The sequence below is a fragment of the Armigeres subalbatus genome, chromosome 1 (genome assembly GCF_024139115.2).
Source record: "Armigeres subalbatus isolate Guangzhou_Male chromosome 1, GZ_Asu_2, whole genome shotgun sequence".
Taxonomy (NCBI): domain Eukaryota; kingdom Metazoa; phylum Arthropoda; class Insecta; order Diptera; family Culicidae; genus Armigeres; species Armigeres subalbatus.
The window spans coordinates 4,546,843-4,691,021 of NC_085139.1; the positions used below are offsets into that span (position 1 = coordinate 4,546,843).

The 144,179-nt window shown below is 41.5% G+C and overlaps 10 protein-coding genes and 1 long non-coding RNA gene across 11 annotated transcripts; 6 read left to right on the plus strand and 5 right to left on the minus strand.

Annotated features, from left to right (window-relative positions):
- Window positions 1–15,516: 15,516 nt before the first annotated feature.
- LOC134208013 (uncharacterized) lies at window positions 15,517–16,000 on the minus strand. The gene has a single exon (XM_062684115.1). The coding sequence runs from the start codon at window positions 15,998–16,000 to the stop codon at window positions 15,539–15,541; it is 462 nt and encodes a 153-aa protein (XP_062540099.1). The 3' UTR covers window positions 15,517–15,538.
- Window positions 16,001–23,121: 7,121 nt separating this feature from the next.
- Window positions 23,122–26,664, plus strand: LOC134205925 (uncharacterized). Its single transcript, XM_062681631.1, has one exon. It carries the CDS (start codon window positions 23,122–23,124, stop codon window positions 26,662–26,664), a length of 3,543 nt encoding a protein of 1,180 aa, XP_062537615.1.
- A 9,478-nt stretch (window positions 26,665–36,142) lies between these two features.
- Window positions 36,143–36,604, plus strand: LOC134205926 (uncharacterized). The gene has a single exon (XM_062681632.1). The coding sequence runs from the start codon at window positions 36,143–36,145 to the stop codon at window positions 36,602–36,604; it is 462 nt and encodes a 153-aa protein (XP_062537616.1).
- Window positions 36,605–47,355: 10,751 nt separating this feature from the next.
- LOC134208014 (mite group 2 allergen-like Ixo r 2) lies at window positions 47,356–48,060 on the minus strand. Its single transcript, XM_062684116.1, has 2 exons — window positions 47,989–48,060; window positions 47,356–47,930 (listed from the first exon to the last, which is right to left on the minus strand). Exons 1-2 carry the CDS (start codon window positions 48,053–48,055, stop codon window positions 47,554–47,556), a joined length of 444 nt encoding a protein of 147 aa, XP_062540100.1. The 5' UTR covers window positions 48,056–48,060; the 3' UTR covers window positions 47,356–47,553.
- A 157-nt stretch (window positions 48,061–48,217) lies between these two features.
- Window positions 48,218–48,798, minus strand: LOC134208015 (NPC intracellular cholesterol transporter 2-like). Its single transcript, XM_062684117.1, has 2 exons — window positions 48,718–48,798; window positions 48,218–48,613 (listed from the first exon to the last, which is right to left on the minus strand). Exons 1-2 carry the CDS (start codon window positions 48,782–48,784, stop codon window positions 48,228–48,230), a joined length of 453 nt encoding a protein of 150 aa, XP_062540101.1. The 5' UTR covers window positions 48,785–48,798; the 3' UTR covers window positions 48,218–48,227.
- A 150-nt stretch (window positions 48,799–48,948) lies between these two features.
- Window positions 48,949–49,752, plus strand: LOC134208016 (uncharacterized). The gene is made up of 2 exons (XM_062684118.1): window positions 48,949–49,155; window positions 49,216–49,752. Exons 1-2 carry the CDS (start codon window positions 49,089–49,091, stop codon window positions 49,614–49,616), a joined length of 468 nt encoding a protein of 155 aa, XP_062540102.1. The 5' UTR covers window positions 48,949–49,088; the 3' UTR covers window positions 49,617–49,752.
- Window positions 49,753–66,468: 16,716 nt separating this feature from the next.
- LOC134205927 (uncharacterized) lies at window positions 66,469–71,556 on the plus strand. The gene has a single exon (XM_062681634.1). The coding sequence runs from the start codon at window positions 66,469–66,471 to the stop codon at window positions 71,554–71,556; it is 5,088 nt and encodes a 1,695-aa protein (XP_062537618.1).
- An 8,373-nt stretch (window positions 71,557–79,929) lies between these two features.
- Window positions 79,930–80,565, plus strand: LOC134208018 (NPC intracellular cholesterol transporter 2 homolog a-like). Its single transcript, XM_062684119.1, has 2 exons — window positions 79,930–80,077; window positions 80,133–80,565. The coding sequence occupies exons 1-2, from the start codon at window positions 80,002–80,004 to the stop codon at window positions 80,507–80,509; spliced, it is 453 nt and encodes a 150-aa protein (XP_062540103.1). The 5' UTR covers window positions 79,930–80,001; the 3' UTR covers window positions 80,510–80,565.
- A 32,091-nt stretch (window positions 80,566–112,656) lies between these two features.
- Window positions 112,657–113,973, plus strand: LOC134205928 (uncharacterized). The gene is made up of 5 exons (XM_062681635.1): window positions 112,657–112,674; window positions 112,719–112,898; window positions 112,965–113,393; window positions 113,763–113,879; window positions 113,935–113,973. Exons 1-5 carry the CDS (start codon window positions 112,657–112,659, stop codon window positions 113,971–113,973), a joined length of 783 nt encoding a protein of 260 aa, XP_062537619.1.
- A 337-nt stretch (window positions 113,974–114,310) lies between these two features.
- LOC134208019 (uncharacterized) lies at window positions 114,311–115,209 on the minus strand. Its single transcript, XR_009978464.1, has 4 exons — window positions 114,966–115,209; window positions 114,759–114,905; window positions 114,506–114,581; window positions 114,311–114,445 (listed from the first exon to the last, which is right to left on the minus strand). It is a non-coding gene; the product is annotated as an uncharacterized LOC134208019 (long non-coding RNA).
- Window positions 115,210–125,451: 10,242 nt separating this feature from the next.
- On the minus strand, window positions 125,452–127,224 carry LOC134208020 (NPC intracellular cholesterol transporter 2). The gene is made up of 4 exons (XM_062684120.1): window positions 126,564–127,224; window positions 126,236–126,343; window positions 125,814–125,983; window positions 125,452–125,741 (listed from the first exon to the last, which is right to left on the minus strand). Exons 1-4 carry the CDS (start codon window positions 126,700–126,702, stop codon window positions 125,658–125,660), a joined length of 501 nt encoding a protein of 166 aa, XP_062540104.1. The 5' UTR covers window positions 126,703–127,224; the 3' UTR covers window positions 125,452–125,657.
- Window positions 127,225–144,179: the final 16,955 nt, after the last annotated feature.

Sequence of the window (144,179 nt, forward strand, 5' to 3'; positions counted from 1 at the left end):
TATAAAATTGGCAAGAAATTGCGGAACGGAAAATTGCGGAAAGCTTTTTGTCCATTTAGACGTCTCAGTTTTGACATATGACGTTAAGATGTCAAACGATCATAACGATTCGAACGAGCAAAATAAAAGGCCTTTTCATCAGAGACCTGGAACGGCCCTCTGGTGGTCGGTATTTTGAAGTTCTTCACAATAAAAAAAAAGAAGTTGCGGCTGAAATTGGGTTGTTTAGGGGTATATATGTTTTTACATATTCTGAATCTGCACAAAAAAAAACTGAGCATGGACCAACTGTCATTCTATGAATGTTAGTGTCATTCTATCGATTGAAATGGCTTATTGTTTGCTGTACAAAAATGTAAATAAAAGGTTTACAAACAACATAAAAATATGTTGGAGATCAGGAAAGCATGCTCTTTATGTTAAACTAGAAAAAAAAAACCTCATATTTTCTTTGCTAACCAACCCAATTACCACACTTAAAAAAAAAAAAAAAAAAAATAACCTTATATGTTATGGCAAAAAAAACATTCGAAAATACGTATACTCTTCACTATGCCACCTAATGAATGATCCCATATCAAAAAGCTAATAACATTCATAAGTTAATGAAAAGTATAAGTTTCCGAATGTATGTGACTAATGCGATGTATAAGTTTTTCTTATACATGTCATTAAGCGCCTGCTTTGGCAAAAAAAAAAGTATTAGAAATATTAATAATAAACAACATTAATTTTTTTACGTGTAGGCTCGTACGTAGTTATAGTGCTAATTATCGGCAATTAACTTTTCTTGACTAAAATTTAGAATAGTAGAGTTTTATCGTGCCTGTTGTGTTTAGAAAAATGATCGTCAATATCTCCGAAGCTTTGTAATCATGATTTAAAGAAAAGAAAATACAAGCACATTTCATGCCATACATTGAATGCATGATGGATAGGCGAATTATCCACCTTTTCAGTACCTTGCAAATTACCATATCCACGGTTATTTTAGGAATTTAGGAAAATATTGCGATAGAGTAGAGGAGCGGGGAATTGTGGAATAGTATCTTGCAAAGCTATTATGATCGAAATAAATAAATAACAATAGTAATAATCAATACATAAATAATGTCAAAACTATATATATATATATTGTTCCCTTTCATTTGTTACTCCTGAAAATGACACTTCTTCACAGAACGTGCCCCAGCTAAAAATAATATATTGTCGGGCCGGCACCAAACCGGACCGCGCGATTGAGCACTCGCGCTGCGACGCAAGTCGCGACAATTTGAAATATTTCATTAGTAGTGCGCATCATGCACGCATGGATGTACTATTATGCGCACTAATCAGAAATGAGTTGCGACGTCTGATAACTGCAGATATTTCATTTTATTGAAAACAAATTTTCGATTTTCTACTATACACGGAATAATAAAATATATGATCTGTTAACGCACTTAAAGTTGTGTAGAGATCTTGAAATAGTTCGTGCAAAAACGAGATGAAAGAGACTATGATCCACTCGAAAATCCTCGGCTGTTTGGAGAGTTTTGAAAAATTCGGTAGCGAACAGGGAGTGAGGACAAAAATCAAATCAGTCTTACAAGTACAGCTGGTAGCAACGGACGCATCATGGAGTTCAATCCAAGCGATCCCGCCGGTGGAGTTTCCGCCGAAATAGTCGGTCATGATTCGGCCGATGCTCTTGAGCATTCGGCTGATCATGGGCCCACACTGGGAATTGTACATTCCGCTGGTGACGATTCATCCGGAGCGCTTCTCCTCTCGGATGAACGTATAGAGGAAGAGCTTGATGAAGGAGAAGAACTGCACAGTTCTCCATCCGTTTACGACAGTGTTATAACTCTTTTCGTTGGGTAGTGATATTCACTGTTAAAATAAATTACCATCCTCTTAGAAGGTTGGAATCTTAATGCTTTATTGAAATTTAAAGAAATATAATTTAACCTACGGGAGATACTTGAAGCACCAATACATGAACCTAGCTATGTACATCGATCACCAATCAGTGATCGTTGTTAACGCAAAAGAGCGAGGGACAGAGACCCTCGAAAAATACATGACTGTTCACTTGGTAACAGCATGTCTCGATACATTTGTAATGCGACACTTTCTGCTTGTCGCCAACGGTGCTAGAGTTGCTAGGCATTGAACTGAAGGGGAATGGTGTAACATGTGTGATGCACATGTTACAACAGGCGTAACAGCCAAAATTAATTCCTTCTGATTCTTCGTCTACATATAAAGCTATATATGAGGACAAAAAATCAGAAGGAATAAATTTTGGTTGTTACGCCCTTTTCAAATGTTGGTCTAGATATCATCTTCCAAACTTGGACGAACATGTTCATGATAGCATTAGAAGGGGAAAGTATAGAATTGATAGTTCCGTTAGGATACGGCAGGCATGAAGAATGTTTTTATAGAAGTCGAATTGAAAGCGAGCGGAGGGCAATATTTGTGATGGCACATATCACACGACCTTCCTTCTGCCAAGCTCCCGTATGAAGGGGGAGGGAAGAATATCAGTGTGGAAGCTGATATATCTCCACTGGCAAAAGGAAGGTGGTTTGACTTGCTCATATGCCATCGCGTGCGGAAGGATTTGCTATCGACGAGTACTGTCTTCAAATTTCTAATATGACATCAGCATTTAGTCGAATAAGATTTTTATTGCACAGTTCTGTTTTCTCATTGCGTCCGTCTCGTCGCAACCAACTTGGCTGCCTCGGAGAGAACAAAGCAGAGAAAGGCACTGCTGCTGTACCGTCGACCAAAGATTGCTTCTTTCCGAATAGTTACAACACAGTGAAATGTTCAGTTACTGAAACAATGTGTGCTGCTTGGGCCGCTAAACCGTTTCCATTGCCGCCAAGCCCATAGTCCCTTCGGTACAACCAGAAAGTATTGCTTCAAAGGGAGGCCAGTGCACGACGCACCCTCGAGGTTAGCTGCGTGTCCATGCAGCATCGAACATCGTGACTCACTTTTTTAGAAGAACATCATGGTATCGTGCCAGCGCATTGCCGGCTTTCCAGGTGACCTTACCACGCCCTATGTCCTCGGATGGTGCGAAGGGTAGACTTCGCGCCTGCTTCCCTCTGCACCCCAAATTGACCTCTCTGCGATAGGGTCTGTTCGCCAACACACAGAGGGACTTGCCGACGTGAGGCCTACGCCTACCCCAGCCTTGACGACGACCCCTTTCCGTCCTCGGGCTCGGAACCCGCCCGGTTGACCAACGCCGCGAAAGCGACGATACCATGTTCTTCTTCGCGCGGCCACTTGTTCGATAAAAGGATCGAGTTCAACCACAGGGCATGACCACCGGTATGACCCATGAAGCCGACTTCGAACCCTTGGACCACCTCTTGTTTGCGCCTGAACTAGCCATCCTTGAGTCCACGCGCCACCTTCTGTGTAGCTCCGAGACGATTTGGACGATAGCCGATAAAACGGCGTTCCAGCCAACTTCACCTTTACACATCCTCCGGATTAGGTTGTCCGGGGTAGTGTCCAGACCACATGTTGCAAGCATGTGGTCACGCATTGCGAGAAAACGTGGGCAAACGAACAACACGTGTTCCGCCGTTTCCTCTAAACCAACGCACACCAAACACTCGGGCAAGGCCTAGCAAGCCAGCTGCGTTACCTGCACTGTGAATTTGCAGCACGCTTAAACGCCGGGCACTTCGAACCCCCCATGGGGCGCTTGCTGTTCACAGCTTTGCTGGAACAAATCAAACAATTGGGAGGGTTCGTGCAGCATTGTGCCTTATGTCCCTCCAATCCGCAGCGTCGACAGAGATTGCCTCTGTCAGGGCCTTTGCAGTCCCATCGCTTGTGCCCCGGTTCCAAGCACTTAAAGCAAACTTCGGGTTGCTCGTATATGACCACAGGGCACACCGACCATCCCAACTTGACGCTCCCTAACTTGACTACCTTGGAGGCGTCCGCTGCAGATAGTCGAAACAATGCTACCTGCGTCCCTGCCGGACCATTCCGTAGCCGAACGGCTGCGGTGGGCGGCTCCACTTCACACTGTCGCCGCAGTGCCGTGATGAGCTCTTCGACTTCGGTGATCTCGTCCAGGTCTTTAACCCTTAGATTCACCTCCGTCGTGAGTGCCCTCACCTTGACCGTCTCGCCTAGGACTTCCACCGCCAACTTCTTGTAGGCGGCGCCCTTTTGCGAGACGCCCCGCTTCAGCTCGAGGATCATCTCGCCCATCCGGGTACGTCTTATTCGCCGAGTTCACCGAGCTTGACGTCACTCCTCATCGCCTTCAAGACGTCCGAGTACTTAGCCTCGTCCGTCTTGATGACTAGGGCATCGCCCCTGGAGCGATTGGCGCCTACCCTAGACTTCTTGCTACCTTCATTCAGATGATGTCTGTCTGTATGTGTGTGTGTGCGTGTGTGTATGTATAAAGTTATGGCCAAAATACGATTTCCATACAAAAAACACGCTAAGAAAATCTCATTGAAGTCTTTTTAGTATAAATAATAAAAGTATAAATAATAAAAGGCACAAACACCGCTAAGTGTATGAATCAGGGTTTTTAAAATAGTTTCCAGTATTTGCATGTGTATCGATAAAAGCCTATAAGTACCAATACAGCGAGCGAGGTGGGCTGACCAGGTGCAAAACGACTTGGCGAGCGTGGGGCTCATTCGAGGATGGAGAGATGCTGCCTCGAACCGTGTATTGTGGCGTCAAATTTTTGATTTAGTGTTATCTGTTTAGATTCATTTCATTTCATTTATTTAGTTTACTTCTAAACAGATAACACTGAATCAACTGCTTCTTGTCATCTTTGCCATCTCGCTCGCTGCGCTCCACGCCGTTTCGTACCTGCCGGATCGGAAGCGAAAACCATCTTTGCAGGGTTGCTGTCCGGCATTCTTGCAACATGTCCTGCCCATCGTACCCTTCCGGCTTTAGCTACCTTCTGGATACTGGGTTCGCCGTAGAGTTGAGCGAGCTCATGGTTCATTCTTCGCCGCCACACACCGTCTTCTTGCACACCGCCAAAGATGGTCCTAAGCACCCGTCTCTCGAATACTCCGAGTGCTTGCAAGTCCTCCTCGAGCATTGTCCATGTTTCATGTCCGTAGAGGACAACCGGTCTTATAAGCGTCTTGTACATGACACATTTGGTGCGGTGGCGAATCTTTTTCGACCGCAGTTTCTTCTGGAGCCCGTAGTAGGCCCGACTTCCACAGATGATGCGCCTTCGTATTTCACGACTAACGTTGTTGTCAGCCGTTAGCAAGGGTCCGAGGTAGACGAACTCCTCGACCACCTCGAAGGTATCCCCGTCTATCGTAACACTGCTTCCCAGACGGGCCCTGTCGCGCTCGGTTCCGCCCACAAGCATGTACTTTGTCTTTGACGCATTCACCACCAGTCCAACTTTTGTTGCTTCACGTTTCAGGCGGATGTACAGTTCTGCCACCTTTGCAAATGTTCGGCCGACAATGTCCATGTCATCCGCGAAGCAAATAAATTGACTGGATCTGTTGAAAATCGTACCCCGGCTGTTACACCCGGCTCTCCGCATGACACCTTCTAGCGCAATGCAACAACAGGCACGAAAGTCCATCACCTTGTCTTAGTCCCCGGCGCGATTCGAACGAACTGGAGTGTTCGCCCGAAATCTTCACACAGTTTTGCACACCATCCACCGTTGCTTTGATCAGTCTGGTAAGCTTCCCAGGGAAGCTGTTCTCGTCCATAATTTTCCATAGCTCTACGCGGTCCATACTGTCGTATGCCGCCTTGAAATCAACGAACAGATGGTGCGTTGGGACCTGGTATTCACGGCATTTTTGAAGGATTTGCCGTACAGTAAAGATCTGGTCCGTTGTCGAGCGGCCGTCAACGAAGCCGGCTTGATAACTTCCCACGAGCTCGTTCAATAATGGTGACAGACGACGGAAGATGATCTGGGATATCACTTTGTAGGCGGCATTAAGGATGGTGATCGCTCGAAAGTTCTCACACTCCAGTTTGTCGCCTTTCTTGTAGATGGGGCATATAACCCCTTCCTTCCACTCCTCCGGTAGCTGTTCGGTTTCCCAGATTCTGACTATCAGTTTGTGCAGGCAAGTGGCCAGCTTTTCCGGGCTCATCTTGATGAGTTCAGCTCCGATACCATCCTTACCAGCTGCTTTATTGGTCTTTAGCTGTTAAATGTCATCCTTAACTTCCCTCAAGGTGGGGGCTGGTTGGCTTCCATCGTCCGCTGAACTGACGTAGTCATATCCTCCGCTGCCTTGACTTTCACTGCCTGTACTCTCAGCGCCATTCAGATGTTCCTCGTAGTGCTGCATCCACCTTTCGATCACCACACGTTCGTCCGTCAAGATGCTCCCATCCTTATCCCGGCACATTTCGGCTCGCGGCACGAAGCCTTTGCGGAATGCGTTGAGCTTCTGATAGAACTTGCGTGTATCTTGAGAACGGCACAGCTGTTCCATCTCCTCGCACTCCGCTTCTTCCAGGCGGCGTTTCTTCTCCTGGAAAAGGCGGGTCTGCTGTTTCCGCTTCCGTCTATAACGTTCCACGTTCTGCCGGGTACCAATTCCAATTCGAATGCAACTCCAATTTCATAAGAATGCTATCCCAATCAGAAAATATTTTTTCTTTCTTTATTCCAAACATAATAATAATCCAAACATAACCTCAAACTAATTCCTATCCAGTTTTCCGCAAGTGGTAATGGCCGCCATCTTGGCTGCGGTTTAGTCTTTGATTTAACGTTTGACCATATTGATCAAAATGTTCGGAGCGGTGGGTGCAGTTGACCTCGACAAAAGTAAGTTTAAAAATACTCAACGCTGGGAACTTTTTTGGAGGACGGTCCGTAGGAATGCTTGGAGAAACGTCTGGACGAATGTCTGGTGAAAAGTTAAAAGGATGTCTTTTGGAATGTTTGGATAAACTTCTGAAGAAATGTTCGGACAAATGTCCGGGGGAATGCTCGGAGGAATTCTTGGAAAAATGTCTGGAGGAACTACTGAAAGAATCTCTGGGCGTAAATCCGCAAGATTCCATGGAAGAATGTCCAGAGTAATTTCCTTAGGAAAGTCTGGAGGAATTACCGGAGAACTTTGCCGAGGAATTCGTGAAGTAATGTCTGTAAGAATTCCTATTGGAATGTCCAGAGTAACTACTGGAGGAACCCCTGGAGAACTAACAGGAAGAAAGGAATGTTCGTAGGAATTTCGTGAAAAACGTCCGAAAGAATGTCCGGCGGAACTACTAAAGCAATGTCTGGAGGAATGTCCGGAAGTATGTTCGGAGGAATTCTGTTCAAATTGTTTGAATAAATTTTCGTAGGCTTGTTCGGATGAATGTTCGCAGGAACTGCTGGTGATTCTGGATAAATCTTCAAAGGAGTTATAGTCGGAAGTATGTTTTGAGGATTTCATTAAGGAATGTCCGGATGAATGCCTGGAGGAATTCCTCCGGACATTTCTCCAGGAATTCTTCCGCACATTCCTTCCAAAATTTACCAAGAATTATTTTACACATTTCTCCAGGAATTCCTCTAGAAATTCCTGCAGTAGTTCCTCCAAATATTCCTCCAGAAGTTCCTGCGTTTCCTCCAAAAGCTCTTCCAGACAGTCCGGTTGAACAACGGTAGGAATGTTTGGAGGAAACTTTGAAGGAATTCCTTGAGAAATGTCCGGAGGAATTTTAGGAGGAGCTCCGGGAGGAATATCCGGATGAATGCCCGAATGAATTTCTGGACAAATTTCCGGAGGACTGTTTGGATCAATTTCTAGAGGATTGTCCAGATGATTTGTCTTATTTGTCTTATGTGTCTTATTTGTCTTATTTGTCTTATTTGTCTTATTTGTCTTATTTGTCTTATTTGTCTTATTTGTCTTATTTGTCTTATTTGTCTTATTTGTCTTATTTGTCTTATTTGTCTTATTTGTCTTATTTGTCTTATTTGTCTTATTTGTCTTATTTGTCTTATTTGTCTTATTTGTCTTATTTGTCTTATTTGTCTTATTTGTCTTATTTGTCTTATTTGTCTTATTTGTCTTATTTGTCTTATTTGTCTTATTTGTCTTATTTGTCTTATTTGTCTTATTTGTCTTATTTGTCTTATTTGTCTTATTTGTCTTATTTGTCTTATTTGTCTTATTTGTCTTATTTGTCTTATTTGTCTTATTTGTCTTATTTGTCTTATTTGTCTTATTTGTCTTATTTGTCTTATTTGTCTTATTTGTCTTATTTGTCTTATTTGTCTTATTTGTCTTATTTGTCTTATTTGTCTTATTTGTCTTATTTGTCTTATTTATCTTATTTGTCTTATTTGTCTTATTTGTCTTATTTGTCTTATTTGTCTTATTTGTCTTATTTGTCTTATTTGTCTTATTTGTCTTATTTGTCTTATTTGTCTTATTTGTCTTATTTGTCTTATTTGTCTTATTTGTCTTATTTGTCTTATTTGTCTTATTTGTCTTATTTGTCTTGCTCTCGCTGTATTACTTAGAATGGCATAAGTAATGCCAACACCACAATCAGTGCACAATGGGGAAATTCGATTTCAAAGGTGGAAAAAATTGATAACTTTCTTCACGAACAACTTACAGAAGAGATCAAGAGCTTATTCGAAAAGGAATTTTGCAAAGAATTCAGTGAGTGCTGTTTCATGGACGTGGAACGCTTCTGTATGTAGTTATTGAGCTCGTTTTGCCCTAATGCCCCATATATCGCGAGTTTCCAAACTATTTGTCATTTTATCTTTAAGACATTGTTCTAAAATTGTGTTTATCTCTTCACTGTGGATCCACAGAAGAGCACTAAATATATTTTGTTGGTAAAAGTTGGAAATTTAAGGGATTTTGGGGTCAAATAAGCATCAAAGTGCATTTTATGTGCGATTTTCATGTATTCTGTAAAAAATAGTAATATTTACTGATAAGTGTTGATATTATTGTCTCAAAGTGTTGAACAGATATTGACAAATGTTTGCTGAATAAAAATTAATGAAATAAATCATTTTACAAATGTTTTATTGGTTATTTATTGAGTAAAAAACGATTTTTAAAAACTTTTGAATAGCACCGATGCCAAACATTTCCAAACCATACCCGATAGCACAACTAGACAAAAATAGTCATATGTTATGAGTCTTAATGTGATCATAGATAGGAGGTGATGGGAGATACTGTTTTTTCTTACCTTTTTGCCCAAATTCCCCTATGAAATAATATAGCTCAATGATTCTGAGGAAGGAAATGATGTAGTAATGTTAATTTAATTAATATTTTCCAATGATATAATGAAAATAACAAATAATCATATAATTCATTGGAAATATTGAATTATAGGGGATTTAGGGGTCATACAGCTCATTTAATGTAACTTTTTATACAAAATAGAATAACTTTTCTCACGAGCGACTCACAGATAAGGTTAAGGGCTTATTCGAAAGCGAATTTTCCAAGAAATTCAGTGAGTGATGTTTTATAGACATGAGACACTTCTGTATGTAGTCATTGAGCTGGTTTTGCCCCAATGTCCCATACATCAAAATATTTCATAATTTGGTACTTTTATCTTTCAAAAATTACACTGAAATTCTGTTTTTCTCTTCAATGTAGATCCATACATAGCACTATACATATTTTGTTGGAAAAAGTTGAAAATTTAGGGGATTTTGGGGTCAAATAATCATCATACTGCATCTATGTAAATTTTTCATGTATTCTGTAAAAAAAATTATACCCAAGAAATCATTTTCACCATATTACGTCGAATGATCATTTAGGGTTAATATACGGTGATTTAAAAACTTGTAAGCGCTGATGTAGCTCTACATATGGTCAATTTTGGTGAAATCTACAGCCTATTGATTATTTAGATATTTACAGACAATAGCTGATATTATTGTCATAATTTTTTTTAACAGAAATTGATACCCTAAAAAAACAAATATCCATATATTACATTAAAAATGGATTTTTAAGGCATTTTGGGACAAATAAGTGAAAAAATTCAATAATTATGTATTTAAAAAAAAAAGCTTCTGAGCTCTGATCCCTTGGATTTTTTTTTCAATGCAATCTACGAATATTTGTTATTTCTATAGTATCATTGACAAATTATAATTGAATCAATGTTACTCCATCATTTCTTAACCCAGAATAATTGAGCTATATTATTTTATAAGGGGAATTGGGGTGAAACGTCATGAGAAAAGAATATTTCCTATCTATTCCTATCTATTATCACATCCACTAATATATTTACTCTTATCTAGTTGTGCAAACGGGTATGGTTTGGGAATGATCGGCACTTTTCAGAAGCATTTAAAAAATTGGGTTTTACCCAATAAATCACAAAACAAAACACTTGCGAAATGATTTACTTCATTAGTAATTGTTCCGCAAAAAATTATTAATGTCTGTAGAACATTTTGGGAGAATAATAATATTTTTATTAATTTTTACAGAATACATAAAAAATTCACGTAAAGTGCAATTTAATACTTATTTAACCTCAAAATCCCTTAAATATCCAACTTTTACCAACAAAGCATGTATAGTGCTATGTATGGATCTATAATAAAGAGGAGAACACATCTTTAGTACAATACTTGGAAGATAAAAGCACGAAAAATATGATAAACTGTGATTTATGGGACATTGGGGCAAAACAAGCTCAATAACTACATACAGAAGTGTCTCAGGTATATAAAACAACTCTCACTGATTTTTTTGGAAAACTCCCTTTCGAATAAGCCCTTAATCTTCTATGTGCGTCGTCCGTGAAAAATGTTATCCTATTTTGTATAAAAAGTTACATTAAATGAGCTGTATGACCCCTAAATACCCTATAATTCAATATTTTTAATGAATTATATGATTATTTGTTATTTTCATTATATCATTGGAAAATATCAATTAAATTAACATTACTACATCATTTCCTTGCTCAGAATCATTAAGCTATATTATTTCATAGGAGAATTTGGGCAAAATAGTGGGGAAAAGAGTATCTCCTATCCCCTTCTATCAATGAACACACATCAACACTCATAACATATGACTATTCTTGTCTAGTTGTGCTATCGGGTATGGTTTGGAAATGTTTGGCATCGGTGCTATTCAAAAGTTTTTAAAAATCATTTTTTACTCACTAAATAACCAAATAAAACATTTGTAAAATGATTTATTTCATTAATTTTTGTTCGGCAAACATTTGTCAATATCTGTTCAACACTTTGAGACAATAATATCAACACTTATCTGTGAATATTACTATTTTTTACAGAATACATGAAAATCGCACATAAAATGCACTTTGATGCTTATTTGACCCCAAAATCCCTTTAAATTTCCAACTTTACCAACAAAATATATTTAGTGCTCTTCTGTGGATCCACAGTGAAGAGATAAACACAATTTTAGAACAATGTCTTAAAGATAAAATGACAAATAGTTTGGAAACTCGCGATATATGGGGCATTAGGGCAAAACGAGCTCAATAACTACATACAGAAGCGTTCCACGTCCATGAAACAGCACTCACTGAATTCTTTGCAAAATTCCTTTTCGAATAAGCTCTTGATCTCTTCTGTAAGTTGTTCATGAAGAAAGTTATCAATTTTTTATTATTATTATTATTATTTATTCAGACTAAGGCCGAAGTGGCCTGTGCGGTATATAAGAGTCTTCTCCATTCGGCTCGGTCCATGGCTACGCGTCGCCAACCACGCAGTCTACGGAGGGTCCGCAAGTCATCTTCCACCTGATCGATCCACCTTGCTCGCTGCGCACCTCGCCTTCTTGTGCCCGTCGGATCGTTGTCGAGAACCATTTTCACCGGGTTACTGTCCGACATTCTGGCTACGTGCCCGGCCCATCGCAGTCGTCCGATTTTCGCGGTGTGAACGATGGATGGTTCTCCCAACAGCTGATGCAATTCGTGGTTCATTCGCCTCCTCCACGTACCGTCCGCCATCTGGACCCCACCATAGATGGTACGCAGCACTTTCCTTTCGAAAACTCCAAGTGCGCGTTGGTCCTCCACGAGCATCGTCCAGGTCTCGTGTCCGTAGAGGACTACCGGTCTAATTAGCGTTTTGTAGATTGTCAGTTTGGTACGGCGGCGAACTCTATTCGATCGGAGCGTCTTGCGGAGTCCAAAGTACGTACGATTTCCAGCCACTATGCGTCTCCGAATTTCTCTGCTGGTGTCATTTTCGGCAGTCACCAGTGAGCCCAAGTACACAAATTCTTCTACCACCTCGATTTCGTCACCACCGATACAAACTCGCGGTGGGTGGCTCACATTGTCTTCTCTTGAACCTCTGCCTATCATGTACTTCGTCTTCGACGTGTTGATGACTAGTCTGATCCGCTTAGCTTCCCTCTTCAGTCTGATGTAGGCTTCCTCCATCTTCTCAAAGTTACGTGCCATAATATCTATGTCGTCGGCGAAACCAAATAGCTGGACGGACTTATTGAAAATTGTACCACTCGTGTTAATCCCTGCTCTTCGTATTACCCCTTCCAAAGCGATGTTGAATAGCAAACACGAAAGACCATCACCTTGCCGTAACCCTCTGCGGGTTTCGAAGGGACTCGAGAATGCCCCTGAAACTCGAACTACGCACATCACCCGATCCATCGTCGCTTTGATCAACCGTGTCAGTTTATCCGGAAAACCGTGTTCGTGCATTAGCTGCCATAGCTGGTCCCGATCGATTGTATCATATGCGGATTTGAAGTCGATGAATAGATGATGTGTGGGCACGTTGTATTCGCGGCATTTCTGCAGTACTTGGCGAATGGCGAACACCTGGTCCGTGGTGGAGCGTTCCCCCATAAAACCCGCCTGGTACTGCCCCACGAACTCCCTTGCAGTTGGTGCTAGTCGACGGCATAAAATTTGGGAGAGTACCTTGTAGGCGGCGTTCAGCAATGTGATTGAGCGGTAGTTGCTACAATCCAGCTTATCGCCCTTTTTGTAGATGGGACACACGACACCTTCCATCCACTCCTGCGGCAAAACTTCCTCCTCCCAAATCTTGGTAATGACCCAGTGCAGAGCTCTAGCCACTGCCTCACCACCGTGTTTAAATAGCTCTCCTGGTAGTTGGTCAACCACAGGGGCTTTGTTGTTCTTCAGCCGGCCAATCTCCTCCTGGATTTCCTGGAGATCCGGAGCCGGTAGAATTATGTCCTGCGCGCGTTCTCCCAGGTCCATCACCATACCGCCATCTTCGTCTGCCACATCGCCATTCAGGTGTTCTTCGTAGTGCTGCCGCCACCTTTGGATCACCTCACGCTCGTTCATAAGAAGGTTCCCGTTTATGTCCTTACACATATCAGGCTGTGGCACGTGGCCCTTACGTGAACGGTTTAACTTCTCATAGAACTTTCGTGTGTTATTAGCGCGGTACAGTTGCTCCGTTTCTTCACGGTCTCGATCTTCCTGCTGGCGCTTTTTCTTCCGGAAAATCGAGTTTTGTCTGTTCCGCGCCTGTTTATATCGTGCCTCGTTCGCCCTCGTGCGGTGTTGCAGCAATCTCGCCCATGCTGCATTCTTCTCTTCCACTAACTGCTCACATTCGCCGTCATACCAGTCGTTTCTCTGATCCGGGGGCACCGTGTCTAGTGCAGCGGTTGCGGTGCTACCAATGGCGGATCGAATATCTCTCCAGCCATCTTCAAGAGACGCTGCGCCTAGCTGCTCTTCCGTTGGAAGTGCCACTTCCAGCTGCTGCGCGTATTCTTGGGCTAGTCTACCGTCTTGTAGCCGCCCAATGTTAAGCCGCAGCGTCCGACTTCGACGCGTGTTGTACACCGTCGAGAGTTTTGAGCGCAGGCATACTGCAACGAGGTAGTGGTCGGATTCAATATTCGCACTGCGGTAAGTGCGGACATTCGTGATGTCAGAGAAGAATTTACCGTCGATTAGAACGTGATCGATTTGGTTTTCCGTTTCTTGGTTAGGTGATCTCCATGTGGCCTTGTGGATATTTTTGCGGGGAAAGAAGGTGCTTCGGACTACCATTCCGCGGGAGGCTGCGAAGTTTATGCATCGTTGGCCGTTGTCATTCGATACGGTGTGCAGACTATCCGGTCCGATGAGCGGTCTATACATTTCCTCCCTTCCTACCTGTGCGTTCATGTCACCGGTGACGATTTTAACGTCCCGCAGTGGGCATCCATCGTATGTCTGCTCAAGCTGTGCGTAGAACGCTTCTTTCTCGTCGTCGGGTCTCCCTTCGTGTGGGCAGTGCACGTTGATGATGCTATAGTTGAAGAAACGGCATTTAATCCTCAGCTTGCACATCCTTGCGTTGATTGGCTGCCACCCAATCACGCGTTGGCGCATCTTACCCAGCACTATGAAGCCGGTTCCCAGCTCGTTGGTGGTGCCACAGCTTTGGTAGAAGGTAGTCGCTCGATGCCCGCTTTTCCACACTTTCTGTCCTGTCCAGCAAATCTCCTGCAGCGCCACGACGTCGAAGTTGCGGGGATGTATTTCATCGTAGATCATCCTGTCGCAACCTGCGAAACCTAGCTACTTGCAATTCCATGTTCCAAGCTTCCAATCGTGATCCTTTATTCGTCGCCTAGGTCTTTGCCGATTATATCGATTCGCATTATCTCTTATATTTATTGTTCGTAATTATTGGTTTCCCAGGTGGCTTATTGGGCCTGCGCAAACCTCCTGTCTCGTCGGAGGGCCGTCGTGTCAGGGCTGTTTAGCGTCCCACCTAACACTAGGACTTGGGCTTGTGCGCTTTGAGCGGCACACGGTCGCTTTGGTGGGGCCTACTTGCGGATACATGCAGCTTTTTATAGAGGTTTAACAGGGCCCACTGTCAAACCCCACCACATCCTAGGCAAGCCCCACAACTCGCAGATGGCCTGGGGAGGGATCGTCAAGCCCTTGGACATAGTCCCTGCTGCCCTTGATTATCAATTTTTTCCACCTTTGAAATCGAATTTCCCCATTGTGCAGTGGCATTCTCTATTCCATTGCATAAATTATCTTAGGCTAGATTCAATTTGTGAATCAATTTTGTCATCAACAATTTCGAGCTGATCTTAATAAGTTTGATACACTTCTACATTACTGTCTGGGAGAGAAGGCTCCACCGGTTTTCTATTTTTCCGCGTTTACGAATACGGCTCATAAACTTCATACTGTGAGTTTTCCTCTTTCTCTTGTTCTTATTAAGGCTCACGGATTAATGCTCGTTTTTTTAAGAAATTTTCCAAAAATTTTACGGAATTTTACTTCACTAAACCGGTCAACAGAAAATCTTAGGCACTGGTCCAGACAAGTACTGTAACGGAATCGTAATTGCGGATTCCTTTCCTTTACGGGATCGTAGCTGATATTCCTTTCGCGTCAACAGATAAACCAAAAACACTTTACCGTTGATTTTTTATATTTTAAGTATAAGAAAGATACACATATAGTTTGTAGATTGACGTTGGACAGTTACCAAATTATTGGCTAAATCTATATCCTTTGTTCAAGTCTAGTCTGTGATCAAAGCATCGAACTGCAAACAGGTGACATGTGAACCATCATCCGCTAGCAGGCCAACCTCGATTAGTACGGTCACTCCGCTCAGTGGCAAATATTGACCCTCGATGTCCAAGTCGTAGTTGAAAACCTGTCCTGCTGACACCGGGCACGTTCCGGCAGGGGTTCCAATCGAACAAGCATCTTCCAATCCATCCGGCATCGGGAATGGGATTTGCAGGCCAGCCAGCCGGATCGTGATGTACGCCTCGAGTCCGTTGGTGTTCACGGGACTGGTGATTCCGATGCCATGGGCGAGCAGACGTTGACCGTTGACAAGCGGACAGGGCGACCCGGTGCAATCGTTGATGTTCACCGACTGCGGCACGCCGGCTCCGTTGGGGCACTGGCGAACTGGTGTCTGGGCCAGGATGGCCGGTACCAACAAAGTGGCGATCAGTAGGAATTTGAACATTTTGTTTGCGTTTTCAAGTTTGACTGCACCTCGACTCGCAGGTAGATTCAGTTTTGAAGGAGTGACTTTTTCTGAAGATTAAATAATCAGGAGGAATGTAAATATTGTCAATATATTTTTAGAACGACTTATGAGGCATTCCACGGGGGCATGTCAGTCGATCCTGAGCGACCATTTCGAAAATATTTGAAACTCTGCACAGTTTTTCAATTTCATCTAAATCGTCATTTTTCGATATCAAATCTTCATATTGAGTCACGACTAACTTTTCAAAAGGGTGTATGTGAAAATGGTTCAAAAATATTTAAAAAGCTGCACAGCAAAAACGGAATGTTCGATTGTTATGATTTTTTCAGCAAAGTTAGACAACTAAATGGTGATTCATAAGAAAATGTGCACAGTAAAACCAATGTTTTTTTGCCTTTAAAAATATCATTTTGTCCCAACAACCCAAATATCTCAAAACCCTATCTTTTTCGAACGTAATTTTTTAGGGAAAACGGTTCATTATATTAGCTATCTACCATAAAAATTTGGTGATGGTAAACTAATAAACAAAAAGTTATGACATTTCAAACATTTCACAATTTTCACATTTAGTAAAAAAAATTTTTCTGTGTAAGTTATTTCGAGAATTGCAGTTTGATGCAGATTTTATTGTTAAGGGACGTGATTTAAACAAGTTGTTTTCATGATATTTTGATTTAATTATTCATAGCATCTATAAGAAACTTAGACACGATCCAGTGTTGTGATCAAAAGTATTGATAGTGTCATAATTTTCATTGCACGTGACTGGCGAAAAATTCTTTTAATAGTGTTGAAACCTGTTGATAATAACGTTGATAGAAACATATCAGAAATGTTATTTTAAGACAAAAGCTGCAAAATCAAAGATTTATATACACGTGTACGTCTATAGTTTACCTGCAAAAATATACCTCTTAGAGAATAGACTTTATGATCGGGAGGAAACGGGTATCTTCAACAACAACAAATGCATGATAGGTACATACCATGACAATGCTCACGAAAAGCAAAAAATTACTACTACTAAGGTTGTTAAAGATCTTATAGTAATTTTTTTCTTCAGTCAAGCAAATGACACCAAACTAGTCAGTAAAAACTTAAAAGTGATTGTGTTTATTGAAATATTACGAACAACATGAGTAGCCGCTTTCTCAACTGTTGTAGGCCGTTTGATGGAAAAAAGTGTTCAAAAGAGTTACGAAATCTCACCGAAAGCACCATAGATAAACTGAAAGCGACTGGTTATGCTCCAATGTCCACATTGAATACAAATTTACGCATTTGCACGTCCTGCTGTCTAAACGTTGACAAAAGAGCAATCTGTATATCATCGGTTGAGCAGAGCGCAGGAAGTTCGAAAACGACAGCAACTGAGGAATTGCCAGATGTATCGACAACAACTGAGGAAGTATTAAGTGCTGAGAGCCTTGCCACCGTACCATCAGCGGAATCTGTTTCAACAAATCAATCGGAAGATGAGTGTATCCAAAAGGTCAACATCGAACGCTTTAACGAGGGCATAGCTGGGATAAAAGTGACTCCGATTAAATGGAGTAAGATGGACTACGCTTATTACCCGGAGAAAAAATACCGTGAAATAAACGAAGCTGTACGAAGAAACCTCTTCAAATTAGGACCTGATGATGTGGAAAATACAGACTACGATGAGGTAATTATAAATATGAAGGAAAGGTTCTCGAATGCAGCCACGACAAGGAAAGAAAAATTATTGATTTTGTCGATGCTGCCAAGTTCGTGGTCTATTCAGGATGCCATTGATGAGTTCAAAACCAATAGAAATACAGTAAAGAGGCAAAACAATTGAAGAATAACTGTCTTTCAACCAAAAATACTAGGTCTAGTACTGCATTAACAGATGAGACAAAAGAAATAGTAGTTCAATATTTTGAAGATGATGAAGTAAGTCGAGCTATGCCTGGTCAAAAGATTATGTATCAGTAAAAAGATGGAAAGCGTCAAGCAATCCAAAAACGATTAATGGTGACGACTTTGAAAGAAGCGTACACACGCTTCAAGGAAATTCACGATAATATTAAAATAGGTTTTTCCTCATTTGCAAGCCTTCGGCCAAGGCAATGTAAGCTTCTTTCCAATTCAGGAACACATAATGTGTGTGCACAACCAATGAGAATATTAATCTTACTTTACATAGTTTGAAAAGAATCAATTTAACAAAGGATATTAAAATGTTAACTGGTAGTCTTTTGTGTGAAAATACAACATCAAATTGCTATCTACGATCTTGTTCGGATTGTCCAGATTCTTCATCATTGGAAAATACTTTATTCGCTGAGTTTGAAGAAAAATATATTGATCAGTTATCATTTGAGCAATGGGTGACCACGGATAGGTGTGACATAGAAACTATTGTAAAACCTGTAGATGAGTTTGTGTCATATTTTTGCTTGAAATTAGCAAGTTTAATCCCTCACGATTTCATTAAAACAGAACAATCCAGCTTTTTAAAAATACGAAAAATACATTACAAAATGGTGAATTTTTAGTCATTTGTGATTTTTCTGAAAATTACAGCTTTGTATTGCAAGATGAAGTGCAGTCCCATCACTGGAACGTACAACAAGCTACAATTCATCCATTCGTTATTTATTTTAATGGAAATACGCAAATTGAACACTTAAGTTTTATTATAATTTCCGAGGATTTAAGACATGATTCAGTATCCGTAAACTTGTTCATTGAAAATGATTAACTTTTACGCGTTGATAAGCATAAAGAAGTCAAAAGATATATTTCATGTCTGATGGAGCAGCGTCGCAGTACAAAAATCGTAAGAATTTTTCGAGCCTATGTCAATTTAAATCAATGTACGGAATTGATGCAGAATGGCATTTTTTGCTACATCACATGGCAAAGGTCCTTGTGATGCTATTGGAGGAACAATAAAGCGCATGGCCACAAGAGCAAGTTTAGCCAAAGAACGTGAGCATCCAATTAAAACTGCGAAAGAACTTTTTGATTGGGCAAATCGTAGAAAAGAAAAGATTTAACCAAATTATCATTTTGTTTTACTACTACTGAAGAGTACGAAATAAAGGCTTCAGAGCTCAGCGAGCAATTTAATAACGCGAAAACGATCCAAGGAACCCAAAAATTTCACTGTTTCATTCCATTGTCGGAAAATAAAATTAAAGCAAAACTATACTCAAACTGTGCTGATAATAATTCAAAAGTGTTCGATATTTTAAAAATTTGAATAAAATAAATAAAAATAAGTATTAATAAACTGTTTTCATGATATCATAACCCATACCAAAATTCAAACCCAAAACTCTTAGAGTTTCTATAACAACATTGTGTAACTGCCACATTTAATTTAATACTTAGGATAATATTAATTCATTTTTATTTATTTATACATATAATATTTATACATATAATATACATAATATCGATGAATACATAAATATGGAATATCATACAAACAACTTGTTTAACTCACGCAAGGCCCTTAACAATAAAATCAGCATCAAACTGCGATTCTTGAAAAAAAATATATACGGAAATTTTTTTTTGTTTACTATATGTGAAAATTGTGAAATGTTTGAAATGTCATAACTTTTTTGTTTATTAGTTTACCATCACCAAATTTTTATGGTAGATAGCTAATATAATGGACCGTTTTCCTAAAAAAATACGTTCGAAAAAGATAGGGTTTTGAGATATTTGAGTTTTGTGACAAAAATGATATTTTTAAAGGCAAAATTTTTTTTTTTTTACTGTGCACATTTTCTTAAGAATCACCATTTAGTTGTCTAACTTTGCTGAAAAAATCATAACAATCGAACATTCCGTTTTTGCTGTGCAGCTTTTTAAATATTTTTGAACCATTTTCACATACACCCTTTTGAAAAGTTAGTCGTGACTCAATATGAAGATTTGATATCGAAAAATGACGATTAAGGTGAAATTGAAAAACTGTGCAAAGTTTCAACTCAATAGAAAATCATGAATTAAAAATTTTCTTAAATTTTGATGCTGTTGCTTGGAATCGCTCTTATACGGCTTGAGACTTTAGGGGGTCAAGTTATAAATCACTCCCGATTCCATCGATTTTCAAAGGCATAACATTATTATCGAAAGACGAAATTCCCAATCATGCAATTGGCAAAGAAAAACAAATTCTTCACAAATACGAAGCTTCAGTGATTAGATAACAACTGCTCGTGCACTGATGCCAATATTTTTTCATACGGCGTTTAGCGTTATCAAAAAAAGTAAACGATGGATCTGAAAGTATATTTTCAAGCTTTGAATGCCCTTAAGAGGTAACGCCATCTATGTATAAATTTGGTGTTAATCATGTGGCGAATTTAAATTTAACTGTTATAGAATATATGATAATATGCCGTCCAGAAAACGAGCTATCGAGCTAAAACTATCACTTGATATATAGTAATTTGATATCAGTGTTTGTGCATCTATAATTTCCACTGGTAATAATTCTTATAATGGCGTATCATGTCAAGATTAGCTGTATCAATATCTATATCCCTAGCTCGAAGTCTGCTAGACCGGATGAATTCAGCATTATCAAATTCATGTGACTAGCAAATCAGGTAGATTCTGGTATTTGCCAAGTGCACACCAAGCAAAAAATCTATAGGTATATAGTTTATGTGTGAGCGATATAGATTTTTGGCAATTGGCCCTGACCGAAAACGAGAAAACAAAAAAGGGGCTGGGTGATGCTTTTTTTATTTCATTCGGCAAGGGATACATGACTATAATTTTAAAATGCTAATTAAAGCTTTATCAATAATTCATATCATTAGTATATAAGATCAATGGCAATCGCATACAATCACCCACAATTATTATCAGATTCCCATCCTGATCCCTAGCCTTCAGCTAAGGAGAAGATTGCTAATTGATGCCTACTCCGAATCCGAATATATTGCCATACACGAACCAGTTAAAATCAGTTAGAATAAAACTACCAATCCATACACGTCGATCGTACTATCATCTATCGCAATAGCAAGAAGAGTGTCGAATTAAACGAAATTAATCGGTAATGAAAGTGTTCGTTATTTTACCAATCCCGCCGCGTTGAAGTGTGTTACGAACTCCGACACCGCCAAAGTGCTCCGCGCCAACATTGTTGGTCCTTCGAGCCGGATCAACCGCGAGTAGTCTCGAAAATCGCGGTGATTTGCAGTTCCGTCGCGAGCATTATCGATGGTAATAGTACCAACAAAGTGCCACAATATAGTTCAAGTTCGGCGCGGGTTACAGATCACAGTGCTGCTATTGAACAGAGTCTGTGGATCGACGCATTTCGGGGTATGTGAGAGAAAGTCCATCGCAATCGGCGCTAGTTAGCGACTACAGTGCTGCAAATTTATAAGGGCCTGTGAGCTAAAGCTGCAGTGGGTGAAAAACTATAAAACTATAAGTGCGCGAAAGATCCTTAATAACAAGTGATTTCGGAAGATTGTCCAGTGGCAGTTATCGTTGAATGGTGGTCGGAGTCGTTCTGACACGGTAAACGGACAAGCACGCCGACAGACGTGCCGTACCGAAAGTAGCCCACTGTTGGCGAACGCGCCAACGCGCCTCTACTAGTTGGGCCTCTCTATCGGATAGATCGCTGTACCCCTCACCGATAGGTACGATAAGCAGGTATGACGGAATGACAGATTCCACACAGTCACATCGGTGAGTCTGTGCGATGTAGAGAGATAAAGGGACAACAGATATAGGACACAATAATGCATGTCATGTGGTAAACACGGCAGATTTAGAAAGTGAGGCAGTTAAATTTAATATTCTACGGTGAATTTATTATTACTATAGCGATTTAGTGAATTATTACACTCCAGGCATCGTGTGAGTAGATTGAAATATAAATTCCTATTAGCGCATCCTAATTTAGCCTAATTTAGTTTAATCCAGTATTAGGAGTCAAAGCATAAAATTATATACGGACACTTAACCTTAAAACCTATTGGAACCTATGAACTAAAGTGTACGGATATATAGTACGTGCGAAGTGCAGATCTACATAAGAATCGTTCAGTATCGTAGGAACAATTCATCAGATTCGACATAGACATACTAGACTGGTTCGTGGACCGACGTAGATTAGACACACAAACGGGACTAAACGTGAGTTTTTTTGACCCTTGACTATCTGATGCATGGTTATTTCATATCAATATTGTGAAAACTTAAAAATACATATATATCACTATGATTCCGCATGAATTTCAGGAAAATAATAACTCCCTTTACTGTAAAACCCAAATAACGGTCGTTTCATTCCGGGGTTATTATTTCGGAAACCTTCCGCTGTTGGCAATTTCCAACAATTTATTATTTTCGTTTATATACGAAAACGAATTTCGCGTCAAATCCGAATCGGTCATGTCAAGTCGAACCCTACGGTCGGAAAGAGTGGTTGGTGAGGAAAAAAGTGCAAATCTAGGTGCAAATGGTGGTGTGCAAGTGGTGGTCACGGCTGATCCGGAGGAGTCTCATCCCGGAAGAACATGCCAGGTGTGTCGTGGACTGGATTCAGCCGAAATGGTGCAATGCGACGTGTGTTCTAAATGGCATCACTTCCAGTGTGTAGGAGTCACGCAGCAGATAGAGAATTTTCCCTGGAGTTGTGCCAAATGCGAATCTGCGAAAGGTGTCCAGCAAACCAGTTCTACTGCGGCTTTTCTTCAGCAACGAGGTGGTCCATCGTCCAAATCGAACCAGCAGCATCCACAGCAACGACATCAGCCGCAGCGACCTGAGATAACAGCTAGTCAACTAGGTTTATCGCTTGCCGCCAACGAGTCAAACCAACCCAAGGGAGCAGATCAAGCACCGTTCGTCACTTCGCTGCAGTGGATTGTGTCTCCTTCTCGAAACGGAACCAAGGCCTCATCGGTGTCTTCAAGTCGATCTTCACAAGCTCTCGCTAAGCTAAAGCTTCAAATGCTGGAGGACATGCGGAACGTCGAGCGGTGTGAAGCAGAGCGACAACGAGCAATCGCAGCGGAGGAAGCTAAAAGGAAAGGGCATTCCTGGAGCAGAAATATCAACTGTTGGAGCAAGCTATGAGTGAAAATGGCTCGTCTAAGAATGGATCAATGAGCAGAACGCAGAACTGGATCGCATCTACGAACGCGGCCCGCGGTGTGCCCATCGCCTCCAATGTTGAGAGCCAGATCGAACCGACCATGCACGCTGGTAAAATGCAACTATGGAACCCAGCAGTTGCACGGATTGGTAGTACTCGCTCATCGCTACCAGAGCCTAATCCCCCTGATCCATTCCCAGCACCGGAGTCCATGCTGAGCTACAACGTAGATCCACCGGCTTTGAGTGCCGGAATGCAACAGTTAGCTCTCGGCACAACAAGTCAAGCTCCATTACAGGAACAGTATCAACCCATCCCAAGGGTTGAACCTTCGCGACGGGTTTCCATGGCACAGTTGCCTTATTCAGGTAGAGTGGCTGCACCTACCATCGTCCACAGCTCGGAAGAAGATCCGTTGCATCGGTTCTCACGTAACCCACCGGTTCCAGAGTATCAACGATTTGTCCCAGTCTCGAGCCGGCATTCGGTTCATCAGCAAAATCATCCTCATTCATCTACGTTGCGAGGCCACCAACTCTACAATCAAGATCAAGAGGAAGTAGCTGAACCGTATTCGATCTCACGCCAGCAGTTGGCCGCCCGACAAGCTATTTCAAAGGATCTTCCAACCTTTTCTGGAAATCCAGAAGAGTGGCCTCTGTTCCTATCTACCTTCAATAGCACCACCGCTCTGTGTGGATTCACCAAAGAGGAAAATATCGTCCGCTTGCAGCGAAGCTTGAAGAGTCGAGCGCATGAAGCAGTCAAAAGCCGGCTGCTACATCCATCGAACGTCAGCGGGGTTATGTCGACGCTCAAAATGTTATTTGGGCAACCGGAGGTGATCGTCCATTCCATGATGTCTAAAATCAACTCCCTTCCCGCATTGAGGGAGGACAAATTAGAAGCCATCGTAGATTTTGCCGTCAGCGTTGAAAACTTCTGCGCAACCGTCGACGCATGTGGATTAGAAGAATACTTCTACAATATGACCTTCCTTCACCAACTCGTCAACAAGCTTCCACCATCGATCAAGTTAAATTGGGCGCAGTACCGATTATCGCTACATACGGTCAATTTACCGTCTTTCAGCAGCTGGCTCTACTCTCTAGCAGAAGCTGCTAGCGCTGTTACCATTCCGAACACCACACTCGAATCCAAAACTCTGCGTAACGACTCACGCACAGCCAAGAAGAGCAACTCCTTCGTCAATGCTCACACCCAGGAAGTATCAAAAGGCCATCGCTTCGCAGCGCTATCCAACGTGAAAACTGCAGCCGATAGCTGCCTAGTTTGCAAAGGAAGCTGCAAATCGATCACCAAATGCACACGTTTCCTGGAGTTCTCTCGCGATTCTCGCTGGGCGACGGTTCGAGATCTAGGGCTCTGTCGCCGGTGTCTACGCCAACATAAGGGTGGATGTCAAGCCAAATTGTGTGGGAAGAATGGCTGCGAGTTGAAGCATCACGAATTGCTGCATAATGACCAGAAGAACACATCGCTGCCGTTGAATACTTTATCGACCGACACAAGCAAATTATCGCCGATCCAGCGTCAAGAACCTATACCAGCTCCGAACTTGGGCGAGCACGGATGCCATTCCCATCGGATTACCACTAGTCAGGTGTTGTTCCGCTACCTACCCGTAGTGCTGCATGGTAAACACCGATCAATTGAAACATTCGCCTTCCTGGACGACGGGTCCGAGCTCACCTTGCTCGACAAGGAACTGGCGGATGAGCTACAACTTGAGGGAGATGCGGCCCCGCTATGCTTGCTTTGGACTGGAGGAGCGAAGCGTCGAGAGGACGACTCAAAGAATGTCAAGCTTGAGATAGGTTCAAAACACGACTCCAAGATGTACACCATGCAAGGGGTACGCACAGTTGCTGAATTACTCCTTCCGACACAGTCTCTAAATGTCGAAGAGTTGTCTGAGCTATATCAACATCTCAAAGGTCTTCCGATCACCTCCTACCAAGATGTCCGGCCAAGAATTCTCATCGGAATGAAGGATCAGCACCTCAGCCTTGTTAAAAAGAGCCGCGAGGGTGCACTGCACGAGCCGATCACTGTTAAAACGCGGTTAGGTTGGACAATTTGTGGTGGAGGGAGTCACAACAACGCCACCAATTTAGTACACTCTGTGTTTCACATCTGCGCCTGCGGCCCGTCTTCGGACGAGGACCTACATAAAATGATGAAGGAATACTTCGCAGTAGACAGCCTGGGAGTTGTTCAGCCGAAGAAACGTCTCGTCTCAGCAGAAGAAGAGCGGGCGCAGAATCTGCTCGAAGACCGCACAGTGCTGAAGGGAAAACGCTACGAAACTGGCTTGTTGTGGCGCTACGACAATGTTCGGCTGCCGGACAGTTTTCCGATGGCCCTCCGACGACTGCAGTGTCTCAAGAAAAGAATGGATAAAGACTTCCAACTAGCGGACGCCCTCAACAAGAAGATAATCGATTTCGTCAAAAAGGGCTATGCGAGGAAGGTCACCGATGAAGAACGTTCCAAAAACTTCCCCCGGACGTGGTATCTACCTATGTTTCCGGTAACGAACGCCAATAAGCCAGGCAAGATCCGTATGGTGTGGGATGCCGCTGCAGTAGCCCACGGAATATCCCTTAATTCCGCGCTACTCAAAGGACCGGATCAACTCAGCGAGCTGTTTACCATACTGGTACAATTCCGTGAAGGCCGGGTCGCTCTAACTGGAGATGTGCGCGAAATGTTCCTGCAAGTGCTCATGCGTCCGGAAGACCAGCAGTGCCAGAGGTTCCTCTGGTATGATGAAGATGGGACCCTCTCTATATACGTTCTCCAGGTGATGACATTCGGGGCCTGCTGCTCCCCTAGCAGCGCCCAGTTCGTGAAAAACCTAAACGCCGAGCGCTTCAAGGGGGATTATCCAGCGGCGGTTGAAGTGATCCAGAAACGGCACTACGTTGACGACATGCTGGTGAGTGTGGCAACAGAGAAAGAAGCTGTCGAACTCGCATTGCAAGTGAAAGAGGTACACGCAGCTGGTGGCTTTGAAATCCGTAATTGGATCAGCAACTCCAAACGCGTCGCTGAGGCCTTAGAGGAAAACAACACTGAAGAAAAGAACCTCGATCTTTCACCGGAATTAGCCACGGAGAAGGTGCTTGGTATGTGGTGGTGCACCGACGTAGACACCTTTACCTACAAGGTTGGGTGGGACCGATACGGCCGAGCGCTGCTGGAGGGCCAACACCGGCCAACAAAACGACAAATGCTGCGTGTACTTATGTCCGTGTTCGATCCGCTTGGGTTAATTGCCCAATTTCTAATGTATTTGAAAATACTGCTTCAGGAAGTCTGGCGTTCCGGCATCGGCTGGGATGACCAAGTCAATGAAACCATTTTCGAAAGATGGCAAACCTGGCTCAAAGTCCTTCCTACAATTGAAAAGATCAGCATTCCTCGGTGCTACATCAGCGAGTCAAGCACGCACGTCGAAAGGCTCAGGAACCACCGACCTCGAACTCCGTCCTAGTGCAATGGCACACTTCATCGCATCCGATCCCATCGTACAAGTGAAAGACTTCTCAAATTGGGGTCGATTAGTTCGAGTCATTGCGTTTGTGCAACGTTTCTCCAATAATTGCAAATTGAAGCGCTTGAAGAAGTCTATAACAAGCTGCCCTCTTTCCAGCTCAGAAATAAGCTTGGCTGAATCATATCTACTACGCCAGGCACAGTTGGTATGTTATGCTGATGAAGTCACTCTTCTCCAACGATCGCAGGATGAGCCGACGCTGCCGCTTAAAACACCGTTACCAAAAACAAGTCCGCTGCACCAAAAATCACCTTGGCTGGACCAGAATGGAGTTTTACGAATGCGAGGCCGCATCACCAACTGCGATTACGCAACTGAAGACGCCAAAAATCCAATTATCCTTCCACGTGACCACCCAACCACCAAATTGATTATTGCACATTTCCACCAAAAATTCCACCATCAGAACCATCAGAAATTCGACAGAAATACAGTATTCCGAAGCTACGCACAACCTTCACCAATGTCCGAAATAACTGCCAACGCTGCAAGAATCACCGAGTCATCCCAAGAGTACCGATCATGGCAGATCTACCGGCAGCTCGACTACATGCCTTCACACGCCCCTTCACCCATGTCGGCGTGGATTTTTTCGGACCATACGAGATCGTCGTCGGTCGCCGAGCAGAAAAGCGTTGGGGTATGCTGGCCACTTGCCTTACGACCCGCGCAATTCATATTGAGGTCGCCCATTCACTAAGCACTGATTCATGCGTTATGGCGCTGAGAAACTTTATATCGCGAAGGGGGAGACCTAGAACCTTTCACAGTGATCGAGGTACGAATTTCGTCGGGGCCAACCGAGAAATCAAAGCAGCGGAGAGTACTGTGGATCATGAAGAAATGATGAAGGAGTTTGTGGACTCCGAAACCAGTTGGCATTTTCTTCCTCCTTCCTCGCCGCATATGGGTGGCAGCTGGGAGCGCCTCATCGGCTGCGTAAAAAAGAACCTAATGGCAATTCTCCAAACAAGAAAACTGACGGATGAAGTGCTGCGGAATCTGTTAACAGCAGTGGAGAATACCGTCAACTCTCGACCTCTGACGCATGTTCCTGTAGAAGACGACTCAGCACCAGCTTTAACACCCAACCACTTCCTGCTTGGGTCGTCTAATGGAGTGAAACCGCTGTGCACTATGGATGATAGTGGCACGGCGCTACGCCAATGCTGGCGATTATCTCAACTTCAGGCCAACCGGTTCTGGCAAAGATGGGTCAGCGACTATTTGCCTGAGATAACTCGCCGAACTAAATGGTTCACCGATACGAAGCCTATAGAAAACGACGATGTTGTAATAATTATCGACCCTAGATTACCCCGGAACTGTTGGCCAAAAGGCCGAGTGATCTGCATTCATCCCGGGCGGGATGGCCAACCTAGATCAGCGACGGTGAGGACAACCTGCGGCCTCTACGAGCGACCAGTAGCCAAATTAGCCGTGCTAGACGTGCGGCGCGTTACGGATTAAGCTGGCCACGCGGCCATCGTACCTGGGGGGACTGTTGGCGAACGCGCCAACGCGCCTCTACTAGTTGGGCCTCTCTATCGGATAGATCGCTGTACCCCTCACCGATAGGTACGATAAGCAGGTATGACGGAATGACAGATTCCACACAGTCACATCGGTGAGTCTGTGCGATGTAGAGAGATAAAGGGACAACAGATATAGGACACAATAATGCATGTCATGTGGTAAACACGGCAGATTTAGAAAGTGAGGCAGTTAAATTTAATATTCTACGGTGAATTTATTATTACTATAGCGATTTAGTGAATTATTACACTCCAGGCATCGTGTGAGTAGATTGAAATATAAATTCCTATTAACGCATCCTAATTTAGCCTAATTTAGTTTAATCCAGTATTAGGAGTCAAAGCATAAAATTATATACGGACACTTAACCTTAAAACCTATTGGAACCTATGAACTAAAGTGGTAAACTGTCTATCTAATTAAAAATCATGCAATTATTAAATTTATCTATAAATTATAGTACGGATATATAGTACGTGCGAAGTGCAGATCTACATAAGAATCATTCAGTATCGTAGGAACAATTCATCAGATTCGACATAGACATACTAGACTGGTTCGTGGACCGACGTAGATTAGACACACAAACGGGAATAAACGTGAGTTTTTTTGACCCTTGACTATCTGATGCATGGTTATTTCATATCAATATTGTGAAAACTTAAAAATACATATATATCACTATGATTCCGCATGAATTTCAGGAAAATAATAACTCCCTTTACTGTAAAACCCAAATAACGGTCGTTTCATTCCGGGGTTATTATTTCGGAAACCTTCCGTTGTTGGCAATTTCCAACACCCACGTTTGCAGCATGGAGAAGGTTGAAGACACAATCTCTCGTATTTGGGAACTGGAGTCCTGCTGGTAACCCTGTACACAGTTTCCCGATGAAACTCTCTGTGCAGAGCATTTCGTAGCCAACACATTCCGAGATGAGTCGGGGCGATTCGTGGTAACACTACCCAAGCGCACCGATATTCTGTCCCAGCTCGGGCGCTCCAAGAATATTGCGGTTAACAGATTCCATGCACTGGAACGTTGACTTGATGTTAACCCAAATCTGAAGCAGGCATATACTGCGTTCATAACGGTGGCAGGCCATTTGGCCGAATGCCGTTTAGCCGAACGGGTCGTTTGGCCGAATGCCGTTTGACCGAATAGTTAAAAAAATTGACCTCAGTTTACGAGTGGTCCTTCTTCACTTCCTTTTTTTCTTCTTTCTTCCTTCTTCCATCTTCCTTCTTCCATCTTCCTTCTTTTTTCTTTCTTCATTTTTCCATCCTCTATCTTCTTTCTTCTTTCTTCCTTCTTCATTTTTCCTCCTCCTTTCTTCCTTCTTCCATTTTCCTTCTTCCTTATTCCTTATTCCTTCTTCCTTATTCCTTATTCCTTATTCCTTATTCCTTCTTCTTTCTTCTTTCTTCCTTCTTCCTTCTTCCTTCATCCTCCTTCCTTCTTCCTTCTCCCTTCTTCCTTCTCCCTTCTTCCTTCTTCCTTCTTATTTCTTCCTTCTTCCTTCTTGCTTCTCCCTTCTTTCTTCTTCCCTCTTCCTTCTTCCTTCTTCCTTCTTCCTTTTTCCTTCTTCCTTCTTCCTTCTTCCTTCTTCCTTCTTCCTTCTTCCTTCTTTCTTCTTCCTTCTTCCTTCTTCCTTCTTCCTTCTTCCTTCTTCCTTCTTCCTTTTTCCTTCTTCCTTCTTCCTTCTTCCTTCTTCCTTCTTCCTTCTTCTTTCTTCCTTTTTCCTTCTTCCTTCTTCCTTCTTCCTTCTTCCTTCTTCCTTTCTCCTTCTTTCTTCTTCTTTCTTCCTTCTTCTCTCTTCCATCTTCCTTCTTCCCTCTTCCCTTTTCTCCACCATTCTTCCTTCTTCCTTCACCCTTCTTCTTTCGTCCTTCTTTCTACTCCCTTCATTAGGAAACGTATTTCAACTATTCGGCCAAACGGCATTCGGCCAAATGGCATTCGGCCAAATGACATTCGGCCAAACGGCATTCGGCCAAATGACCCTAAACCTTCATAACGGAGTACTTGCAACTCAACCACATGAGAGAAATCAACGACGTCAACGATTGCTTCCCATCCTACTACCTTCCACATCATGGCGTGGAGAAGGCGGATAGTACCACCACGAAATTGAGGATAGTATTCGACGCCTCCTGCCGAGCTGACTCTGGCGTGTCACTAAACCAGGCGCTTTTGGTAAGACCTGTCGTACAAGATGACTTGTATGCAATTTCGCTTCGCTTTCGGATGCGTCAGTATGCCATTATCGCAGATGCTGAAAAATTTTATCGTTAGATCCGTGTACATCCAACTGACTTCCCTGTTCAACGTATCCTTTGGCGGAAACTCGTGATGAACTTTATAATTTAAAAAATCACGTTACTAAAGATTAAAAAAAAAAATTGGCGGAAACGTTCGAACTTATCACCATCATCTATGGTACGGCTTCGGCACCGTATTTGACCACCAGGTGCCCTCTAGAGTTGTCTAAACAAGGATCCAACGATTTCCCTCAAGCGGCGGAAATATTAGCCAAAGATTTTTATATAGACGACATGCTTACCGGAGTCGAAGATGAGGACGATGGAGTACCACTATGTATCCAGCTTCGGAACCTACTGAAGTCAGCTGGGTTTAGTCTACGTAAGTGGGCATCCAACTCAAATGCCATACTGTCAGCCATACCATCCGAGCTACGCGACGAGCGCTCGATGCTTGCTCTGGACACACCGTCTACCAGAAAAACTCTGGGATTGATATGGGAACCGGCAACCGATCTACTCCACTATACCATTCCTAAATGGTCACTCACGAACTCTATTACTAGAACAGCGGTTCTCAACCTGGGGTACATGTACCCCTGGGGGTACCTTCGCTGGCCTCAGGGGGTACTTCGAACAATAATGCGTAATGGCGGATGTATTACAATTCCAATAACCACTTATCGATAATTGTGAAATTTTTTATTCCAAAACTTTATATTGTACATAATATGCACGGTGATCAGTGAATCAGAACCTATTAAATCCTGCCATTACAAACAGCACAGTGTATTAAAAGCTGTGGGACAAACATAGAAGGCTCGGAGGCCTTTATTTGAGAGGCATGACGGCTTTTTCCAGAAAGCTAAATAGCTCCGTTGCAAGAGGGTTGGAAGTCTGCTTTCAAGAGGCTCGGAAGACTCCTTTCAAGAAGCCCGGAAACACCCTTTCAAGAGGCCCGGAAGCCTCCTTTCAAGAGGCCCGGAAGCCTCCTTTCAAGAGGCCCGGAAGCCTCCTTTCAAGAGGCCCGGAAGCCTCCTTTCAAGAGGCCCGGGAGCCTCCATTCAAGAGGCCCGGAAGCCTCCTTTCAAGAAGCCCGGAAGCCTCCTTCCAAGAGGCCCGGAAGCCTCCTTTCAAGAGGCCCGGAAGCCTCCTTTCAAGAGGCCCGGAAGCCTCCTTTCAAGAGGCCCGGAAGCCTCCTTTCAAGAGGCCCGGAAGCCTCCTTTCAAGAGGCCCGGAAGCCTCCTTTCAAGAGACCTGGAAGCCTCCTCTCAGGAGGCCCGGAAGCCTCCTTTCAAGAGGCTCGGAAGCCTGATTTCAACAGACTTGGCAAAATCCTCCAAGAGACTGCAAAATGCTCTGATGTTGCCTCTTTTCAAAAGCCTCGGAAGCAAACTTTATTTGAATTGGAAAACTTCACGGACCAGCAAAAATTTCAGACAACTTTTTGGAGTGCCATATGTCCCGTTAGTTTTCCGGTCCTTTTTTCATATTTATGTAAATGTGGAGCTGCACGGCTTCTGTGATGCATCGATCCGAACATACGGTGCATGCCTGTATATTCGAACGGTCTCTAATGACGGTAGCATTTCCGTGCGTCTTCTGACAGCCAAATCCAAAGTGGCCCCACTTGGAGACTCTAGAAGGCAGAAAAGGGTCAGTCTACCCAGGCTGGAGCTATCTGCGGCTCTACTACTGAGTCATTTGTACCATAAGGTCAACTCCAGCATCGCTCTGAAAACCCGATCCTTCTTCTGGCAAACTTTTGTGGCGAATCGGGTTTCAGAAGTCCAACACCTAACAGCGAATGGTGTATGGGCTCATGTATCGGGCATGGACAACCCTGTGGACATAATATCACGCGAGATGGAACCTAATCAATTGAAGGAAGCCACGGTTTGGTGGACAGGACCGTCACGCTCCTACAAGCGAAATTACAGGAGCTTCCAACTGAAGCATTAGAAGAACGATGCGTATCGCTACCGATTCACACCCAGGAACCGAATCAGCTATTTCACCTACGTTTGTCCTTTCCATCACTAGTTCGTCTAATTTCCCTGATCCAACGTTTCGTCTACAATATTAAGCCAGAAAGCCACTCTCGTCGCAGATTAGGATTTCTATAAACCACTGAACTAAATCAAGTCATTTCATCATTGGTACGCTTAGCACAAACATAAGTGTTCCCAAACGAGATCGCCTCAGTAGCTTCCGACGGACAAGTGAAGTCGACTTCACCTTTGAAGAATCTTGCGCCTGTTCTGAAGGACGACATTCTACGTGTTTGTGGGCGTCTTAAAAATGCGTTGATTTCGAGGACAGAAAGCATCCAATAATCCTTCCGGCTCGTCACCCGCTGACTGAAGCTATTATGGAGCACTATCGTCGCAAATATCTACACGCCGGACCACAATTGCTTGTGGCAAGTATCCGGGAGAAGTTCTGGCCGTATCCGGAGACGAGCCATCCTAGGGCTGAAAGTCTCCTTAATAAAGACACACAAAAAAAGTTCTGGCCGCTACGCATCCGTTACTTGACACGGAGTGTGGTTCATTCATGCGTCAATTGTTTTCAATGTAAGCCTACTGTTCTGGGCAACTCATGGGAGATTTGCCCCCAGAAAAGGTAACGCCTTCTTTGCCTTTCCTCAACACCGGCGTTGATCTAAGTGGACCATTCTATTATCGGAAGAATCGCAAAGCAGTTTCTACTAAGTGCTATATCGCTAAGTGCTTCATCTGCCTAAGTGGTCAATGACCTCTCAACGGTCGCTTTTCTCGCGGCATTACATCGGTCGCAAAGGAAAACATTAGAGGAGCTGCCTCGAGAACTAGCAGAACTAGCCAAATAATTCCACAACAATGGATTCCACAACACCAGAATGCGATTGTGAACCAAACAGCCAACGACGAAATTCGCTTCAAATTCATTCCGTCCGAACTTCGGAGGGTTGTGGGAGGCGGCGGTAAAATCATTTAAGCAGCATTTACGTTCGACCGTTGGCAATTCCGTTCCGTCGCAAGATGAGTTCGTCACGTTGTTGGTTTGTATTGAAGCCTGTCTGAACTCCAGACCACTTACTCCGATCTCCGCCGTCCTAAACGACCTGGGCGTTTTGACTCCGGGTCACTTTTTAATTCATCGACCCTTGACGTCCTTCCCTGAGCCTGACTTTTCCGAAGTTCCTTGGAATCGCCTCGATCGTTCGCAAGAGATCCTCCGACGACTATGGAAACGCTGGTCTACGGATTATTTGTCTGGCCTTCACCCACGCACCAAGTTGACTCAGGTCCGGAACAACGTCGAAGTGGGCACAATGGTGCCCCTCAAGGATAACAATCTTCCTCCGCAAAGTGGCGATATGGAAGAGTCACCCAAGCCATTCGTGAAGCTGACGGCAACATCAGGGTCGTCGACGTGAAGACAGCCGACGGAGAGTTTCGACGGGCCATATAAAAAAATTGCGTGCTTCCGGTGCGCCCTGCGCATACCAAGGAGGTTTCAGAGGCCTTTTAGCACTGACGCCTACCATCGTGGTATTGTCATACTGCGCAACGAGCCTTGTAAGTATTGTTTGTCATTGAAATTTCCAAAAATTAAGGAATGTTTTGTACTCCGGCATGTATCCTGGATCCATCGACGGCGACTCTATCCCGGTTCAAGTGCGCCCAAGCCCGACGTCTAACAGGTGTTCCACCATTTGAGCATACCAGGCAGGATGATCCTATCAGGAGCCGCCAAACCCACAACCAAGCCTGGCGACCTGACTCGAGCCTTAACGATGACGTTAACGTTTAGAAGAAGACTCAAATCAAACAAAGAGGAAAATCGCCTGTTAGGAGAAGCAGCACAGTGATGACCGTAGTATTAGTGTAAGATGTGAATCGAAGTATGTATACACGATTGGTTGAAAGGCCTAACCTTTCAACGGGGGCCGGCATATGTTACCGCAAACCCTATCAATAATTCATTTTATTAGTATATAAGATCAATAGCAATCGCAATCAATCTCCCACGATTATTTTCAGATTCCCATCCTGATCCCTAGCCTTCAGGTATGCAAGTCTCCAACGACGAGCTGTCATCAGTGGCGAAAGATCTGAAGATGAAGAAAGCTCCGGGCCCGGATAGAATTCCAAACTGCGATACTGGCGTTTCTAGATTTGTTCCGGATGGTGCTGCAGAGATGCCTAGCAGATGGCTACTTTCCGAATACGTGGAAGATTAAGAAACTGGTGTTACTGCCTAAACCTGGAAAACCGTCGGGGAATCCATCACCCTATAGGGCCATCCGCCATATGCCTGCTGGATACAATGGAGAAGCTTCTGGAAAGGTTTATCCTTAATAGGCTGAATTCATGAAGGGCGAGATCGGATTATCGGAGAAGCAGTTCGGACTCCGAATTGGCAGATCGACGGTGGATGCAATTAAGGCGGTCGTTGAAGTCACAGAGAAAGCATCCAATAAAAAAGGTGTGGCAATAGATTCTGCGCAATAGTAATGATTGACGTAAAAAATACGTTTAACAGTGCCTGTCAGCAGTGATCATATAGCTTCTACGTATACTTAGTTTACCAGAAAGGCAAAAAGCAAATTGATCGACGAAGAATATTACACACGAATGATCTGAGTATCAATCATCAAAAATGTATGAGTGTTTCAGCAACTTCACTACAAACGCTCAAGCAGTTCTGGACAACATTGGTACTGCGCTCACGTCTGCTCAAGCTGCCAAACTTTCAAACGGTTTCTCAAACAACTCATACACGGGTAAATAATGCAGCAGTCGAATAATTTTTCGACAGAAACAATGCTGGTCCAACATATTTGAGAATGTGCACGCTACATTATGCGATTCGCTCAATGGATTCCATCAAATTTACTCATAGATGGCGTTACCTCTGAAGTACACATAAAGCTCAAAAATGTGCTTTTAAATCGCTACTTATCAGTTCCATTATTTACAATCGGTTGATAACACTAAATGGGGCCCTCCTTAGCCGTGCGGTAAGACGCGCAGCTAAAAAGCAAGACCATGCTGGGGGTGGCTGGGTTCGATTCCCGGTGCTGGTCTAAACAATTTTCGGATTGGAAATTGCTTCGACTTCCCTGGGCATAAAAGTATCGTCGTGTTGGCCTCATGACATACAAATGCAGAAATGGTTACTTGGCTTAGAAATCTCTCAGTTAATAACTGTGGAAGTGCTTAATGAACACTAAGCTGCGAGGCGGCAATGTCCCAATGGGGGATGTAATGTCAATGAAGAAGCAGAAGAAGAAGAGAAGATAACACTAAATGCCGATAAATTTGCACCACTGCACGAGCAGATGTTATCTAATCACTGAAGCTTCGTGTTTCTGAAGAATTTATTTTTCTTCGACAATTACATGGTTGGGAATTTCGTATTTTGATAATAATGTTATGTCTTTGAAAGTCGATGGAATCGGGAGTGATTTATAATTTGACCCCCTAAAATCTTAAGTCGTATGAGGCTAAAAATATATTTACAATGATTACACTCCTCCTGATTATTTAATCTTCAGCAAAAGGCACTCCTTTAAAACTGAACCTCCCTGCGAATCGAGATGCAGTCAACCTTGACAAACGCAAACACAATGTTCAAATTCCTGCTGATCACCGCTTTGATGGTACCGGCCATCCTGGCCCAGACACCAGTTCGCCAGTGCCCCAACGGTGCCGGCGTGCCACAGTCGGTGAACGTCAACGATTGCACCGGATCGCCCTGTCCGATTGTCAACGGACAACGTCTGCTCGCCCATGGCATCGGAATCACCAGTCCCGTGAACACCAACGGACTCGAGGCGTACATCACGATCCGGCTGGCTGGCCTGCAAATCCCATTCCCGATGCCGGATGGATTGGAAGATGCTTGTTCGATTGGAACCCCTGCCGGAACGTGCCCGGTGTCAGCAGGACAGGTTTTCAACTACGACTTGGACATGGAAGGTCAATATTTGCCACTGAGCGGAGTGACCGTACTAATCGAGGTTGGCTTGCTAGCGGATGATGGTTCACATGTCACCTGCTTGCAGTTCGATGCTTTGATCACAGACTAGATTTAAACAAAGGTGATAATATTAGCCAATAATTTGGTAACTATCCATTAGACTGGCCCAGGAAACAAAAAGTTGAGTAATTCCACGGGGCACCCCCCAGAATTGTGTCTTTGGGTGAGAAAACCAATCTCTGAAAATTTCAGCTCAATCGCTTGTTGCATAAGCTGGCGCATTTGATTTGAAGTTTGTATGGGGATTTCAGCCAAAATGTATAGGAAAATACACCTCCGTCACTCATTCGATCTGGAAATTGGTTCTGATTGCTCGATTGACCTCAGAATTGCAAAAACGGCAGTTGGTATGCTACAGAACAATTTCACAGAACATTGTATGATGATTAAATAAAATTTTATATAGGCTTTGGCTGATGCGATTCGATCAAAAAATCCAAAAATACACAAATCAGCTCCTAATAAACCAGCCGAAAACTATATAAAAGTTCATTTAATCATCATGCAATGTTCTGTGAAATTGTTCTGTAGCATACCAACTGCCGTTTTTGCAGTTCTGAGGTCAATCGAGCAATCAGAACCAATTTCCAGATCGAATGAGTGACGGAGGTGTATTTTCCTATACATTTTGGCTGAAATCCCCATACAAACTTCAAATCAAATGCGCCAGCTTATGCAACAAGCGATTGAGCTGAAATTTTCAGAGATTGATTTTCTCACCCAAAGACACAATTCTGGGGGGTGCCCCGTGGAATTCGACAACATTTTTTTCTCCCCATACTAATCTGGGCCAGTCTACTATCCATCTACTATCTATTAAACTATATATCTATTTATCTTATACATAAACATAACGTTAAAGTGTTTTTGGTTTAACTATTGATGCGAAGGGAGCTCTGTTTATTTTGGGAACTAGTGGTTCAGCCTTCACCGCCACACATCGTCCTCTTGCACACCACCAAAGATGGTCCTAAGCACCCGTCACTCGAATACTCCGAGTGCTTGCAAGTTACGTGTCCGTCGAGGACTACCGTCTTATGAGCGATTTGTACATGACGCAATTGTTGCGGATGTGAATCTTTTTTGATAGCAGTTTCTTAAGGAACCCACAGTAGCCACAGACCACCTCAAAAGTATCCCCGGCTTTCGTAACAATTTTTCCAAGGCGGACCCTGTTGCACTTGGTTCCGCCCAATAGCACGTACTCTGTCTTCGATGCATTCACCACCAGTCAAACTTTTGTTGCTTTACGTTTCATGCGGGTGTACACTGCCGCTAACCGCAAGTCGAGCACATCTGTATATGGGCCTCCATATACAGATGTGCTCGACATGCGGTTAGCGGCAGTACAGTTCTGCCACATTTGCAAATGTTCGACCGGCAATGTCCGTGTCATCTGCGAAACAAATAAATTGACTGGATCTGTTAAAAATCGTACCCCAGCTGTTCCACCCGGCTCTCCGCATGACACCTTCTAGCGCAATGTTGAACAACAGGGACGAAAGTCCAACACCTTGTCTTAGTCCACGGCGAGATTTGAAAAAAAAAACTGGAGTGTCCGCACGAAAGCTTTACACAGTTTTGCACATCATCCACCGTTGCTTTGATCAGTCTGGCTAGTTTCCCGGGAAAGCCTTTCTCGTCCATAATTTCCCATAGATCTTCGCGGTCTATACTGTCGCATATTTTTTTCTCAGACTAAGGCCAGAGTTTCATTCAGCTCCGTCCCTGGTTACATGTCGCCAACCACGCAGTCTGCTGCGGGTCCGCAAATCGTCTTCCACCTGATCGATCCACTTTGCTCGCTGCGCACCTCACCTTCTTGTTCCAGTTGGTTCAATATCGAGAACCATTTTCTCTGGGTTACTGTTTTCGATATTCTGACTACGTGCCCGGCCCACCAGAGTCTTCCGATTTTCGTGGTTTGAACGATGGATGGTTCTCCCAACAGCTGACTCGCGGTTTACTCGCCTCCTCCATGTACCATCCACCAGCTGCACCATACCTTTCAAAATTGCCATGTAGTGTTTTGTAGTTAGTTTGGTACGGTGGTGAACTCCGTTCGATCGAAGCGTTTTGCGGAGTCCAAAGTACGTACGATTTCTTTCCATTTTGCGTCTCTGCATTTATCTGCGGGTATCGTTATCAGAGATCACCAGTGAGCCCAAAACACGAATTATTCAACCACCTCGATTTCGTCAACTCGTGGGGGGTGGCTAACATTGTTCTCTCGAGAACCTCGGCAGAAAATTTCGTTTATTACTGAGTCTCAGCAAAATATTTCCGTATCTCAGTAGCCGAAACGTCACTTTTACTGAGATCTCGGCAATAATCATGTTTGCTTAAACTCGACGGTGCCCACCCCAGGAAAATGAAACAACAATGCTGAGATCTCGGTGAAAAAAAATAATTGTGTGTTTCGTCTTCGACGTGTTGATAACTAAATAGTCCACATCCGCTTTGCTTCCATTTTCAGTCTAATGTAGGTTTCTTCCATCTTTTCAAAGTTACGTGCCGTAATATCAATTGGTCGGCGAAACCAAATAGCTGAACGGACTTCGTGAAAATCATGGCACTTGTGTCAATTGCTGCCCTTTATACTACTCCCTTCAAAGCGATGTTGAATAGCAGGAAGAAAGACCATCAACTTGCCGCAACCCTCCTACCGAAACTCGAACTACGCACATCACCCGATCCATCGCCGCCTTGATAAACCGTATCAGTTCATCCGAAACTCCATGTCGTAGTATTGCCGCCAACCTGGCTGCACTTCACCAACCACGCAGTGTGAACGATGGATGGTTCTCCCAACAGCTGATGCAACTCGTGGTTCACTCGCCTCCTCCACGTACCGTCCGCCAACTGCACCCCACCATAGATGGTACGCAGCACTTTCCTTTCGAAAACTCCAAGTGCGCGTTGGTCCTCCATGAGCATCGTCCAGGTCTCGTGTCCGTAGAGGACTACCGGTCTAATGAGCGTTTTGTAGATTGCCAGTTTGGTAAAGTGGCGAACTCTAATCGATCGGAGCGTTTTGCGGAATCCAAAGTACGTACGATTTCTTTCCATGAGACGTCTCCGAATTTCTCTGCTGGTATCGTTATCGGCGGTCACCAGTGAGTCCAAGTACACGAATTCTTCAACCACCTCGATTTCGTCACCACCGATAGAAACTCGTGGTGGGTTGCTTACATTGACCTCTCTTGAGCCTCTTCCTATCATATACGACGTGTTGATGACTAGTCCAATCCGTTTAGCTTCGCTTTTCAGTCTGATGTAGGCTTCCTCCATCCTCTCAAAGTTACGTGCTATGATATCAATGTCGTAGGCGAAACCAAATAACTGGACGGACTTCGTGAAAATCATACAACTCGTGTCAATCCCTGCCCTTCGTATTACTCCTTCCAAAGCGATGTTGAATAGCAGACACGAAAGACCATCACCTTGACGTAACCCTCTACGCGTTTCGAAGGGACTCGAGAATGCCCCTGAAACTCGAACTACGCACATCACCCGATCCATCGTCGCATTGATCAACCATATCAGTTTATCCGGAAATCCATTTTCGTGCATTAGCTGCTATAGCTGGTCCCGATCGATCCCGCCTGATACTGCCCCACGAACTCTCTTGCAATTGGTGTTAGTCGGTGGCATAAAATTTGGGAGAGTACCTTGTAGACGGCGTTCAGCAATGTGATTGCGCGGAAGTTGCTACAATCCAGCTTATCGCCCTTTTTGTAGATGGGACACACGACACCTTCCATCTACTCCTGCGGCAGAACCTCATCCTTCCAAACCTTGGTAATCACCCAGTGCAGCGTTCTAGCCAGTGCCTCACCACCGTGTTTAAACAGCTCTCCTGGTAGTTGGTCAACTCCAGGGGCTTTGTTGTTTTTCAGCCGGCCGATCCCCTCCTGGATTTCCTGGAGATTCGGAGCCGGAAGTCGCATGTCCTGCGCGTGCTCCTAGGTTCATTACGATACCGCCACCGTTGTCTGCCATATCGCCATTCAGGTGCTCTTCGTAGTGCTGCCGCAACCTTTGGATCACCTCACGCTCGTTTGTAAGAAGGTTCCCATTTATGTCCTTACACATATCGGGCTGTGGCACGTGGCCCTTACGTAAACGGTTCAACGTGAACGATTCAACAACATATGTAGAACTTTCGTGCGTTATTAGCGCGGTACAGTTCCTCCGTCTCTTCCAGGTCTCGATCTTCCTGCTGGCGCTTCTTCCTCCGGAAAAACGAGTTTTGTTTGTACCGCGCCCGTTTATATCGTGCCTCGTTCGCCCTCGTGCGGTGTTGCAGCAATCTCGCCCATGCTGCATTCTTCTCCTCACCTAACTGCTCACATTCACCGTCATACCAGTCGTTTCTCTGATCCGGAACCACCGTGCCTAGTGCAGCGGTTGCGGTGCTCCCAATGGCGGATCGAGTATCTCTCCAGCCATCTTCAAGAGATGCTGCGCCTAGCTGCTCTTCCGTTGGGAGTGCCACTTCCAGCTGCTGCGCGCAGTCTTGGGTCTTGTAGCCGCCCAATGTTTAGCCGCGGCAGACGACTCCGACGCGTGTTGCACACCGTCAAGAGTTTTGAGCGCTGACATACTGCAACGAGGTATTGATCGGATTCAATATTCGCACTGCGGTAAGTGCGTACGTTCGTGATGTCGGAGAAAAAATTACCGTCGTTTGGAACGTGGTCGATTTGGTTTTCCGTTACTTGATTAGGTGATTTCCATGTGGCCTTGTGGATATTCTTGCGGGGGAAGAAAGTGCTTCGGACTACCATTCCGCGGGAGGCTGCAAAGATGATGCTTCGTTGGCCGCTGTCGTTCGGTACGGTATGCAGACTATCCGGTCCGATGACCGGTATATACATTTCCTCCCTTCCTACCTGAGCGTTCATGTCACCGATGACGATTTTGACGTCCCGCAGTGGGCATCCATCGTATGTCTGCTCCAGCTGTACATAAGACGCTTCTTTCTCATCGTCGGGTCTCCCTTCATGTGGGCTGTGCACGTTGATGATGCTTTAGTTGAAGAATCGACCTTTTATTCTCAGCTTGCACATCCTTGCGTTGATTGGCTGCCACCCAATCGCGCCGCGTTGACGCATCGTTCCCAGCACTATGAAGCCGGTTCCCAACTTGTTGGTGGTGCCACAGCTTTGGTAGAAGGTAGCCGCTCGATGCCCGCTTTTCCACACTTTCTGTCCTGTCCAGCAGATTTCCTGCAGCGCTACGACATCGAAGCTGCGGGGTTGTAATTCATTTTAGATTATCCTATCGCAACCTGCGAAACCTAGCGACTTGCAGTTCCATGTTCCAAGCTTCCAATCGTGATCATCTAGTTCGTTGCCGATTATATCGAGTCGTATTATCTTAAATGTCGTTGGGCCTGCGCAAACCTCCTGTCTTGTCGAAGAGCCGTCGTGTCAGGGCTGTTTAGCGTCCCACCTAACACCAGGACTTGAGCTTGTACGCTTTGAGCGGCACACGGTCGCTTTGGCGGAGCCTACTTGCGGATACATGCAGTTTTTCATAGAGGTTTAACAGGGCCCACTGTCAAACCCCACCACATCCTAGGCAGGCGCCACAACTCGCAGAAAACCTGGGGAGGGGTCGTCAAGCCCTTGGATATAGTCCCTGCTGCCCCTCACTGGTTCACTGGGTGTTGTGTGAATGTCCTGTCCGTTGTCTCATGCTAGATGTTAAATGTTTAGTCTGTGCGACCTTTGGTCGAAGACGGTGATTCTGTCTTTTTTTTTAAGGATCCGTTCGATTCGACTCATTTTTACATCCCTTTTGAAAATTACAGGTCGTCGTTACTACGGAACTTGTACCCAATATTGCACACAAGAAAAAAATGGAGTCCCATACAAAACGTACCTTCTCAGACTTTTTGGAATTGTGGACTACGCTTAGTGGTAAATACTACACCTGACGTGGAATAGTTTGCTCTAATTCATTCATGGTGGTCTTACGAGCATAGCCGTTTTCAACATAATCGATCATCTGCTGCTGCACCTTTTCGAATAAGTCTGGACTTTTGCATAGCCAAATCTTGAGGCATCGCAGTCGTTTCTCCGCCATCGGTTTGCTGTCGGGAAATTCTACTCTGTCGTATCTCCATAGAAGGCCCGTTTGAAACTTTCCTGATTTCATGCGCACCGTTGTCGCTCCCAGAATTTCTCGCGCTCGTCTCTCTGTCTTTTATTTGATCATTTCGTTTTCCTCAACACCCTCCCCCGATCGCGAAAAAAAGATTTCAATAATTCGTGGAGATCTGCTTCTTTTGACGCGCAAGACTCGGTGTCATGACGCAATTTCTATTGCTCCTGACTCCCCGTATAAAGTTCAGCCCAACCGTGTTTTTGCTGTGACTTGTTCGTCGCCACCACCTTCCCGAAGCTTGAGAGTCGTCTTCAGTTTAGTATTTTTTAGACCAATGAATATTCTCGGAATTGCGTCTTTGTAGCTGGATACTGGCAACCCCTTCAGATAAGGAAATTTGTATTGTAGCCCATCGAATTCCACCGTCTGTCGAGGAAGATCTAGGGTTGAGGCTGTGTGAACGCCACTCAATGTATAGCACGTGGAATTCTTTCCAGATATCTCCAGATTTATCCAGATACGGGACAAAATTTTGTACGCCGAATTAAGAAGGGTTATTCCTCGGTAATTGACGCACTCCAGTCTGTGCCCTTTCTTTAAGAGAGGGCAAATGAGGCCGTCCAACCAGCTAGCAGGCAATTCCTCGTCTTCCCATATTTTCGACATAATATCCCGAGTAGCACACTTGTCACATACCAGCGGTTCTCAACCTGGGGTACATGTACCCCTGGGGGTACCTTCGCTGGCCCTAGGGGGTACCTCGGACAAAAATGCGTAATGGCGGACATTTTACAATTTCAATCAAAATTCATTGATAAAGTATTGATAATTGCGTATTTTCTATTTCAAAAATTTATATTGTACATAATATGTAATGCGATCAATAAATCCCAATTGAATCCTGCCTTCCACAACCAGCACAATGTATGAAGGGCTGCGGAACAAAATATAAAACGAACAGAACGTCGAATGAACAAAATGATTTTTTTTTCACTAAAACTCGGTTGCTTCGTTGCAAGAGGATTAGAAGCATCCTTTTACGCCTCTCGGAAGCCTTCTTCTAAGCAGCTTGCAGGCTTCCTTTCAAGAGGCTCGGAAGCCTCCTTTCAAGAGGTTCGGAAGCCTCCTTTCAAGAGGCTCGGAAGCCTCCTTTCAAGAGGCTCGGAAGCCTCCTCTCAAGAGGCTCGGAACCCTCCTCTCTAGAGGCTCGGAAGCCTCCTCTCAAGAGGCTCGGAAGCCTCCTCTCAAGAGGCTCGGAAGCCTCCTCTCAAGAGGCTCGGAAGCCTCCTCTCAAGAGGCCTGGAAGCCTCCTCTCAAGAGGCCTGGAAGCCCCCTCTCAAGAGCCCTGGAAGCCTCCTCTCAAGAGCCCAGGAAGCCTCCTCTCAAGAGGCCTGGAAGCCTCCTCTCAAGAGGCCTGGAAGCCTCCTCTCAAGAGGCCTGGAAGCCTCCTCTCAAGAGGCCTGGAAGCCTCCTCTCAAGAGGCCTGGAAGCCTCCTCAAGAGGCTCGGAAGCCTCCTCTCAAGAGGCTCAGAAGCCTCCTCACAAGAGGCCTCAAGCCTCCTCTCAAGAGGCCTGGAAGCCTCCTCTCAAGAGGCCTGGAAGCCTCCTCAAGAGGCCTGGAAGCCTCCTCTCAAGAGGCCTGGAAGCCTCCTCAAGAGGCCTCAGCCTCCTCCTCAAGAGGCCTGGAAGCCTCCTCTCAAGAGGCCTGGAAGCCTCCTCCTCAAGAGGCCTGGAAGCCTCCTCTCAAGAGGCCTGGAAGCCTCCTCTCAAGAGGCTCGAAGCCTCCTCCTCAAGAGGCTCGGAAGCCTCCTCTCAAGAGGCTTGGAAGCCTCCTCTCAAGAGGCCTGGAAGCCTCCTCTCAAGAGGCTCGGAAGCCTCCTCTCAAGAGGCTCGGAAGCCTCCTCTCAAGAGGCTCGGAAGCCTCCTCTCAAGAGGCTCGGAAGCCTCCTCTCAAGAGGCTCGGAAGCCTCCTCTCAAGAGGCTCGGAAGCCTCCTTTCAAGAGCCTTTCTAGAGGCTCGAAAGCCTCTTTTCAAGAGGCTCAAAACCCTCCTATCGAGAGGCCCCAAAGCCTCTTTCCAAGAGGCTTGGAAGGATCCTTTCAAGAGGCTTGTAAGCCTCCTTTCAAAAGGCTCGGAAGCCTTCTTTCAAGAGGCTCGGAAGCCTCCTTTCAAGAAGCTCAAAAGCTTTTTTTTCTAGAGGCTCAAAAGCCTAATTTTCTAGAGACTCAAAAACCTCCTTTCAAGATGCTCGGAAGCCTTCTTCCAAGCAGCTTGAAGGCTTCCTTTCAAGAGGCTCAAAAGACTCCTTTCAAGAGGCTCTGAAGCCTTTTTCCAAGAGGATCGGAAGGCTCCTTTCGAGAGGCTCGGAAGCCTCTTTTCAAGAGGTTCGGAAGCCTCCTTTCAAGTGGTTAGGTTGCCTTCTTTCAAGAGGCTCGTAAGCCTGCTTTCAAGAGGCTCGGAAGTCTACTTTCAAGTGGTTCGGAAACGTTCTTTCAAGAGGCTCGGCAGCCTCCTTTCAAGAGCTCGGAAGCCTCGCTTCAAGAAGCTCAGAATTCTTCTTTCAATATTCTTGGAAGCATACTATCAAGAGGCTCAGAAGCGTTATTTCAAGATGCAACGGAAGCTTTCATTTAAGTGGCTCGAAAACCGCCTTCAAGAGGCTCGTAAGCCTGCTTTCAAGAGGCTCGGAAGTCTACTTTCAAGTGGTTCGGAAACGTTTTTTCAAGAGGCTCGGCAGCCTCCTTTCAAGAGCTCGGAAGCCTCGCTTCAAGAAGCTCACAATTCTTCTTTCAATATTCTTGGAAGCATACTATCAAGAGGCTCAGAAGCGTTATTTCAAGATGCAACGGAAGCTTTCATTTAAGTGGCTCGAAAACCGCCTTCAAGAGGCTCGGAAGCCTCTCTACAAGAGGCTCAGAAGCCTCTAATAAAAAGGGCTCGGAATTATGTTTTCAACAGGATTGGAAACCTACTTTCGAGAGGGGGTACCTCAAATCAAGCAAAAGTTCGAAGGGATACCTTTCAAGAAACAGGTTGAGAACCGCTGTCATATACTAGCCACTACGACTCATATGCGACCAAATCAAGTCACATTGTCAAGTCATTTGTCTTTTCTTCCTTCAGTGGATTCGTTTTTCGACTGCTCTTGCTTCCTTGTACCGATATCTATTCGTTCGGGTACCTGACACCAACATCCAGCTTCTGGCAACGTTCTTCTCGTCTGTCACTCTCTGACACTCCACATCGAACCAACCCGTCCTGGGTCGCCTCTGTGCAGTGCCTACCACTTCTCGTGCTGTTGTGCTCACCGCTCCATGGATCGACTCCCATAGATCGTTGATGTTGTCGCTAACGTTGATTGCACTTATCCGTTCGTCGAGCTTCTGGCGGTACTCAGCCGATACTCCGCCGACAATCGCTGGATATTGTAACGCATCGTTCGCTGTGATCTTTCGTTCGATACAGTTGACAACCGTGATCGAATTTTACTGACAACGAGGTAGTGATCAGAGTCAAAATTCAAGCCTCTGAATGTCTGCACATCGATAACATCCGAGAAATGGCACCCATCCACCAGAACACGGTCTATCTGGTTGCAAGTTTCACCATTTGGGTGTCTCCAGGTGTGCTTTCGGATGTTCTTTCGTGCAAAGTAGGTGCTACTAATCCCTCTGGTAGCAGCGAAATTTACCGGAGCCGTAGGCCATTGTCATTGGTAGCGGAGGCTCTCCCTACCGATTATGGGACGGAAAAAATCCTTTCTACCAACCTGAGCGTTAGCGTGTCGGTCGTGGGGACCACGGCTCGGAATTCACGTTCTCCGGATTTGGGCCATAGGACTTCTTGAATAGCGGCCATGTTCACTCCAACCTTCTGCAGTTCAAGAGCCAGAAGGCTCACTCGTCCAGGTTTATTTAGGGTCCTGAGTTTCCAATCATAGTCCTTATTTCGTTGCCGAGTCGGTCGCCAAAAACAACGTTCTTTTTTTCTTCTATCTCCATTTTTCGTGGTATGAACTAAGAAGATAAAATTGGGTTGACACCGCGGCTGGGGACATCGTGGAAGTCTTGGTTGATTCGGTAGACCATTTAATTCATACTCCAGGACAATTTGGAGATCTTATAACATCTCATATGCCTGGATTTGGAAAGATCTTACAATTCCTCGTGTAAGACGCAAATGAATGTATTTAAAAGTATCCAACGATCAATAATTTAAGTGAAATACTAGAAATATTAGCAAAAAATCTTTTAATGTCAGGGGGGGCGCTGATGGGGCTTCCACCTTAGGTATAGCTGACGCGATACAGCATTTCGTTTAATCATTCGCTGGGTACCAGGCAGACGCTGTTCGAGCCGCACCTCCTGGTGAACAGACGCTCACTCTAGCTGATGATAAAAGAACAACAGTGGCCAGGCTGCACTATCACCTAAGTACACAACCCTTAGCTGGCGGTCTTTTGTCATTATTGGCCAAACACTTAACATGAAAAAGCAATGTTAAAAAATAAAAATGACAAAACAATTATTTTAACGAAACGAAGCTTTTAAAGACTGCTTATTGGGCCTACGCAAACCTCCTGTTTCATCAGAGGGCAGTCGTGTCAGGTCTCACCGTTCTCACTTCTCCAAATGAATAAAAGTGTAAAAGTGATATTTTTGCTGTAACTGGTTTACCACCCGCTTTTATTTTACACATCCTACACTGTGACATTAGTGTTGGGGATTCAGATCTTGCAGAACTCATTTGATCTACTAGGCACAAGGCTTGCTTCCCGAAAGCCTCACTACTACGATTGGAAAGTATTCAGTAGTGCCCTGTGTAGGTAAAAAAACATTGTGAAAATTATTGACTTTTATTTCATTTTCAAAGACCCTAAAAATTTCAAACAAGTCTAACGTCAGCCGCAAAGCAAACAGCCGGCTGTCCGCCATCTCCGGTAATCTCGAACCGCAAACGGACGGTAACATTAACCAATGGGGCCTCAACTGGAGCCGTTCCAGTGAGTGTAACTTCCTGACCGGCTGCCAACGGGCAGCTGCCGTCAATGTTGGCGCACCCATCCCTCAGATGCTCTGGCGTCTCATACGGCAAGTTGAAACCTCCCAATGTAGCGGTCACATCAACGTCTAAGGTATTGGTCGGAAAGGGCGATGCAAACCGAACCGAGAAACTGAAGTCCGTCAGGTTGGGCACATCACACGGCATCACGCTGCAGCCTGGGACGATAACCTGCGTCGGGTTGGGATAGCCATCTCCGCCTACGAAGCCGGTTCGTTAGTTTACCGGAGAAGTTATTTAAATTATGAAGAAACTTACAACTATGAACCACGATGGCCTGAGCCGTTGCAATGAGAGCAGCCACCAATATCAACACTTTGACCATGATTCCAAGAATCAAATGCACAACTGAGGCAAATTAGGCAGGTCAGCAATCTATTATAGGTTTAGAAAGTCATCACTCTGGCAGATTATCTACGGTTGATAAAAACGCATTCGGTTCGTATGCAACCTTATCTCAACAAACGAGGAGTTTATTTTTCGAATTCGACTTAGTCCTAGGCGGCGATGATTGTGGCAGATGATCGGAAGCAGAACAGTGGTTCATCGTTGTCCCCGGTCAGCTGGAGTTCCAAATCGACGGTAACACCAGCGAATGGGGCCGAGGCCGGAGTGCTCAGGTGGTAGTTGATCTTCTCTCCTTGACTGATCGGGCAGCCTCGTCCGGCGAAGAAATTGCACGCATCGCGTTGATCCTCTGGCAGGTCGTACGGCACGCGGAAGTTCCCCAGGAAAATGTTGAGCGCAGCCTCGACCGTTGCACTGTCACGGTCCGGAATGAAATCCAGATCCATGTCGACCATTCCGCCGAGCGGAATCACACATGGTTCCTCGTAGCAATCGATGACGCGAACCTCGAGCGGCACCGGGGCATTGTTGGGACCTAGAGTTCACGATTAGAATGCATGAAACGACACGAAAAATGTCAATCCGTTATACGAATTTAAACTGAAGATGTGTAACTCAATTTGTATATGTATTACGCACATGGTCGAACAGCTAAGCCAAAAATGGCTGCCGGCAACAAAACGGCGATAACTACGAATTTCAACATTGCTCGTTGGCTTTGTTCCAGAGTCACAGCTTCAAACAGAATGTTCGGGCTTATGATGTCTTGAACTTGGCTTTGAAGGTTACTAAAGTCACAAAATCGCTATCTTATCGCACCTCGAACGATGTGGCTCATCGCATCAAAGCAGGCGTTACCTAGGGCAATATCTTTTCATCAATATTCGGCGGCAGCGGATACTTCGATAACCAATCCGACCAGCTATTCGGCGATAAGCTGAACAGCGCTAGACGTTGTAAAAGAAGATTAAATCCGAATCGAATCAGTAGACGTTCTGTAGGCAAGCAGCATGTTAAAACTGAGCATCATTTTATTTGCGATTCCAGCGGTGGTATTCGCGGTGACCCCAGCCCCCTGTAAGTGTAGCGTTGTTGTGTGCAATCTCTCAAAATATTTATAGATTCCATATCTTAAAGGCGTCTTTCACGACGGTCCTCTACCCGTTGAAGTCCGAGTGGTAGGATGCCCGACGACCGTTCCCCAGCAGCCGTGTGTAGTCCCGATCGGGTCTGTGGTTGACAGCGAAATTGACATTATTTTGGAACGCCCGACGACTACGCTGACTGCTTCATTGGACATGTTTTTGGGCAACTTTAGAATACCGTGGAGCCTCCCGGATGATCAAACCAATGCCTGCGCTGCTCTCGTACAAGCGAGTTGTCCTCTGCTTGCTGGCGATGAGCTTACCTACAATCTGGTGACGGAAGTTTCGGCCCCTTTCGCTGGCGTTACCGTTGACATGGAACTAATGCTCACCGATGACCAGGGCCTGCCAGTGTTTTGCTATCGCTCCCAGGCCACCGTCGTTGCAGCTTAGACGCACAACTTTTATCGAACTGTCATTAACCTTTCATTCGGCCACGATAGACAGTGCTAGCAGCAAAGTGCAATCCCTGCTTTACCTAAAAGCTTGTAGCCCAGCAGTAAAAAGAACAAGTGTTATGGATTGAAAAGTTGGTCTTTGTTTTTCTGCTGCTCGACTGAACAACTCCATACTCCATTCGGCCATCATAATTCCATCATTGATTATTCATACATAATCGCAAATACTTTAATGGAAAAAGTCTTTGCATCCCATCGAAGGTGGCGCTGCAATTTTGCACTTGGTTTGTGTTTCACTCGCTTTTTCTCTCATTCAGCAAACGAGAGCTGCTGTTCGCCTTAACTCGCCAGCACCGCTCCGAAAACCCCTTCGTCGTCTTTTCCATTAATGGATAAAATTTTAGAAAACCGCCAAGCATTTTCCCTCCAGCGCCCACCTTTCAGGATGTTTGCACGCATAATTTGCTCGTCAGATCGACTCCAAGCATTTCCACAAAGCAAAGAGGGAAAAGGCGAACGGCAAATATTTTAACATCGTATCAATTACACGCAAAATTTACTCCTGCAGGTTGTCGAGTAAATCGCATAATCGGGTCGATCGCGGTAAGGTGGGCTGAAGTAGCGCCGAAAAGGGGGACCTCCCATTATCGTGTCGGATTACCGCCGGAACAACCACAGCAAAGATGATTAGCCCGCGGCATTTTGCGCACTGCTTCGGCACATTTTTCAGCACACCATCATCGGAGGAGCCGATGACGACGACCTACTGCGTTCCGGTGGCCTACTGCGATGAGTCGCCAGTGAACTTTGCCGCCACGAGTCTCGGCAATCACTGCGGCTCTGTTCCGGGAATATCAAGCGGAAATAGTGTCGCACCCCGTAACAACTAATATTACCTTCGAAGACGGAGGTAATTTTAATTAGGGAAATAATACACCTTCGACGCCAAGCGCCGATACTAACCACCACAAGGGAATGCATGGCACCATGAGCCGCTCGCGCGGTCGGACGAAGAACACGATTTGTGATTCCTGTGAAATTTATGCCTTTTCGCTTCCGGTTGAACTGGTTTGTCTAAATTGAAGGGGTTGCGAATTTGAACTCGAATCGAGTAATGCCTTCAAGGTGGTATTGTGCTAGCAGAAGGACCAGAAAGGTGCCATGCACGCATGTAAAAGGGCGGTAATGAGTTTAATTGAAAGGTTCATTTGTGTACACGTGGAGTGGCCGTCCGAAGCAATGATCTTACATGCTTATGACATGGAGTTTGAACCTGTTCAGATGATGAATTGCTTTTTTCTTTTTTTTCAATTTAATTTGCTAATTGTCTAATACATGCATTCATCTCTTAGACTAGGTGTTTCGTGTTTTCTTAACACTATCATCCTTATTTGCTATGTTACTTTCTAGTTATTATTAATACATTTGCATTGCCTCTGGCAGTTAGGATTTTTCCTCTGGTTTAATTGAACCATGTAGGAATTACAATGTTTTTAACTAAAACTGGAGTTCTGGAGTCGGATGTTTCTACATTTTGATTGGTATCATGGAGATGGTAATGTTGGCATAATATTAAGTGTATGTCTGTGTGTTTGTCGTCATTCATTATCAGTTCAAATTTACATCGAGAGTTATTCCCATTTTTCAACTCCAAAAATGCCGAAAAATCTTTCGAGTGTCGTCAGAATTTGCTTGTGCGATTATCATTGTAAATTTATTTTATTTATTTATTATCAGACTAAGGCCGGAGTGGCCTGTGCAGTGCATAAAAGTCTTCTCCATTCAGCTCAGTCCATGGCTGCACGTCGCCAACCACACGGTCTGCGGAGGGTCTGCAAGTCTGCAAGCCTCCACCTAATCGATCCACCTTGCTCGCTGTGCACCTCGCCTTCTTGTTCCCGTCGGATCGTTGTCGAGAAACATTTTCACCGGATTACTGTCCGACATTCTGGCTACGTAACCGGCCCACCGCAGTCTTCCGATTTTCGCGGTGTGAACAATAATGGATGGTTCTGCCAACAGCTCATGCAACTCGTGGTTCATTCGCTTCCTTCATGTATCGTCCCAGTCCGCCATCTGCACTCCACCATAGATGGTACGCAGCACTTTCCTTTCGAAAACTCCAAGTGCGCGTGTCTGTAGCGGACTACCAGGACTAACGGTCTAATAAGGGTTTTGTATAATGTGACCAGATATATTTTGTGCCAGCGCGGGACATTTTTTTTTAAATCCTTGTTTTTATTCAAAAATGTGCTTAAGTCAAAACTTTAAAATTTGATGAACCCCTCTGGAACTTGCTTGGACCTGGATCAATCACACAATCCCAACTCTGTTGTGAATGAATCTGTTCAATTTTTAACAACGGTGGGAGTTCCTGATGGTTAAACTTATTTGTATTGGTTGCATGATTCATTTAGGCTAGATGTACCAGTTGTGGCTATAGCACCAGTTGTCGCACTAGTGCTTTATATGCCAAATGGCCGATCAAATCACCGCAAATCAAGTTCATATCGATAAAGCATATTCATATGATACGATAACACCTTTGATCTCTTCCAAAACAAGCAAAGCATAATTGTTAAAATTGATTTTGCTTAATTTTTGACATCCTTTGCACCAGTTGTCGCACTAGTGGTCCCTATTTGACCAGTCCCATAAGAAAACAATGGGATTTGCCAAATAAGGAACCAAAATTAAGAATAGTGCCACAACTGGTGCATGCGTTCCTATTATGGGTTAATTAATTTTGAGGCTAATAACAAATTTGATTGTGGTTTTCACAGCTGTTCTAAGGAGCAGGAAGCAAAGCCTTTCCCTTGATGTATAAAGTTCACCCACATGCCTTTTACTTATTTTTAAAAAAATAGTTATTCTTAAGTATGGCGACAATTGGCACACCCACCCTAGCTAACATTCAAAGCGATCGTATTATTTGTTTTATGAAATTAGGCAGAGCGCTCAAATTTGCTTGAAGTGCCTACATCTTACTCATGTTTTTCATTATTCCCCGCAAACTGACAGACGATTCATCATTATTTTTTTCCATAAGCTTGAAACAAAAAAAAGATCCGAGCTATATAAAATTCGTCGAACTTGCTCAGATTTCAAGTGAATTAAGTTTTTACTAAAATAATAACAACATACGAACACGATGTGAGTTGAAATTGTTGAGCTAGGGATCCTACATTCAGAGATCTTGAGCCAATCGAGCATTGAGTACTGTCAGAATCTGTGCCAAAGGAGCATTGTTATTTTTTTATTATTTCTAGTTGGTGACTTCTACTGTAGTGTTGATTTTCGAGATTTTTCGGCTATGCAGTCTGATTTATTAGAACATATTTTTAAATTTTGTCCAGCGTTTCGTCATCGGGTTCGATGTCTTCTTCCAGGAAAAAAAAATTGATCACTTTTTGTTAAGTATGATAGGCGTTCCGTTACAAAGAGCAAACATTTTTTTTCCTGAAGAAGACATCGAACCCGATGCCGAAACGTTGGATAAAATTTAAAAATGTGTTTTTATAAATCAGACTGTATAGCCGCAAAATCTCGAAAATTTATTATTTCTGTGAATTTTGAAATGATTTCAGTTCTTCACTTTAAAAGCATTGTTATTGTTGCAGATTGAGTAAAATATTCCATTTCACTTATTATAGCTCTATTAGTAGGTATCCAATTAAACATCTTTCCTCGTTCTCGTGTCCATGTGGATTTGACTAGGACTACTAGAATACACCAAAGCAGGCTTGTCAAAATTCCTCAAACTCGCTAGAGTTTAGGACGAAATAAAATTGGAAACCAACAAACACGTGTTTTAAGGCCGCTCGGCGTTGCACTACCACAGTTATAAATTTGTTGGAGACGGAAAGATACAAATGACGTTGATGACAATATGAGAAACCCCTGGAGAAACCTCTTCTCTGTGTTTCTCTCTCACATCTTCAATGAAATTATCATTAGTAACAAACAGAGTAAGGAAGAGCTAAACAAATTTGTTTAGCTCTTCCTTAAGCCCCAAACGCAATACAACGGAACGGCAACGGAAACGGAAAATTTGGCATTTAGCCCATGTATTTTCTGTCAAATTTTCCGTAAGAAATATAATTTGGACGCAGAAAAAAGGTTTAAACAACATACGAGTGTGGCCGTGGCGTTGGGTGAAAGACCACTCATCAAGCCTCCGGAGCGATGCTTTGTATGTGACGAAAATGTAAAATCATCAATCAATATAATAAATTTTCAAATAATAAATGATAAATTTTTATTTATAATTTAATAAATGTTTCTATCTATTGAATATTTCTTTATTTCGCGGGACATAATCTTGAAATAAGTGAAACGCGGGACATTTCGCGGGACTCTTTTCAGCGCGGGACAAATGGCGAAAATGCGGGACTGTCCCGCGAAACGCGGGACGTCTGGTCACCTTAGTTTTGTAGATAGTCAGTTTGGTACGGAGACGAACTCTATTCGATCGGAGCGTTTTGCGGAGTTTAAAGTACGTACGATTTCCTGCCATGATGCGTCTCCAAATTTCTCTGCTGGTATCGTTATCGGCGGTCACCAATGAGCCCAAGTATACGAATTCTTCAACCACCTCGATTTCGTCACCACCGATACAAACTCGTGGTGGATGGCTTACATTGTCTTCTCTTGAGCCTCTTCCTATCATGTACTTCGTTTTCGACGTGTTGATGACTAGTGCAATCTATTTAGCTTCGCTTTTCAGTCTGATGTAGGCTCCTCTCTCAAAGCTACGTGCCATAATATCTATTTCGTACCACTCATGTCGAATCCTTCGTATTACCCCTTCCATAGCGATGTTGAAGAGCAGACACGAAAGGCCATCACCTTGTCGTAACCCTCTGCCCGATTCGAAGGAACTCGAGAATGCCCTTGAAACTCGAACTACACACATCACCCGATCCATCGTCGCCTTGATCAACCGTATCAGTTTATTCGGAAATCCGTTTTCGTGGTACAGCTTTCATCCATAAATCCCGCCTGGTGTTAGTCGGCGGCATAAAATTTGGGAGAGTACCCTGTAGGCGGCATTCAGCAATGTGATTGCGCTGCAGTTGCTACAATCCAGCTTATCACCCTTTTTGTAGATGGGACACACGACACCTTCCATCCACTCCTGCGGCAGAACCTCGTCCTCCCAAACCTTGGTAATTACCCAGTGCAGCGCTCTAGCCAGTGCCTCACCACCGTGTTTAAACAGCTTTCCTGGTAGTTGGTCAACTCCAGGGGCTTTGTTGTTTTTCTGCCGGCCGATCTCCTCCTGGATTTCCTGGAGATTCGGAGCCGGAAGTCGCATGTCCTGCGCGCGTGCTCCTAGGTTCCTTACCATATTGCCACCGTTGTCTGCCACATCACCATTCAGGTGCTCTTCGAAGTGCTGCCGCCACCTTTGGATCACCTCACGCTCGTTTGTAAGAAGGTTCCCGTTTATGTCCTTACACATATCAGGCTGCGGCACGTGGCTCTTACGTGAATGGTTTAATTTCTCATAGAACTTTCGTGCGTTATTAGCGCGGTACAGTTGCTCCGTCTCTTCACGTTCTCGATCTTACTGCTGGCGCCTTTTCCTCCGAAAAACCGAGTTTTGTCAGTTCCGCGCCCGTTTGTATCGTTGCCTCGTTCGCCCTCGTGCGGTGTTGCAGCAATCTCGCCCATGCTGCAGTCTTCTCTTCAACTAACTGCTCACATTCGCCGTCATACCAGTCGTTTCTCTGATCCGGGAGCACCGTGCCAAGTGCAGCGGTTGCGGTGTTTCCGATGGGGGATCGAATATTTCTGCAGCCATCTTCAAGAGACGCTGCGCCTAGCTGCTCTTCCGTTGGGAGTGCCACTTCCAGCTGCTGCGCGTAGTCTTGGGCTAGTCTACCGTCTTGTAGCCGCCCAATGTTTAGCCGCGGCGGACGACTCCGGCGCGTGTTGTACACCGTCGAGAGTTTTGAACACAGACATAATGCAACGAGGTAGTGGTCGGATTTAATATTCGCACTGCGGTGAGTACGGGCGTTCGTGATGTCGGAGAAGAATATGCCGTCGATTAGAACGTTGTCGATTTGGTTTTCCGCTTCTTGATTAGGTGATTTCCATGTGGCCTTGTGGATATTCTTAGGGGGAGGAAAGTGCTTCGGACTACCATTCCGCGGGAGGCTGCAAAGTTTATGCATCGTTGGCCGTTGTCGTTCAATACGGTATACAGACTATCCAGTCCGATGACCGGTCTATACATTTTTTCCCTTCTTACCTGAGTGTTCATTAGGATACCAATGAAAATGACATTTTCGAATTTCAGAAAACGACATTGCTCACCAGTTTCATTACCCCAATATATGACCCAATTGAGGCTCTCCTTAGCCGTGCGCTAAGATGCGCGGCTACAAAGCAAGACCATGCTGAGGGTGGCTGGGTTCGATTCCCGGTGCCGGTCTAGGCAATTTTCGGATTGGAAATTGTCTCTACTTTCTTGGGAATAAAAGTATCATCGTGTTAGCATCATGATATACGAATGCAAAAATAGTAACCTCGCAGTTAATAACTGTGGAAGTGCTAAATGAACACTAAGCTGCGAGGCGGCTTTGTCCCACTGTGGGGATGTAATGTCAAGAAGAACAAAATATGACCCCATGCAAAATTTGAGCTCAATCGGACATGATTTAGGGGTGCCTAAAATTCATCAAAATTTTGAAATTTTTACCCATGAAAATTTTTCCAAGGGGGGACCAAAGGAAAAGTCGAAAATCGAATTTTTGTTTTTGATGCCAAATGACTTAAAAATGCATGAAACGTCGAGATCAGATGTCACCCAAAAAAAAAAAATTGGAAAAAAAAAAGATTTTTTCTCAAAGAACATTTTTGGGACCTTTTCTGATGATGAAAAATTTTTTTCAACGAATTTTAACACCGGACGACGCACAATCGTTTTCGTAGCCAAAACATATCCCCTATGCAAAATTTTAGCTAAATCGGACATAATTTAGAGTTGCTCAAAATTAATCAAATTTTTTTTTCCCACAAGGGGGAAATAACTAAGGACTCAAAATGCATGAAAATTTGAGAATTTTGAAAAAAAAATCGACTCTTTTCGACAATTTTTCATTGAATTTAAAAACCGGACGTTACGCAAACATTTCCTTAGCCCTAAAATATGCTCCTATGCAAAATTTGAGCTCCATCGGACATGATTTAGGGGTGCTCAAAATCTTGCTTTGTGTTTCAGTTTGTGACGAAGATTCAAAATCACTTCCTCTTAAAACAATAAAGCCTCTTTGATGGCTTTTCTCACAAGTTTTGGTTGGATCTGATACATTTTCAGCATCGAATTTGTTTTGTTTTTGAAGAAGAAGGTACTAGTGGAGATAGCTTCTGTAAGGTACGGTTCAAAAAATGGCAAATATTTCCCAACAAGCAGAATATCCTCCATTTTATGAAAAATAATAATAATAAACAGTGCGACTGCTTTCACTTCTAAAGTTCAAATAAATACTGGTAATGGAAAAATCTAGAATGGAAGAAAAATAAAGATTTGATTTTGAGCACCCCTAAATCATGTCCGATTCAGCTAAAGTTTTGCATAGGGTGATATTTTTGGCTATGAAAACGTTTGCGTATCGTCCGGTGTTAAAATTCGTCGAAAACAATCTTCATCATCTGAAAAGTCCCAAAAATGTTCTATGAGAAAAAACCTTTTTTTTTCAAAATACTTTTTTTTTAGATAACATCTGATCTCGACGTTTAATGCATTTTTAAGTCATTTGGCATCAAAAACAAAAATTTGATTTTCGACTTTTCCTTTAACCCAAATTTTCATGGGTAAAGATTTCAAAACTTTGATGATTTTTAGGCACCCCTAAATCAAACCGATTGAGCTCAAGTTTTGCATGGAGTCATATTTTTGGGTAATGAAACTTCTGAGCAATGTCGTTTTTTGAAATTTGATGACATTTTTTCCCATACATTCCATTGGCACCCAATTGTTCATGTCACCGATGACAATTTTGACGTCCCGTAGTGAGCATCCATCGTATGTCTGCTCCAGCTGTGCATAGAACGTTTCTTTTTCGTCGTCGAGTCTCCCTTCGTGTGGGCAGTGAACGTTGATGATGCTATAGTTGAAGAAACGGCCTTTTATCCTCAGCTTGCACATCCTTGCGTTGATTGGCTGCCACCCAATCACGTGTTGGCGCATCTTGCCTACTACTGTGAAGCCGTTTCCCAGCTAGATGGTGGTGCCACAGCTTTGGTAGAAGGTAGCCGCTCGATGCCCGCTTTTCCACACTTTCTATTCTGTCCAGAAAATCTCCTGCAGCGCCACGACGTCGAAGCTGCGGGGATGTAATTCTTCGTAGACTATCCTGTGGCAGTCTGAAGCCTAGCGACTTGCAGTTACATGTTCCAAGCTTCCAATCGTGATCCTTTATTCGTCGCCTAGGTCGTTGCCGATTGTATCGAGTCGTATTATCTTCTATGTCATTCGTAATAGTTGTTTTTAAAGGCGGCTTATTGGGCCTGCGCAAGCCTCTTGGCTCGTTGGAGGGCCATCGTGCCAGGTCTGTTTAGCGTTTCACCTAACACCAGGACATGAGGTTCTCCGCTTTGAGCGGCACACGGTCGCTTTGGCGGAGCCTACTTGCGGATAAATGCAGCTTTTTATAGAGGTTTAACAGGGCCCACTGTCAAGCCCCACCACATCCTAGGCAGGCACCACAACTCGTCAAGCCCTTGGATATAGTCTCTGCTGCCCGTACTATTGGTACAACTCGTGATTTATGCGACGCCACCAGATACCGTTCTCCTGTTTACCGCCGAGTATTGTCCGCAGCACCTTACGCTCAAACACTCCGAAAGCTCTCCGATCAGTCTCATTTAACGTCCATGTTTCATGGCTGTATAAAGCCACCGGAAGAATAAGAGTGGTATACAGCGCGAATATTGTCTTCGTTTGCAGACTACGGAACTTAAGCTGGTTACGAAGTCCGTAATAAGCCCTATTTGCAGCAGCAGGGTAAAATCATTATCGCACGTCACTAGTGTTCCAATATACACAAATTCTTCCACCACTTGAAATTTTTCACCATCTAGTACCATTTCACTACCACCACCACTATAGAACCCACGTTGATTGCTAGCGACCATGTACTTCGTTTTGCTGGTATTGATCGTGAGTCCAATCCTCGCTGTCTCCCTCAAAAAGGCACAAAAGCCTTTTCAACGGCACGGCGTTCAATCCCGATAATATCGATATCGTCCGCAAATCCCAGGAGCATATGCGATCTTGTGATAATGATCTTGTAATAATGGTACCGCTTCTTTGCACACCAGCTCCTACGAGCGCTTTATTGAACAGTATATTCGAGAGTGCATCACCCTGCTTCAATCCATCTAAGGTAACAAATGATGTCGATATTTCATCCGCAAACCTTACACTTGATTTCGATCCGTCCATCGTTATACGAATCAGCCGTATCAGTTTCGCCGGAAAACCATGTTCAAGCATAATTTGCCAAAATTTATTCCGTTTCACTGAATCGTACCTCCTTGAAATCAATAAACAGATGATGTGTCTGCAAGTTTACTCCCGGAATTTATCAAGGATTTGTCTCAGGGTAAACATTTTATCCGTCGTTGATCGGCTCTCAAGAAAAATCTGCCTGCTATTCGCCGACGATGGACGCTTCTAGCGGTCTCAATCTGTTGAACAGAATACGGGACAAAATTTTGTAAGCCCAATTAAGTAATTGGTAATTGGCGCACTCCGATACACAGCTCCGTATTCTCCCCAGCAGAACGAGTAGGCGGCCGTTACTTGAAGGAAATGGCGCTGTGTATGTTGCTAGAAGCTGCTCTAGAGCAAAAGCATTGGGGGAAAGCAATCCTGACAGCTACATATATACGGAACCGTGTCCCATTCCGATCAATTGGCATCAGTCCGTAAAAGCATTGGTTCGGTAGAAAGCCGTCACTGTGACTCAGACTATGAAATCAGAAGAACCAGTGAACTTTTCCCGCGAGGAGGAGTAGATGCGTGCAATGAGAAAGAAGTACAATTCTTAGATCCCGAACAATCCCTGGAAACTTATAGATCCACCGACCAACCGCAATATCATTGGATGTAAGTGGGTTTTTCGAAAGACATTGGATAAAGAAGGCATAGTAGAGTAGTTTACGGGGCGTAAGAAGATGCTAGTGAAACATTTAGACGTTAAGACCGCGTATCTTTATGGTATACTCAAGGAAGAGATTTACATGCGGCAACCGCCGGGCTTTGTTGAGGAGAATAAACAGGAACAAGTTTGTCGTCTACAACAGAGCATTTACGGCCTGAAACAGGCTGCCAGAATTTGGCATTAAACTACGACCACAGAGAAACAGACGTCTCACTCAACGTATGTTCCATCGTACACCTTTTTAATGGTTTATTTAACTTTTTGTAGGTGGTCAATCGGCCACCGATGGCGCTTTCATCGATTTTGCTTGTGTTTGACGTTTGCACACTACCGCCATCTGGTTGCCGCTTGACCACCGGGATTTTAGCATTGGGCGACAATGTTTTCGTGACGATGATTTTGATTGCATTTTGTTCTAAGTGAGACGTCTGTTTCTCTGTGCTATGACTAGCATCCTGTTGAAGCTGGATTTTACGAAACGCTATTCGGATACCTGTTTGCTCAAGAAGCGGATCGGAGATGGAAGATTGCTCCGTATCGATAATAAATATAAAGCCTTTTGTGTTGACACTTGCAACCGTTCATGAGTGCGACGATGATTGGAATTCGTTAGGTCCTTTAGATTTAGATTTTCGTCAATGTGACTACTAAAGAAAGTAAGGGCACAAACACGGTAAGCCACAGTACAGCATTCGGCCACAGTACAGATGGCCGTGCGATGTGCAAAATGTGAAAACCAGCTGAAAGGTGCGCTCTCGCAGTATCACTGCTAGGTAGCAATAATTTAGGGTCTGTCTCGTCTCATTTGGAGATTTAAACTTAAAAATAACAGTTCGAAAATTAAAAAATCGCCGGGTCATAAAGGGCCCCTCACACGCTCCGACCTGAGACGAGACCTGCAAAGACGGCTTTCTTTTTCCTTGTTTTGACACTTGTTCTTCTTTTCATCATAGTTGATCATCAATTCTCAACTGTTTCCTTGAGTGTTTCACCTAAATCCCGGGTAGAATCTTCTGAGCACAATAAACGTGTTTGCAATTTACGAATTTGTAAACTTATTTTTATAAAGATTTTCCTGTCGGAAATAAAACATGTATTTATAACTGTTCAATAATGATCTGTCCGGCTATTGTAGAATACTTTTCAAAGTGAAAAAGTACTCGTAAAATAAAATCATTCGGAATACTTTTCGAGGGATACCAATACTTTCACACAAAAAGGTGCTGGTTGCATCTGACAATTCGTGACAGCGCTTGCTGGTTGCAGATGAAGTTACATTTTTTCCTCTTTGCAAGTCCTGTCCCAGGCTCCGACATGTTGTACAACTTTGACTCGAACCCCAGAAAATTTGGTACCCAGGCATCTATGAAAAATGATTCAATATCTGTCAAAAGTAACCTTGCTCTGCGAGCAGGGTTTTTGGAAAATATTGAACTGCCATTTTTAAGTTTTATTTGATTTTAATTCGCAAATCGTACCAAAGCCTTAGTTATCTCCCAACCGCCACCGATATTGCTATCGGTCGAACGTACGACCCCGTAATGCAATAAAGTAATTACAGTCCACAATTAAGTGTTTTTCGGTAGAAATAAATTTCGATAGTGACCTATCACCAACTGTAATCTATTCGCATTCCGAATAAGTTTCACGGGTGCACACGTGCGAAAACGGGGAAACCCAACAGTGACTTTGTATTGCTGAATGCATTGATTTCCGCCGTTCGTTGCGAAGAATGTCTGAATGAAATGAAATTACTGAAATTACTACTGAAAAAGAGCGACCCCCCTTGGAGGTGAAACCTGCCCAAGACTTACCAAGTGAAGGAGAGCACTTTATTCTAGAAGAACCAGAGACGAGTCGGAATCAAGATGACACATTTTTCACAATTTGAAACCAGCTACGGCGAAGAGTTTTCAACTGATGTGATTTTCAAATCCAAAAATCTTTAAATTCACTCGAGTCACGCGATGTCTAGAGGCACTACCGATAGGAGCGTACGACACCAGGCACTCCATTCATATCTTGCCTGGTGTCACACGCACCCTTCTGCTGCGCGTCTACGTAACAAGGGTTGATAACCCAGCAAAATGGTCCAATGGCCCTCGCACAGTGGCTGAGAACGCGATGCGATCCAGTGGCAGGCTACAATGAATTCTCGCTCAACTTTTCAAAAGGACCTATGTAACATTTTCTCATGAATCAATTTGAATAGCGCAATCAACAGAAAAACATGAAAGCTTTCCATTGCAGTACTCAAATTAATTCATGAAAAAAATGTTACTTAGGTCCTTTTGAAAAGTTAAGCGAGAATTAGAAACATGCGCAAATTGAAAATGGAACGCTGGACTTGGTCCAACTCCCCACAGACAAGAATGCCATCGGATGGGAATCGATGTTCAAGCGGAGTTCGCCGAGAAGATAGCCCTGACTGGACATAAGCCGCGAATCATACCATAAGGCCTCACACAGTAATACGGCACAGCCAACTGACAATCTTCAACATATTCTAAGTACGTCTCATAAATCACCGAGTGAGTTAATTCTTTGAGTTGTCACCGCAATCACCGAACTAATACTATACTTCTTTTCTGAAGAAACATTCAATTTCTCGGCTCAGTGACGACTTTCAGATTTTTTTAAATAGATTTATGCCTGTAATAAATTATTGGATTTAAAATTCTTTAGAATGCAGAAAGCCAGTTCGTTTCAATTTGTAAATAGGTATAGGAAACTCAATGACGGTGCATCCAGCTGGCCGGTAGTGATTAGTGGACACCTGTTCAGTGGGCTGAATGCACTTGAGATAAATACCCTGTTATCAGTGTGTGCACTGTGCAGTCATAAAAGTGAAGGGGAATGCAGTTTTGAATGGAACGAGTCAAAAAAGTTATTTTATCAATTTCTAGACTCATGCTTAAAACTGGCATATTACCGCTTCTTTACGTAAAATTTGTGATAATGCATCCTGTGGAAAATCAAATGAAGTTAATGGGGAGCTTGATATCATATCATTGCGTAAATGTGAATGATTCCTGTCGAAATTTGAATGAATGTCATGAAAAAAATCGAGTGGATTTCCTTAGGATATTTAAACCAATTTCACGTGGAAATCCTAAAAAAAAAATCCCGTGAGGATTCAAATGATTTTTAAATGGAAATTTGAATTCATTTCCTGTAAAAAAATATTATGATATGAACTAAATTTAAAAATATTACCTGGGCAAGCATGAGAACATTTCGATTACTGTGAAAATACCTATGTTTGTTTTTTATTTACCTAACGGTGGCCATCGCCTAGTAACAGGGCTACCCAAGTAGCACTAAGACAATTTTTTTAGAAAAATAAAAAACTTGTTGTTTACTTAGGTTATAATGGTGACAAGCAAAATTTTTTCTAGGAATTATTCGGTGTTAAATGTTTGTCAATAAGAATGATATGTGACTTCCAAGGTTGTGTTGTGTTGAATATACGATAATGATCGAAGACGTGTGCGCCGAAGTACTTGTGACCAGCGGCGGCATAAGGCCATTTTAAAACCGGCGGCGGCGGCGTTGGCGGCATCACGCCGTAAGCAATGTTCGACGGCGGCGGCGGCGGCGAGAATCGGCGTGAATAATTTTGAGCTGAGGAAAAAATCAAGGCATTTCATGGTTTTTATGAATTTTAGGGTTTTTTGTACAATTGCTAGCCTCAGTCAGACTGATGGGGGGAACATTCTAATAGCTATGGCTTGTATCTCCACAGTAAAAGTTTACATTACATCCTCCACTAGGAAAATTTCCGCATCACAGCACATGAGTTCATTGGAAAGTACTTCGAATATAATCCATTCGAATAATCCAGAAATTCGAGTGGAAATTCCTCAAGATATTCCTCAGAAAATTCGAGAAAGGAATTCTAAGAATTAATTTAAAAATTCTCTAATGAATTCCTTCAGAACTTCCACCAAGAAACCACTTGAAAATTTATTGGGGTATTTCTTCGGTAATTCTTTCCGAAATTTCTTCAAAAGTTTCATCAGAAATTTCCTTCTACTTGAGGGATTTCTTCGGAAATTCTTCTACGGAGTCTTCTGGGAATTCCTTCAGTAATTTATTCGGAACTATTTTTAGGGATTCCTTTGAAAATCCCTTTAAGAATTAGATACCCATGGAAAATCCTTCAAGAAATTCTATGAGAATACCTAAGGACACTGTTTTAGGAATATATTCGAAATCCATTTCCTTCCATCCAATCCTTCAGAAATTTCTAATAGAAAATCTTACAATAATTCCTCAAAACATTTCTTCGGAAACTCTAGGAAGATATTTTTGGTATTCTTCCGAAATTTCCCTCTGGAATTTATTTTCAAATTTCTTATAGGAATCCCTTCGGATATTCCTTTAGCAACTTTTCCAGAAATTCCTGTAGAGCTTCGAAAATTTCCTTTTAAATTACTTTAAGAATTATTTCGGGAATCTCTTTAGAATTTCTATTGCGAAATCTTCGGAAATTTTGTTTGTAAATTCCTTCATTTTTTTAAAACGTTTTCAAGTGTTATTTTTATTTGAAAATAAGCTTAACTCTCAAATACCTTTAGAAATTTCTCCAAATTCGAATTCTTTCCGGAACTATCCCTGCAGTAATTTTGTATGGTTTACTGAAGTAATTTTCCAAAGACTTCCTGGAGGAAGTCCCAAAAGAATTTCTGAAAATATTTCAAAACCCTTTCCGGAGGGGTTTCTGAAGGAATCCCTGGATAAATGTCCAAATTAATTCTTGGTGGCTTTTCTAAAGAGATTTTCGAAGAAATTCCTGAAGAAATTTCCGACTCAATTGTTGAAGGAATAACCGAAAAAGAACCTGAAAAGATTTTCGACCAGAATTTTAAAAAGAGTTACTGGAGGAATATTCGAAGGAATTCTGAAAGTAATTTACGAAAGAATTTTAAATGGATTTTCCAAACAGCTATTGGAATTTACATAGAAATTCCTATATTTCTCCTGGAATTTCTTCAAAACCCCGGACAGTAGTAAAACAAATTCAGTTTTGACAAATTCAGTTTCAGAATCAAAATTACATGCCAAGAAAAACTCCCAAAATATCGAGATTGCAGGGCTGGTAACGACCAATGTCGTTTAAAATAGTGACATTAGTGACCAATGCTGACGAAAAAAGGGACCAAATAGTGACTTTTAGTTCCAGAAAGAGTAACCAAATAGTCACTTTCAGTTTAAGTGACAAAAAATTTACTATTATGTGGCAATGGTACTTATTTAATTATTTTTCAGACAGAATTATTTCGACTCATCACGTTTATGAGTCTGTGGTCGGAATATCTGTTGTTATGGAAAATATAGCAACGTTATAAATAGTTTTAGAAACTAACTTTCTTTATAAAACTTTTAAAAATGCATCCCACTTTAAAGTATATTCCGTTTTCCATTTCACTAAACATATATTCATCTCATCGAGAAACAAACAAATACAGCACATTCATAACTTTTCACAAACATGTATGTTACGTACAGAATTAGAATGTTGCATCCCAAGATGCACCTCACTAGGCAATAAGATAGGCAGCAGCAAGACAGACAATACGAGTGTGTTTCATCGTCGTATGTTTCTTCTCACACTATATCTATTGCGCATGTAAATGCTTACCATCGAGATAGGTCAAAGTATAGGTAGCTCTTCAGCAGCTAACTGCCGTCGCGTCGATCGCAGTGATCGCAGCACTTGATAGAATTTGTAGTTCGCTCTTGCATATCACCCGTGTCGGTTGAAAAGTAAAATACAGTCCACTTCATATTCGAACGTTATGTAGTTTGTTATTCTGATTAGAATAAATTGTCCGTCGTGTCGCAGTTAATCTTAAATACGTGTTTTTAAAGCCAACTTCCGAAACGCGCTATTCCGCGAGTGACCCGTAGTTTGAATCTGGCCAGTGAAAAGGTTTATAACTAACATTTTTGGTCCTGATCGAGCCGGATAAGATCAATCCGCGGGACCACGTCTTGGTGAATAGTGCGCGTGGCTTGGGTTAATTGTGTGTCCGACCCATTGTCCGTCGTTATTGCGCGTGAAAAAGTGAACTTGTAAAATTGTATGCGGAGTGCAAAGTGTGCTCTGATCCATTGTGCGGAATCGATACCCGTCTTCTGCTAGTGAGCAAATTAATTAATGCCAATGGATAGCAGTTAGCGAAAGTGATTTAAAATATCCTGTGTGGCCGTGTATGCAGTTTGGAATCAACGTTCTTCACAACTGATGCTGAATATTGGATTTTGATGCTGCATTTCGACATTTTGGATACCCCGAAGGATCAACCATCTAAATTCAGCTAAGTAGAGTGTGTGTGAATGTGTGGTTGAGGAGGCTTGGGCTCAGCGTGGTCTGCATGTGACGCTAGCCAAATAGAAGCGCATTGTCTTGAGTTAAATTTGCAAGCGCTCTGTTACCGTACTGTGGTGCGGGTTTGGACAAATTGAATTTTATTTGTGGAATTTTGGAGAAACAATTTTGAGTTCTCCGGTTGACTATTTAGTTCGGCACATTTGCGATTTGCCATTTGACTAATTCCCACAATTAGTGGTTGATAATTGAGCTGTCAATTCTGTCAATCCGTTCCGCTTGAGGTCTCGGTCGTGGTTCAGTGCTAGTGAAGTGTGATCTTTGTGCTATTCAGAATGCCGAAGTCCAATTTGAGGCAACTGGTGAAAGAGGAGAATCAGTTGAACGCAGCTTTGGCGAATGTGAAGGATTTTGTGGATAATTTTGATGCAGTTCGTGACAGTGATATGGTTGAATTACGTTTAGTGAAACTAGATGAAATTTTTGATCGGTTCTGTATCATTAGGGTGAACATAGATGTGCTTCTAGACGAGACCAGCGAAGAGTTTGAAAGTGCAGCTGATGACGATGGTGTTGACAGCGCGAAGAATGCTCCCGTCGGCGGTGACAGTGTGCAAACATACAAGAATTTTGAAAATTCGTATTTTCGTTTGAAGTCAGCGTTGCTTGCTAAACGCCCTAGAACGAAAGTAGAGATTCCTGAACGTCAAGCTGCCTGCCAACCATCCCGGTTGAAGTATCCGGAGCTGAAGCTTCCATCGTTTTGCGGAAAGCTGCAAGATTGGATCACTTTCCGCGATAATTTCAAATCGTTGATTCACGACAACGGTGATTTGAGTCCAATCGACAAGTTTAATTACTTGCGAGCATCTTTGAGAGATGAAGCATTACTTCAGATCAACCAAGTCCAGGTGAGTGCTGCCACCTACAACATTGCGTGGAATATTCTCGAGGCGAAATATGAGAATCATAAGCCGATAGCACACGAACATCTGAAGGCGCTGTTTTCTGTTCCAGTGATGAAGTCGGAGTCGTTTGATGCCCTGAATATTGTCCTGATGACGTTCAAGGTCAATCTTCAGCAGTTGGAAAAGTTGGGAGAAAACACTGAGAACTGGAGCACAATTCTAGCATTCATGTTGTCGCAGAAGCTAGATACAGCAACCCTTCGTCAATGGGAAACTCATCACAGTTCGAAGAACATTCCTCAGTATGATGCTATGACTGATTTTCTGGAGAAGCATTGCGCAATTCTGCATTCTACGTCAGCCCGCAGTTTAAGTGATCAAAGAAGATCATTCAAGAGTTCAGCAGTTCACACGCTTGTTTCTGCTTCATGTAATTGTCCAGTCTGCAATGGTGGACCGCATAACATCGAACAGTGTCGTCGTTTTGACAAAATGAGAGTGATCGACCGAAAATTGTTGATCCGAAGACTTGGACTTTGCTTGAATTGCTTGTGTTCTGGACATTTTGTAGCAGATTGTTCGAGACGTACCTGTGCAAAGTGTGGACAACGTCATCACCATCTTTTGCATCCGTATTATCCATCCGCTTCTAGCACGCAGAACCAAACGTCGAGCATCCCAAACAGGCCTCAAGTCGCGAACTCAAACGCTCAATCTCAGTCTCGTCAACAGTCAGTACAGCATTCGCAATCGCATCAATCCCGGATGAATAATACTCAAATATCTCCACAAACACCCGTCCAAACCACCACTCCACCACATACACGACAGCCACCTCCCACAAAAACACCAACTATTTCTCACCACACTGCTACCTCACACAATGTTCGTAGCCAGCGAAGCACCACACTTTTGTCAACCGCTCTCGTGAAACTCGCCGATCGCTTCGGAAATACGGTCATCGCTCGTGCATTGCTGGATAACGGTTCTCAAATATGCATGATAACAGAGAACCTGTCTCAAAGGTTGAATTTCAAGCGTTCACACGAGAACTTGCCTGTGAAAGGTGTTGGTGATTCTATGACAGTGTCGAAACAATCGGTGTTAGCGAGGATCCTGTCACGTTATTCTTCATTCGAAACCAAGGATGTGAAATTTTATGTGTTGCCTCGAATTACTGTGAATCTGCCGCAGACAACTATTGACATCAGTTCCTGGAAGCTGCCATCAGACATCTGCCTAGCTGATCCAAGGTTCCACGAATCCAGTGCGATAGATGCAGTCCTTGGCGTATCAGTTTTCTACGAGTTGCTGCTGAGTGAGCAGTTGAAACTATCGGATTCTGGTCCGATTTTACGAAACACCGAACTGGGTTGGATAGTTGCTGGAGAAATAACTGATAGTCCAGACACCACGTTCAGCGCTGTTACAGTCTCAGTCACCACAGAAGAGATACACGAGCAGTTAGCACGTTTTTGGGACTTGGAGTCATGCCGAACGAAGAGCTGTCTTTCCGTCGAAGAATCTACGTGTGAATCGATTTTCGAACAGACGACAACGAGAGACGCTGATGGAAAATTTCGAGTGGTGCTACCGAAGAAGCAGTTCATGATGGAACATTTGGGAAGGTCGAAGGAGATAGCAACCAAACGGTTCATGGGCTTGGAGCGCCGTCTGACTGCAAATCCAGAAATGAAGGCTCTCTATACTGAATTCATCCACGAGTATTTACTGATGGGCCATATGCGAGAAGTACGTAAGGAGGAGGAAGAACCTATCCACAGCTATTATTTGCCACACCATGCAGTCATGAAACCGGACAGTACGACAACGAAGCTCAGAGTTGTTTTTGACGCCTCATGTGCTACAGATTCTGGAGTTTCCCTGAACGACACACTGATGGTAGGACCGGTGGTCCAAGACGATTTGCTGTCAATACTTCTTCGTTTCCGCCTCCAGAAGTACGCTATAGTCGCTGACGTAGAGAAAATGTATCGAATGATCAACGTAGTCGAACAAGATCAGCCATTGCAAAGGATTCTTTGGCGAGAGTCCGTCGATCAGCCAATTCGAACGTATCAGTTGAGTACAGTGACTTACGGCACTTCGTCAGCGCCGTACTTAGCAACTCGAAGTCTGAATAAGTGTGCCGAAGAAGGAGAACAGGCGTACCCTGCAGCAGCCAAGGTCGTAAAGCGCAATTTCTATGTCGATGACATGCTAACTGGTGCGAAATCTGTCAAGGAAGGACAAAGCCTTTGTCGCGATATTTCGTCGCTACTCAGTTCTGCTGGTTTCAATCTCCGGAAGTGGCACTCTAATCAGCCAGCAATCTTAAAGGCAATTCCAAGTTATTTGCGAGACAAGCGAGAACTTTTAGACATCGATTCGTCGTCCACGGTGAAGACCCTTGGACTATGTTGGGAGCCAGCTACGGATAAGTTCTGGTTCAAAATGCCACTCTGGAAGCAGTCGTTACCTATTACGCAACGTATCGTTCTTTCTGACTCCGCTCGTTTGTTCGATCCGTACGGATTAGCAGGGCCAGTGATTGTGCAGGCGAAGATGTTTCTCCAAGAGCTTTGGAAAAAGAAGTATTCTTGGGATGAACCGTTGAGCGCAGATCTGCAGTCACAATGGCTACAGTTCCGGACAAATTTGGATCGACTGGATGCAGTTTCCGTTCCCCGCTGGATTCCATTCGACGATAATGTGATTTCAAGTGAGCTACACGGATTCTGTGACGCCTCGGAGAAAGCATACGGAGCAGCAATCTATCTGCGATGTGTTACACGAGAGGGCAGTACTACAGTTCGTCTGCTGATGGCTAAATCCAAGGTAGCGCCTTTGGAGGACTTAAGCAAGAAGAAGAAACGACAATCGATACCACGACTAGAGTTGTCATCAGCCCTGCTGTTAGCGCATTTGTACGAGTCAGTAGCAGAGAGCATTCAGATTCCAGCGAGAACATACTTCTGGACTGATTCCATGATCGTGAAGTGCTGGCTTTCGTCTCATCCGTCCAGATGGCAAATATTTGTCGCCAACAGAGTATCGGAAATACAACACATCACCAGAGAAGGTATTTGGAATCATGTACCTGGAGTTGAAAACCCGGCTGACATTATTTCGCGTGGTGTTACACCAGTACAGCTAGCCGAGAGTTCTGTTTGGTGGAATGGGCCTGAGTGGCTTCAAGAGGATTCCAGTACATGGCCGAAGATGAGCGATGACACAGTACAGCAGTTTGATTCAATTACGCTTGAGGAAAAGCCGTTGGTGACAGCAGCACTGCAGGTACTACCGACTAGTGAAATGTTTATCCGGTATTCATCATTGCTCAAATTGATTCGTTCAACGGCTTGGATACGTCGTTTCGTATTCAACTGTAAAGTTGCTAATCGTGATCTCAGAAGAATTGGAGTTCTCAGTGTGAAGGAACATGAAGAAGCTCAAATAGCGTTGGTAAAAATGGCTCAGTCGGAATGCTTTCCTGTCGAATTATCAGATCTGGTTGCAAAGGGTGAAGTGAAAACAAGCTCAAGATTACACACGAAGGATCCACAGTTGAGAGATGGTTTAATTCGTGTTGGCGGAAGACTTCGTCACGCATCAGTGTCGTCTAGCCGTAAACATCCGATTGTTCTGGACAGCAACCATCCATTGACGAAATTGATCATGGTAGATTACCATCACAGACTGCTTCATGGTGGAGCTCAACTTATGCTTTCCTGTATGAAAGAGAGATTTTGGCCACTGTCAGGCAGAAACTTGGCACGTAAGGTAGTGCACGAATGTGTGACCTGCTTCAGAGCTCGTCCACAAGTCCATGAACAACTGATGGGCGACCTCCCGATGGAACGAGTGACACCAGCTCCTGCCTTTATTCGTGTTGGAATGGATTATTGCGGTCCGTTCAATGTGCGACAAGCGTCGCGCAAGATGGCTACAGTTAAGTGTTACCTGTGCGTATTCGTCTGTCTAGTAGTCAAGGCAGTTCATGTAGAGATGGTAGCTGATCTCACAACTCAGGCATTCCTGGCTGCCCTGAGAAGATTTGTCGCACGACGTGGGAAGCCCGAAGTGATCTTCTGTGACAATGCTACGAACTTTGTTGGAGCGAGACGAGAAATCAGTGAGTTACATCGGCTATTCAGAGCAGAACAGTTTCGGAACAAGGTAGTTTCGGAAGCAGCCAACGACTCGATAGAGTTCAAGTTCATTCCTGCCAAATCCCCGAACTTCGGTGGATTATGGGAAGCTGCAGTTAAGTCGCTCAAGGGACACATGAGAAGAGTCATCGGTAATACCGTTCTCCGTTCAGACGAGCTGCAGACTGTTGTAACGCAGATCGAGGCTTGCCTCAATTCGAGACCGATTACTCCGATCAGCAACGACCACAGAGATCTGGAAGCGCTGGAAGATGGTCAACAGATTATTTGTCGGACCTTCACAACCGAAACAAGTGGACGAGGAGAAGAGACAACTTGCACATTGGAACGATGGTCCTACTGAAAGAAGACAAGTTGCCTCCGTTGCAGTGGCACTTGGGACGAGTGACGGCGATCCACCCAGGCGCCGATGACATCATTCGAGTAGTTACAGTTCGTACGCAGTATGGAACTTTCCGTAGAGGTATCCAGAAGATTTGTATACTTCCCATCCGGGACAATCAGCATCTAGTCGAGCACGCTCAGTAGTCAAGTCCGTCAAGTAAAATAAGTATTTCTGCCCCCGTTGGGGCACTTAAGGCAGCAGGCGGCAATTATTTAGCCGTTGATGTCTGGGGGCGACCCTCAAGTTACGTGCATCCCTTCTTAGTATTCTGTTGGAACCTACTGCCTTGCTTTCCTTCACTAGGGATGTGACCATCAACTGCACCTGCTTCGGACATCCTCGCTGCCAAATAGTCTGCTTGAACAGTGAGACTTCTTCAGTTCTTGTTTCCTGCTTTGAATCATCATAAGGCTAAGTACGCCCCCATATGGGGCAACTGTCGGCATTTTGCGGTGCATTACCGCTACGCCACGGGGGCGATCTATAAGTTACGTCGATCCGCTTTTGTGTTGTTCTGGATCCAAATCGCTTCGTATTCTTCGACAGATCTCCTGTTCACCTGTACATCGCTAGTCATCGGTATCTACTAGCCCACTGAAGTGCATGAGTCGCAGATCCTACCCCATCGGATGTTAGTTCCAGATTTTATCATCGTTGGTTCATCAGTTCAATTCATCGTGTCACCGGCAGCAGGGAGCTGAACAACAGATGAGTATTCATTGGCCCCACGGGGCAACTTTGGCAACATTAGGACAGTCCGTCCGCATTTCGCCAGGGGGCCGAACCATAAGTTACGTGTCTCCTCTGTAAGTCCGTGTCTAGGATTACAGTCGTGTTTATCTTCAACAGATTCGATCGGTCCATCATCGGAGTCTCCAGTGGCGAATTCCATTTCTGCTAGACGTATGACATCAGTGCACGGATTCATCGTTTACGTGATTAGGACATCGTCATCAGTGAGCTGCCAAACAGGATCGAGATTTCTGTATTATGTGAAGTACTACTGTTTGTTACAATCAATGATCTGAACATATTGTGTTATGTTAAGTCAGTTAGAATGTTAGTCGAATTGTTAGTTAAGTTTGTGTTGAGAGAACTCAAGGCCGCCGGCATGTTACGTACAGAATTAGAATGTTGCATCCCAAGATGCACCTCACTAGGCAATAAGATAGGCAGCAGCAAGACAGACAATACGAGTGTGTTTCATCGTCGTATGTTTCTTCTCACACTATATCTATTGCGCATGTAAATGCTTACCATCGAGATAGGTCAAAGTATAGGTAGCTCTTCGGCAGCTAACTGCCGTCGCGTCGATCGCAGTGATCGCAGCACTTGATAGAATTTGTAGTTCGCTCTTGCATATCACCCGTGTCGGTCGGAAAGTAAAATACAGTCCACTTCATATTCGAACGTTATGTAGTTTGTTATTCTGATTAGAATAAATTGTCCGTCGTGTCGCAGTTAATCTTAAATACGTGTTTTTAAAGCCAACTTCCGAAACGCGCTATTCCGCGAGTGACCCGTAGTTTGAATCTGGCCAGTGAAAAGGTTTATAACTAACAATGTACATATGCTCACTGTTTAAAAAATTCCAAGAATAAGCAACAAATTGAATTCATTTTATTGCTTTGTTTTTCTTGGGATAAACATAGGAGCTATGGATAGGAGGATGAAGTCGAGTAGCAGTAAATCTACATTATGAAATCATGAATTTTACGAACATAAATGGACAACTTACTATTAAGAATAATAAGAAAGTGTCCGAGGAAAATCAAGCAATTCCGATAATGTTTCCTACAAGCGTTGCCAGACTAGTTTTTACGCGGGTTAGATTCCACATAAGTTTACAAAGTTTACGGGAAATACCAATCACCTGCGTAAAAAACGACTCCATTGTACGAAACATGTTAGTTAACTGGGTAAACAATTGAGTGGGTTAGAAGCAAAAGGGTGTAAGTGACATTTTGGTCAACTTTGACTTGACTATAGCAAAAAATGCTTTGGTTTTAGAACTTCGCGTCAAAATATTGATATACTTAGTAGGGTATTTGTAAAAAATTTAAAAATTCCCAGTATATTAGTTATTTTTTAAATCTTCATACGATTTGTATGAAAAAATATTGAAAAACTTAACAGTCATTTTTCTCAAAACTAAGATTTTGACACTTACACCTCTTAGCCGTGCGGTAAGACGCGCGGCTACAAAGCAAGACCATGCAGAGGGTGGCTGGGTTCGATTCCCGGTGCCGGTCTAGGCAGTTTTCGGATTGGAAATTTTCTCGACTTCCCCGGGCATAATAGTATGATCGTGTTAGCCTCATGATATACGAATGCAAAAATGGTAACCTGGCTTAGAAACCTCGCAGTTAATAACTGTGGAAGTGCTTAATGAACATTAAGCTGCGAGGCGGCTCTGTCCCAGTGTGAGGATGTAATGCCAAGAAGAAGAAGAAGAACTCCTTTTAGTTTGACCCTCAATTAAGGGTTTGCCCAATTATGATTTCAAAAATTTCAAGGAAACTCATGAGCTTTATTACTTTAAGCAAATTCAATGAATCCATGTACAAAAAGAAGCGACGAATTTGGTGCCGTATTTCTTCGTTTTGCGATGAGATGGTTATATGTACAGTGAGATTGAGATCGGAACAGTTCCCCTATTTCGGTATTTTCAGGTTCCCGTTTTAATATATTTGTATTTTTATATTTTTATGATTTAATTTTTTTATACTTTAATATTTCCATGTTATATATTTTTGTGTTTTAATATTTTCATATTATCTTATTTTCAGATCTTCATATTGTCATATTTTCAAAATTTTATACTTTAACATCAATTACAAGATACAAAAATATGAGTGCATAGAAGCATGGCGGCGTGCGATTGTGGAAATATTGAAAATTTTAAAATATAAAATTTTCAATATTTTCATATTTTCAAGCTTTTATGTTTTTGTGTACTCATATTTTTGTATCTTCATTTTTCAATTTCATGTTTTCATATTTTTTTATTTTCATATAGCAATTTTTATTCTTATATTACATTATATTTTTATGTTTCTTATTTTCATATTATAAAATTTTCATCATTTCATGCTTTTTACTTTTATATTATAGTATTATGTACCTTCATTTTATCATGATTTAACATTTTCATAGCCCACTACAAAACATCCCAGAAATGAAAGCTTCACAACCCGCCATGTAACATTTATGCAGACGACGTCCTGGCACATAACCTGCTATCTGATACTCATAACTAAAAAAATCTATATAATTTCCAGGTTCTTCTACAAGAGATGTACATCCCGAGTTAACTTCGGCTCCTAGTTGATGTTTTATTCTACAGATATATATAAAATTTTATATATTTTCTTATCATAAAGTTAATCATTTCACTACATATTTATATACAACTACCAAAATAAGAACTTAAAAAGAACGCGGTGCGTATGGTACGGTATGTCCACGCATCCTTCAACCCCTGTAGATTCGTGATATGTATCATGTTGAAGTGAATACTTGAACACGATATATCTCTAAGAATCATCTCTGCGGCAAACACAACGCAGTGGGCCTGGCCGCTTTGAAGTTTATGTCATACCGCTGGTATGCTGTGAGCCTCAATATTGACAAGAAAAATTATTGGGCGTCATCTAACTCAATGATTTTCCAGGATGCTTTCCTTGTACTGGCTGCGTTTGTGTTCGATTAGATTAGATTAGATTAGATTAAGCAAATTCAATGAATCCATGAAAAATGGGAATGTTTAAAAATCTTATCAAGCATTTATATTTTATCGCTAACGACTTTTTTTCTTCATGGCCAAATAAACTGAAACTAGAATTGTTTATGTCGGCGTGAAATTCGGCGGCGTCGAGCCAACCGGCGTATGGCGCGCCGCCGACTCGTTGACCGGCGTCGGCGTACGTCAATAAGTGTCAGCGACGGCGGCGTGGCGCGACGGCGCACAGTTCTAGATCGAAATTAGCATTCGATAACTTCTCAGGTGTGAAAAGAAAGCAAGTTGTCCTCGGCGATAACTTTTTAAATGTTTGAATCAATTGATAATGAACACGCAATTATCAAGCAAATGTAAACCTTACCAATACAAAGTTAATGTCAACAATGAAGTTCAATCTGATGTTTGGCATTGTGTTTTAGCACAGACAAACAGACATAGCAATCGTGAAATTTTCATCGATCACTGATGTACTGGTCAATTTAACCCTCTAAGACCCGGGACGAACGGATTTTTTTCAAATGGCTCGCATTCAGCACCTGATCGTCGGAATTCCTCGCGGTTTCGTTTGTGCTCAATGGGAATAGCTATATTTTGACTCTGATACATTTTCAAATAAAATTTTTGTTCAGGTCCGAGTTATTGCTAAAAATAAGTGTGCGCGGGGGTGTTTTTTCTATAATTCAAACATCTCTTCAATATTCTGGACGTGTTCATGCCCAAAATTTATCAAATCACCCATCAAACCAACCCAAAAAGATATTTGTAAAGATTTTTAGTCGATTCCGATGTTTTCACCATTTGAGTAGGGCAGAATTGACTGAATTCAGGGCCGCATTCAGGGGTTACAATGGTAGAGTATGGGCTAAAAATTCAATTACAATGTAATTTGCATGAGCATGCGGCTGCACAAATTTAAAAATCAGGAGTTTTAAATATTTAATTTTCAATTGAAAATGAGATTCTGAAATTCTTATCAGGGCCGGATTTAGGGGTCGAAATGGGGGTTATTTGAAAATGTATCAGAGCAAAAATATAGCTATTCCCATTGAGCACAAACGAAACCGCGAGGAATTCCAACGATCAGGTGCTGAATGCGAGCCATTTGAAAAAAATCTGTTCGTCCCGGGTCTTAGAGGGTTAAAAAATCATTAGTTGACCAATTGATCACTCGTGGCGCGCACCTCGAATTTGCCCAGATTTGACGTTTACTCACTACTAGAGGCCGTGATATAAGAAACGCGGATTAATATGTGCCGCCAATCGGTCAAAAACAGCAGCCAATCGAGAAAGAGAGCTGTCAAGCAGCCAAAATTTAGGCTCAAATATTAAAAACGGCCTAGAGATTTAATACCATTTATGAATGAACAAATTTTGAATGCATTTTAAATTTGTCATCAACAATATATGCAAATTTAATGATAGACTATGAAATGCAATTGCTTTGTTTATTGCATTATATTGTCTTGCGATGTGACCACATTGAATAGCGGTATATAAAATTTAACCTGGATAAACCATTTCTTCCTTTTCATGTGGTGTTCTTTAATGAGGAAGATTGGCTGTAGTGTTGAGTGAAACATACAACCAGATAGACCATTTTCTGGTGGCTGGGCGCCATTTCTCGGATGCTATCGATGTGCGGACATTCAGAGGTCCGAACATTGACTCTGATCACTACCTCGTTGTCAGTAAAATTCGACCACGTTTGTCAACTGTATCGAACAAGAGATCACAGCGAACGATGCGTTACAATATCCAGCGATTGTCGGCGGAAGGAGTATCGGCTGAGTACCGCCCGAAGCTCGACGAACGGATTAGTGCAATCAACGTTAGCGACAACATCACTGATCTATGGGAGTCGATCCATGGAGCGGGGAGCATAACAGCACGAGAAGTGGTAGGCACTGCACAGAGGCGACCCAGAACGGGTTGGTTCGATGTGGAGTGTCAGAGATTGACAGACGAGAGGAACGTTGCCAGAAGTCGGATGTTGGTGTCAGGTACCCGATCGAATAGAGATCGGTAAAAGGATACAAGAGCAGCCGAAAAACGAACCCACCGCAGGAAGAAAAAAGAGTATGAAGAACAAGTTTTTAGTGAGGCGCAGGAAAGAATGGAGCAGAATAATATGCGGAGGTTTTATGAGACAATGGCGTGCGGAGAAAGACAGCGCCATCTCCCGTCATGTGCAACGACCAACAAGGGAATTTGCTGACAGATAAAACCGAGGTGGCAGGTGAACAGAATAAATATTAGCGACGATGCGCAAGCTGTGGAGACGCCTACACTAGATGAGGTTAGAAAAGCTATTAAAGAGCTGAAAAACAATAAGGCTGAACTTCTGAAGCTTTATGAAGTTCTGCACCATATTATGTCGAAAATATGGGAAGACGAGGAATTGCCTGCTAACTGGTTGGCCGGCTCATTTTCCCTCTCTTTAAGAAAGGGCACAGACTGGAGTGCGCCAATTACCGAGGAATAACCCTCCTTAATTCGGCGTACAAAATTATGTCCCGTATTCTGTTCAACAGGTTGAGAGCGCTTGAAGAGTCCTTTGTCGGCGAATACCAAGCAGGTTTCCGTGAGGGCCGTTCAACGACGAATCAAATGTTTATCCTGAGACAAATCCTTGAATTCCGGGAGTACAATTTGCAGACACATCATTTGTTTATTGATTTCAAGGCGGCGAACGATTCAGTGAAACGGAATGAATTATGGCAAATTATGCTAGAACATGGTTTTCCGGCGAAACTGATACGGCTGGATCGTATAACGTTGGACGGATCGAAATCAAGTGTAAGGGTTGCGGATGAAATATCGACATCATTTGTTACCTTAGATTAAAGCAGGGTGATGTACTCTCGAATCTACTGTTCAATAAAGCGCTCGAGAGAGCGATTAGGAGAGCTGGTGTGCAAAGAAGCGGTTTCATTTTCACAAGATCGCATATGCTCCTGGGATTTGCGGACGATATCGATATTATCGGGATTGATAGCCGTGCCGTGGAAGAGGCTTTTGTGTCTTTTAAGAGGGAGACAGCGAGGATTGGACTCAAGATCAATATCAGCAAAACGAAGTACATGGTCGCTGGCAATCAACGTGGGTTCATTAGTGGTGGTGGTAGTGAAATGGTGCTGGATGGTGAAACATTTGAAGTGGTGGAAGAATTAGTGTATCTTGGAACATTAGTGACGTGCGATAATGAGTGTTACAGGTGAGGTGAAAATGCATATTTCAGCTGCAAATAGGGCTTATTACGGACTTCGTAACCTGCTTATGTCCCGTAGTCTGCAAACGAAGACAAAATTCGCGCTGTATACTACTCTGATTCTTCCGGTGGCTTTAAACGGCCATGAAACATGGGCGTTAAAGGAGGCTGATCGGAGAGATTTCGAAGTGTTTGAGCGTAAGGTGCTGCGGACAATAATCGGCGGGTAAACCGACGCCGACAGATAAGAGAACGTTATCTGTCGGGGTCGCATGAATCACGAGTTGTACCAGGTGTGACAGACTACGGTGGGCTGGACACGTTGTTCGTATGCCGGAAGAACGTCAAGCAAAGATAATGTTTAGTAGAGAACCCTTAGGCTTCGTGGAAGGCCGCGTACACGATGGCTTTTTACAGTTGAAGAGGACCTGAGGGCGCTCAACGTTCAGGGCGACTGGAAGCGTATGGCCCAAGTTGATCCAAAGGAGAAGGATATCCCATTCGGCGTAGGTTCCTCGAAGAACTGTAGTCCATAAAGTATCATGTAAGATCGCATGAGAGTGTTGCTCATCCTCCATTATTAGAAAATTTGATCCTCATCCCTGGTGACTTCATTATAACATTTAACATAACTATGATATGTATTATTCATTGACGAATATATAACAAGTTAATTTTTTCTTTAATTTATCCAAGAGAATGAAGACGAAAAAACAACTGAAAATATCGTCATGTCAGCAGAAAAAGGATGTAAGAGGCTCTACGGCATTAAAACGTTTGTGGACAAGACAAGTGTTCTGATGCTTACCAATTGATCAAGGAGATAGAGAAAAATATAAATATTAAATTAAATAAAATGTGATAAAATTATGAAAAATATCTTAGCTGATTTGATTCAAAATCAGTTAGAGATTTGTAATTGGAAGACTAGAATATGTCAATTACAGATGGATTTCCCACTCTGAACTTCTGAAATTCTGTCGCGTACTCCTACTTACCGTCAATCACGTGATTCAATATATTTACCCTATAGGTTAATGTCAACTTTCAAGAATCATACACCATTGCTCTTTTGAAAAAATCCCGGCTTTGGATATTCTTACGTGAGAAATAGGTAATTCTGATTACATTGTACTATGTACCAGCATCGAAGATCATCGAATTCAAGTTACGACGGCAATTCATCGAACACCTGTTCAACCGAATCAACGGCACTTGAGATTGTTACTCTGTTACCAATAGTAGCAATCGTAAAAGTCAACTACGAGAATGCAGTTTTGAATGGGAGAAGGATTTCCGCGCACTGATAGCGATAACAGTGGGTCATCAAGGGCGTCCTTCAACATAGTTTTATCAACTCGGTCAGTCCCAGGTTATCAACTTTGACGAACTATTTAAAGGAGATTTTGTGATAAGAAATTATTACAACCGTTCGGACGTTCGTACCCTCAACATGATGAATAAGTATCTGATAGTTTTGGTGGCACTTCTACCGCTAGCGTTCGGCGATGTAGTCCCTGTCAAGGAGTGTAAGTATTTCAAATCAATGGTTCCCCGGACATAGTGTAATTACTTCTTCCACAGGTAAGGCCGGACCGTTACCGATTTCCGTAGACATCCAAGGATGCAAGCAGCCTCCATGTGATCTTAAACGCGGCGAGGATGTGGTCGCTTTTGTAGACTTTAGCGCAAGCGATGAGGTGGCCAAACTGCGACCGGTCGTCTACGCCACAGCCTTGGGCTTAACAGTGCCGTTCGCTATGCCTCCCGACCGGCAGGACGCCTGTGAGTGGTTGGAAGGATCCAAGTGTCCACTGTCGTCCGGCGAAGACGTGCGATATGAGTTGCGGCTTCCGGTGGAGAAGAGCTATCCAGCTATCTCTGTGGAGGTAGAGTTGAGCCTGGTGGATCAGGACGATCGGATTGTCAGCTGCTTTAGGGTGCAGGGTAAAGTGGTGTGATAGTTTATAAGGAGATAAAGACTTCAATAAATATTCAATAATCTGTAAAAATGGTAGATTGTGGAAACGGTGCAATTCTTGGAATTCCCATTAACGTTATCATATATCAACGAAAAAGTTCTCCATCCGGGGAACCTGCTTGCTTTTGCTTTGATCTTGGCCCAAATCAGATTCCTCTCGACTTCCTCTATCTCTTTGTTAAAGTTTTGTTGCACTTGCAACGAGTTCTTTGGGACCACTCCGGACTCTTGAACTTTGTTGACCTGCGTCAAGATGATACGGAGCGTGACAATATGTTCCACATATATTCTTTCGGGCAGAGTCGTATCTATCTTGTCCTGTATTCGATTTGGGAGAACTTTGAGAACAATGCACAATGGCATGATGCGTCTCTAAGACACCCTGCATTCAATCGGTCGGAAATGTGGCGATATTGCAGAATATTTGAGACAACATTTACGCAGACCGCATGAGGTCAGTGTCGTATTCTAGCCGAAAACGGCTGAATGGAATCCGCCATTGAAGAGCGGTGCGACTGTTCGTTTGTAAATTCGACAAAAAACTGACGCACAGTGATTTCGCGATGGCAGAAATCCAAAATTTTTTTTTTCTGATATCACTATTATTTCATATTTCCCAACTTCTATAATACTTCGAGAATCACCAGAAAAAATTTCAAAAATATTGGGTGAAGAATGAGATTACCAGGATATTTCTAAGTTGAGCTGTTTTGATGTGTTTTTTCTTGTCCCATAGAAAATGTATGGTAATTAATAATAAAATTCAATTTGACTTTTAACTAGGAAGGAAAGGGCTAAAATGATCGTTCTCTATATCATTTTGAAGCATTTTTTGCCTAGTTTTAGGATATCATAATGACGACTTGCGCAAATCTGCGCCAGGTCATTTCGATGTTTAGCCGTATCTCTTCTATAACTAAGTTTTTCTGAAAGATCCTCATTTTACACCAGAACCCATTTTCCGATAGAAGTGTTGTGTTATACAAACTTCAATACAATTCGACTCAGCTCAAGTAGTTGAATTGGTCTGATCGTGTTTTTGGTACATACCCGTGTTTGTAAATGTATATTTGTGTATGTGTGGGTGCACTTAAAGGTATGTAGTGAAAATATGCTGTTTTCGAGCAGTTAATGTTAAACCGATCTCGATACAATAACTTTTATTAGAATGTGAACAACAAGTAAGGCTCGCCCACCAATACTTCAATAAGGTGAATGTAAACAGGTTATACGTGATGTGTATTAGCCTGAACAAGTTTTTCATAGGAATATACAAATACGCATTTACTCTATATAGCGTGTTAAAAATAGTAGTTTGTGCAACTAGTTGCATCAAGTTGATTTTTTCAGCACGAGTTGTTCGTTTATCCAACTAGGCTTGCCGAGTTGGATAAATAATACGAGTGCTGAAAAAATCGAGTTTTGTAACGTGTTGCATATGTTTTTTTTTTCAATAACGAGAAATGGTGCTGCAGATTACAATCGGATTCTATGTTATCGTGCCACATTGCATAGCTCGACAAGCCTTGAAGCGATAGATGATCTTGCCATTTAAAAATTCTGATGTTATGTTCATGAAACTATTTCGTTGGTATGGAAAAGTAGGCCGTTTTATCACTCAAAGACAAACTGTAAACCAGGTATTACGATCAGGATTTGCAAAAACTATATTTTAGGTCGCTCTCGAATATAATTGATCTGTGATTCGTGTGGAAAGCAATTTGATGTTGAAAATTTTTATTGATTTTCTCATGATATGGCAATTTTGTATGTAGGGCTATATGGATACTATCCGCGCAAACCTCGAATATAACTGCCTGAACCATAAATCAATATTTTCTTTAACTCCCTAATAAAAAAGACATCATTTGAAAGATACAATAAAAAATTTTATGATGATAAAATAAGGTCTGATATCCTAGAAATCAGCTCAAAAATAATTAAGCATTCCTTTTCAAAATGTTCTTAAAAAATCTTTACCTTTTACATTGTTCTTGAGCTGATGAATAAATAAAATTTATTTCTCGAATTCCTGATTAATCGAGACTAATATGTATTTTAATAAGTGAGATCTTTTTAAGATTTGCACGAACAAAAGCAAAACACTTGTCTGTATGAAACTCAAACTTACAACCAGTCTGGAATTTGGCTGTAATTAAAACAAGCAATATTATATATTCATGTACTCGTGAAGAGCGAAAATCTGAAAATAGACGGATCCAAATAAAAACGTATACTAAATTTGAGATCCCTTTTACCATGTTCTTTTGTGAACACAGTTCGTACATTGATTGAGATCAATTGGAAAAATGTGTGAGTATTTCTGAGCATATAAACATTGAATAAATACTACTGCTGATCATCAGTTACTCCATTCGATGAACTCACAATTCATTTGTGACGTCAAACTACCGAACTTGATGCTGTCATTAGACAATACTGCTAATTATATCAGTCGATTTTTCTATTCAATTTCTCCGTGTGGCAAGCCCTGCCTTTCTCTTGTGCATTTTAAATTATTTGGGCAAATTTCTATGTATATCGATTGCTGAATAATCATGGCTGCTTCAAGCAAAGGTTAGTGAATCTTATTTTATGATTCTTCCTCTCTTCAAATAATATTTTTGGTAGAAATTGTTTTAAAAAGAAAACAAATATTGGATGCAATGGATGAAGCTACAGATTCAATGCTCAAACGAAAAAGAATAGAAGAGTTATTTCTGAGCTGTTCTGATTCGAATGCAGAAGAAATTAAAACTCAAGTGAACGAATTTTTCAAAGAGTATTGTAGACGATGGCGAAAATCTAATAGAAAAAAGGAACGATTCTTAACTCAAAACGCCGAATGGCTAGAGGAAGGAGTAGTTGTAGGTAAAAAAAATCAACCGAAGCGTATGCCAAAAAAAGGTGGGAGACGAAAGCATTTCAGGAGCTATCCGAGAGAGCTAAAAGAAACAGAACTCAGCAAATAAGAGAGGAGTACACTGCCGATGAACTACTATATGCAGCTCTAATGAATTTCAGAAAAGAAGGACGTAATTTTGAAGCCCATGCTTTGACGGAATTTATTAAGGTAAGTGAAATGAAATAAAATTACTAAGAAGAACATTTTTAGTACCGTACATATAAGTCATTAATTGCACCTAATTCTATTACTATCCGCCTAATATTGAATCAATATAATAAAATATAATTATTAATGGTTTATATAAAACATAATTGAACATGTTTTTCGATGATGTATTTTAATGATTCATGCTAATAAAACTTAACTTTACTTAACTTAAAATAATATAAAAAACTTAGTAGAGGTTTCGTACTGAACTTTCTCTTACTTTCTCGTACTGAATAAACTGTAATAATGAGATTGGTCTATCGAATTTACATTGTGTAAGGTACAGTGGGGAAAGGTGAAAGGGAATAATAAATAGTTCATGTTTAAATGAGTGTAAGACCAATCTAAACGAAACCAATTATTGTGGGCTATCAAAAACAGGCATTAGGGTGGTTCAAAAAATCGATTTTGCTCTTGTGGTAAGTCGGTTTTTATCCAAATCAGCCAAAATTTTCGGAGCACATCCAGAAACACAATCGAATGAGTGTTGTGGAGCAAAATCGATTTTTTGAACCACCCTAATGTGCATTATTTCAATCCATTCCAATTCCTTGAAATTTGTAAAAGTGGTTTTGACTTTTAAGGAGTAGTTTTTCCACTTACCCTGTTGGAATGGAGTAAGTTGAAAACCCATATTACCTTGACCTTCAATTGTGATGAGTACACCAATTGAAATAAAAAAACACCACCAAGTTTATAGCTTATATTTTTTGTTATTATGAACAGATGACGGTTATTTCAGTTCAGAGTGTAAGCACAACTATTTCACAACTTTCCATTGCATTACGTTGATATTAATGTTGACCATTTACAATAACGCTAAAAAAATCATGAAAAAAGGTGCGAAATAAAAATTATTCCACTTTAGTATTCCATCAATATTTGGTAATATTTTAGCATAAAAATCTTGAATTAATTGAATTATCTTTATTTACGAGATTTTCGGCCCCCAAAAACATCTTAAAATACATGATAAAGTATTTTGTGGTGACAGTATGGGTCATTCTCTAGAATTACTTCAAAAAATTGTTGTTTCGATAAAATATTTTTTTAAGAGTGTTCGGCTCAAAATACTTCTAGCATTCACGAAAAAGAAATTTTATCATATTTATGTTGTCGAATCCTTTACCTTTTTATACAACCAACGAGCAAGTATAAACCAAAGGTTTTCCAAAGAATAAGGGCCCGGAGAACAGGCGAATCTCTCAAAACTCTCTAGATTTTTCTCTAAAAACCTAAAACAAGTCAACTTAGAGTTGTGAGTCGTTGCAATATCAAGCTGGAAAGTTAGTCCGTGTTAATTATTACCAACTGACTCAAATTCGAAATATCGTACAAAATTATTATATTGTATATTTTTTGCAAAGTGATGTTATTATTGCGCAATTTTTTAATAAATTTTTCAGCTTAACCCTTAAATGCGCGATGTCGTTTTAAAACAACACACCGAAAACACGTTCAATGTGAATGAATTTAATGGTTATTTGAGTTAAAATATTTTCGACAATTTCTAAAAAAATCGCTTTGCGCCCTTAAGGGTTAAATGCAAATGGTCCACATTAATATCAATGTAATGCACTGAAAAGTTGTGAAACATGTTAAATTGAAATTACGAATATCTGTTCATATCTTCTATTTTTATTAGATTTTTATATGATAAATAATTTAATTCAGAACTGTTTCTCTGAGAAAATTAAACATTCTATTAAATTAACGGGATGGCTATCTAAGGAATGCCCAAAAGGTCATTTTGCCGAATACCGTTTGACCGAATAGTTGAAATTAGTTTCTTTATTAAGTGAAGTGAGAAGAGAATAGTGAACATGAGAACTTAGAAGTCATGAATGGGACACATCAGGTACAGAGTTAAAAAAAATGAGTAATGAGCAGTGAGAAATGAGTTGTTTGAAGTAAGTAGTAAAGAAAGAGATATGGAAAGTGAGACGCAAGTGGCGAGACGTGAGTTGAGAAATTTTAGAAGTGAGAAGTAAGAGAGTGTAGTGAGGAAAACAGCAGAAGTGGTAAGAAGTGAGATGATAATTGGGAAGTGAGTAGCGAAATGTCTGAAAGAAGAAGAAGGATAAAAGAAGAAAGAAGAAAGAAGGGAGAATGAAGAAGGAAGAAGATAGAAGAAAGAGGAAGACGGAAGTAAGAGAATGACGGAAGAAAGAAGAAAAAATAATAAGAAAGAAGCAAAAATAATAAAAAAGAAGGAAACAAATAAGAAAGAAGATGAAAGAAGGAAAAGGTGGAGGAAGGAAAAGTAAAGAAGGGTAGAGGAAGAAAGATGAAAGAAGGATGAAGTATATGATGGAAGAAGAGAAGAAGAAAGCGATAGGGAAATGAAAGAAGAAGGAAGGAAAAAAAAGGAGGGAAAAGAAATAAGAGAGAAAGAAGAAAGAAGAAGGATAAAGGAAGATGGAAGATGAAAAAAGGAAGAAGGGAAAAAAGGATGTTGGAAATAGGTATAGAAAAATAGAGAAAGAAAACAGAAAGAAGGAAAAGGGAAAAGAAGGAAAGAAGAATTAATAAGAAATAGAGAAAGAGGTAGAAGAAAGAAGAAAGAAGAATGATGATGGAAGAAGGGAAGAAGGAGGTGATAAGGAACAATATAACAATTTTCAATTCTTCGTTTTCACTCCCCACTTCGCCCTTCTCACTCTTCACTTTTCATTTTTCACTTCTCACTTATCACTTCCAATTCCTTATGAGATGTGAAAAATGTCTCATTCTTCATTCTCGCTTTACACTTTATGTAACTCTCACTACATACTTCCCATTACTCACATTTCTTTACTCACAATCTTAGATATGTTTTTCAATATTTCGACCAAACTACATTTGACCAAATGACTTGTTCGGCAAAAAAAATCGAACAAATGACCCGACACCACATGTATATTTGCCCAGCTACCACTGAAATCCCAATGATAACAAAAGAGGAACATATCGAGATTTATAGGTATCGAAATAAAACCTGAAAGGCAGGGACAGCACATTATTCACTTTCCGCGCAGTGTTTGGAATGGGAGTAACGGTGAAATCTTTTTTTTAATTCTATGGAATACAAAAAAAAAGTTACAAATTTACCGGTAAAAGGGACAATATGGGCAACTAACAATTGATTTTACGATGCAAAAATATAACTTTTCTCGAAACCGTAAATGGTAGTTTAAGCGATAACCATATTATTATATGTATCATACAAATGTTATCATAGTGTTGGTGTGAGCATCAAATATATTTCTGCACAATGATATGATGTGGTGTAAACTGTGAAATATGTAGGTATAATCACAATTTTTCGAGTTTAATTTTACACTTACCCCCTTTGTACAACCGCATTTCAACATGCATTGAAGTTTATATTATTTATCGACAAAAACTTTTCGATATCTGACCAATTGAAAATTACAAAAAATTTATCAAAATACCCCGTTTAAGGGCGTCTTGGGCATTAGAGGGTTAAATAGCTTTCATAACGTACAAGTAAAACATCATCATCACTAAATGGATAATTTTCTCCGTATATTTCGCAAAAACCTTTTTTTTTACTATTAACAGATATTTTTTATGTAAACTTTATTATATGTTTCAAGTTCGTTTATTGACATTTTTGAAGAAAAATGACAATAGGAATCAATGTTATGAAACTTCGACAATGTATATCTGGTTTCAAACCATTCTAATATGTTTTATACCGCTTATTCAGGTTAAAATGTCAGATGATGTTGCCTTTCATCGACGCCAAATTAACTCAACGAAAGTACAAAGTGATAAGAAAATATGCCCAAGGTTCATACCCTCCTTACAAAAATATATTGTTGGCTAAACAGAAGTGCTACCCTGTAATAGAGATGGTTACGGAAACAGATTGTAGAATTCCACTTCAATCGATGCTCGACCATACTGCGAGAAGATTGATGATTTGTTGCAGAGAAAATATGACAGCTGCTCGACAACACGAAGTCCGCCTCATTTTTAAATAGGGTTGTGATGGTTCTTCTGGGTTTAGCGAGTACAAGCAGAGATTTTCGAATTTAAACGATTCTGATGCCCACATTTTCCTAACGACAATTGCAACTCTGAGTATTCGTAACGACACAAAAATTATCTGGGATAATCCAACACCTTCTTCGACCAGGTACTGTCATCCAATAAGGTTGCAAATCGTCAAAGAAACTGCGGAAGTAATCCAGAGTGAATATGATAGAGTTGCAGCTGAAATAGAAAGCTTAGAACCACTTAAACTAGAGTTTGACGAATTGGTTGTTGTTGTAAAATATGAACTGTTTATGACCATGGCGGATGTTAAAGTTATTAATACTCTAACAAACACGACATCGGCTATGCGATGCTACCTGTGTGGAGCAACATCTTCTGCATTTAACAATATCGAAAAGATGGAAAAACTTCCGCTTAATGAAAATTTTCTAAAATTCGGAATAAGCTCACTGCACGCATGGATACGCTTTTTTGAGTGCATTCTACATGTGGCATATAGGCTATCTTTTAAGAAATGGTATAAAACTGAGCATAAAGAAGAATTCGATAATGCAAAAAGGAGGATACAGAAACAGTTTTTTGAAAGGCTTGGACTACATGTAGATAAACCACGTTCAAACTTCGGCAATTCCAATGATGGAAACACGGCTCGCCGATTCTTTCAAAATGCATCAGTATCCGCAGACATTACAGGAATTGATGTTAATTTAATTGAAATATTGCACTATATTTTGATTGCAATTTCATGTGGAGAAAAACTTAACGTCGAAAAATTTAAAAGATTTTCTCACGATACGGCAAGTCTATTTGTAAAGTTATATGGATGGTACAACATGCCAACTACGATGCATAAAATACTTATTCATGGCCATCGCATAATTGAACATTCCGTGCTTTCGATCGGAAGAATGTGCGAGGAAGCACAAGAAGCTTCCAACAAAGAAATTCGGCGGATCAGAAAGGAGCATGCTAGGAAAACTTCGCGTCTTGCTACAAACCAGGACATATTACATGGATTGTTGATTGCTTCCGATCCTTTCATAACATCGCTCAGAGGAAAAGAGAGTAAAAAGATACACAGTGATTTACCCGAAGATGTTCTGGAGTTGTTAACAGAAGACGATATTGAACCTGAAGAAGCAGAAGATTCAAACTTAAGTGAATAGGAGGAAAGCATTCTATTGAGTGTGAATAAGGCTTTAGATTTAAAAAAATAGATTAGAAATGTAATAGTTAGCAATAACACCATTTTCATGTAATTATATGAATAATAAAGAATGTCTTTCATGACTAAAAATCTGAAAAATGTTTTTTTGCTTCAGATGATTTGTGTCTGTGTGTGCGTGTGTGGTGAATGCCTCTATCAAGTTTGGGGTTTATTATGAGTAAGTCAGTATCGATACCGAGTGAACTAGTTAATATTAACTTTCAATTCATAAAAAAAACAATGAATATACGTGGCTCAAATTAAGATATCACTTCTGCTTTAGATGAATACATGGAGTATTGGAAAATAAACCTTCAACCCCATGACTGGATTCAATTCCCGGTCAAATACATAACTTCTAACTTATTTGGCTTACAAACCTAATAACTGTGGAAGTACTCAATGAACATTAAGCTGCGAGGCGACAATGTTTCAGTGAGATGTAATGCCAATTTAGGAAGAAGACCTGGAGGAATTTCTTAAAGGATTGCTAAAAAACCGTTTAAAAAAAATCGGGGGAGTTTAAAAAAAAAAAAATCGGAGATTTATTAAATGTATTTTCAAATGAATTTCATAAAGAATTTCTGAAGGTATTCCTACAGTTTCTTGCGAAGGATCTTCGAAGAAATTCTTTGAGGAATTTTGTAAATATGATGGAATTTCTGAAGGAATTTTTGAAGGTATGCTGGATGACTAACCGAATCAATTCCTAGGTATTTTTTTACGAAATAATATCTGGAGAATTTAACGAACGAACTTTCGGATAAATTCATGAAATATCACCTGGATCAAAACTCTAAATAAAATTTGACTGCAATCCCGATATTTAGGAATTTTTTTTTGGCTTATGTTAATTCCTTCCGAAATATCTGCAGGAATTACTCCGGGAAATTTTGTTAAAAAAAATCTTTCGGAAAGTTAATAAAAAATGAGATAGGAAATCCTAAAGGAATTTCCAGAGAAGTTACTGACAGAAATCCCAAAGGATTTCCGGAAGAAATTCCTTTAAATTTTTAAAGGAATTTCCTCATGAAATAACCGATAGATTCCTGGAAGAGTTTCTTAATGATTTTCTGGAAAGAATGATGACAGGAAAAATCCGGAAGGAATCCCCGAAGGTCTAAAAGATTTTTTTGGAAAAGTTGCTAAAGAAATCCGGACGAATGACCGAAGGAATTCTTAAAAGAATTTTTGAAAGATTTCCTTGAGGAATCTGCTTCCGGGAAATTTTTGAAGAAATTCAAAGAATTCTTCTCAGATTTCCGAAGGGCTTTCTTGAGAAACTTTTGGAAGAGATTTTTTTTTACAAATTTCTGAAATAATTGCTAAGACAATTCCTAGAATATATTCCGAAGAAATTCCAAAATCAGTTTCCGAAGAAATTCCTAGATCAATTCCAGCAGTATTCACAAAGAAACTTCGGTAGGATTTCTTCTCAAAAACCCGAAAGTATTTTATTTAATTTCCCAAGGATTTTCTAAAAATATTTCTGAAGAAATTCCTAAAAGAATTTGTGAATTCCTTATAATTCCGTCTTTGAATTTTCAAAGGAATATCTAAAGGAATATCCTAAAGAATTTATTGATATATCTTTGAAGTAATTTCTTGAAGTAATTTCTTTGATGATATTCTAAGTATTTCAAATTTAAAGAATAATTTCCCAAATACTGAGAAAATTTAAACAAATAATAGTTATCAGATTATTTCTAAACAATAGGAGTTAGTGATTTACGATCATGAAAAGAAGGAAAGTGGGAAGTGAAGAAAAGTGATAACTTGTATAAATGAGAAAAAAAGAAACAAGAAGTATTAAGAAATGTCTACTTCTGAAACAGGAATAACATCCAGCATGGTGGATATACCGGACATACGCATTCATTTTTTTTTGTCAAGAAAACACATTAATCATTCTCTTTTTCCTGCATAAAATAAGACCCTAATAAAGGGCTATCAATTATCTTTGCTTCAAACCGGTGAATTCATGCTTTCTATGAAATAATTACGTCTTCTTGATTCGGAATTGTGGCTGTTCTTATATCCACCATTCTGTTTCAATTTCGGCATCACTTTAGGTCAAACTCAGTCAAACCTTTAAGAGTCGATGTTCTATGACTCTATATCGACTCATGGAAGCCAATTATACCACATTAAAACACATTTTCTGGGTTAGGGGAAGTGTACCGGGTTTGGCCACCTTAGTGTTTAATTTGGCTAAGCCTGAAAATGCAGATTTTGTTTATTTGCTTATTTGTGTATTCTAATTCAGCTGACAAAAATAGTCTCAATTAATAAAACTTAATTTGGCCAAATAAAGAACATGGCCAAAATTGGTTAAGTTCCCCTACTGTGATGGCCTCTTCAAAAAGCTTTACAAAGATTTTCTATTCCTCATCTCTATATTTCCATGAGTCGATGGTCTCTTCAATATCGACTCATGGAGCTGAGTACACCAAAATTACACCAAATGCCAAATGAACGTGATGTTAAACAGCCTTTATGGCAAATTACCTGATCCCGGCTTGAAAGCGAATTCTAAGAGTTTAAGTAATACTGAAGAATGCTTGTGTGAATATTGTCTGTTTAGTCCAAATGTCAAACAAATTTCAAATTTAAATATTTCCAATCACTTTCATTTTGTATATATTATTTATAAAAAATTGAAGATTGTTTTGGTAGAGAAGATAGTAAAGTGTTTTTAAACCATATGATATTTAATATATAAAATAATGCTTTTATTTTATATACCTACTTTTAACTTGAAGACAATCAAGCATCCAACATGAGCGTACAAATCAGGGCTTCTTGTTTGCCTAGTGGGCTAATCTCGCCTTGAGACAAATCGAAGAATAAATAAATAAACACTTTTAATCTGTCTGAAACTTGATTATGCATATGTACAACATGTGATAGATTTAGTTCGGAAAAGGTATTGGAGGGTAACCGCCCCTTCGGTGGGGTTTGATCCCACGACCCCAGTTCGCATGGTTTCATCAGTACCCGCTAAGCTGCGGTGGACGACGGAGGTCCTTCGTAGCTTAGTAGGGAAAGCACCTGTCATGCGAACTGGGGTCGTGGGATGAAACCCCACCGAAGGGGCGGTTACCCTCCAATACCTTTTCCGAACTAAATCTATCACATGTTGTACATATGCATAATCAAGTTTCAGACATAGTAATTAATTTCCACTCCGGGTGGCTTAATACCCGGCATATAGGCAATTAACTTTGAATATACTGACTTTTAATCTGTTCATTTTTTTAAATTCTTGGTGATCATGTGAAAAAATCACATTTGACTGATATGAGAAATAGACGTAAAATATAGTCAAACATATATATTTATTATCAATACATAATAAACATCCATAAGTTATCTCATTCTAAAAATCATTATCGTATGCTTTATACATATACTGCCGTCATACGCATATTTGTCCCATGTTTGCTGGGATACCCTATATACATGGGACAGTTATGCGTATAACGGCAGTATACCTAATAGCTAAACTAAACTAAACATCAAATATTTCGAATCACTAATTGAAAATTTCAAACTAGGTTAAATTGTTCAAAATAATTGATTGAAATGTTTTCCACATACTTGCATGTGGAGACACTAAGTGCAAATAATAATTGTGGAATGAGTCATTTGAATTGGTCAGCATATAAAAAATAAGAAAAATCTTCTAACTGCCATAAGACGAGTTTTTACAAGACACTGAAAACGGCCTTACTGTCCAGGTCAAAATACGTATCTGCAAAGTTACACACAAGTGGTGGAATTAAATGGGATAGTAGTAGCTCGTCTCCTGAAAAGTGCAGATATTCCACTAAAAAGCATTTAATAATTTTCTTATGGAAACTGCTGTTAATTTGAACAATTTAAACTAGAGTGTAATTTTTTGACTAATGGCTTGAAACTATTCAAACGTAGTATATAACAATTTCAACATATTTGTAGTTCACTGTCAAAATTTCAGCTAAATCGGTCATCGGGGAACAAAGTTACAGCTTGTCAAAGTTGGCCATTTTGTATGAAAATCGCCCTCCGTTGCTATTATTCGAAACACAGGTGTACATACCCTCCTCTCTTTTTCTCCACTCCTAAAAACATGCCAGGACCTACCAAATGATCCACTAATGTTTATTAGACCCAAAGCTGTGTAAATAAATCAAAAAAAGATCATTTAGGAACCTGTTAGAGGTTTTTGCCAACTTTTGTATGGAGTGGAATCACTGTGTGACGGTGCAATCTTCGTCGTTGCTATTCAACCCGATGGCGTTACCAACACCATATCATACTGCGGCGTAGCAATGAACCGTTGCATCATGACGTCATACGACAATTATTTACCCGTATTCAAATGGATGAGGGCAATGTTTACATTTTTTTCACGATAGAGATCAGTATTTGTGCATATGCAACATTGAGAGTTCGAATCAAGTCTAATGTGAAACTTGCCACATTGTACGGTAAATTGGGGCACGCGAAATATGTGATTTCACGAAATTGGTATATTTGATTGATTATGTTTGATGTGCTATCCGCAGAATCAATTCATAGTCTAGAATCACTTATACAAACTAAAATCATTAGCCGCTACTCTGAATACTACAGTCAGCTTTGAGTAATAGTGTCCATTTCAGCGTACTCCGTTCCCGGATGGGTTAGTGGGCGAGAGTTGACTAAATGTTCTGCTTCAGCTAATGTAGTAATCAGAATTTCGTCGTTCATTCGTCGTCCGTCGCTTAGCACCTTCATCGCTGGTTTGACTGATCTCACCATCCTCTCCCATACTCCGCCCATATGGGGAGCACATGGTGGGTTAAATGTCCACTAGGTTCTCGCATCGGTGAACGTATCAGCACAATCACGATCAATTTTCTCCACCTCCTTCCGCAGCTCTCGACTGACTCCTTGAAAATTCGTGCCATTGTCCGAAAACATTTCGATGGGGGATCCACGTCTTCGAATAAATCGACGAATCGCTTGCTTACATGATTCCGTGCTCAGACTGTACGCTACCTTCCAGTGAACAGCCTGCACGACTAAGCACGTGAACAATGTTATGTATCGCTTTTTCTTGTGTCTCCCTACCGTGACATCGATTGATCCAAAATGATCAATGCCAACCTATAGCTGAAGGCTTTGACGTAGGGTTGCATACGCATCGTGGAACCTGCACCTTCTCGATATTTGGCAAAAGTTTTGTCCAACTTATCTATTTCTTGAATATATCCGTCACCGGATGATCCCATTCTGTCCCGCTTCCCCAAGTTTCTTGTATGATGATCTTGCCGTGCACTAGTACATAGTGGAGAAAGGACTCCAACATATCATAGAAGCTCATTACACAATGCAGGATGATGCGTTTTATGGGTCGCCTATTTCTAATTAGATATGAAATGAATTTTTCTTTCACACCCATGGAAAAGGTGAGTACATACCACCTTCAGGCTTCCAAAGTAGCACCAACACGCGGTCCGATTCCCCCATTTTATCGCACTGCAATGTTTTCCTTCTTCGGCTTTCTTCTCCCAAAATAGCGAGTACTGTTGGTGAATGGTGAATTACTCACCCAATTGCGGATCTCAAATCCACCGAACGCGTGCACCTTCCGCATCTCGAGAGCTCGTTGAATGGCTACGTCTTCGTTATCAGCACTATCGAAATAGTCATCGACATAGTGTCGACTAGCGATGGCGTCCGCAGCATCTGGATAACGGCCCGCATTGTGTAGTGTGCACTCCACGGCAAACATTTCGCCCCAAATAAAACGACGTCCACAATGTAGACTGAGGGCTAGTTATGCGGTATTAGAACCGCTACAGTAAACCGTTAGAAAAGCCATAACGAATAACGCGCATCACAGCATGCCATGCGCAACACCACAGCCCACGCGCATCATAGTAGGCGGCGACGATAGCTCGTCCTCTTTCTCAATTAGCTTAGCATGGAATGACACCGCTGATTCTCCAGGCTCTTGTTTCATGTTGGAAAATGCTTCATGTTCTGCAGATGTGTCTGTCATAGACCGTAGATAATCGTGCACATTTTTCACCAATGTGGAGTAACATTCTGGATCGCTCCGTTTTGGACGTAATTTGGCCGCCCGAACAATGCCTTGGAGTTCTTCTCCCATTGTTAGAAACAGTAGCTGAGATCGCTGGATCGGATAATGAGCGTTCCCTAGAGAAGCAGCGATTTCAAAGTTCTCCATATACTTATTCCAGGCTTCCCATATTTTGTTTGCTGATATTCCAGTCGGGAGTGGTTTGGTGTGATCCCATCTAACAGCTGGACCACTCGTTCGATTGGCGCGCTCATGAGCAGTATTCCAATCCTGGTCAACATCACTCGGCATAGAGTTATCCGCAGCAACATCTGGAAAACCTGGACGACCAGAGCCTAAGGCTTGTATCAACGAGGCCATGTTCTTTTCCATACGCTCGATTCTCTTCATTGCTTCAGATTTTCCTTCTGAATCCGTTCGTGTTACTTCTGGGTTTTTTTGCTATATTCTAATTTATGCAAAAAAAAGTATTTCGGGGTCAAAATTCAGGTTTATTTTAACAATATCTGTTGGAGCCACCCTACAGTAAGACTATGAAGTTCTCCCAATCTATAATACTCTCCTGAGACGAAGTAAGTGTTATCACTATTTATCCTATTTCCTCGCAAAATCAATATTGTAGGTAGATCTTCCTTTTCGTTAGCCTTCTGCTAATGAGAGAAAACCGATCATGATCAACGATCGGATAATTGTTTCGCTTTGAACTGAATTTCTATATAATATTATATGCAAACCAGTTGATACCAGTTAGCAATAAACATTCGCAAGGTTCACATCTCGTCTCGATTTTTGCCAATAAATTCGTAGTCCGTATCAAGTACGCGTTTTCGTGTCATTCGTAGTAAGTGAAAGAATCAAACCTAATCAAACTTTCGGTCTTCCCAACTCCGCCGCGGAAACATTTGGTCCTGGTCGACCGGATCAACCGTTTAGTGAACTTAGAAACGGTTATCGTATTTCGTAAACATTTCGATTCGCGGTTCGGTGTGTTCGTAAAGTGAGCATTCGTCGTATGACTCCAAAATACTAACTGTAACTGCAAGTGCAAGTGTTGCGCACACGTGGCGTGTCAGTGATCGTATTCGTAAACTGCAATCGTAAAAATATTCTGCCAAGAGCAAACAGTGCGCGAAAGATCGATTAGAATATTAATTCGATCTCGTTAGTGATAAACCTGTTGCTGCTACTGTGGTGCGGAAGGCACATGTACGATAGCGCCGTCCTCATCGTGAGAGATAGGCACGCTGGATTGGCTTGGGTCTGTTTTGCACTGGCGATAGGTACAATAGGGCGCCGGACAAAGAGGCCAGCAGAAATCTGTCGTGAGTAAATGCTTCTTGTACCCGATGATCGGTTTGCATTGTTTCCATTGTGAAGTTATTATCACAGCTTTGATTGCTTTCATCCCGATCGAATCTTGCTTCCAATTTTATCGTTGGTTGATCTGTTCATAGGTGAGGAGTTGAGTCGAGCATTGATTGATTTCTTATTGGCTGTGGGTGTGGAAGATGTCGCCTAGTTTGAGGACACTTTCCCGCCAAGAGCGATTTTACTTGGATACCATGTCCAACGTGAAGCGTTTTGTAGAGGAATATGATGCTGTGCGCGATGTAGGACAGCTTGAGGGGTGGAAGCAACGAGCGGAAGTTTTGTATGCCGATTTTCAGGCAAATCGCTTACAGATTGAACTGTACGGCGACGGTACTGACAAAGTAGATGAGGACGATGAGAAAACAACAGTTGCCGAAGAAACTAATCGTCTTATTAGACAGGGGTTTGAAAACGATTTTGTACGGGTGCATAGTTTTCTCACTAGTGAATTTCGTAAATATACTACGCCACAATCAATAGTAACTACTAACTCTAGTGACGTAGGAACTATGCATAATCACCCTTATTCCCGTATTAAACGCCCAGAAGTCAAACTTCTTATATTTTCTGGGTGCGTTTCTGAGTGGATAACGTTTCGTGACACGTTTAAGTCTCTGATTGACTCCAATCCTCAACTTTCTCCTATCGACAAGTTGTCGTATCTAGTTGCTTCCCTCTCCAAAGATGCTAGGAAGGTGATCGAATCAGTCGAGCATTCGGCTGCAAATTATCCAGTCGCCTGGAACCTGTTGGAAAAGCGATTCGACAATAAAAAGATAGTCGTCAGAACGTTTATCGATGCTCTATTTTCGATTGAGCCCCTTAAAAGGGAATGTTATGAGACACTCATGCATCTTGTGGATGATTTTGAGCGGAACCTGTGTATGATCGACAAGATGGGTATTCCCACGAAAGACTGGAGCGTGTTGCTGGCGCATATGGTTTGTAGTCGACTCGATTCGTCCACACTGAAGCAGTGGGAAACGTACCACAAATCAACGGAGGTTCCCAAATACGAAGACGTCATCAAGTTTCTTCGTACCCATCTTACTGTACTCCAATCGCTGGCTCCGTCGAAACCGCGCTCCTCAGATACACCCAAACCGGAATCGTATCGGCCACAGAGGTCAAAAATAAATACAGTCCACACAGTTACTACTACTAGTCCCTCGCCAGGTGCTTGCCCGTTCTGCTCAACGTCTCCTCATTCTCCATTCAAATGTGATGCATTCCAGAAACTTTCGGTCATCCAACGCTTCGAGCAAGTGAAAAAGAAAGGTTTGTGTATCAACTGCTTCTCCTCCTCCCACCTAGTCAGAAATTGCTCATCCGGTGTGTGCAGAGTATGTGGCCAGAAACATCATACAATGCTACATCAGTCGCAAGACCGTTCATCCACTCTATCGAAGCCAACCACTTCTGCTACCGTTCCGCTACCTTCGACATCGAATTCGTCAATGCAACCAACACATTCTCGTCAATCATCGACAGCAGAATCCCAATCGCCATCAGCCAATGCCACAAGCCTCATTTCCACCACTCTCGTCGGAAGCTTTCAAACTGTTCCAGTTACTGTGCTGCTACAAACCGCCATCGTCAAAATCTTCGATTCATGCGGACACACGCATTGTGCCCGAGCATTACTCGATCCCGCTTCACAGCTAAGCTTGGTTACGGAAAATCTCGTCCAGAAACTCCAGTTACGCCGCTATTCTGATCGCCAAGAGATCGGTGGCGTAGGTAACTCCCTCGTCGTTTCGTACCACTCTGTTCCAGTTCGAATGGGTTCGCGTTGCTCGGATTTCGTCACTGATGTACAATGTCACGTCTTGAAGAAAATCACACGTGAATTGCCAGCCAGGTGCATCGACACGTCAGCGTGGAATATCCCATCGAATCTCGCTTTAGCTGACCCTCAGTTCCACAAGCCTGGACCCATCGATCTCCTTATCGGTATGGAAATGTATTATGATCTGCTTCTCGAAGGATTCTTAAAACTCGGGCCAGAAAAACCTGTCCTGCAGAACACCGTGCTTGGATGGGTGGCCTCCGGTAAGGTAGGTTCCAACCGAACAACGGAGCACACTCCAAAGCTTGCTCATGTAACCAGTGCTGAATCTCTCGACGTTCAGCTTGCTCGCTTTTGGGAAATTGAATCTTGCTGGAATAACAGTACTCTTTCGTTAGAGGAAACCGCATGCGAGGAGCATTTCTCCACTAATGTCTCTCGTGATGAATCAGGTCGCTTCGTAGTCACTCTTCCCAAACGTTCGTCAATGTTAAACTTATTGGGAAGTTCAAAGGAGATTGCTACACGAAGATTTCTCGCCCTCGAACGTCGCCTGCAGGCCAACCCCAAACTAATGGAAGCATACTCGGCCTTCATCGACGAATATCACCAATTAAAGCATATGCGAGAAGTTGCCGATGAAGGAACCTCTTCTAGTTGTATTTACTACTATCTCCCACACCACGGCGTGGAGAAGGCAGATAGTACAACCACGAAGCTTCGAGTTGTGTTCGACGCTTCGTGTTCTACTGATAGTGGAATTTCGCTGAATCAAGTACTGATGGTAGGCCCAGTCATTCAAGATGACCTGTTAGCAATCATTCTGCGGTTTCGGATGCATCGCTTCGTTATAATTGCTGACATCGAAAAAATGTTTCGGCAAATTCGAGTCCACTCTGCTGACTATCCACTACAGCGGATTCTTTGGCGCAGCTCGCCAGACCAGCCTCTTCGTACCTTTGAGTTGACAACGGTGACGTACGGCACGGCATGTGCCCCATATTTGGCAACCAAGTGCCTCCAGCAGTTGTCCAAGGATGGGTCGGAAGATTTTCCCCACGCTGCGTTCACCTTAGCAAAGGATTTTTACATGGACGACATGTTGACCGGTGTCGACGATGTAGACGAAGGTGCAGAACTCTGCCAACAGCTTCTACAATTGATGCAGTCAGCCGGCATGAGCTTGCGTAAATGGACATCGAATTCTCCAGCTATTACCGCCCACATACCAGCAGAACTCCGCGATGAACGAACTACATTTTCGCTGGACTCGTCTGCCGCTCCAATCAAGACATTGGGGCTCCAATGGCAACCGGTAGACGACGTGTTTCGGTACTCTGTTCCCAAATGGTCCCATGGAGGGCCAATTTCTCGTCGAATCGTTCTATCGGATACGGCACGACTCTACGATCCCCTTGGACTTATCGGGCCGGTTGTGGTGATCGCTAAACTCTTCGTTCAAGCTCTCTGGCGAACTATCAAGAACTGGGACGATCCATTAGACGAAGCCGCACAACAACATTGGTTGGAGTTCCGTAACAGCTTAGATGGACTATCGGCGATCAGCATTCCTAGATGGGCTATGCCTGCTTCAGTTCTTGTTTCCACTGAAGTGCACGGTTTCTGCGATGCCTCGGAGAAGGCATATGGAGCCTGCATATATATACGTACAGTTTCGACAGACGGAGCGATCGTGGTTCGATTGCTGGCTGCTAAATCTAAGGTGGCCCCTCTCGGTGATTCTAAAAGGCAGAAGCGCATCTGTTTACCACGTCTTGAGCTTTCATCAGCCCTTCTCCTTAGCCATTTGTACAACAAGGTCCAAACAAGTACGGCATTGAAGGTCAAGGCCATTTTTTGGACAGATTCGATGATCACCCTCCACTGGCTTCGTTCGACACCATCGAAGTGGAAAACTTTCATCGCAAATCGAGTCTCCGAGGTGCAACATCTCACCGCCGACTGTATTTGGGCGCATATCCCGGGTGTCGAAAACCCTGCGGATATCATTTCTCGCGGCATGAATCCAGCACAGCTTCAAAAAAGCACATCTTGGTGGAATGGCCCACCATGGTTAAGTCAGCCGTCGCGGTTTTGGCCGCCTCTAACTCCGCAAACTGCATTCGACTTGCCGCTGGATCTCCTTGAAGAGAGAACAATATCACTTCCGGTACAGGTGCACAAACCAAACGAAATCTTCTCGATTCGATCGTCATTTCCCGAACTCGTTCGTATCGTTGCTCTGCTTCATCGCTTCAGTTACAACAGCAGGCCAAACAACCGCACAAATCGACGGTCAGGTTTTCTACAAACATTGGAGCTCATTGAAGCTTCCAACAACCTAGTTCGACTAGCACAAAACGAAGTTTTCGCTAAAGATATCGCTGCGGTAGCTACGCACGGTCAAGTTGAACCGAACTCGAAACTACGGAACCTCACCCCGATTCTCGTTGATGGGATTCTACGACTTCAAGGCCGCCTGAGACATGCGGCTATCTCCAACGACAGAAAACATCCGATTATTCTGCCAGCTCGACACCCTCTAACGATTTCGATTGTTTCATATTATCATCAGAAGAACCTGCACGCTGGACCTCAACTTCTTGCGGCATGTGTCCGGGAAAGATTTTGGCCTCTTCGTTTACGGGATCTGGCACGAAGTGTTGTGCACTCTTGCGTACGCTGCTTTCGCTGCCGTCCTCGTAATCTCGAGCAGCTGATGGGAGACTTACCCCTGGAGAGAGTTACCCCGACGTTGCCATTTCTGAACACAGGGGTAGATCTCTGTGGACCCTTCCAGTACCGCAAGGCCAAGAAGGCACCTACAATAAAGTGTTTCGTGGCAATTTTCGTCTGCCTTGTAACCAAGGCAGTACATATGGAGCTGGTCTATGACCTCTCCACTTCGGCGTTCAAAGCAGCGCTGCATCGGTTTATTGCTCGAAGAGGAAAGCCAAGTCTCATTGAGTGTGACAACGCTACAAACTTCCGAGGAGCCGCGAAGGAATTGAAGGAATTGGGCAAACAGTTTCGTTCGCAACAATACCAGGATGGAATAGTCCACCAGTGTGCGGACGAAGGAATAAACTTTAAGTTCATACCGCCTCGCAGCCCTAACTTTGGCGGCTTATGGGAGGTGGCAGTTAAGTCCTTCAAGAATCACTTCCGTCGAACTGTCGGAAACTTGGTCCTCTATCAGGACGAATTTGTCACTCTGTTAACTCGAATCGAAGCCTGCTTAAACTCGCGGCCACTGACGCCGCTCTCTTCCGACCCGAACGATCTCGAAGTGCTTAGGGTCTGTTCACAAATTACGTAACGCTTTTGGGGGGAGGGGGGATGTCCAACTTGCGTTATACTTTGTTACACTAAAAGGTGAGGGAGGGGGTGGGTACTACCAAATGTTACGCATAACGCGAATAAAAATTTATTTGAATGTCTTTTTTTTAAATCACTGATTGAAGTAATTGCTGTTTATCGTTATCGAACATTAGTCTTGCTGCATAACATGCTGACATAGCGGGACTGATATGCGTAAAAATACCAAGCGAATATTGTATTTCTCGACACCACAGTCCCGCTAATCTATGTAATTGGTTATGACGGCAAATTCTATATTTGTTTCTACTAGCTGCATTCTTAAAATCCTTGATTTTTGATTATGTGCCGTCCCTAACAGTGTTTAAAAAATACCAAAACCCAAATGCTTCAGCAAAGAAAAAAAAATTAGCCTTGAAAATTTTCACAGTTATGCGTTACATGGGGGAGGAAGGGGGTACCCAAAATGTTACTTTTTGTTACGAGGGGGAGGGAGGGGGTCAAAAACTCGGATTTTTGCGTTACGTAATTTGTGAACAGACCCTTACTCCGGGTCACTTTCTCGTTCATCGTCCGCTTACTTGCTTCCCTGAACCCGACCTCTCGGATGTCCCTCGAAATCGACTGGATCGCTACCAGCAGAACCAAGAGCTTCTCCGGCGAATCTGGAAACGCTGGGCAGCAGATTACCTGTCTGGCCTCCATCCACGCACTAAGTGGACACGCATTCGGGACAACATCGATATCGGCACAATGGTACTTGTTAAAGAAGATGGTCTTCCGCCTCTAAGGTGGAAGTACGGAAGGATAATAAACATAATTCGCGGAGACGATGGCCACATCCGAGTATCAATAAGATTTGCGTACTACCAGTGAGCCAACCATCAACCGAGCAGGCCGACGCGGCTGGCCACAACTTAGATGATTCTTCCATCGCAGTACTCTAAGTGCTGCGCAACGGTCGGAGGCCCTAGGGCCTCCGAGCCCTGTAAGTATTTGTATTTAATGAATTTTCAAAAAATAATGGAATGTTTGTACTCCGGCATGTGCGGCGCTTCGACGGCTGCTACGATGGGTTACCATTGAGTATGCCCAACCTGATGACTTCGAGGTGAACTTCTACACAACCTGATCGACGTTCGAGTGAGCCGCAACGAAAACTTCGACGACGTAATTTCCTGCAGTGAAGGATGTCATCGCCATGACGGACTGTCTTGAGCGACCCGGTGCACCGGCGGTTTCGTGAAGCAGAGGAGCTGTAGTAGGCCATCGAGTCTCCCGAACGACGACGACAACATCCGAAAGCTATCGACGAACACCAAACCTAAAATCCCTCTCCATCATCGATTGCATCTGGCAGTTGAAAGGGTCGACCTTTCAACAGGGGCCGGCATATGTTGGAGCCACCCTACAGTAAGACTATGAAGTTCTCCCAATCTATAATACTCTCCTCGTAGTGTTAGTAGTGTCTCCTAGTAAGTGTTATCACTATTTATCCTATTTCCTCGCAAAATCAATATTGTAGGTAGATCTTCCTTTTCGTTAGCCTTCTGCTAATGAGAGAAAACCGATCATGATCAACGATCGGATAATTGTTTCGCTTTGAACTGAATTTCTATATAATATTATATGCAAACCAGTTGATACCAGTTAGCAATAAACATTCGCAAGGTTCACATCTCGTCTCGATTTTTGCCAATAAATTCGTAGTCCGTATCAAGTACGCGTTTTCGTGTCATTCGTAGTAAGTGAAAGAATCAAACCTAATCAAACTTTCGGTCTTCCCAACTCCGCCGCGGAAACAATATCTATCGACGATTTTCAGCCGATACCAAATCCATTGGATTTTATCATGCGCGCAGTAAAAAGAAGGGAAATGTTGTTATGAACTAAAACACTAGAAAATTTCTTTGAAATCGTGGCTATTTCTAATGATATCTCATAATAATTTGAAAAAAAAGTACGTGTTTTGCAAGCTTTTTTTATGGGGAAAAGGGGAGATGTGAACTAGTTATGCGGTATTAGAACCGCTACAGTAACGCGTTAGAAAAGCCATAACGAATAACGCGCATCACAGCATGCCATGCGCGACACCACAGCCTACGCGCATCATAGTAGGTGGCGACGATACCTCGTCCTCTTTCTCAATTTTGCAGTCCAACAGGCAACACGTGTTTTTTGGTTTCATCCGCGATTTACAAGTGATAAAGTCTACTAGTTTGACCCCCATATGCATAGACGTCAGGTACTTTAGATAAATCTAGTCAAAACAGGAGCTTTTCGAAGCACTTGTCCTGCTGGCGCATCCGGATCTGCAGAAACATTTCTTTCACATCGCCTCCAAACCCGATTCTCCTCCCTCTGAAGTGGTTGATGATGTCCAACATGGAGACCAACATGTCGGTACCACTCTTTGCCTGTTACACTGGAACTGACCTCTTCGATTGTTACTTTGTGGGCATACCCCTTCTCTACATCGTCGATTGCGCATGCTATCATGATTTGCAACTCAGAGTCCTTCTTGAAGCGTTGCTCTAGGTTCTGCATGCGCCGATATGCCATCAAATAGCTGTTGGAAAGATGAATGTCATCAACTAGTCACAACAACCCAGTTTCGAATCGGTCCCCCACACGTTTTGTGGATTGTTCCAAGATGCCACGAGCTCTTCGATCTTCATCGGATTCCAGACGATATGGGCATGTAATTCCAGCCTCTTCTGTAGTGAAGTAATTTTATATTACACTGTAGAACCCCACAAAAACCCTCTGAAGTGCTGGAGTCTACCGGTCCACTGACCGTCCATCCGAGTTTACAGCGTAGTCCCACTGGCTCTCCGGTTCCACCAGAATCCGTGATTCCGACGGTGCCATCAAATCGAGGTTGTCCAGACTGATCAGAATTGTCGGCTCTGCATCCTTCTGATCGTCCACAAAAAAATCCTTTAAAGTGTTCGAATCTAGAAATAAGTATATGGAGCGTGAAGCTCACGGTTTGTCTTGGTAAGTTAAAACGTTCAACGGTGTGTTCATCCTTTAAGGTGATTATAGAATGAAGCCCATGGTGAATTTCAAATTTACCACACGTTTATCTACATAATTTCCAAAAGCCCAAATCTGGCGTAATAGTTTTCGTACAGTGCCGAAACTTAAATTATGATTGTTCAGCATAACTAAGCTAACGATCTACCATTATTTCAGCCCCATACGCGTTATGGTTCTTTCATCTCGTGCTCATGAAAAAAATATTGGAAAAGCACGTGGTTTACAAAATGGCCGATTTCTGGCTTTACTGTTTAATCACCTTAACAAGAATCGCTGGTTTGATCCTCTACTCGAAACCATCAAACGCACATTCATCAATGTTTTTTCAGTTAGTTTCAAGTTAGATCTAGTGGTCTTACATTTCCTTTCAGTCCCAGTATGGTGGCCACGCTTTCCACCAATAACGTCTTGGAAGAACCCTCGTCCAGGAAGGCATAGGTCTCAAACTCACAAGTTCCACGACTCGGAATATAACGGACGATTTGGTGATTTTTTCGTACACCATGCAAACCACTGTGTGGTAGAAGGAACACCTTTTGTTTAACCGACAATTTCTTCTCTTACTTTGCCATAGAATCTGGCGCATTCAGAAGTGTCACTTCGCCAGCTTCATCCATCAGATTTTCCATGAAACTCCTAACGTACGGATCGACACAGCTTCGACGCTTCCGAAGCGTTTCCCGATGAAAACAAATCCTATCCATTCCGTGCGCGTACAAGAGAAAGATGATCAAACGTCAGCAAGCTCTATTCCAGCTTAAAATTAGCTGGCAGCTTCTCCACCATTTCTTCAATAGAACTGAGTTTCTAAGATCTCGCACTTAATTTCATAGGAGCGTAACTGTATAGATCGATTTGTCTTCGTCGATGTTCTCTTTTCATTATTGTACCGAATTGCGCTAGTTTGTCAATGATTTAATGGTTTGGTGTGATAAAGGATGATTGTATCTTGCACCAGAATCAATAATCACGGTTGTAGTTTTTGAAACAATTAAGTTATTGACAAAATATAAAATCTTTTAAGAGAAATCGATCAACACAGTTACGCCTCTATGAAACTAAGCGCGAGAGATGATTTTGTTGGTTCGCCGCTTCTAAGTGGTTGCACAGTTGTTGTACGGCGATGCCGAATTTGATGAAGGAATCCAAACGGCCTGAGAGGGTCTATTGCTTGTACCTTTGATATCAACGAACGGATGAGAATCTCAAGTTTCCCGTAGACGTGACGCAATGTTTCAATCACCTTTGGAACGTTTGCAGGAAGTAATAGCCTACTACGGACCTTTTAGACTCTCCTGTATCCTTTGCAGGTTTTCTACATCTGAGAACCCGCAAGCTGCATTCGAATTCTCATATGAGCTAATGAAAATGGGCCATTTCTTTGCTGCCCCAGTGAACACCGGCAGCTTCTTTTGCCAAATATGTCTTGCTGTGAGTTGGGCCGACGGTGCGGTGGTCCAATATTTGGAGTCGAATGTTGAACTGCATTTCTCAACGAATGGTTGTTCGCATTATCCGTATAGAGCTTGCTGACGTTAACCATCTTTCTCTTGCACGCGCACCGAGGGGATAGGATTTGTTTTCATCGGGAAATGCTTCCGAACCGTTTCCCGATGAAAACAAATCCTATCCATTATGTGCGCGTAGAAGAGAAAGATGATCAAACGTCAGCAAGCTCTATAATGGAACGTACACACGGTCAAGCAGTTTGACTAACATTATCTCCACCTCTCGTTTATTCAAACATCCATCAAGTTTTACCAACAGCGACACGAACAATCAATTTATTCAACCAACAATATCACACACGAACGACCGAAGCACCAACTCGAGCACCAACCATAAAAAAATATATGGGTGTTTGTGCAACTTCACTACAAATGCTCAAACATGTTCGGCGAACCATGACTCCACCCCCGACAACCAGGGTGGCCAGATTATATTTTGGTAAATCGGTAGCTTGACTGTAGAAAAATCGGTAGTTATCGGTAGGCCATAAAAAGTATCAAATCCTACACACACAAAAATGTTGCGGTCGCAACTACCATTCCGAGGGTTAAATTAAGAATACGCACCGACGATTTTCGGCAGACAACAAACCCATTTGATTTTACCATGCGCGCAGTAAAAATCAACTGTGGTCCTGATGATATGTTGTTACTTGAACTGAATCAGTGATGAATTTGTCCGAATGCATGGTTAATGTAACTGAATCTTTGTGATTGTTTTGAAAACATGACGTAGTCTACAAAATAGTAATTGTTACCATGGATTTTTTTTTCTGTGTATGGAATTACAATAGTTAAGGCGCACTTCCCTCTTCCAAAATATATAAATCTCACAATTCGGGACTGATTTGCGATTTAGGCGTAATTTATTTGTTAAACAAACATTATTTCTAGACCAACATTTAAAAAGGGAGTAACAGCCAAAAAAAAAATCCTTCTGATTCTTCGTCTATATATAAAGCTATATCGGTGGATGAAGAATAAGAAGAAATAAATTTTGGCTGTTACACCCTTTTCAAATGTTGTTCTAGTTTTGGTTGGTTCTAGTATTTCCGTGAGGTGCAAGCGTTTTTCTCCAAAACTTATTTTCTTACCTGATAGAGGATAGCTTTTTCTGTCGGATATATACAAAAAATGAATCTTGCGATTTATTTGAGGTTCGAATACGCAGAAAATAGAACTAAGCGGTATGACAGCTTCAAGTATTTGAATCTCAACTGATATATTTACAGATGAATCTTAAATGGCCTTCTGAGTAAATGCATGTTTCTCATATTCAAAATCAATATTGCAGAACAACCTGAATGACTGCTGATTTACACTAAGTATTTACAAAGTTATTGGCGACCTCAGACCGGACCATTATTTAAATCTAGCCACATAACATAGTTAGCTTTGTAACATTGTACTATATCGACGAAAGGATACTCCTATAAAATGCGATCTTCAATATGCAGACTAGAATAACCCTTTTTGATGATGGAAAGCCGTTAGCTGTTCTATTCATTGAATTGAATTAATTATTATTGAATTAATTGAATAATCTATTTTATGAAGTTCGTTGCTCATGAAAGCAGTTTGTCCAACAATTTGGAACCACCGAAGAATAATCAGAGAAATCTCATCTCCTTAATTCATAGTTAGATCATCACATTTGGATTTGGTTGAGAAATACCTCACTTGTTTCTACGCCGCAAAGAAAAACTTTCAATCTAATATAAATCTCCAGATTTCTAAAAAAAATCGTAAAGCAATTAGATTCAAATTTGGAGAAAACCTAAATTGCAATTGCAGGCAAAACTTTCTTAGCTTCCAAAAAAATTCTAATTCTAATTCTAAGTTTCTTAGAAAAATGTCCGTGACATTACTGTTAATTATTGAACAAACCTGTTGACAATATTTTAAAGTAATAGGTGCGGATGATCCTCAACTCATATTTATCAAAGATGCAGTAACATCGCAAGTGACATGAAAGATAATCATTGAACACTCTAATCTGGCCTTTGATCTACTTATGTGGATTGGACTAATGCAACGTACACACCAGTCAAGCAGTTGGACGAACATTGACTCCGCCCCCAAGAAAACGCTTCGGTTGCTGCTTTGTTTGAACGTGTGTGAAGTTGTTCGAACAACCATTTGACAGTTGGCGGCTCGGTTGGAAAAAATTAAAACGGTTTGATTTTGGTTTGAGTTGTTGGGGGTGGAGTCAAAGTTCGCCGAACATGTTTGAGCATTTGTAGTGAAGTTGAACAAACCACCATATATTTTTTGATGGTTTGTGCTCGAGTTGGTGCTTCGGTCGTTCGTGTGTGATATTGTTGGTCGAATAAATTGATTGTTCGTGCCGCTGTTGGTAAAACTTGAGGGATGTTTGAATAAACGAGAGGTGGAGTCAATATTGGTCAAACTGCTTGACCGTGTGTACGTTCCATAAGGATTCGATGCAAAATGTTATCATTTAAGGACAAGATTTAAGGACAAAATTAAGGTATGCGACCCACTGGAGATTCAACTATTCTGATAATCTGGGAATTAACTAGAATCATTTAAATCGTTTATAAGAAAGATTACTATGTTGACCGTTGTTTTGTTAGGCGGGTTGAAAATCGGTAGTTCTCGGTAGGAATTTTCAAAAATCTGTGATTTTCGATCTTTCGTCTGTGAATCGGTAGGTGAGTCGAAAATCGGTAGGACTACCGAGAAATCGGTAAGTCTGGCCACCCTGCCGACAACTCAAACCAAAATCAAACCGTTTTGATTTTCTCCAACCGAGCCACCAACTGTCAAATGGTTGTTCGATCAACATCACACACCTTCAAACAAAGCAGCACCGAAGCGTTTTCTTGGGGGCGGAGTCAAAGTTCGTCAAACTGCTTGACTGGTGTGTACGTTGCATAATGCAGGAATTATCGATGCGATCGGTGTGGGTTTCAACCAGAATGCAAAGGCCCGGATAAAGGTGGTGCCCGGTATGAATAATTTAAACTCGATGATTCGCAGTGGGCAATGGGAAATCCCTTTTCCGATTCGTTATTGTCGATTCCGGGCGACCGAGGGGGGTCACTGAGTGTGTTCTACGTGTCTTCTAACTTTGCATGTGTCGTGTCCGTCTTCCAAAACTACTTCCAGCTCACCCAGGAGCTCCTGCTCACGATCGCTTTCCATAAATGATTAAACAGCTTTTTTTCTACGTCCACTTGCGTCAAACTCACTTGCAAAACTGATTTTGATTTTAGAATACCTACTTAGATAATTTTAACAAGTTCAATGAAAACCTGATTTTTCAATGTAACAAACAAGTAATAAAATAATTTTATAAATTTGAATTACGTATCTAATATATACTCTACATCCGCTCTCTCATATATTCTCATTCGTATATATTATACAACAACATATCTTGGAACTTCTTAGGTTTTACGATACTTCTTCTTGGACGACCAGCTCCTCCAGAATCCGTTGCTTCTGACATCTTTGAATATTTTGGAGCACCAGCAAGTGTACGATCCATTTTAACACTAAATGATGAATCTCCTTCTATTACATTAGAATAATTGGCCAGATCTCCCATTACTGCATCCTCGTTTGTATCGCTAACGGTTGTACTGTCCATTTTATCATCTAGCGATAAATCTTCCTCCCTTGCGTAATCTATATACAAACAAAGTCTTTTTCTACTTGATCTGCAATACTACAATTGTTGAAAATCGGCACTAACTTGACGTCTCTGATATTACGACAATATTGAACACCTCTTTCGCTTCTGATGATTATCTTTCCTCCTTCTCTTGATAGAACCGTGTAATGATCTTTTGAAAACGTTGGATCCGTTTTAGTTTTCTTTGGAATTGCCATTACAACTATATCGCCAGGAACAATATTTGAACATTTTGCTCCTCTACGACTATCCGCAAATTACTTGACAATTTTGATAAAGCATCTTTCTCGCGTATATCTGATCGATCAACTTCTTTTCTTGATTGCCATAGACAAGGAAATGTGCCTCTGTATTTCCACCCAACAAGAAGCTCAAACGGTGTAATTCCAAGTCTCGAATGTGGTTTTACAATATTGTGCACATGAACATATGTATACAGTGCATCTTTCCAATTCTCACCGTCTTGTTTAGCTGCCTTGCCTTGATCAAACCTTGATTGATTTTGACGTTCAACTCCACCATTCGATTGCGGATAGAACGGAATTGATTTCCTAACATTAGCACCTTTGTCAAGCCAGAATTGCATGAATTCACTACTCTGGAAAGGGGGGCCGTTATCACTTTGTATTACGAGCGGTAAGCCCCAAGTCATGAATATTTTTGATAATGCCGAATTTGTAGTTTTAGCATCTTTAATTTTCATTTCAACAACAGACAAGTAACGAGAATAAACATCGAATGTTATTAGAAACTCTCCAGTGCCACACCCAGGAAGAGAAAGAAAATCAATTTGAAGTACTTCCCAAGGCCCGTCAGGGAGCCGACGACTTGATAAATGTACTGGTGGATTTTTTCTTGAAATTGTCAAGCAAGTTTTACAGCTTTTAACAAATAACTCCACGTCATTACTCAATCCTGGCCATCAGAAAAATTCTCGCAAAATTCTTTTCATAGTAGCACATCCAATGTGGCCTCGATGAACGGTTAACAAAACCTTCTGTCGTAATACTTTTGGTAGAATAATCCTTTCCTCTTTCAAAATTCTTGGTCCCATTATACGTAGCTCTTTTCGATGTGCTTCAAAACGATTGAGATATTTTGGCCATTTTCCTGAAATTATTGCTGCCTGAATAGCAATTAATTCTTCATCCTTTTCCGCAGCTAGATCAACGTCTTTCCATTTAATATCCATTGTCCCTGCGTCCAAAGCATACAACATATGCTTATCGTTATCTTCGTCGAAAGGTTCGTCTATTTGAGTACGTTTAATTAATCGTGAAAGAACGTCAGAAACATTCAAATCATCTATAATAGTTAATTGAATCATGTTAATACAGAATAAAAATAAATCACATTAAATGTAAAAAATAAAACAACGTCGTCACCTGGAACACATTTAACAGCAAAATCAAAATTCTGTAATCTCAGAGCCCATGCTTCCGCTCTAGATATAGCACGCTTTCCAATTTTAAAACCATCTCCGAAAATAAACTTATTTGCTTCGGAATCAGTAATAATGGTGAATGATTTGTTCAACAGATAAAAAGAAAATCGTTCTACGTCCCAAACCATAGCTAATGCTTCGCGTTGGGTTTGTGGATATTTTTTTTCTATTTCAGATAGAGCTTTTGAAGCACAACTTATTATACGTGGAATGTTTTTCTCGTTATACTGAAATAGTGCTGCCACCAATCCAATCAGACAAGCATCAACATACAACTCCGTTTCATCTTTGTATCTAAAGAATCCTAGTCTCTTAATCATTTTCAACGCTTCTGTCTTCAAAAATATAAATTCTTTTTCTTCATTATGACTCCAATAAAATATTTCAGCCTTTGCCAAATTTCTTAGATAATTTGTTTTCTCAGCTCGGTGGTAAATAAAACGTTCTGTAAAATTCATCAGACCAAGGAAACTTTTTACCTCTGATTGCGTTACAGGTCTTCTAAAATCCTCTATTGCTTTCATTTTATCATCCTCAATCCTTAATCCATCTTTTGAAAAATTGAATCCCACAAATTTGACAGCTTGTTTTCCGATAACGCATTTCTTTTTATTCAAACCAACACCATGCTCATGTAATCGAGTTAGAACTACCTTCAAGTTAGCATCATGCTCTTCTTTAGTTCTTCCACGAACCATTACATCATCCAAATAGTTCCCTACTCCTACACATCCGGCTAAAACAGCTGTTTGAAGAATCTCTTGAAAAATATCTAGAGCATTGCATAATCCAAAAGGCAATCTTTTGAATCTGTATGTAGCATTGCCAGCGAAAAAATTCGTCAAATGTCTTGAATTTTCATGTAGAACGACATGAAAGAAAGCACTGGTAAGATCTATTGTGGAAAACCATGCTGCTCCACACTGAAAATAATCCACACGTTCTTACCTAATGTCCCTATTTGATAAATTTATTTGATATCAACATATGATTATTTATATAGTTTCCCACGTTTTTCAAATGTTTTACCTGCACATCCTAATGTAATTCACATTAAATTTGTGAACAACTCTTTTTTGCCGCCGTTCATAAAGAATCCACCATACTTTAAAGTGAAACTGTAACGAATTTTAACCATGTGTAACGCCACATTGTTCGAACGTGTTTGACGTTTGAATGTTGCAACAATCTGCAGTCAATTTTATCGTTCATTCAAAATGGCTGACAGGCAACAAGAGATGGAAAATTTACAGCAAGAAACCTCAAACGGCGAAATAAACTTGTCTGTGGATCTGGTTAATCTGCTCAACCGTAAGTTTTTCTTTGTTTTTTGGTTTTAGTAGATATACTAATTACATATAATTCCAGGATATGGTGTACAGTTTGCTGACGCATCGTCAGTAGGTTCATTTCTTTCGCAGCTCGGAATCACATCGGATATTGGCACAGAGACGCAGGTAATATCAGCGACGGAAGACGCATTCTCCGATGACCAGAACCCGGTTGACGAATCCAGTCAGCTACAGAGTTACAGTGGTGAGGTGGAAGAGGTAAATCAAATATTGACGATTTTTTTTAAACGAAACAGGACAAAATGTTTCTAATGTTCAATGTTTTCAGGAAAATTTCATCGTTACCGGCGAATCAACGATTGAGTGTCCCATTGACGGCGATTCCTCCGGAGTTAATTCAATCCCTTCATCAAATCAAAGATCGCCAGATGTCGAAAATTCCATCGGATCGTCGGAAGCAAATCGTGCAAGGGTCGAAAAAGAATCCCAGGAAGAGTCATTTCTGGCGCCGAATTCATCACGATTGCTGAGCTTGAAAGTAGAGGTAATGAGTGTGTACGTGTGCTTTTTCGTTTTCGGCTAAATTCACATATTCTAATAATTCCTACAGATAGCTGATGAACCTGCAACTGAAGAAGACATAAATCCGCCGTCGGCGATTAATAGCTCGGAATTGGAAACCGAAGCCGATGCTGAGGTTAGCAAAGATACTACTACAGTCACACAAAACAAACCGGACAGTTCGAGCATAAAAGAGAACGCTTCTCCCAACGTTAACGCCAGCGCAGGAATCGGCCCAGTCGAGAGCAACGGTGGAGTTGAATTAACGCCAAAGTTGCTGCTTGAAATCTTACAACATTCTATTATCGGGCAGGACATAATCGCACGAGCATCCAAAGGTGTGCTTTCGGACGGACGCCAACTGGAATTGGCTCAAATAATCGCAGAATGGCATCTAGAGCACAGAAAAAAACTCTATGAAGATAATCTGAAAAGTTACGCAAAGACCATCACTTTGCTGTTCAGGAATGAAAAACTGGTAAGCTAAATAAATGTTGCTCTTTGTAATGTATAGACATATAACTTGTAAAGTTCATTCATAAAGTAGACCTATTTCTTGCACTTTGTATGCATATCAATTGTGTATTTGGTTCCTTTCACGCAATTGACTGATCGAATACCACTGAGAACGTAAAAATACAGTGAATCATTCTAATTTTTATTGAAAAGACTGGAATAAGTCAATTATTTACATGAGACGATATTTATAGAGTCATGTAACAGCTACTTATGAAGGTTGAACGTATTGCGCTCGAAAATGGTTTCGGCCCATCTTGCCTCAAGTTACTTTACCACCAAAACTACAACAGGCCTTTACATAAATTTTTATTTTATTTTACTCTTTCAGGAGTCCTACTACCTACCGAAAGGCGGAGACAAAAAGAACCCTGGAGGTAAAATCTACAATAAGGTAAATACGATAAAATCAAAACTTCGGAAGCGTGAGAAATGTGAAGCCATCCATGTAAAGCGTTTTAAGCTTGGAAACTCAAACGACATTGATCGATGTGATGACCCAGTTGATGACCCTGTGGTTAATGAAGCTCGGAGATGGTTGAACATTAATGACGGACCTTGGACAACAGTTATGGATATGTGGTGGGCTTGTTTTCCGCTGCGGAGACAAATTTTAACTAAATCGATTGCTATCGTTGAACTCGAAAATTTCAATCATTGGAGATTTATTGCCACGGAAAACGGACATCAGCTGGTAAGTAATTATGCTTAGAGGTTCTTGTAATGTCATCACATAAGTGTTTTTAGTAAAACGTGTATCTATGGATACAACTTGGCATTTGACTCAACAAAAATTGTATTACAATGAAGTAGTTTTTTCCATATTAGCAATCCATAACTTTAAATGCTCAGCACGACAAACATTATATTGGCGGCCTCAGCCAAATGTATTGCTTCTTTGCTAAATACATAAGTAGATTATTGGAAGATTTGCTTTTCAAGTGCTAGAAATTCACTCTCAGATTTTGCAGCCGCTGATTTTATACATTCTCGTCTTCAAGTGAAGAGGACATTCTGGAAGAAATTAGGCTGGTATTTAGAAATCTTCTGCATTATACATTATAGTATACCGACCTTTGTCCGAAATCAGCAGTGGCATTCTGATTGCGAAGACCAACGAAGAATCCATCCACTTGACCGCTTCGAATAGCTGAATTATAAAACGAGAAAAAGAAATTTTATTAACGCTTTTACAAAATTGCAATCAATCTAGAGACTCTGTCAATAGTCAAAATGAATTTTCAATGTATATCATCCAACATGCTGATGAGAAGTATAATAGGGTGGTAATGTTTTCCAATTTCGCGATTCCATCTACCAAAATTACCATCAACCATCTCTCATGCAGCTTCTTGTCCACAGTTATCACCACTGGTGCCTATTCATGCAATCTGGATGCCACTCGTTGACGTTGTAGTTTCGTTTTTTTTCTTACAGGCAGCCCATCTTTTAGCTATATTACAAATCTCCTCGACTGGCGAAAGAGTATACAAATAAATTAACTGTTTTTTATTCAAAATACAATCATAATTACCTTTTTCGTTGAAGGGTTGCTAAGCTTTCCAGATTGAAATTTATTGCCTCTGCTTTGTTTTTTCTTCCTGGCCGACCTAGGGGTTGCAAACGGATTAAATCCAACTGTCGGTCTTCAAGAAAGCTTCTAGGACAGCTCGAGATTCCTCACTACTCGGCATCCAAGAATCGGGCTAACAAAATAACATTTATTTTTCTCATCTGATTTTGTACACTGAAAACCAAAACTACACAAAAGTAGGTTGTTTAAACTCAAAACCGTAGTTTAGGTCAATTATCAAAATTTGAGTAAAATACCTTTTCTGGCACTACACTCAGAAATAGACCAAACCAGTAATAACATACAAACAAATCTCGCTTAACTTTTCACAAGGACCTAAGTAACATTATTTCAAGAAATAATTTTAATAGCGCAATCAACAGAACAACATGAAAGCTATTGATTGTAGTATTCAAATTAATTAAAAAAATGTTACTTAGGTCCTTTTGAAAAGTTAAGTGAGATAATCATTTATTATATTTTCAAAGTTTATACTAAGTTAGAGTAAAAAACTAATCTATGCAAGATTAAATCGTTACACTGCTAGGATACGGAGGTTATACTAATCGAGTATAAATTGCACGTAAACAAACGTGGGGTCAACCAGGAGAAAGGCAGTTGGCATAGCTTTTCCTCAGAGTGTATGTAGTTTGCCTTTAATCACATGTAAACAATTCACCTAAATCAGAGTTTAATTTATCCGAAGTGGATCTTGATCGTCTTGATCAACTCAAAATGCTCAAAATTGAGAATATTGAATTTATTCAAATGTGGGTTATTGGGCTGAGCAATCCTGATGAGGTGCTTGCATCTTGCTCTAGTTTTGACAACAATTATGGGAAGAAAAGGGAAAACTACCCAAATTTGGGTAAATTTTTTGTGCGATGTTCTCATCAGTGCGTATATTGAACTCAAATTTTGGGTTGATTTATCTGTCCGTGTACTTATAATTCAGTAAATTATGCTTAACTTCAAGATAAAATTACTTAATTTTGGGCTCTCACACTAAAGCCCCGATTAGAGTGAAAAGTGCCTAATATTCGGTACTTTTAGCTAACCGTGTAGTCGCAAACTAATTAAGACAAGTTAATTTAAGATTTCTGTCATTTTCACATCGTCATCAAAACCGTGAAATTAGTTCATAATTGGATACCACAAAAGGAGATTTGTGAGTTAAATATATAATCCATTACTATTTGTCAGTTGTAAGGGAAACTTGAACAAATTTTAAGTTTTTTCCATGAAAATGTGTGTATGTATGTTTTTGGTCGGTTCCAAAACTGGGTCCTTACCTAACGGTCCTTACGGTCCTTACCCGGGAGGGGCATGGAATCTGCTATATACCAAGACAGTGGACACTGTGATCCTCAAAATGTTTCTGTAAAGTTTGTTTCGGAAAGTCATGTAGTTTGATACCCATACCCCTTTTGTCTAATACCTGTTATTTTAGTTCTATTTATTAACCTTTTCAATAATATTGCTGCAGGTCGATATCGATTATGATTTGCTTAAAATTGGAACCGTTGATGCAATGATGAAGTGGCCAGCAATATTATCCGGTATTGAAAAGTTTATTGAGACTAAGCCACTGGATGAGACGTCATCGGAAATACTTCAAACTGTAACGGCAGACGGTTATAATGAAGGTATGTAGTGAGGCATCACATTAGAGTAGTTAAAAAATCGATTTTAATTGACCAAGCTCATTCAATTCTATCTCATGATCTGACTTAGTACAAGCCTTTGCAAGTTTGTATGGAAATTATTTTTCCCATTAATACATTTTACCTCAAAAGATCTCTTTTGGGAATGAACATTTATATCCTTTTTTCTGAACCATGAAACTTTCATATATTTAATAACACCTGAATTGTCTCCGAATGAAAATATCAGAATATGAGCCAGATATGACAAGAATTATTGATCACCATAAAGCCTTTTGTTTTCATACCATGTATTCATTTTAATTTGGTTTTTAAATATTTTCAGGCGTTCGTTTTTGCGGAATATTGCTGCTGCTAAACTGTATATTGCACCCTCAGAAGATCTCTGTGAATCATCGACCAACTATCTTGAATGGTCAGGAAGACACTATCATTTTTGCTTCTACGTACGAAGAAGCCGCGAAAAAAGTAGAAGAAGTTCATCGACGATACAAAGAACTATCGATTCCATCAACTCCAAAATTGGTGGTTTTTGGTGAAGATTATAGGAACCAGTCAGGAGTATATCGGATTTACTACAAAAACTTCTACTATACTGTGTCGACAATTACCCGAGCTATCGATGTGCTCGTCAAATTTGTCGTGGTATTCGGACTGAAACCATCAAAAATATCATACCTTGTGTGGCTATTCATTTTCCATCACGTATATGGAATAAATCGTCCTGAGAAGTACGCAAGTGTAACAAAACTAGAAGAGTATCTATCAACAGTCATTTAAACTTCCACCATGCCGCACATTAAGTGTTTTGTCCTGAATTGTACCCGTACGTTTGATTCGGCTACACAGTATATTCATCATCTTCTACAAGATCACCGTGTACCAAGGGACTATCGATTCCCATGTATCTTCGGCGGTTGTCCTTCGGTGTTTACAAAATTTTGTTCATATAAACGACATGTGCTGAATCATGATATTGTGTTAAACGCTGACGATACTAATTCACAACCATCCGGAAGCGGAATTTGTACGTTGAAGTCATCAACTAATGAAAGTATCAAGGGCGACGAGAAAATAGGGAGCGAATATAACCAATCCATAGGGGAAAAGGATGGAGTTCTGGAATCACTGACAGCTATAAACACAGCAAGTATCAACTTCTCGTTGGATTTACATAGAAGAAACAACTTAACAAGAAATGATGTGAGGAGTGTTCAGGATAGCACGCAGCAGCTATATTCGATGATCGCGAACCAAATACAACGGATACCTCTACAGTGCGATCCAGATACCCAGTTTAAGCTTTACAGTTTGTTAGAAAAAATGATGACCATGTTCAATTTTATAAACACTGACTTTAAACTATTTAAGGTACTACAAAACAGAAGCATTTTTAAATTGCCTGATGTTGTCATTGTAGAGAAAACAAATGTTAAAAAGGTGCAAATAGGCCCTCATGATGATTTAGAGATAGATAATGATAAGCAATACATTGCTATAATGGACATAGAATTTCAGTTAAAATCATACTTCGAATGTAGAGACGTTTTAAAACAAACACTCATGTTCATGTCTAAGTTGGAAAATTCCACTAAGATAAAAAATTTCGTTAACGGTGCTAGATGGAATACTGTAAAACAAAAATACCCTAATGATATTGTTATACCTTTGAGTTTCTACGCAGATGAGTACGAAATAAACGATGTACTCAGCTCTCATAATAAGAAGGATGTTATTTGTGGATTATACTACAATTGTCTTATTACACCAGATGAATATCGATCTAGGCTAAGCAATATTTTCATAGCCGGCGCTATAAAAAAAAGTTGCTATAAGCGAAATAGGCATTAATAAACTAATTTCAAAGGTAATAGCTAGATTTGTCCACCTAGAAGAAAACGGATTATATGTTACTGTCGACGGAGAAAACCATTTTCTACGTTTTGCATTAGTGCTTTGCCAAGGAGATAATTTAGGAATTCATAGTTTGCACATGTTTTGCGGTGGATTCAATGCTAACTATTATTGTCGCTTCTGTCGACGATGTAAGGATATGCTGCAGAATGACACTGATGAATATAAAGAAGAGTTACGAAACGCACAAAACTACGCTGTAGATATTGCTACAAATAACCAGAAAGAAACAGGTTTAAAAGGAGAATCAGAATTTAATACATTGCCGTCTTTCCATGTCACTGAAAACTTGTCTGTGGACGCTATGCATGACATATTTAGCACGGGAATTTGTAAATACGGGTTTACTAACGCTTTAAACTATTTTATATATGAAAAGCAATATTTCAATCGTCAGCAGCTTAATACTCGTAGAAGAGCAGTGAGTAAGGTCGCATTGGATCAATCATTAGCTCGAATGCCAGATATCGACGAATTTTTCGATACAAATAGAAAATCTAAGTCAGTAAAACTCAGAACAACATCAAGTGAAATGCGTTCATTTTGTCATTATTTTACTTTCATAGTAGGCCCTATGGTAAAACATGATGACCCTGTATGGGAATTTGTTAAAGTTCTTGTAAGATTAGTTGAACTCTCTTTGTTTCCATCATTTTCTGACACAGATATTGCTAAGCTTAGAACTCTAACATCTCAGCACCATAAGCTGTATCAAGAACTATTTTCTGAATCACTAAAACCTAAACACCACTTCATTTTACATTACGGTACTGTTATTGAACAAAGTGGTCCAGTTGTAAAACAAATGTGCTTCAGATTCGAAGCGAAACATAAGCAATTCAAACAATATGCGCATGCAATTACTTCAAGAAAAAACATTTGCTACACCCTCTGTGTCAAGGCTTCCCTTCAGTTCAGTTATGATTTATTAAATGAAACCTTTTTCAATTCCACAAAAGAAGCAAAGTTTTCTGAAACTGATTTTAGACGCAAACCATATTTTGATAAACTTGTAGGATCACATGACATTAACTTGGAGAAAACAATTTTATTTGCTTCAAGCTCGTATATCAATGGAATTATGTATAAACATGGATTATTTGTTACTTATACAAATCAAGATGTTACTGAACTATTGGAAATAGTTGAGATTCTCAAAATCGACTCAATTACATATATAGTTGGGCAGCTATGGCAATGTGGAGATTTCAATGAGCACTTACTAGCATGCGAAGCGCAAGTTTGCACACAGTTATTTCAGATTATAAAATTAGCCGATCTTGATGGCCCTCCATTGATGATACATAATATTGATAACAGGGTGTACTTTAGGAAAAGATATGATTTTACCGAGGAAGACAGTGATATATAATATTCAGTGTAAAAATAAAATAAAATGTAAACTTTTTTGTAATAAACATGTATTTTGTATATAAGCATAATTCTATTACTAAGGTTTCAGGCACATAAATTTGTGTAATTCTAATTTTTATAAACAACATTAGTTGTACATGCCGTGCTATATTATGTTGTAATAAATAAGTTAAATAAAAATGCTAAAACACCAAAATACTTTTGTGTAAATCATTTCCTGTGTTGTTTACTAGTTACGCCCTTTTTAATCTTGTGGTTGGAAATAAGATAATAGATTTCAAAATTGTTTCACTTTGAATTTCATGATAATTACATTTGAATTTCCAATATGAATGGCTATGACATCTTTCAATTTTAACCATCGATTTCAATTATCAAACACGTTACATCGATATGTGAAGCTTTACCAATCAAACTTGGATCATACACTTTGTATTGACGTGTAAGGCTAGTGGATAACACATGATTGACAAGTAGTGAAAAATCATATGTAAAACACATGACTTTATGGTTTGAAATCCTTTCAGTGCATCTAAATCAGCTAGTATTGCCACAGAGAACAGACGTTGAAGCTGAACTCACCATGTTGTGATAACTTTTTACTGTTCATTTCGAAATAACTTTGGAATGTCGCCGTTATCCCGTGCATAATCAGCGCTAGCGTCATAAAAAAATGGCACTGTGCGCTAGTGTCGTTATGCATGCAAGAGCATACCAGCGCCATCGTGTTGTCAAAATGAGATTGTGAGTTGCAATGTCGACGTCGATGGCGTTGCGGTTCGGTGTGTTTGTTTACATATGTTTTGCAAAAGAAATTTTGTTGGAGCCTCCATGTCTGTTCTCTGTGGTATTGCTTCCAATGTTGGCATCGGAAAAGGAGTCCTGATTATGCTTTTATTCGGTCCCCTCAAATCAACTACTAAACGTATATCATATTTTCCTTTCGGAACGACAATAGAGGTAATAAACTATAGAGGACGATTGTCGCTGCGGTTCCCTTTGTTATCGTCCCGAACATGTTGGGTACCTATCTGTCAAAACGTTCTGATTTTTCCTTTGTTGACATTTAGTGCCCTATCCTCGCCAGCAAAAGATGTTTCGCCAGTGACGACAACGACAAGCGTCCTCTATAGTTTATTACCTCTATTGGAACGACTAATAAGGACGAACAGAAAGACTTATCCATTTAATTTGTAACTTCTTCAATCCAGTCGTCAATAACTCCTTGATTCTTCGTTCAGTTTCATCTTTAAAAGCCGGTGGAATATTTGTGAACACGTTACGAGAAGGTGGTAAACTTCTATCATAAGCAAGTTCAACGGGAGGAACATTGAATTCAGGAAATTCATCAGAACTGACGGCGAAAATTTCACCAGGAAAATGTTTTATATCTGGCTTGGAATGGCATGAGTTGATTGCAACATTAAGACCAACTTGTAATACACTATATCGAATAGCAGTGTTTCTTCCTAAAAGTGGCCTACCGTTTTCAACGGCATAAAATTTTTCCATATAGTGTGGACGGTCTGTTGAAATAAATAAATCAGCCACAAAAATAGCAACAACCTTGATTTCTCCATGCGAAGCATATGGTCTTAATTGTGTATCGGTGCCCATAGATAAAAAAATAAATTTATCTTTAGATAGATTGCTGTTCTGCAATATTTCAAAACTATCCTTATCCACAGTGTTTACTTCAGCACCAGAGTCAATCAAAAATTTTACTGGAAGTCCTGCGACTTGCCCAACAATAATTTCTTGTACGTTTGTATTTTTATGATTATTCATGACTCGCAATATCGTTCCCTGTAAAAAATGTGTCGAATAACAAAAAAAAAATAATGAAGAGTACAATCACAGACAAACAGACGTAACTTTGAAGAAATTCCCATCGACCGTGCGCTCAACGGTCGTTTTAAATTCAACTGCCGCAAGTTTCACATCCAGGGGCGCGCGCATCGTATACCTTTATACTTGACATCTCACACTAGCGCTATCTGTTGACTTTGTCGTACTACACTTTGTTTCGTACAACATGCACGTTAGATGGTGGTAAAATAACTGGGCGATGGATTTTCAAACAAATTGTTCTAGCTGTTACGACTGTTTGTCTGTGGTACAGTCATATTATGTATATTTATCTTGAATCATTCAACCAACAATTATGTAAATTAATCAATATTCAAAATATGAGAAAGAAAAATTTAATCACTTACTACGTCGTCTTTCTCATTTTCGTACATCTCGTCCTTGGGAGTCGTGGAAATCTTTCTTACTTTTGCGGAAGTTGCTTCATCTCTGTCATCTCGACGATCCTCGACGTATAAATCCTCCTCTTCCTCTTGAACTTTGCCCATGATTATTAGATTTGTTGTGAAACTTTGAAAAGCGCTGATCTCTATCTTGTTCATGATGAAACGATACTGCTGCCACATCGACTTTCTGTACATTTTAATGATTTTTTGAATATATTTCCTCATTTATTTTCTCTACTTCTTGGGCTCGTACTTTGTCTTCTTCTTCTTCATTGGCATTACATCCCCCACTGGGACATTGCCGCCTCGCAGCTTAGTGTTCATTAAGCACTTCCACAGTTGTTAATTGCGAGGTTTCTAAGCCAAGTTACCATTTCTGCATTCGTATATCATGAGGCTAACACGATGATACTTTTATGTCCAAGGAAGTCGAGACAATTTCCAATCCGAAAATTGTCTAGACCGGCATCGGGAATCGAACCCAGCCACCCTGAGCATGGTCTTGCTTTGTAGTCGCGCATCTTACAGCACGGCTAAGGAGGCCCCTTTGTCCAAAAGATTAATCAAGTACTTTGTCCAAAAGATTAATCAAGGATCCACCCTTCCGCAAAATTTTTCGTCCTATTTCTCGTATCTTCAAATTTAAGGCATGACATTGGATAATGTGGCAAACATTTTCCAATAATTGATCTTCTTCGAAATCACAGAGTTTAGTTGCTGCTACAACCCTTTTAACGTACTTCATATCAGGCTCATTAGGTTCTTGAAACATAGAACGTAATTTTTGTCTTTGCATCAAAGTATAATCACGAGAACCAAAGTATTTATGCAAACGACTCATAACATTGGAATAAGGTTCAGTCTTAGGATCTGGATCATTTGTATCTGTAGATGTTCCATTGAGTACATCTAATAGTTTTGGGCCTGAGTTAATTTTAAAAATTTGTATTTGAATCCATTCATCTGACACGCCGACAAGACTCATAGATGCCTCCAACAACTCTTTCCACTGAATAAACGGTTTCTTATCGATCTCTTCCTCGCCATCCGAAGGCTTACAATCTGGCACGTTGAGAGTAGCGAACGATAAATTATTCATAGACATCGTCAACGTGGAATCATTTCCTCCATTTCTATAACAAAATAGTACATACACATAAATTTACTTTAGATTACAGCCTTTACATGTAATTTTTATTGAAAGAACAAAAGACATTAATAGTCCAACACTAGGAAACAGCTTGTATATAATTGATTCAAAACTAATTATCATTTTTATTACAAACAAGTCATACACTTTGTCAAAGAGATGTTCTGTATATAAACTCGAGAACAAACGCTGCTTTTGTAAAAAAAAACATTCTTGAAATTGAATTTCTCATTTTCTTTGAATAATACCAGTAAATTGAAACTTCTAATTCCAACAAGCAAGATCTGTCTTACCCTTTGTCAAGTGCAGATCTCGAAAACTAAATTACATCTTACTAGGGATTGTTCATTGACTTGTTTAAACTTCATTGAAAACAACTACTCAGGGTTGCTTCTACTAGCATCATTAGAACTCATCTGCCACGCAGAGCAATATAATACTTCACCATGCTAGGTTCTACACCGTGTCAGGGTGTTGGTTCATCAAAAAAAAAAAATATCTAGGAATCTTATTCTTGTTTTCATACAAACTTCTCAGAGTTTTTTTATTAGACTTTAGCCACTCAAAGCTGTTTTTATTCAACAAAACTATCGATATCTAGTTGTTGAAAATTTAATAAATCATCTTCATATAGCTTTCCAAATACATTCATTTCGTACCTTGCCAGGGTACATTATAATAACAACGAACTAAACATTAAACATCAATTTTGAAAGCAGATAAATCACACCATATTCGTTAGTAAAACAAAATCAGCATATATATATATATATATACACATACCGTATCTAATCCATAAAATGCACTATATTTCACAACAATTAAGCAACAAATATGGCCTTTTCACTGAAATATGTCTTCTACGTCTTCTATTTCATATTCATAAAGAGATATTAAAGCTTTAAATTTATAATTCTTAATCCTTAGCAACCGTATAGCATATTGCTTAGAAAATTTTCACTTAGCAGCACCAAAAAAAACACAAAAAAATAACCGAAAATTAAAATATTTTCAAAATTTGCACCTTCTTTTAGCCTTTTTTAACTCAGCAAAGTAATAAAATTTTATGTCCATTTCTAGAAAAAAAAAACTAAATAAAATGGCTCTCTCTCACCTTGTGTTAGTAACCTGCTTCTTTGCAGAACAAATTGTGGCCTTGGAAACACCGGTAGACTTCCCGGACGCTGAACTTGATGCTTTGGAAAATCCTTTTTTGGTCGAGCATGAGGCCATCGTGGATGATCCGGAAGCTTGAGTTTCAGATGCTGTAGTTTTCGAAACTTGCTTGTAAGAACTTGCAAATGTAGGAGCTTGTACTTCGAAATCATGCAATCTTGCGCCAATGTCGTGTCCGTCTTCCAAAACTGCTTCCAGCTCACCTAGGAGCTCCCGCTCACGATCGCTTTCCATAAATGATTAAACAGCTTTTTTTCTACGTCCGCTTGCGTCAAACTCACTTGCAAAACTGATTTTTATTTTAGAATACCTACTTAGATAATTTTAACAAGTTCAATGAAAACCTGATTTTTCAATGAAACAAACAAGTAATAACATAATTTTATAAATTTGAATTCCGTATCTAATATATACTCTACAGCATGGACCCGGTTTTGGTATCGCTTGCAGACTACAGGCTTCGCTGGGACGAAAATTTCCCCTTGCCGATCGCTGACTGTCGATCCACTTTTGAGTCCTACTTGCGCTGCTGTTGACCGAGTTACCATCCTGACTATCATCCTCTTCTTCGTCCTCCAAAAACGATATCTCGTTTTTGCTGAAAAAAAATGTAAATGACGATTCTGGGTTGCTGTGATGATCCCTTCACATATCTTTTCAAGAAGTTGATCCTTCTTATGCCGATATTCTCATGTCCGACTCATGAAAATTGGCTTGGGCATGAGATGTTTAATATGTAAAATCACCTGTTACCGTAAGGTCCTGCATAAAATAAATAGAATAAGGTAATAAATTATAGCTGAAAAGGCCTATTTCAACGATAATTTTTTTTTATTAGGCTTGTTGGAACTCTTTATAACATCAGAACTCTTCATAACATTGATCGAATAAAAAATACACTTAAAAATTCGCAAATCAATCTGTTTTAAACCACGTATAATATCCAAAGAAGACTAGAATGTACTCACATTTTCCTGAACAATATGCTTGATTCATTAATCTCATAAGTAATCAATAGCGCCGTCTAACCGCCAGCCCACGAAACTAACAATGAAATACAGAGGGCGCCACAATGCTTCGTGAGCTTTCGATTATAGCAAATCAACATAGCGCTCGAAAGCTAGCTGATGGAAATCGGGATTTGATAGCACAGCAGTACCTCCTTCGCGTCGTTCATCAACTCCCAGCGTAGCTTTCCCCGCAGCTGTGCGAATCGAAAGTTTGATAATGGGTAAATCGGTTAACCCGAAAAGCGTTCAACGATATGGTTACTCACCGACGGCAGCGACGGGCTCACGTAAATTTCGGCGCTGAATTTCAAGCCGACGTCACCCTGGAACGGACAGACCGTGCCTTCGCACTTAGTAGGCGTGATAGTGGCTTTCGTTTTGATTGCATTCAGGATGAAGTAGGCTTCGTGTAGGAGAGACGGCGTCGTGGTGGAACCTTGAAGGGTGACGGAGGAGGGATAAGGAATTAAAGACAGCTCGTTTGTCAATATTTGCACATCGCGGTTGCATATCACTATGGCTACCGACGGACGACGATGGCGGTTGGTCTGCGGCTACTGTGACGGCAATTTGTCGAGCAAACATCAATAGTTTCACGCAGGGCCGCCTATCGAGAACTTTTGCTTTTGTTCGATTGGGTTGTAAAAACTGTGATTTAAGTGGGTCAAATCTTGAGACTGGCACTTACCGTTGGGGCTGAATTCGGCGTTGACGGTTACATTCGTCCCACGCGGCATGTTGCATGGCGAACTGGAACAGCTGGACAGCTGAATCGAGAGGACATCGTACTGTGAACCTGTAATGGATGCAAAATCATTTTGTGGGAAGTTTGGTGGTGCAACCTTTGGAGGAAGTTCTAATTTTAATCGCCGTTGCTTATCGGGCTATAATCGATCTATCATTCTGGACAATCATCGCCGTTGCAGTTTTTGAATAGACGGGCCTCGATTGATTGATGACGGACTTTAAGCTATTCCTCAGGAATGTGGCAATAAATATCATGCGGCATCACTCACCACAATCTTCAAATAAAACGCCATTTCTGATCATGTAGAGGTATCGTAGCAGGGGCCAATTCGAATACGCTGGAATTCCGATCCCGGACGTGCCAAGTAATCCACACAAGGCAAGGATAATCCCAACTGTCCACTTCATTGCGTTTCGTCTAATCTTCGTTCAACTAACGTCTCTTAGCAGCTGCGCTGTTTACGTCGAATGGGTTTCCAAGATATGCACTCCGAGTGCTCGACAACTGCAGAACTATGACAACACAACGCACGTAGGATGCTCGCGGCTTGACAAACAAACTTGAACTAACTTCGTCCGGCAAGCCGCAATGCGCTTTGTTGACCATCGTCAGCGTCGCACCAGCCAACAGCCAACGTTGGACGCCAGCCAGCCGATAGATAGAACACCAAAGATAAGGCGTGACAAGCGCTTTCATTCGCGTGATTGGACTCCTCGAAAGCTACTAAGCCAATGTTTTGGATTTAATGGCTGGATCTACCGGGCTACCGATCGGTAGTCACTTCCGCATTAAGAAGATACTTAACACTGTGTGGGAACGTTTCATTTTTGTGATTTGTTAAGTAATTATTGAACCAACTTCATGAAATTACGCCATGCTGAATGTTCAGGCAGAATTAGAGCAAAATTGACTTTGGAAAATCCCCTATTATCGCGAAGTATAGCGTATCATTATTTACTGGCGAAGAACGTAATTGAAAGAAAAGAAACCCAAATTAAATTTCCTTGCAAAACCATCGAAATAAAAAACCGAAACATGTGCACCCCATCGCTGAACACTTTCTCCATTCCAGGTACAACTTCTTGATGAAACAGGCTAACAATGTTGCTGTAGTGTTTATCTTTATGAAGTGTAAGAAGATCATAAAATTTACAATCGTATCAATAAAGTTGAAGTAAATAATTACAATGCTTTATAACAAATTCGATTCAGTCCATTTTTCGTAGTTTTCCATTCTCGGTCATAACGAGTTGCAAGTGCGTGCAAATCAATCATTCACTATATACAGGGGATGGACAAAATAATTAGGATAGGCAAATTTTGGGTAAAATTAGATATGTTGTAACTATCTTAGTTATCATCCGATTTTGACAATTCAGGCATGCCTGAACTAGAAAATTAATGAAGTTTAACGGAACCGACTATGGCCACCGGATTCCGGAGATATTCCGGGTTTTTCGGAGGTAGGTTCAAAACCGTAAATTTGAGGTGGATATTAGGAGAAGTTGTGGTTAAAAATTGAATAATATTAGTAACCACAAATGAAGTAGGGCTTTTGCTGATTGGAACCATATATTGAGATTTGGAATCGGACCAGAATCAAGTGAGATATGGCCATTTCTTTATAATCGGTTCCGATCGATACTTATCAAAGGGGTCAGGCCACAACTTCATTTGAATCTCGCTTATTTCATATTCATACTTCGCTTCCTGATCGAAAACCATAAAAAAAGAGCCGTCGAACGACTGGTTTTGGTGGTAAAACTAAAATGTCCCATTCCACAGGTTCCCCGGGGCCAATTCGTAGATCCTGGAAGCGGACAGAGCCGACAATGGATTATTTTATATTCATACTTCGCTTCCTGATCGAAAACCATGAAAAAAGAGCCGCCGAATGACTGGTGTTGGTGCTAAAAATAAAATGTCCTCTTCCACAAGTTCTTCGGAGGCAACCAGTAGGTCCTGGAAGCGGTCAGAGACGTCAATGGACCATTTTATATTCATACTTCGCTTCCTGATCGAAAACCATGAAAAAAGAGCCGTCGAACGACTGGTTTTGGTGGTAAAACTAAAATGTCCCCTTCCACAGGTTCCCCGGGGCCAATCCGTAGATCCTGGAAGCGGTCAGAGCCGTCAATGGACCATTTTATATTCACACTTCGCTTCCTGATCGAAAACCTCGAAAAAAAGCCGTCGAATGACTGGTTTTGGTGGTAAAACTAAAATGTCCCCTTCCACAGGTTCCCCGGGACAAATCCGTAGGTCTTGAAAGCGGTCAGAGCCGTCAATGGATTATTTTATATTCATACTTCGCTTCCTGATAGAAAACCATGAAAAAACAGCCTTCGAATGACTGGTTTTGGTGCTAAAACTAAAACGTCCCCTTCACATCCCCGTTTTGGTGGTAAAACTAAAATGTCCCCTTCCACAGGTTCCCCGGGGCCAATCCCTAGGTCCTGGAAGTGGTCAGAGCCGTTTTGGTGGTAAAACTAAAATGTCCCCTTCCACAGGTTCCCCGGGGCCAATCCCTAGGTCCTGGAAGTGGTCAGAGCCGTCAATGGACCATTTTATATTCATACTTCGCTTCCTGATCGAAAACCATGAAAAAAGAGCCGTCGAACGACTGGTTTTGGTGGCAGAACTAAAATGTCCCCTTTCACAGCTTCCCCGGGGCCAATCCGTAGGTCCTGGAAGCGGTCAGAACCGTAAATTAACTATTTTATATTCATACTTCGCTTCCTAATCGAAAACCATGAAAAAAGAGCCGTCGAATGACTGATTTTGGTGCTAAAACTTAAATGTCCCCATTCACAGGTTCCCCGGGGACATCCCAGCAACTCCAGGATCCGTTTATTCAATTGGTTTTTCATTCTTGACACATTAGAGGCCTTCTAGAATAAAATCATAGTGGACCATCTAACAAAAAGCGAGATTCAAATGAAGTTGTGGCCTGACCCCTTTGATATGTATCGATCGGAACCGATTATAAAGAAATGGCCATATCTCACTTGATTCTGGTCCGAATCCAAATCTCAATATATGGTTCCAATCAGCAAGAGCCCTACTTCATTTGTGGTTACTAATATTATTTAATTTTTAACAACAACTTCTTATAATATCCACCTCAAATATACGGTTTTGAACCTACCTCCGAAAAACCCGGAATATCTCCGGAATCCGGTGGCCATAGTCGGTTCCATGGACATACCGTTAAACTTCATTAATTTTCTAGTTCAGGCATGCCTGAATTGTCAAAATCGGATGATAACTAAGATAGTTACAACATATCTAATTTTACCCAAAATTTGCCTATCCTAATTATTTTGTCCATCCCCTGTATTTTCATAGAATCTTTTTACTTCTAATTGGCATTACATCCAGTCCAGTGAGGCATTGCCGCCTCGCAGCTTAGTGTTCATTTAGCAATTCCACAGTTATTAACGGCGAAGGGCCCTCCTTAGCCGTACGGTAAAATGCGCGGCTACAAAGCAAGACCATGCTGAGGGTGGCTGGGCTCAATTCCCGGTGCCGGTCTAAGCAATTTTCGGTTTGGAAATGACCTCATACCTTGGTGCAGAAATGCAGAAATGGTTACTTGGCTTAGAAACCTCGCAGTTAATAACTGTGGAAATGCTAAATGAACACTAATCTGCGAGGCGGCAATATCCCATCAGTGGAAGATGTAATGCCAATGAAGAAGAAGAACCGCGAGGTTTCTAAGCCAATGTACCATTTTTGCACAGACAAACAGACATAACACTCGTCAAATTCACATTGTTCACTGATTTACTGGTCAATTCAAATAATCATTAGTTGGCCAATCGATCACCCATGGCGCGCGCATCGGATTCGCTCTAGTTTGACGTTTGCTCACTGCCGCCATCTTGTTCGTGATTAGCCCAACTAACTGAAATCAACAGATGTCGTTAGTGTTTGAATGACGATTAATTTGATGAGTGAATGTTCAATGTGTTATGTCTGTTTGTCTGTGATTTTTGCATTCGTTTATCATGAGGCTAACATGATGATACTTTTATGCCCAGAGAAATCGAGACAATTGACAATTAATTTGTAGTCGCGCGTCTTACCGTTTGGCTAAGGTATCGTTTTACTACTATTCCTGGAAAATAATTAGGATTTTCCACGTCGCACGGTAAAATTTAAAACATTTTTTTTAATTTTGTTTTTTTTTTCTCTGAACCTTTTATTCTTCCCGCCGAAACTTTAACTGGAATACTATTTAATTAAAAAATGTAATCGATAATCAACTCACGTCGACAAAGTTAAAAAAGCGTTTTTATGATTTCCCTCGAAAACTTTTCTTTTTTCTGCACTATTTTATTTATTTTTTAATTTTTTTGCTGAACGGGTTTCAACGGTTTCGGTATTTCCAACCCCCTCCTATCACAAAACACCACCCCCTACAACATAGTAAGAAAAGATTCCTTCATCAACAAATTTTAATATTTTTTATGCATAATCAAATCTGGCATTTTTTGTTCTATGAGTTGAACGCAACAAATGATGATGAGCCATTCGAAATCCAATCCAAATCCAATCCAAATCCAATCGTTATCCAAACCCAACCAATCCAAACCAAACCAATCCAAACCAATCCAAACTAATCCAAACCAAACCAATCCAAACCAATCCAAACCAACGCAAACCAACCAAACCAAACCAATCCAACCAACCAATCCAAATTCAAATCCAAACCAATCCAACCAATCCAATCCAATCCAAACCAATCCAAATCAATCCTAAATCCAATCCAACCATCCAAACCAATCCAAATCCAATGCAATCCAATTCAAACCAACCAATCCAAACCAATCCAATCCAATCCAAACCAATCCAAACCAATCCAAATCCAATCCAATCCAAATCCAATCCAAACCAAATCCAATCCAATCCAAACCAACCAAACCAATCCAAACCAATCCAACCAATCCAATCCAACCAATCCAATCCAACCAAACCAATCCAAACCAATCCAAACCAATCCAACCAATCCAAATCCAACCAAATCCAACCAATCCAATCCAAACCAATCCAAACCAATCCAACCAATCCAAACCAACCAATCCAAATCCAATCCAAACCAATCCAATCAACCAATCCAACCAAACCAATCCAAACCAATCCAAACCAATCCAAACCAACCAAACCAATCCAAACCAATCCAACCAATCCAAACCAACCAAACCAATCCAAACCAATCCAAACCAACCAAACCAATCCAAACCAATCCAAATCCAATCCAAACCAACCAAACCAATCCAAACCAATCCAAACCAATCCAAACCAATCCAAACCAATCCAACCAATCCAAACCAATCCAAATCCAATCCAACCATCCAATCCAATCCAACCAAATCCAACCAATCCAAATCCAATCCAACCAATCCAAACCAATCGAACCAACCAAACCAACCCAATTCCAACCAAACCAATCGAGGTCCAATCCAAACCAATCCAAATCAATCCAAACCAATCCAAATCCATTCCAAACCAATCCAAACCAATCCAAACCAACCAAACCAATCCAAACCAATCAATCCAATCCAACCCAAACCCAAACCAATCCAAACCAATCCTAATCCAATCCAACCATCCAAACCAATCCAAACCAATCCAAACCAAACCAATCCAAACCAATCCAAATCCAATCCACATCCAATCCAAACCAATCCAAACCAATCGAAGTCCAATCCAGATCCAATCCAAACCAGATCCAAACCAATCCAAACCAATCCAAACCAATCCACATCCAACCAAACCAATCCAAACCAATCGAAGTCCAATCCAAACCAATCCAAACACAATACAAACCAACCAAACCAATCCAAACCAATCCAAACCAATCCAAACCAATCCAAACCAATCCAAACCAATCCAAACCAACCAAACCAATCCAAACCAATCCAAACCAATCCAAACCAATCCAAACCAATCCAAACCAATCCAAACCAAACCAACCAAACCAACCAAACCAATCCAAACCAATCCAAACCAATCCAAATCCAATCCAAACCAATCCAAACCAATCCAAACCAATCCAAACCAATCCAAACCAATCCAATCCAAACCAATCCAAACCAATCCAAACCAATCCAAACCAATCCAAACCAATCCAACCAACCAATCCAAACCAACCAACCAACCAAACCAATCCAAACCAATCCAAACCAATCCAAACCAATCCAAACCAATCCAAACCAATCCAAACCAATCCAAACCAATCCAAACCAATCCAAACCAACCAAACCAACCAAACCAATCCAAACCAATCCAAACCAATCCAAACCAATCCAAACCAATCCAAATCCAATCCAAACCAATCCAAACCAATCCAAACCAATCCAAACCAATCCAAACCAACACAACCAATCCAAACCAACACAACCAATCCAAACCAATCCAAACCAATCCAAACCAATCCAAACCAACCAAACCAATCCAAATCCCATCCAAACCAATCCAAACCAATCCAAACCATTCCAACCAATCCAAACCAATCGACATCCAACCCAAACCAAACCAATCCAAACCAATCCAAACCAATCCAAACCAATCCAAACCAATCCAAACCAATCCAAACCAATCCAAACCAGTCCAAACCAATCCAACCAATCCAAACCAATCCAAACCGATCCAAACCAATTCAAACCAATCCAAACCAATACAGGTCCAATCTAAACCAATCCAAACCAATCCAAACCAATCCAATCCAATTCCAACCACATCCAATCCAATCCAAACCAATCCAAACCAATCCAAACCAATCCAAACCAATCCAAACCAATCCAAACCAATCCAAACCAATCCAAACCAATCCAAACCAATCCAAACCAATCCAAACCAATCCAAACCAATCCAAATCCAATCCAAACCAATCCAAATCAATCCAAACCAATCCAAACCAATCCAAATCTTATCCAAATCTAATCCAAACCGATCCAAACCAACCAAACCAATCCAAACCAACACAGGTCCAATCTAAACCAATCCAAATCCAATCCAAACCAATCCAACCAATCCAAACCAATCCAAACCAATCCAAATCCAATCCAAACCAATCCAAACCAATCCAAACCAATCCAAACCAATCCAAACCAATCCAAACCAATCCAAACCAATCCAAACCAATCCAAATCTAATCCAAATCTAATCCAAACCGATCCAAACCAACCAACCAATCCAATCCAATTCCAATCCACATCCAATCCATATCCAGTCCAATCCAAACCAATCCAAACCAATCCAAACCAACCAATCCAAACCAATCCAACCAATTCAAATCCAATCCAAATCCAATCCAAATCCAATCCAAATCCAATCCAAATCCAATCCAAATCCAATCCAAATCCAATCCAAATCCAATCCAAATCCAATCCAAATTCAATCCAAATCCAATCCAAATCCAATCCAAATCTAATCCAAATCTAATCCAAATCCGATCCAAATCCAATTCAAATCCAATCCAAATCCAATACAGGTCCAATCTAAATCCAATCCAAATCCAATCCAAATCCAATCCAAATCCAATCCAAATCCAATCCAAATCCAATCCAAATCCAATCCAAATCCAATCCAAATCCTATCCAAATCCATTAAAAATCCAATCCAAATCCAATAAAAATCCATTCAAAATCCAATCCAAATCAAATCCAAATCAAATCCATATCCAAATCCAATCCAAATCCCATCCAAATCCAATCTAAATCCAATCCAAATCCAATCCAAATCCAATCCAAATCCAATCCAAATCCAATCCAAATCCAATCCAAATCCAATCCAAATCCAATCCAAATCCAATCCAAATTCAATCCAAATCCATTCCACATCCAATTCAAAACTAATCCAAATCCAAGCAAAATCCAATCCAAATCCAAACCAAATTCAATCCAAATTCAATCCAAATCCAATACAAATCCAATCCAAATCCAAACCAAATCCAATCCAAATCCAATCCAAATCCAATCCAAACCAATCCAAATCGAATCCAAACCAATCCAAACCAATCCAAACCAATCCAAACCAATCCAAACCAATCCAAACCAACCAAACCAATCCAAACCAATCCAAACCAATCCAACCAATCCAAATCCAATCCAAATCCAATCCAAACCAATCCAAACCAATCCAAACCAATCCAAACCAATCCAAACCAATCCAAACCAATCCAACCAGTCCAAACCAGTCCAAATCCAATCCAAATCCAATCCAAATCCAATCCAAATCCAATCCAAATCCAATCCAAATCCAATCCAAATTCAATCCAAATCCAATTCAAAACTAATCCAAATCCAAGCAAAATCCAATCCAAATCCAAACCAAATTCAATCCAAATTCAATCCAAATCCAATCCAAATCCAATCCAAATCCAATCCAAATCCAATCCAAATCCAATCCAAATCCAATCCAAATTCAGTCCAAATCCAATCCAAATCCAATCCAAGTCCAATCCAAATCAAATTCCAATTCATATCGAATTCAAAACCAAAAACAATTTAGAATCAATCGCAGTTCAATCCAATTCAGATTCAATTCAAATTCTATCAAAATCCAATTCAAATTCAATCTGGATCTAATCCAAATCAAATCCTATCCTAATTAAAAACCAAATCAAATCCAATCCCAATCCAGAACTAAATAGAATCCAGATTCAATCTAAATCGAAGCCAAATCCAATGCCAATTCAAAACCAACTACAATTTAAATTCTGCTCCAACCAATTCCAATACAAAAACAATTAAAATTTCATCCCAATGCAAATCCCTTCCAAATTCAATCTAAATCCAATTCAAATCCGATTAAAACCCAATCCTAGTCCAATTCAATTCAAAACCAATTCTAATCCAAATCCATCCAAATCCATCCAAATCCATCCAAATCCATCCATATCCAAAATACCACACAATCCAAATCCAATTAAAGTCGAATCCAAATCCAATGCCAATCCAAAACCAAATACAATTCAAATTTAATCCAAATCAAACTCAATCCTAATCCCAATCATTGTATTGGATTTGGATTGGATTTGGATTTGATATTGGATTTGATATTGGATTTGGATCGGATCCAATACAAATTTAAATTCAGTCCAAACCAAAATCGAAATTCAATCCAAATCCAACACACATCTGTAGGATTCACAGGGACGAGTACAACGTTCCGGATTATGTATGAATAAAACTCACTTTTATTAGATTTTTAACACACCGACTTTATTCGACGTCCGTACGCGGTTACAGCTCACAACCTTCTGCCCCCTATGCTTTCGCTCTCCTCGTCTCCAATGTTAGGCTCTCTCCCTCTCTCATATTCTACTCTCTTACTTGAACCAGGGATGTATTCATGAACTATGCTTTTGAACTCTACAACATCCAAATGCAATCCAATCAAAATCTATTTCAACCCAAACCTAATCAAAAACCAATACCAAATCCAAATCCAATTCAGTTCAAATACAATCCAAAACCATTCCAAAATCAAATTAAGTCCAAAAGAAAATCCAATCCAAATTCATTCCAAATCCAATCTGTATCAATCCCCTATTCAAGTCCATTCAAAATTCAATCCAAATCCATTCCAAATTCAATCCCAAACAAATCCAAACCCAATCCAATCAAAATCATATTTACTTTATTCGTACTCCGGGGTAATTGTAACCTCTCAAATCAGTTACAATCTTGGTTCCCACACTAAACCCCCGATTTGAATGAAAAGTACATAATATTAGGTATTTTTTTCTAGCCATGTACCAACTCGACGAGGGGCCTGTTAATCGAACGAGAGACGTCAACTTCGACTGGATTGTGGGTGGTGGCGAGTCCTAGGCTGGTGCTCGATGACCCCCGTAATTATCGCCGAATCACACGAGGCGAGAGTGTGACAACGGCCGTCTTGGATGAGAAAGCCCTTGTAAAGGCGACCTTACACCTCGGCAATTTGGTTCGCGGATTTTTTCCCCATGTATTTTTGCATATGCGATGTTTTCGGGATTTGGGCACGGAAAATCAAAATCCCGGCCCCATTTAAAATGCACGGGGACCAAAATCCGGCGAAAAATTTTCCCGAGGTGTGAGGCTATCTTAAGGTCCGACGGGATTACCCCCGCTTGCAGGACGTACAATATTCGATGAGTTGTCACCCCGTGCATGAGCTTAGGAACGTCACCGTGTTTCTCACTCCCCACCCCAATAAATGCCAGCAGACATTGCAGCCACTCACTGGAGTCTGCTTAGGGCCGATGCCCACGTAGCGTTTTTTCAACGCTGCGTGCACGTGGCGTTGAAAAAACGCAGGTGTGCATCGGTGCGGCGACGCTGCGTTACCGCTTTTTCCCGATGCACACATGCGCCTTTTAACACCGTGTGCACGCAGCGTTGAAAAAACGCTACGTGGGCATCGGCCCTTACTGATCTACAGGCATCGTGGATGACCGCTACCCGAGTAAATAGGTGTGTTGTACTTTCTTCCTATCCCCAGTCTCAGAAGTGTTAAAGTTAAAATAAGAAAAGTACATTTACTTAATTATTAATTCTTTCCAATAACTTATTATTTACTATAGTCAAACCTGCCCGAACTCTCTCTGTGTGTGTTTTTTTTTTCGACCAAATTATCAATCCTTTATTTGATTGCGGCGTTGCACTCTAGCTCGATTCACTCAAAATAATTTTCACTTGAGAGTTACATGAAAACATATGCAGATATTTTCCATCTAGTTTCGTTTGTAGAAGTTAACCCTTATGTGAGTGACGATTTTTCCCACCGTAAACGGGTGACGGGGTACCCGGGTACCCAACCGCCTTACAATGGGCATTTATGTGTCTGTGGGTGTTTGTATGTGTGTATGTTGGTGTGTATCGCTGTGTCTATGTATGCGCTTGTGTGTGAGTGTGGTTTCAGAGAACAGGGTGAATTCAGAGGCCACCGGGTGGTCCCCTGGAAGATCCGGAACACCCGTAAAAATGGTCAATTCGTAAATTCCATCGTAAAGCGACGGGATTTTTTTAGAACAATTTTCTGCCGAACCCTGAGTATGGAATCGATGCTTTGACCTACATACGGACCATTGTGTCCACTGGGTGGTCCCCTGGAAGATCCGGAACATCCGTAAAAATGGTCAATTCGTAAATTCCATCGTACAGCGACGGGAATTTTTTAGAACCATTTTTTGCTGAACCCTGAGTAGGGAATTGATGCTTTGACCCACTTCCGGCCTTTGTGTCCACTGGGTGGTCCCCTGGAAGATCCGGAACATCCGTAAAAATGGTCAATTCGTAAATTCCATCGTAGAGCGACGGGACTTTTTTAGAAGGTTTTTTTTTCTGAACCCTGAGTATGGAATTGATGCTTCGACCTACATACGGACCATTTTGTCCACTGGGTGGTCCCCTGGAAGATCCGGAACATCCGTAAAAATGGTCAATTCGTAAATTCCATCGTAGAGTGACGGGATTTTTTTAGAACTATTTTTTTCCCAACCCTGAGTATGGAATTGATACTTCGACCTTCATACGGACCATTGTGTCCACTGGGTGGTCCCCTGGAAGATCCGGAACATCCGTAAAAATGGTCAATTCGCAAATTCCATCGTACAGCGACGGGGTTCTTTTTAGATTTTTTTTTTGCTGAACCCTGAGTATGGAATTGATACTTCGACCTTCATACGGACCATTGTGTCCACTGGGTGGTCCCCTGGAAGATCCGGAACATCCGTAAAAATGGTCAATTCGTAAATTCCATCGTACAGCGACGGGATTTTTTAAGAATTATTTTTTGCCCAACCCTGAGTATGGAATTGATGCTTCGACCTACATACGGACCATTGTGTCCACTGGGTGGTCCCCTGGAAGATCCGGAACATCCGTAAAAATAGTCAATTCGTGAATTCCATCGTACAGCGACGTGAATTCTTTAGAACCATTTTTGCTGAACCCTGAGTATGGAATTGATGCTTTGACCCACATCCGGCCTTTGTGTCCACTGGGTGGTCCACTTGAAGATCCGGAACATCCGTAAAAATGGTCAATTCATAATTTCCACCGTAGAGCGACGGGATTTTTTAAGAATTATTTTTTGCCCAACCCTGAGTATGGAATTGATGCTTCGACCTGCATACGGACCATTGTGTCCACTGGGTGGTCCCCTGGAAGATCCGGAACATCCGTAAAAATGGTCAATTCGTAAATTCCATCGTACAGCGACGGGATTCTTTTTAGATTTTTTTTTTGCTGAACCCTGAGTATGGAATTGATACTTCGACCTTCATACGGACCATTGTGTCCACTGGGTGGTCCCCTGGAAGATCCGGAACATCCGTAAAAATGGTCAATTCGTAAATTCCATCGTAAAGCGACGGGATTTTTAGAACAATTTTCTGCCGAACCCTGAGTATGGAATTGATGCTTTGACCTACATACGGACCATTGTGTCCACTGGGTGGTCCCCTGGCAGATCCGGAACATCCGTAAAAATGGTCAATTCGTAAATTCCATCGTACAGCACCGGGAATTTTTTAGAACCATTTTTGCTGCACCCCGAGTATGGAATTGATGACCATTGTGTCCACTGGGTGGTCCCCTGGGAGATCCGGAACATCCGTAAAAATGGTCAATTCGTAAATTCCATCGTACAGCACCGGGAATTTTTTAGAACCATTTTTGCTGCACCCCGAGTATGGAATTGATGCTTTGACCCACTTCCGGCCTTTGTGTCCACTGGGTGGTCCACTGGAAGATCCGGAACATCCGTAAAAATGGTCAATTCGTAAATTCCATCGTAGAGCGACGGGATTTTTTTAGAATTATTTTTTGCCCAACCCTGAGTATGGAATTGATGCTTCGACCTACAAACGGACCATTGTGTCCACTGGGTGGTCCCCTGGAGGATCCGGAACATCCGTAAAAAATGGTCAATTCTTAAATTCCATCGTAAAGCGACGGGATTTTTAGGAAAATTTTCTGCCGAACCCTGAGTATGGAATTGATGCTTTGACCTACATACGGACCATTGTGTCCACTGGGTGGTCCTCTGGAGATCCGGAACATCCGTAAAAATGGTCAATTCGTAAATTCCATCGTACAGCACCGGCAATTTTTTAGAACCACCCCGAGTATGCACCCCGAGTATGGAATTGATGCTTTGACCCACTTCCGGCCTTTGTGTCCACTGGGTGGTCCACTGGAAGATCCGGAACATCCGTAAAAATGGTCAATTCGTAAATTCCATCGTAGCGACGGGATTTTTTTAAAATTATTTTTTGCCCAACCCTGAGTATGGAATTGATGCTTCGACCTGCATACGGACCATTGTGTCCACTGGGTGGTCCCCTGGAAGATCCGGAACATCCGTAAAAATGGTCAATTCGTAAATTCCATCGTAGAGCGACGGGACTTTTCAGAAGGTTTTTTTTTGCTGAACCCTGAGTATGGAATTGATGCTTCGACCTACATACGGACCATTGTGTCCACTGGGTGGTCCCCTGGAAGAACCGGAACATCCGTAAAAATGGTCGATTCGTATTTACGTATGTTCCGGATCTTCCAGGGGACCACCCAGTGGACACAATGGTCCGTATGTAGGTCGAAGCATCAATTCCATACTCAAGGTTGGGGCCCTCCTTAGCCGTGCGGTAAGCCGCGCGGCTACAAAGCAAAGACCATGCTGAGGGTGGCTGGGTTCGACTCCCGGTGCCGGTCTAGGCCATTTTCGGATTGAAAATTGTCTCGACTTCCCTGGGCATAACAGTATAATCGTGTTAGCCTCATGATATACGAATGCAAAAATGGTAACCTGGCTTAGAAACGAAGCATCAATTCCATACTCAGGGTTCAGCAAAAAATTATTCTAAAAAAGTCCCGTCGCTGTACGATGGAATTTACGAATTGACCATTTTTACGGATGTTCCGGATCTTCCAGTGGACACAATGGTCCGTATGTAGGTCGAAGCATCAATTCCATACTAAAGGTTCGGCAAAAAAAAATCTAAAAAAGTCCCGTCGCTGTACGATGGAATTTACGAATTGACCATTTTTACAGATGTTCCGGATCTTCCAGGGGACCAGTCAGTGGACACAATAGTCCGTATGTAGGTCGAGGCATCAATTCCATACTCAGGGTTCAGCATACAAAACCTTCTAAAAAAATCCCGTCGCTGTACGATGGAATTTACGAATTGACCATTTTTACGGATGTTCCGGACCTTCAGGGGACCACCCAGTGGACACAATGGTCCGTATGTAGGTCGAAGCATCAATTCCATACTCAAGGTTCGGCAAAAAAAAATCTAAAAAAGTCCCGTCGCTGTACGATGGAATTTACGAATTGACCATTTTTACGGATGTTCCGGATCTTCCAGGGGACCACCCAGTGGACACAAAGGCCGAAAATGAGTCAAAGCATCAATTCCATACTCAGGGTTCGGCAGAAAATGGTTCTAAAAAAATCCCGTCGCTGTACGATGGAATTTACGAATTGACCATTTTTACGGATGTTCCGGATATTCCAGGTGGCCACCCGTTGGCCTCTAAAACACACACACCTCCAAAAATATGTACATGCACTTGAGCAGCCTTTGTCCCAGTGACATACGCAAAGATTCATATAATCAAACACTCATATAAATATACAGGCCCTCTGTTATATGATTGGGTACCCGGGTACCCCGTCACCCGTTTAAGGGGTATAAATAGTTTTCGACCCCTAATAAGCGCTCTAATCGCAACCTGGACCTCAAACTTTGCCCATCGCTTCGTCTCAACATTCTACGAGATGTCAGAAAGTTTCAAAGTATTTGAACTTATCTACAACAAGTTATTTAACTTTCAATATCAGAATGAGTACCCGGGTACCCTGTCACTCACATAAGGGTTAAATGATTTGTTAGTGATGGTACTCACTGCTCTCAATTCACTAAAAAATGTAATTAATTCTACGTGAATTGTAATTTCAACAAACACATAAATTTTAAGTGAATTGGCATTATAGTTTGCGAAATATTCGTGTTAGTGATAATAATTCCCGTCCACTAGAAGCAGACGGGACCAAAAATAGAGTAGTGAAATATTTATTTCATACTCAGACTTATTTTTGTAAATTGCTCTCATGATGTTTTTCCACAATTTTTCATTAGCGATTGATGCAAAGCATACACTTCTGCCTGAGTACCCCACTCATATATTTTTCATACATTCGTGATAAGTTGTGTTCACTAGAAAAGAACATAGATATTGTTTTCTACGTTTTCATTTAAATTTCACTACATTTCTTTTTGGTATGCATATGACATGTGAGTAAGTTTTATTAGACACAAGTAAGGTCATCATAAATGTCGATTTTTAAAGCCTACCTGATTTTTATAGTGGAAGTTAAGTGACAATTATTTTGAGTGTTCGACATAGCAAATTCTATCTGCCGTGGTTGTCAAAATGTGTCCTAAATCGATGAGCATGGACATGCTTCGGCTTGATTCAAAAAAAAAGTTACAAAAAAATAGCAAATCTTTTCGATGGCAATAAGCGTTGAATTTAATGACAGGTCTGATGAGTCGGAACATAGCACAATGATTAGATCAAATCAGTCATTGCGCAATGCTCCAATTGCTCATGCCTATTATTAACTCGGTTACATAAAGCAAAACCTCATAGTAAAGAAGGAATTATTTGAGATACGTGGCAAACGATCAACAGTTACTGAAATTTTACAGTTAAAACAACGCTCTTACCCTAAACTTGCACTCAATCACCTGCAGGATGTTGATCAAATTGGTACTCGCCAGCACGTGGACGCTCATCACATTTGCTGTTGATATACAAGTGCACCTGGATCGGTTCGAGCAGATCAAGGGATTCCACCTGGTCAATGCAACTGGGATTCGCGTTCGCAAATTCAACCGTACTACGTCGGTCCTCACCGGTGCCTGGGACGTATTCCAGGATACGGGTAATGAATATTCGTGCGAGTTGACCGTAGCATACAGCCGACTGGGGAACAACCAGTTCAATGTGTACCCAATGAAAGTATCCAAAGCGAAGTTTTGTGATGTGTTAAATACTGTGTACAAGGAATATCAGCATTATTTTCTGAACTTCACCAATTTACCTCACATTGGTAATGAGTGGTTTTGTCCAATTCCCAAGGGGCACTACTGGGTGAAAGATTTTGCTCCTGACGGCAGTTGGGTACCATCGGTTGTGCCATCCGGATACTGGCGAATGACGGGGGACTTTTTCGATTCAACAGATGAAGTGGTTATTCGAGCAGTTGGTTATCTTCACGTCAATAGAGGATATTTGTGAATTAAATACAATTCAAAAAGATTTTTTTTCATTCTCTATTATAGTGATTTTTTCAGTGTATGAGAATTTCATCACAATAAGATTTTATTGAATGAGATGTTTAAATATATGAAACAAAAAAATTTTTTTTTACTACGACAACCCTTCCATCACATAGTGTAAAATGTTGTATTTAAATATCTAATAATTTAGTTACCATGTTTTGAAATTTACCCCACTCTACAACGCACATCTGCAAAACTGTCAAGCAGTTGGCTTCGGTCTGTTAACCCGATCACACGTGTTCTGATTGCACGCCTCATTCGTTTCGGTTTTTGTAGGTAGTGTGTGTATATCATGATTCTCAGTCAAAGGGATATTCCATGTGCACTTGCCAGCCAGCCGGTTCTGGCAAAAGAATATCCTCCGCTCCATCAGGTAGCAAATCCATTCATTGTTACCGTGCGACTTTGCGATGGCTCACAACCGTAACCAAAAGATGGTTGCTTCCACGTCGAAATCAGATGTGAGTATTCCCTCTATACAGCAACGAGGCGGTAAGCGGCCCGTACACTCAAAATAATTGTCACTTAATTTCCACTATAAAAATCAGGTAGGCTTTAAAAATCTACATTTATGACGACCTTACTTGTGTCTAATAAAACTTACTCACATGTCATATGCCTACCAAAAAGAAATGTAGTAAAATTCAAATGAAAACGTAGAAAACAATATCTATATTCTTTTCTAGTGAATACTACTTGTCACGAATGTATGAAAAATATATGAGTGGGGTACTCAGACCGAAGTCTATGTTTTGCATCAATCGCTAATGAAAAATTGTGCAGAAACATCATGAGAGCAATTTACAAAAAAAAGCCTTTGAGTATGAAATAAATATTTCATAACTCTATTTTTGGTCCCGTCCGCTTCTAGTGGACGGGAATTATTATTGTCGGGCCGCCACCAAACCGGACCGCGCGATTGAGCACTCGCGCTGCGACGCGAGTCGCGACAATTTGAAATATTTCATTAGTAGTGCGCATCATGCACGCATGGATGTATTATCATGCGCACTAATCAGAAATGAGTTGCGACGTCTGATAACTGCTGATATTTCATTTTATTGAAAACAAATTTTCGATTTTCTACCATACACGGAATATCACTCACGCGGGTATTGCGCAACCTATTATTTCAATTCACTTAAAACCTATGTGTTTGTTGAAATTTCAATTCACTTAAATTTAATTACATTTTTTAGTGAATTGAGAGCAGTGAGTACCATCACTAACAAATCATTTAACTTCTACAAACGAAACTAGATGGAAAATATCCGCATATGTTTTCATGTAACTCTTAAGTGAAAATTATTTTGAGTGTATATATGATACTGATGCACCAGAGACTAATAGGGTTAAGGCAGGTATTTTCGTCTCTTCGTCATAGTCTAGCAAACGAATAATGCAACGTACACACCAGTCAAGCAGTTTGACGAACATTGACTCCTACCCCACGAAAACCCTTCGGTTGCTGCTTTGTTTGGACGTGTGTGAAGTTGTTCGAACAACCATTTGACAGTTGGCGGCTCGGTTGGA

Coding starts and splice junctions, on each gene's coding strand:
- LOC134205927 (XM_062681634.1), top strand. CDS start 66,469: ATGCCGAAGTCCAATTTGAGGCAACTGGTGAAAGAGGAGAATCAGTTG.
- LOC134208013 (XM_062684115.1), bottom strand. CDS start 16,000: ATGTTCAAATTCCTACTGATCGCCACTTTGTTGGTACCGGCCATCCTG.
- LOC134205925 (XM_062681631.1), top strand. CDS start 23,122: ATGAGTGAAAATGGCTCGTCTAAGAATGGATCAATGAGCAGAACGCAG.
- LOC134208020 (XM_062684120.1), bottom strand. CDS start 126,702: ATGAAGTGGACAGTTGGGATTATCCTTGCCTTGTGTGGATTACTTGGC. Junction 125,984..126,235: donor CGCCGAATTCAGCCCCAACG/GTAAGTGCCAGT, acceptor TCACCCTTCAAG/GTTCCACCACGACGCCGTCT. Junction 125,742..125,813: donor TGAGCCCGTCGCTGCCGTCG/GTGAGTAACCAT, acceptor CGATTCGCACAG/CTGCGGGGAAAGCTACGCTG.
- LOC134208014 (XM_062684116.1), bottom strand. CDS start 48,055: ATGGTCAAAGTGTTGATATTGGTGGCTGCTCTCATTGCAACGGCTCAG. Junction 47,931..47,988: donor GGCCATCGTGGTTCATAGTT/GTAAGTTTCTTC, acceptor CCGGCTTCGTAG/GCGGAGATGGCTATCCCAAC.
- LOC134208015 (XM_062684117.1), bottom strand. CDS start 48,784: ATGTTGAAATTCGTAGTTATCGCCGTTTTGTTGCCGGCAGCCATTTTT. Junction 48,614..48,717: donor TGGCTTAGCTGTTCGACCAT/GTGCGTAATACA, acceptor CGTGAACTCTAG/GTCCCAACAATGCCCCGGTG.
- LOC134205926 (XM_062681632.1), top strand. CDS start 36,143: ATGTTCAAATTCCTGCTGATCACCGCTTTGATGGTACCGGCCATCCTG.
- LOC134208018 (XM_062684119.1), top strand. CDS start 80,002: ATGATGAATAAGTATCTGATAGTTTTGGTGGCACTTCTACCGCTAGCG. Junction 80,078..80,132: donor TGTAGTCCCTGTCAAGGAGT/GTAAGTATTTCA, acceptor CTTCTTCCACAG/GTAAGGCCGGACCGTTACCG.
- LOC134208016 (XM_062684118.1), top strand. CDS start 49,089: ATGTTAAAACTGAGCATCATTTTATTTGCGATTCCAGCGGTGGTATTC. Junction 49,156..49,215: donor CGCGGTGACCCCAGCCCCCT/GTAAGTGTAGCG, acceptor CATATCTTAAAG/GCGTCTTTCACGACGGTCCT.
- LOC134205928 (XM_062681635.1), top strand. Junction 113,394..113,762: donor TGTTCAGGAATGAAAAACTG/GTAAGCTAAATA, acceptor TTACTCTTTCAG/GAGTCCTACTACCTACCGAA. Junction 113,880..113,934: donor AGAAATGTGAAGCCATCCAT/GTAAAGCGTTTT, acceptor GTGATGACCCAG/TTGATGACCCTGTGGTTAAT.